The sequence below is a fragment of the Hypomesus nipponensis genome, chromosome 6, assembly GCF_054491055.1.
Source record: "Hypomesus nipponensis isolate SF chromosome 6, ASM5449105v1, whole genome shotgun sequence".
NCBI lineage: Eukaryota > Metazoa > Chordata > Actinopteri > Osmeriformes > Osmeridae > Hypomesus > Hypomesus nipponensis.
In genome coordinates, this window is record NC_140366.1 from 14,749,336 (window position 1) to 14,871,231 (window position 121,896).

General features: G+C 43.6%; 10 protein-coding genes, 1 long non-coding RNA gene and 1 other non-coding gene across 17 annotated transcripts; 4 read left to right on the plus strand and 8 right to left on the minus strand.

Annotated features, from left to right (window-relative positions):
• Positions 1–51,647: 51,647 nt before the first annotated feature.
• LOC146287225 (alpha-1-antitrypsin homolog) lies at positions 51,648–54,955 on the minus strand. Its single transcript, XM_084699735.1, has 5 exons — positions 54,914–54,955; positions 53,691–54,366; positions 53,215–53,485; positions 52,486–52,633; positions 51,648–52,274 (listed from the first exon to the last, which is right to left on the minus strand). Exons 2-5 carry the CDS (start codon positions 54,355–54,357, stop codon positions 52,083–52,085), a joined length of 1,278 nt encoding a protein of 425 aa, XP_084555861.1. The 5' UTR covers positions 54,358–54,366; positions 54,914–54,955; the 3' UTR covers positions 51,648–52,082.
• Positions 54,956–57,102: 2,147 nt separating this feature from the next.
• LOC146287226 (uncharacterized) lies at positions 57,103–58,215 on the minus strand. Its single transcript, XR_014758449.1, has 2 exons — positions 58,049–58,215; positions 57,103–57,875 (listed from the first exon to the last, which is right to left on the minus strand). It is a non-coding gene; the product is annotated as an uncharacterized LOC146287226 (long non-coding RNA).
• A 574-nt stretch (positions 58,216–58,789) lies between these two features.
• LOC146287227 (alpha-1-antitrypsin homolog) lies at positions 58,790–62,188 on the minus strand. Its single transcript, XM_084699736.1, has 5 exons — positions 62,101–62,188; positions 60,907–61,582; positions 60,475–60,745; positions 59,647–59,794; positions 58,790–59,407 (listed from the first exon to the last, which is right to left on the minus strand). The coding sequence occupies exons 2-5, from the start codon at positions 61,571–61,573 to the stop codon at positions 59,216–59,218; spliced, it is 1,278 nt and encodes a 425-aa protein (XP_084555862.1). The 5' UTR covers positions 61,574–61,582; positions 62,101–62,188; the 3' UTR covers positions 58,790–59,215.
• Positions 62,189–63,773: 1,585 nt separating this feature from the next.
• LOC146287228 (uncharacterized) lies at positions 63,774–69,606 on the minus strand. Of its 2 annotated transcripts, XM_084699738.1 has the most exons (11): positions 68,444–69,105; positions 67,786–68,354; positions 67,308–67,369; positions 67,077–67,166; positions 66,814–66,897; positions 66,598–66,690; positions 66,170–66,390; positions 65,902–66,095; positions 65,636–65,718; positions 64,120–65,371; positions 63,774–63,935 (listed from the first exon to the last, which is right to left on the minus strand). In XM_084699738.1, exons 2-10 carry the CDS (start codon positions 67,868–67,870, stop codon positions 64,373–64,375), a joined length of 1,911 nt encoding a protein of 636 aa, XP_084555864.1. In that variant the 5' UTR covers positions 67,871–68,354; positions 68,444–69,105; the 3' UTR covers positions 63,774–63,935; positions 64,120–64,372. The 2 variants fall into 2 exon arrangements, 1 of the variants encoding a protein (XP_084555864.1); XR_014758448.1 differs by lacking the exons at positions 63,774–63,935; positions 64,120–65,371; positions 65,636–65,718; ... (2 more) ...; positions 66,598–66,690; positions 66,814–66,897 and adding an exon at positions 69,222–69,606 and having other exon boundaries at positions 67,099–67,166; positions 67,308–68,354; positions 68,444–68,483.
• On the minus strand, positions 68,798–69,085 carry LOC146287229 (small Cajal body-specific RNA 13). The gene has a single exon (XR_014758560.1).
• Positions 69,565–71,450, plus strand: glrx5 (glutaredoxin 5 homolog (S. cerevisiae)). The gene is made up of 2 exons (XM_084699737.1): positions 69,565–69,999; positions 70,572–71,450. Exons 1-2 carry the CDS (start codon positions 69,705–69,707, stop codon positions 70,742–70,744), a joined length of 468 nt encoding a protein of 155 aa, XP_084555863.1. The 5' UTR covers positions 69,565–69,704; the 3' UTR covers positions 70,745–71,450.
• A 397-nt stretch (positions 71,451–71,847) lies between these two features.
• ints9 (integrator complex subunit 9) lies at positions 71,848–78,637 on the minus strand. Of its 4 annotated transcripts, none has more exons than XM_084699732.1 (18): positions 78,500–78,637; positions 77,276–77,414; positions 76,958–77,085; positions 76,771–76,831; positions 76,627–76,689; positions 76,170–76,309; positions 75,974–76,060; positions 75,764–75,884; positions 75,451–75,585; positions 75,144–75,255; positions 74,568–74,748; positions 74,250–74,310; positions 73,970–74,141; positions 73,580–73,704; positions 73,264–73,431; positions 72,892–72,990; positions 72,511–72,648; positions 71,848–72,293 (listed from the first exon to the last, which is right to left on the minus strand). In XM_084699732.1, the coding sequence occupies exons 2-18, from the start codon at positions 77,282–77,284 to the stop codon at positions 72,117–72,119; spliced, it is 1,977 nt and encodes a 658-aa protein (XP_084555858.1). In that variant the 5' UTR covers positions 77,285–77,414; positions 78,500–78,637; the 3' UTR covers positions 71,848–72,116. The 4 variants fall into 4 exon arrangements, with proteins under 4 accessions (XP_084555858.1, XP_084555857.1, XP_084555859.1 ...); XM_084699731.1 differs by having other exon boundaries at positions 78,465–78,604; XM_084699733.1 differs by lacking the exon at positions 78,500–78,637 and adding an exon at positions 77,642–77,718.
• Positions 77,456–83,505, plus strand: pla2g7 (phospholipase A2, group VII (platelet-activating factor acetylhydrolase, plasma)). Its single transcript, XM_084699734.1, has 12 exons — positions 77,456–77,596; positions 77,716–77,934; positions 78,246–78,370; positions 78,584–78,734; positions 78,933–79,026; positions 79,217–79,285; positions 79,987–80,161; positions 80,358–80,471; positions 80,910–81,004; positions 81,125–81,295; positions 81,733–81,881; positions 82,393–83,505. The coding sequence occupies exons 2-12, from the start codon at positions 77,871–77,873 to the stop codon at positions 82,491–82,493; spliced, it is 1,308 nt and encodes a 435-aa protein (XP_084555860.1). The 5' UTR covers positions 77,456–77,596; positions 77,716–77,870; the 3' UTR covers positions 82,494–83,505.
• Positions 83,506–83,751: 246 nt separating this feature from the next.
• On the minus strand, positions 83,752–94,515 carry tdrd6a (tudor domain containing 6a). Its single transcript, XM_084699729.1, has 15 exons — positions 94,131–94,515; positions 86,744–92,645; positions 86,519–86,643; positions 86,359–86,436; positions 86,213–86,276; positions 86,031–86,107; positions 85,835–85,909; positions 85,693–85,744; positions 85,503–85,570; positions 85,375–85,423; positions 85,105–85,205; positions 84,926–84,971; positions 84,677–84,729; positions 84,553–84,601; positions 83,752–84,407 (listed from the first exon to the last, which is right to left on the minus strand). The coding sequence occupies exons 2-15, from the start codon at positions 92,568–92,570 to the stop codon at positions 84,292–84,294; spliced, it is 6,780 nt and encodes a 2,259-aa protein (XP_084555855.1). The 5' UTR covers positions 92,571–92,645; positions 94,131–94,515; the 3' UTR covers positions 83,752–84,291.
• Positions 94,516–95,073: 558 nt separating this feature from the next.
• sf3b6 (splicing factor 3b, subunit 6) lies at positions 95,074–96,707 on the plus strand. Its single transcript, XM_084699771.1, has 4 exons — positions 95,074–95,232; positions 95,611–95,729; positions 95,949–96,087; positions 96,244–96,707. Exons 1-4 carry the CDS (start codon positions 95,203–95,205, stop codon positions 96,331–96,333), a joined length of 378 nt encoding a protein of 125 aa, XP_084555897.1. The 5' UTR covers positions 95,074–95,202; the 3' UTR covers positions 96,334–96,707.
• Positions 96,708–97,299: 592 nt separating this feature from the next.
• Positions 97,300–116,096, minus strand: vsnl1a (visinin-like 1a). The gene is made up of 4 exons (XM_084699770.1): positions 115,754–116,096; positions 111,812–111,978; positions 100,082–100,297; positions 97,300–99,736 (listed from the first exon to the last, which is right to left on the minus strand). The coding sequence occupies exons 2-4, from the start codon at positions 111,971–111,973 to the stop codon at positions 99,539–99,541; spliced, it is 576 nt and encodes a 191-aa protein (XP_084555896.1). The 5' UTR covers positions 111,974–111,978; positions 115,754–116,096; the 3' UTR covers positions 97,300–99,538.
• A 356-nt stretch (positions 116,097–116,452) lies between these two features.
• Positions 116,453–121,404, plus strand: LOC146287236 (uncharacterized). 2 transcript variants are annotated; one of them, XM_084699769.1, is made up of 5 exons: positions 116,453–116,589; positions 116,829–116,878; positions 117,186–120,062; positions 120,432–120,512; positions 120,879–121,404. In XM_084699769.1, exons 3-5 carry the CDS (start codon positions 117,206–117,208, stop codon positions 120,986–120,988), a joined length of 3,048 nt encoding a protein of 1,015 aa, XP_084555895.1. In that variant the 5' UTR covers positions 116,453–116,589; positions 116,829–116,878; positions 117,186–117,205; the 3' UTR covers positions 120,989–121,404. The 2 variants fall into 2 exon arrangements, with proteins under 2 accessions (XP_084555895.1, XP_084555894.1); XM_084699768.1 differs by having other exon boundaries at positions 116,454–116,589; positions 120,876–121,404.
• Positions 121,405–121,896: the final 492 nt, after the last annotated feature.

A 121,896-nucleotide genomic window follows, 5' to 3' on the forward strand; every position in this document is an offset into this window, starting at 1 on the left:
GTCACACATTCTGACGGCCGTCAGAAATGGTGACCTGTGTGGTAATGGCTCTGTGACGACTCTAAATAAAAAACAACGGCTCCAAATTAGTGTGAATCGATGAAATAACTACCCCAAACCATCTTTGAAAGTTTTAATACCTTTGGGAAGCATTTACGGTGGGAACACACATTCTTAAAACATTTTTTTTTATTATTGTGGGTCACACATTCTGACGGCCGTCAGAAATGGTGACCTCGGTGGTAATGGCTCTATGCTGACTCTAAATAAGAAAAAACGGCTCCAGATTAGTGTGAATCGATTAAATAACTACCCTAACGATCTTTCGAAATTGTAATACCTTTGGGAAGCAGTTACAGAGGGAGCACACATTCTTAAAACATCTTTTTTTATTTATTATTGTGGGTCACACATTCTGACGGCCGTCAGAAATGGTGACCTGTGTGGTAATGGCTCTATGACGACTCTAAATTAGAAACAACGGCTCAAGATTTGTGTGAATCGATTAAATAACTACTCAAACCATCTTTCGAAATGTGAATACCTTTGAGAAGCAGTTACGGTGGGAACACATTCTTAAAAATATAAATATTTTTGGGTCACACATTCTGACGGCTGTCAGAAATGGTGTCCTCTGTTGTATTGGCTCTGTGATGACTCCAAATCAGAAAAAATGGCTCCAGATTAGTGTGAATCGATTAAATAACTACAACAAAAGTATATTTCGAAGTTGTAAAGCCTTTGGGAAGCAGTTAAGGTGTGAACAAACATTCTTAAAACATATTTTTTTTTAATTGTGGGTCACACATTCTGACGGCCGTCAGAAATGGTGACCTGTGTGGTAATGGCTCTGTGACGACTCTAAATAAAAAACAACGGCTCCAAATTAGTGTGAATCGATGAAATAACTACCCCAAACCATCTTTGAAAGTTTTAATACCTTTGGGAAGCATTTACGGTGGGAACACACATTCTTAAAACATTTTTTTTTATTATTGTGGGTCACACATTCTGACGGCCGTCAGAAATGGTGACCTCGGTGGTAATGGCTCTATGCTGACTCTAAATAAGAAAAAACGGCTCCAGATTAGTGTGAATCGATTAAATAACTACCCTAACGATCTTTCGAAATTGTAATACCTTTGGGAAGCAGTTACAGAGGGAGCACACATTCTTAAAACATCTTTTTTTATTTATTATTGTGGGTCACACATTCTGACGGCCGTCAGAAATGGTGACCTGTGTGGTAATGGCTCTATGACGACTCTAAATTAGAAACAACGGCTCAAGATTTGTGTGAATCGATTAAATAACTACTCAAACCATCTTTCGAAATGTGAATACCTTTGAGAAGCAGTTACGGTGGGAACACATTCTTAAAAATATAAATATTTTTGGGTCACACATTCTGACGGCTGTCAGAAATGGTGTCCTCTGTTGTATTGGCTCTGTGATGACTCCAAATCAGAAAAAATGGCTCCAGATTAGTGTGAATCGATTAAATAACTACAACAAAAGTATATTTCGAAGTTGTAAAGCCTTTGGGAAGCAGTTAAGGTGGGAACAAACATTCTTAAAACATATTTTTTTTAAATTGTGGGTCACACATTCTGACGGCCGTCAGAAATGGTGACCTGTGTGGTAATGGCTCTGTGACGACTCTAAATAAAAAACAACGGCTCCAAATTAGTGTGAATCGATGAAATAACTACCCCAAACCATCTTTTGAAATGTGAATACCTTTGAGAAGCAGTTACGGTGGGAACACATTCTTAAAAATATAAATATTTTTGGGTCACACATTCTGACGGCTGTCAAAAATGGTGTCCTCTGTTGTATTGGCTCTGTGATGACTCCAAATCAGAAAAAATGGCTCCAGATTAGAGTGAATCGATTAAATAACTACAACAAAAGTATATTTCGAAGTTGTAAAGCCTTTGGGAAGCAGTTAAGGTGGGAACAAACATTCTTAAAACATATTTTTTTTAAATTGTGGGTCACACATTCTGACGGCCGTCAGAAATGGTGACCTGTGTGGTAATGGCTCTGTGACGACTCTAAATAAAAAACAACGGCTCCAGATTAATGTGAATCGATTAAATAAGTACCCCAAACGATCTGTCGAAATTGTAATACCTTTAGGAAGCAGTTAGGGTGGGAACACACATTCTTAAAACATCTTTTTTTGGGGGGGGCACACATTCTGACGGCCGTCGGAAATGGTGACCTGTGTGGTAATGGCTCTATGAAGACTCTAAATTAGAAACAACGGCTCCAAATTAGTGTGAATCGATGAAATAACTACCCCAAACCATCTTTGAAAGTTTTAATACCTTTGGGAAGCAGTTACAGAGGGAACACACATTCTTAAAACATTTTTTTATTTATTATTGTGGGTCACACATTCTGACGGCCGTCAGAAATGGTGACCTCGGTGGTAATGGCTCTATGCTGACTCTAAATAAGAAAAAATGGCTCCAGATTAGTGTGAATCAATTAAATAACTACCCTAACGATCTTTCGAAATTGTAATACCTTTGGGAAGCAGTTACAGAGGGAGCACACATTCTTAAAACATCTTTTTTTATTTATTATTGTGGGTCACACATTCTGACGGCCGTCAGAAATGGTGACCTGTGTGGTAATGGCTCTATGACGACTCTAAATTAGAAACAACGGCTCAAGATTTGTGTGAATCGATTAAATAACTACTCAAACCATCTTTCGAAATGTGAATACCTTTGAGAAGCAGTTACGGTGGGAACACATTCTTAAAAATATAAATATTTTTGGGTCACACATTCTGACGGCTGTCAGAAATGGTGTCCTCTGTTGTATTGGCTCTGTGATGACTCCAAATCAGAAAAAATGGCTCCAGATTAGTGTGAATCGATTAAATAACTACAACAAAAGTATATTTCGAAGTTGTAAAGCCTTTGGGAAGCAGGTAAGGTGGGAACAAACATTCTTAAAACATATTTTTTTTAAATTGTGGGTCACACATTCTGACGGCCGTCAGAAATGGTGACCTGTGTGGTAATGGCTCTGTGACGACTCTAAATAAAAAACAACGGCTCCAGATTAATGTGAATCGATTAAATAAGTACCCCAAACGATCTGTCGAAATTGTAATACCTTTAGGAAGCAGTTAGGGTGGGAACACACATTCTTAAAACATCTTTTTGGGGGGGGGGCACACATTCTGACGGCCGTCAGAAATGGTGACCTGTGTGGTAATGGCTCTATGACGACTCTAAATTAGAAACAACGGCTCCAAATTAGTGTGAATCGATGAAATAACTACCCCAAACCATCTTTGAAAGTTTTAATACCTTTGGGAAGCAGTTACAGAGGGAACACACATTCTTAAAACATTTTTTTATTTATTATTGTGGGTCACACATTCTGACGGCCGTCAGAAATGGTGACCTCGGTGGTAATGGCTCTATGCTGACTCTAAATAAGAAAAAACGGCTCCAGATTAGTGTGAATCGATTAAATAACTACCCTAACGATCTGTCGAAATTGTAATACCTTTGGGAAGCAGTTACAGAGGGAGCACACATTCTTAAAACATCTTGTTTTGGGGGGGTCACACATTCTGACGGCCGTCAGAAATGGTGACCTGTGTGGTAATGGCTCTATTATGACTTTAATTCAGAAACAACGGCTCAAGATTAGTGTGAAACTATTAAATAACTACCCTAAACCATATTTTAAAGTTTGAATACCTTTGGGAAGCTGTAATGATGGGAACACATTCTTAAAAAAATATATTTTGGTATATCCCAGCATCAAAAGATTCTTACTTTACACTGAGGGCACTAGTATGAATAAGCACAGTAAGTTTCAGGCATGTCACACTGTCCTAGTCAGGGTTAACAGGGGGTGCATTGCACTTACATCACAAGGAAAACCTGCCATGAAATGCTCCCCCCCCCCCGCATACGTTTCTATCCTTCTACGCCAGCATTATGTACATTTAATAGCATAAATTGAATACCAATACATGTGTATGTATAGGGTGGACAGGTCTGAAAACTGAATAGTCCATGGTAGGTGAGGGATTATCATGTTTTATTTTTTCATTTATTTCATTGACTTAAACAATAAGAATAATATTTCCCATATAAAAAAAGGATTTGATGGTTCTTTTGATGTTAATACATGATTGATACATTGTTTTAGTACTTGTCTTTTGAAGGCTAGGCATGTGAACCTTTGGTCCCTTTTCAGGACAGCTGATTCTGGATCAGAAGGCTGTTGTTTTCGACCTGTCTGAGTAACCCACCCTACGCACAGGCTAACTGCATAAAAATCGCATGCCTTTGATCGTTAGCCTTCCCTGTAGGCTACAGCCTGGAACACAGCATTTACGACCGTGGTCCATTTTCAATATCCTTGTTATATTCAAAACGTTCTTCTTTGTAATTCCTTATAAGTAGCTTACACAGAGCAGCGCGCATCTAAACTAGTATCGGAGATAGACGCTACCTCTGGCTGGTCTGGATGTAAATTCTGGGGCGTGACAAAGATACAGACCAGAGCCAATAAGAGGGCGATCACCGGTCCTACGTAGGACCGGTAGCTTTGTTGAAAAGCTAGCATTTTACAGCCAAAATTTTTCTTTTTGAGATTTGAATAGGAAAGAGGTGTCAATGGACTTTGATATTCACAGTATGTTCATTTTACCCACCGAACTGTCGTTATTCAACTATGACAAGGTAAAATCGGTTTTGCAGTCAATTGCCCCTTTAAGCTGATCTCTAACCCTAATGAATTGTTTGTGAACCTCCCGATTCTGTCTTCACGAGCACAAAATTGCATAATTTGGGAATTACTTGCATGTAAACTTGGGCTGTTGTGGTAACTGCACAAGCGTACAAATAATCTGGAAGCTTTCAACTGGTATTGACACAATGTGTTTTTGTCTGTGTTTGTGCAATGGTTTAGCAACAGAGAGAAGGAGAGATAGGGACAGAGATAAAATGCGAGAAGTAGAAAAGTGACAGAGAAACGGAGAGAGAGAGAGGGAAAGGGAAAGAGAGAGGAAGGAAAGACAGAGAGAGAGAGGAGAGAGAGACAGGGAGACAGAGAGAGAGACAAACAGAGAGAGAGGAGAGAGAGCTGGAGCTCTCTGAGATGTTGTTCCTGACCCCTCTCGTCCTAGAGTAGTTCCTGGAACCTCGCCCACTCATACTCTCTGAGGCTTACCCTCATCAGCAGACACACACACACAGACAACCACACACATACACACACAGCCACACACAGCCCCACACAGCCCCACACAGCCAAGCAAGCCCTGTTCAGCTGCCAAGAACACGGCCTCCGTTGACCCCTGACCCCTCAACTTTGACCCCTGTCACTGCGCCACTCTCAGTGAAGCAGGTCTCTGGAGACTGCCTGTGTGGTCGAGCACCACCTCCCTCACATCTCACCATCAGGGCTGTCGGCAAACCTTCCCTCCTCCCTCCCCTGCTTGTCTCTTTCCTCTTTGTCCAATTGTAATCATTCACTGTTAAAGGTAAAACTCCAAACCCGGAAGTAATATCCCTGCCTAAATGACGGGAGGGGTTTCTTCTCTTCTGTAACCTACTCACACACACACACACCAACACAAATCTATACACACACACACAAACCTTTACAAACACACACACACACACACACGTGTGTTTGGTCTGGTAATCAGGAGGTAATCATGAAGTACAGGTCAGGCCTGGTGAATGCAACGTCTTTTAGAACGCAACCTCTTGATCTGCAGTCAAATGATTTAACCACTGAGCTACACCCATGCCAACCCACTGTTACTGTAACATAACTAATACATGATAGGGCTGACCCATGTCTGATGTAGAGACAAGGGTTATCAAAATGTTGTGGTGAATGTGAAGATAAAAAAGGGACGGTTTATTGTGTGTTTAGGCCGAGGGTGAGAGTTAAATAGAGCAGAACCCAGCAGGACGTGGCTCTACTCACCATGACGCCGTCTTAATCACACCGGACGCGGTCAAAGTTCTCCTCATTCTGGAGAAGCTGTTGGAAAGCTTTAAAAGTCTTAAGGCTCTCTGGAAGGAGAGACAAGGGGGGATCTCTCTCTCCTTCCATCCAGCTGACAAACCACCTTCCATGCATTTCCTCAATTAGCTATTAGCATATGCATTCGATTAGCATGAGCATGACTAATTCCTGTTGTCAACACACAGATGTCTTAGCAGATTAGCTGGCTAGCGGTAACAAGACTGTTTCCTTATAGAAAACAACCTATAAGGAAACGGTATGTTTCCTTATAGAAAACAGCCTGTGGAAAAATCCCTCGACATATCTAGGTCTGTTTCTGTCAGGATTGAAGTCAACACCTCAAGGTGTTTTCAAAGTAATTTTAACAGTACTTTTCCAAAATATATGTATACATGAAAAAAGGAAGAGACATTTGCGGGAATGTTGTTTTGATTTTGGCACACTGTAGGTATTTCCCTGTTTGTGGTAAGGGCTGTTGATACAAATCCATCTTCTCTGAGGTAAATATCACCTGTAAAATATTTACATTTATGTGTTTATCTGACCAGCTCCTGAATGTTACATATGTTTACGATATAAATATCTGAGATTGCGAACAGTTGTGGTAGCTTTTCTCTGGAAACATGTTTTCGATTTACGAGTGGGGAAAATACATGGAATTTGCTCTTTCCATTTCATTTGACCTCAGCGATTGTGTCCCTTTCATGTGTTTCTCCTTCACACGCTCTCCCCTCACAAACTCAACCGAGGAGTGAAAGGCCAGCTATCACTCAAAGCTCTTTTCATTTAGAGTACATCTTTCATGTCATATTTCTAGTTGTATTTCCTCTCCCCAAAAACACACACCAGATCAGAACTATGATAACAGCATCAGCCTTCATAAATTGTGTGCGGGAGGATGTGGGCCACTTTCACCTTTTGAAAGCTACTTTTGGGGGTCACTGCTAGTGTTAAGTTCGGTGTTATGAAGCAAGATGTGTTTCCAATTCATCTTTCGCATTCTGAAAATGTCTGAAAATGTTAACACACACTTACACAGACACAAACACATACACACACTCACACAAACATTTTCCTATCCTTTGTCACAGCAATTTGACATCCCATAAATATGTGTGGTTACTATAAAGTTGGAGGAGGGCTAATGTGTGTGATTGATGAGGTTTGCAGCAGGAACAACATATTTGAGGCCAGAGTCTGGCCTGTCCTGAGGATGGGAACGCTCTCAGCAGGATGCACTCAGACAGGGAGGGCAAAAGTCAATGTTGTCAGCTTTGCCTCATAGAAAGCCCTCTTCCAGACTCCACCATCCAACACAGGGTTGTTCTGAATAGGAAAAGGGGCAGTATTGATGTGGTCAGAGTGTTGGGATGTTATCCAGTAGCTTATTGTTTACAGGAGGCCTCTCCAGACAGCTGGGAAGAGCTGTGAACCAGACGTGGTTGTTCAGAGGTAGAGACACTGCTGGGTGTTTGCAAAGAGAATAGCAAAATGTACACAACCCTGCAGAGAGTCTGGCAGAAGAAAGGCGATTATGGATTGCTGCTCCATCTCTCGATCCAGTGGAAGTTGGAGTGGGGAGGGAGACGGAAAGAGGAGGAGAGACGAGGAGGAAAGAGGAGGAAAGAGTAAGGAAAGCGGAGGAGAGAGGAGGAGAGACGAGGAGGAAAGAGGAGGAGAGATGAGGAGGAAAGAGGAGGAGAGAGGAGGAGAGACGAAGAGGAAAGAGGAGGAGAAAGGAGGTGGGAGTAAGAGGGGAGTGGGGGAGGAGAGAGCAAGAAAGAGAGAGGAGGAGAGAAGAAGAGAGGAGGAGAGAGGAAACAAACAACTCCCTGGTATTTATTATTTTTAGTCTTACTTTGATCTCTGTATCAATACTAGCAGTCGTTTCTCAGAGTCAGGTGACAGAACGTGGAATCAGATGTAACTTTGTTGTAAGTCTTTCTTCAGTCATTTTCTCTCTCCCTCTTCCTCTCTCTCTCCCTCTCTGTCCCTCCCTCTCTCTCTCTCCCTGCCATGCACAGACATACTGCCTCGCTCTTTCCCTCCTTCCCTACCTTTCACTCTTATTTCTATCACACTGTAATATCTGCCAATTAGTGAGAGTCCCCATGTCTGGCCAATAGCATGTGATCTCCCAGCTCTTCTTGATCAGCTCCACTCCCTTTGATTCCCGAGATAAGAGGGAGAACTGCCACTTCCATCTCCACACATTACCGCCAGAATCATTGTGCTCTGTTACTCAAATAATATTTGATTTGGCACTATACCTAGGCTCCAAATACAAAATAATCAAGGCATACATCCTTCCAGGATCCTCACAAGGTTTGTTATTGTAGTTTCTTTCTTGTACGGCAGGCCCTGCTTGTCTGTGTTTAATAAGGCATCATCAAGCAGAATCTGATCTTCTCCACGCACTCTGGGGAACTCAGTTTCACAGAAAGAACCTGAATCACAGAGAAAACCCATCAAGATCAGCAGTTCACTGGAGTGCTCTTACCGGTGAGAAACTGTTAAATGCAGTAATCTATGGCTAGTTCTGCTATCCCAGACAGCACACTCTGCAGCCCAGCAGGGCTCATAGCTTGTTAGTGACCAGTGGAGGAGAACCAGCAGAGCAATCTCCCTGGTTTGGGAGTCCCCTAGCTGAGCAAGGCCCTTCCACCACAGCTTTACACACACACACACACACACACACACAGTGTAATGCACACACACAGCCACAGACACACAAACACTTTCTGTACACACATACGCACACTCACACAGTCTCACACGTACATAAGCAGTTACAAACACACACACACATATATCCATACATACACACACCACAGCACACACTAAACACCCCAACACTGCAGTCATTATTTTATATTAGGACCACTGGTGATGCCACACTTTCCATGGGCCCATGCATGTGGCCTTACTCCTGGCCAAAAGTCACAGTGTGTGTGTGTGTGTGTGTCGTCTGTCGTCTGGGTGGCAGAGACCCAGGAAGTTTTGCTCTCATGAGGAACAGTATCGCCAGCTCAGCAAGATTCTGGCCAGGACCGAACTGTGTGTGAGTCCACGCCAGCCTCTTCAGCCCCCAGAAACATCACTCCTTCACAACAACCTCACTCAGCTTTCATTGAGATGTCGTAGCCATCTGTTGAAACAGTAAACCAGTCCAATACAATGCCAGGAGAGCAGTGGCCAGGCCTCGGGTGAGGAGAATGGGTTTGAAGCAGAGAGACCCAGGGAGTGGTTCAAAATGGGGTTGTGGATATATGTTCTGCCCCAGATCAGGAGCTTCCATTCAGCCTCCTGTCACCAGGACCCAGGAAAGCCCATCTGTTGGACCCATGAATAATAGAACATGCCGGGGATGAAGTTGTGTGAACAATGTTTACAATAATCAGCTAGGTGAGCAAAGGGTCTGTGTGTATGAATGAGGGAGGCTTGGGAGGGAGGGAGGGAGGGAGGGTTTTCATGTTGATGTGTATTAAGTCTCAGGGTGTCTCACATACACACACACACACACACATACACACACACATACACACACACACACATCTGCCCGGCTGCCTGGCGTCATCGCCCGGCCCCCTACCACGCCTGACAGGAGAGAAAACAGAATGAGTCAAATCAGGCGCAGCACTGATGAGGAAAAACACAGATCCATGGCTCACACATCTGCCACCCAATCAGATCGGCCGGCCCTGAGAACAAAGCACAGAGAGGAAACACACACACGCACACACACAAACCCACACACACACACACATACACACAGCAGAGCAGGTCCGCCGCCCGGGCCGGTATTGGGTTGCGTCTGGGGGGAGTGTGGCAGCTCTCCTCTTCCTCGCTCTCCACTCCGCGTGCGTCGTGTAGAGCGTGTCGGGTTCCCCCTCCAGACACAACGACAAACAAGAGCTTATTAGTCCCTTCCTCCAGGCGCAACGCCTCAGTCCTGAGACAACAGGAGGTGTGTGTGGGGAGGAGCTCCTTCTGAGGTGTCTGGGTCTGAGGTCTGACTGGGTCACTCTCTGACACCCAGGGTCAGGGTCAGAGAGGGAGGCTCAGCCACAGGACCTTGCTCTGTGTTGTTTGGGAGGCTAATGTTTATGTGCTTCAAGCAGTAATGTGTGTGCCTGTGTGTGTGTGTGTGTGTGTGTGTGTGTTTGAGTGTGATGGAAAGAGAGCACTTGTGTGGGTGTATGCGTGTGTGTGTGTTTCTTGACGTCTATCCTCAAGTTGTTTACAAGGGGATGTATCTGTTGCACTGATCACTGCTTTCCCTGTCGGATCATTTAGCTGTCTGGAAATTCCCCACAAAAACATCTGAAACGTACTTGGCCTATGTCTGGAGGGGCTTGGTCACCTCATACTTTTAAACAGTCACGCTTCACCACCTCTCTGTGTAAGTGTTATACCATCAACAGATATACCATTATTTTTAAGAACTAGATTTTTGGAAAACCCTGAACAAGAAAAAAACTCACAGTGGTCATCGAACTCGGATCTCAAAGAGACATGAACTCATAGTTTAAGTGGTCTGGAGGAAGTCAATAATCTGACATTTAAGCCCTGGTAGCTAACAGACTGTGTGGCCTTTCAGAGCGGAGTGAAAACAGTCCAACAGCAGCCTGTGTGCCGTGTGTGGAGTACTGGTTCACTTCCCTGACTGGGAGTTTCTATTTATGCATGCTTGTGTATGTGCGTGTGTGTATGTGTGTGTATGTGCGTGTGTGTGTGTGGAATTGCATGAGTGTGCGTTTTAGTGTGTGGCATTACATATGTGTGTGTTTTTGTTAAGGCATGTGTATGAGCGGCGTTGCTTGTGCGTACGGCGGGGGTGATTGCATGTGTGTGAGTGGGTGTCTGGAGCATGTGTGTCTAACTTCACAAAGGAAATGGACACTTACCTCCATCAGTCACTGTAGCTAACGAGCCAGTCACTCTGCTGTGGACCAGGTTTGCTGCTGTGTCGTGTACACACACACACACACACACAAACACGCACACTGTTTGTAGACCCTCCTCCCTTTATTGAGTGTGTGTGCGTGCCTGTGTGCATTTATGTCTGTGTGTGTGTGTGTGGGTGTGTGCATGTGTGTGTGTGTTTCAGTACTAGATGAATATTCTTGATCATGACCAGATTGTTCATTGTTGTCACTTGACCCTGATTGAGCAGCTTCTCGTTCTGCTATTTTTAGTCCCTCCAACTTCCCTTCATATACACCTCCAGCCGGTACATGATGATGATGTCATGCTTCAAACCAGGGCTGTCTCCCTCTCTTGTTAGGCTTAATTAAAAAGAAACACTGATCACATTACAGAACTATATGGTTACACAGGAAGCGAAATGTAGTCGTGCACAAAAGAACGCGGCTCAAATTAGGCTTTCGCTTCAGCCAAATTATACCTCTAGTCATATAATACATTTGAAATCATAGAAATATACAGAAACGTGATCCCATTGTGTTACAAGGTTAGCGGGGGGGGAGAGACTTCAGATTATTTCATGCGTAGTAGATGTGTCAAGGGGTTAGCTTCTTTCATGTATGGATGAACTTTTGTACTGTACATCCACAAGCAGAATGAACAGGGACTCACAAATGCACCGTCTAAAAGATAGCGAAAGCACATGGAATAGTATTGAAAAAGTAACATTTGTTTACACTATGTTGTTTGGTAAATGAGTGTTAGAGTCAACAGTCAGAATAGCTCAACGGGGGAACATTACAGAACTGTGTGTGTATCAGGTCAAAGTGTGTGTGTGTGTGTGTGTGGAGGGGGTGTGAGTGTGTTGTGTGTGTGTGTGTTCCATCTGCACATTCCTGCTCCTCTGCCTGCCTGCCTCCCTCCAGGACAGAGGGTCATTTTCCATCGTGTCTTCGGCATCTCATCCTTCCCTCATTTCCCTTCTTTCCATCTCTATCTTCTCCCCATGTTGCTTTTGGGGCTGAAAGTTTTTTGCGGCAGTTTTTGGCAGGCCCCTGGTAAGTCCACTGGGGCTCGGTTTCTGTGCGTGTCAGAGAGAGCGAGAGAGAAGAGAGAGAGAGAGAGAGAGAGAGAGAGAGAGAGAGAGAGAGAAAGAGAGAAGAGAGAGAGAGAGAGGTTGCATAATTGCACGAGTGTGCGTGTGTGTCACGGTAAAGGAGTTTTGAACAGTAAAACTGTCATCTTTAAATCACGCCGAGTGCTTGGTGACTGGTCCTGGCACAGCTATGATTTACACAGCCCTGAGGCTCCTCCCTCTCTCTCTCCTCACCTCCCTCTTTCCTCCCTCTCATCTCCTCTCTCTCCTTCCCCCTCCTGCATCTCTGTCCTTCCTCCCGCTCCTCCTCCCACCCTTTCCTCCTCCCTCCCTCTCCTCTTCCCTCCTAGGTACCATCCAGAGAGGGATGGAGTCTCATGTTTAGTCAGGTGTGATTATATTCACGTGTGAACCTCTCTTTCAGCAGGGGGAGGAGCCTAACTGTGACGTGTGAGCGTTCTGGGAGATGCTGGTTTGCGTTGCTCTCTTGTTGGATCGAGAGGGAAGAGGGCCAGGGGCGGAAACACGCGGCTCCTCTCGGTCCTGAGAGGGTGGAAGTCGTTATGAGCAGCTGGGAGGAACCCAGCCAGCTGTCAATCCAAACGACAGTGGAGGGCGGATTCACATGAGAGAGCGCCACCTTGTGGCTGAATGACTCCCAGCACTGGAGAGGTGCAGCCCTCCTCATCAGGAAGGTAAACTAACAGAGAATATTTTTGTCTTGGTTTAACAGCATGTAAATAAATATCTAATTTCATAAAAATTCCAGTCAATGTTTGTTTGAGACAAACTACGTCCTAATTCAATTTTGGTGATAAAAGCCTTGTATACATTCGAAAAGAGACGGTCTGATCGGACGTCTGATTCAAATTTGAATAGCCAAGCAGCATCATTAAAATGTATGTGAGAGGAGAAAAGAAGAGAAGAGAAAAGACGAGAAGAGAAGAGAGGACAGTAAAGGAGCGAAGGGATGACGAGTGTGTGTCTGTGTGTGTTCAGAGAAGCTATCTTCTCCCAGATGTGTGGTCCTGGTCCAGTCCTGTCGAATGGCTCACTGGCTGATTCCTCCGCTGGGCTAATTACACTTCCATCAGCCTGAATGGGTCATTGTAATATTCATTCCACTATTGGACTGGTGACATTAGCGTCAACTGTCAAATTACATACCCTTGCATTAACCAGCCAAGCTTCTCTTTGGCTCTTCTGAATAAGGATCTTATAAGGGGGTCTCACGTACAGATATATATATTTTTTTTAAATGCTGTTCTAAAACTGAACACAGATGTCACATTAAAGCCTCTAAAACTGTGTTCTTCACCCAAAAGTTCCATCTTTAAAAGGACAAAGCCACAAGGTGAGAACAAATCAATCTTCCTTTATTGATTACTTCTAATCTCGTTGGTTCACCCGTGCATCACCACAGCCAGCATCTCATTCTGAAACTATCACAACATCGCAACAAAACAGTCTCTAGTGCCCTCAACGCTACAAGCATCCCAAATTCAGAGGTCTGGCCCTTCTTTTCATTGGACGAGGCTAGCCAGGGGTGCCTACTCTGTGCTACTGTATTCAGCTCAACTTTCAAGGCCAAATTGGAAGGAGATGAAAGGAGTGAGGGATGTGCCATGCGGGGAATGATTATGAGATGTGTACCAGTACCATGGAGAAACAAATATCCTCTAGTGATTTTATCTTGGATTAATGGATCCCAAATGCACCAGGTATCAAGGATCTGGTGACGTGGCATCGGCCATCAGCCATAGTGTCGTTTGGTCGTTTATTTACAGCTGCATTCATTGTCATTCAGTTGATTTGAGTTAACACATGCTGTACTGTACTAATAGGTTATCATTTATTATTTTTTGGGCTGTTTGAACTGGGGTGAACAGTGATCTTGTTTTGGTAACACAACCTTAAACTCTCCAGACCTTTAACACTTAACACCATTTATTTACATAGCAGTTCCTATGTGCCTATGTGTATTTACATGGTAGATAATGTAACCCACCTGTAAAGTGTCTCTCAACAGTGAAGAAATACCAGCCTGTGTGTGTTAGTTGATGTGTATAAAACTGTTGGTATTACAGCTTTTGCCAGTACATCCCTTACAAACAGCAGCTCTAGCTACTATATGGTAAGTAAATGGCCTCAGTACAGAGGACATAAAGAAGCCAAGAAGCACTATGGCTCTCAAATTGTTCTTTAGAAGTGTTTGCTGGCCTAACAGCAGTAATACTCTTTTTTTCTGTGTGACTTATTTCCTCTGAGAAAGAGAGCAGCAAGTAAGGCTGTTTGAATACACAAATCTGGCCTTCTTTAAATCCCTCCTCTGTGTCCATCACTGAATCCGGCTCTCTACTTACCTGCCTTTTGAATAACAAAATGAAAAGCTTACTCCGAGCTTCAAAAGGCAAGGTGATGGGGATCGTGTGTTTCCGGTTGTCTCCCAAAGTGATTCATCCTGTTTTTCTTTACTTCTTTTTTGAGTAATGTCTCCTGGCTCTGAGCCCTTCCAGAGCTGCGTTGCTGGTAGGCTGTGATCCACGTCAACGAAGCCACACATCTGTCTTCCTGCATCCCCTGGGGGGTCAGGAAGGAACGAGTCACTGGGGGTGGGGTAGAGAGAGAGATTAAAAAAAGTGAGAGGGTTAGAAAGAAAGAGAGAACGACAGGGATGAGGGTTAGAGAGAGGTTTAGAGAGAGTGTGATGTGGGGAGAGAGATGGAGGTTGGGAGAGGTGGAGGAAGAGAGAAAGGGGGGAAAGAGGGGAAAGAGCTATACATTGCTGACTCAGATTATCATACATCATTTTAGCAAGGCCGTCTCATTTAACGTACACCTGACGTCAAGTGTTGTCGGGTTAACATCCCTGATCTTTCTCTTTTCTCTTTTTCTGTCTGTCTCACTCCTTGTTCCTCTTTCTCTCTTTCTTCCCTTCTCTACCCCTTTTCTTCTCTCTCTTTCTTCTTTGTATTCTCTCTCTTTCCATCCCTTTATCTCACTCTTTCATTCTTCATTCTTTCAGGACTCCAACATGTATATGATTACTGTTCACCGTAAAGCTTCTCAGAATCCTCAAGCTGCGTTCAAATCAGGAAATAAGAGGATGGTGTGTGTGTGAGTGTGTGTGTGTGGGCTAACTCCCTTTGCTCTTATTTGAAATTATTAAAGATCTTTTCAAAGGCCTTGACTTCCTGAGCCAGTTTGATTCAGACTGCAAGAATGAGGGCTTATAGGCAAGGAGAAAGGGTGCAGAGAAACAGGAAGCTGGGGTATTTGAGGACAGGAAATCAGATTCACATGATTGACATTTTACACTCCGGTCTCAGCGCAGAGCGATGTTTGAGAACAGCTCACAGTTGGTCTGAACGACATACAATCAGCTTGTGCCATGTGATTAAAATGTAAGGCTGCGTGTTTGTTTGCATAAGGCCTCAGGGAGCCTCTGTCTTTGCACGGCTGGTGGTAAAGAGCCTCTTCAGTATCTCCATCGAGGGAATAGCCAATGTCTACATCACACATCTGAAAGTATCTGTCTACTGTACGAACACCTCCAGTCTCTCCTTCTCTCTTGGGGGATAATTAGTGGACCAGTCTTCAAGATGTGTGTGTTGAGATTAGGTGAAAATACTGTACAGTTCGTATTGTACTGTGTGAGGTCATGGCTGCTTATATGAGTCCAAAAATGAAGGACGTTTCAAACTGTTCGATGAAGTTTGCTCATAAAATATGTAATAACCCTCCTTTCAACCAATATGAAGCAAAATCAAAGCATCAGCCTTCCTTAATAGCCTTACACACACACAAATACAGACACTCAAGAACCACTCTACTCTGTTTAGAATCCTAAGCAATATATCTTACAGGAACAAATCAGAAATGATGCTATATGGTTCAATATGTTTTATTAATTTTGTGAAAGTGGACCAAGTAGGAGGTTCCTGGTGTACCAGGTAGGAGGTTCCTGGTGGACAGGGCCTCTGCAGCACCCACCACTGGAGCACAGCCGAGACAGACTCCTCTCTCTGAATGACCCTTGATAGGACAGTGTGATAGCACAGTGTGATGGCACAGTGTGATGGGACAGTGCGATGGGACAGTGCGATGGGACAGTGCGATGGGACAGTGCGATGGGACGGTGCGATGGGACGGTGCGATGGGACAGTGCGATGGGACAGTGCGATGGGACAGTGCGATAGCACAGTGCGATAGGACAGTGCGATGGCACAGTGCGATGGGACAGTGCGATGGGACAGTGCGATGGGACAGTGCGATAGCACAGTGCGATAGGAGAGTCGGATGCTCAAGGCTTAAAGGGGAAACTTCCTCCAGCTCCTAACTATTCTTTCACACCATTTTAGTTCACGGTTCAGTACAATGACTCATACTCCAGATATAGAGACTGTGTCAGTAGAGAAGTCAGAAGTCAACCAGCTTTTTATCAAATTAAGTGTGCGCGAAGAGGACAATGCATGGGTGGGGGGGGGGGAGGGGTATGGTTAACATGCATATCTTATATCGCACCCTGTTTCAGTAAATCCTTAAACAAATGACAGCATTAATTGTGTTTTTCCCTTGAAATGTTCTGCATCAGGAAAAACTAATTAATGTGATAATTTCAAACAAGCGAGTTCCATAAAGTGCATATTCCATTAAAGGGCATAACCTGTGATATCCATTGTTTTACTATTTGTTTTTATATTGTAACTCTCTCGAATTTAGCAGTATAGATGTTTATGGAAACCAATCACACCAAGGTGGAAGGGTTTGAATACAGAATCCTAACGTTTCATGACTGTAATCTTTATTTCCCATTTAAAAGCAGCTTCAAAATAACACACAGCCTTTTCCCCAAGGCCATGCATCCAATCTTCATCAAACTTCATGTAACAGTCTCAACACAAGTTTCTCATCCGAGTGGTAATTTGTGGCCAGCTTTCTAGAGATCTCTTTTACAGGATTCGTGGAGCGCACACGGTTTGTAGGGTATCGATCTGATCAACAGTCAGTGTTTCTTTTCCTTCAGTGCCCAAGATGTTGTGTTATCTTCCTCGTGTGTTAAGACCAGCCGGCTGCACTTGGAAATGGTGTTGATGATGTCGTTGTCCCTCGATGGAATACCGGACTGTGAATTCTGAATCGACTCAGCAGCACAGTTCTGCTGAGTGGTCTTCCAACACAGAAGAAGAAATTGGGGGTGGGGGGGTTGGAGAGAGAGGGAGAGAGAGAGGCAGAGAGACGGGGAAAGAGAGGAGGAAAGAGACAGAGAAACGGAACTTAAGTTTGAATCATAAAAGCAAACTTTTTGAAAATGTGCAATCTGTCCCTTCAACACTTTTAAGTAAGAAAACAATATTTAACTGCTGCATCCTTAGTAATAAAAAAAAGCTGTCCCACCCACATTGGAAACAATGCTACAACGAATGATGTCCTTTTTTGCCAAAATGGCAAAGGTTTTGTTCAGGGTTTCTTCTTCTCTCACCTCTTCCTCTGTCCCCGCTCTCTCTGACTCTCTCTATAGCTCTCTCCCCCTCCCTGTTATAACTTGCTCATTAGGTATGCACAGTGGGCAACTCGTCTAAGATGGCTGCCAGGAGGAAGTCAGAGCAGCCTTCAGATGGGTGGCACACCTCCATGTATCTGACACAGTGCGATACGGGAACGCAGGCTGTCTGGCTACGACTCACACAGGGCTGGGGGGCTTCGAGCCGAGATACGAGAGAGGGATCGAGAAAGACGGAGAGACTGAGAGAGTGTGTGTGTGGGGTGTGTCTGTGTGAGAGGACATTTTTGAGAGATTGAAGGAGGGAGACAGAAAGGGAGAGAGAGGGAGAGGGGGAGACATTGGGAGCAAAAGAGACAGAGAGAGAGAGAGAGAGAGAGAGAGAGAGAGAGAGAGAGAGAGAGAGAGAGAGAGAGAGAGAGAGAGAGAGAGAGAGAGAGAGAGAGAGAGAGAGAGAGAGAGAGAGAGAGAGAGAGAGAGAGAGAGAGAGAGAAAGTAATTACAAAAGTCAGAAAGAAAGTCAGAGAGGAAGAGAGAGAACCAGACCATGTGGAGGGGTGAGCAAGTGAAGAGAGAGACTGGCAGGCACAGGGCGATGGAGACATCATGGCTGACAGGTTCTGGCCAGTCTCCAGGTAGGGAAGGCTGGCTTTACGGAGGATTAACCCAACAACCAGGGGCATGGCTTCACAACCCTCTCTGGACAACTGACAACACAGAGCAAGCCAGAAGAGACTGCAGAACATTTCAAAGTCAATCCAAATCGTCTGACAGCATTCTATACAATATGTCTATTAAAGTAAGCATGTCTACCAACTTCATAAAGAAGCATTGTATCTTACTGTAATGAACATCCTGAAATAAGATTACTTTAAGATAAGGAATTTCAAAACCTGTCACATTTTAAATGATGGGTGTCACATTTAGGAAGGAAACACTTCATAAGTATGCAAACTGTATTTACATTACAGGTGAAGGGAGAGAGGACGGCAGGAGGAGGGAGGGAGAAACAGAATTCTTTCTTTTCAGAGGGCTGAATGCAGAGCTTAGAGCAATTATTTGTCCCATGTAAACATCAGTTTTTCTCTGCCAGCCAACTAATAGATACTTTGGTGTTTGAGAAATAAATGCGTCCATATAATTACGTTCATGAATATCATGAAACCATAAGAGGATTTGCCTAATCAGTATGCAAACCAGTAGGAATCTCAAACACTCTGACCTTCACACCTGAGTATGTGTTGCTACTGCTTGAATAAACTGCCTCATCTCATGATGTTTGTGAGGTCTTTGTGGTAGTGGAAAAACAACCACACACCAACCACAAATCCTTCATTCATTATTCATCTGGTGATGGAGTGAGATCGACCATGGGCTACTAACAAGCTTGTCAAGATTCTAACATCAGCGATGTATCAGTCTATGTAAACACGCAATTTCACATTCCCTTAGATGAAATACCTAAGGAACATTTGCTGATGCCAAATGAACGCAATGGATTCAGAAAACACATGTATCACGCTCTGTATAGAACCGAGGAGACTGGTCCTAAGTATTCCGATGCCTTTTGTATGAACCACACGAGGCCTGCTGCTGGTGAAACACCTGTAGCTACCGTTAATTCTAATTGGGTATTTATTCATTTCAAAAGATCCTGATTATCTAATCATCTCCACAACAGTCTTTCTTTACTCTACCAGGAGAAGGGAACAGATGGACGTGTCTGTCTTTGGAGGGATTGAGTCGTTAACTACAGTCTTATGGGATGTGGGTGAAGCTTTGCTGCCTGGGCATCAGGTGATTCTGTGATGGTTTGAGAGCTGTCAAATTAAATAGGATCATCACTTTGTTGCAAGGGCTTGGGGTGTTACAGGGTTACACTTGACATGGCTCCCTCACCATGAAGCTAAGGAACAGACAGAGGGTTTAGCCAGAAGCCAAAAGCCTCCATAACCTTTATGGCGTCCTAAAAGCATACTAAGGGCCTTATTTACTAACATTGCGACTGCAGCTTAATCTGCACCTTTGCCCAACCGCAAATAGCGCATGGTGTATTTACGCATTTTGCGTGGTATTTATCAAACCAGATCCTCGTCTGTCAATCAGCACCTTTACTCCGCCCTTTAGTGTTAATTAGCGCGCCGTTAAAAGACGGGAGAAATCGCCTGCATGTTACTGCCACCATGGGTGATTCCAGGAAAAGAAAAAGACGGTTCAGCGAACAGGAGATAGAAATGTTGGTTCACGAAGTTACAGCTAACATTATAACATGTTACAAGGAAGAAATACACCTGTTCTCCCATCTCTTTCCAGCACACGCCCACTTTCCCTTATACCCTCCCAGCAGCGGTATTCTGCATTTTTACTCAAGTGCGCTGCCTTTGTAAATACGGTTTTACGTCTTTACCCGCTATTTTATGCCTGAAATGGGCGCAATCCTGTTAGTAAGTGAGGCCCTAAATCTAGTTTTAGTAACCTTGTCTATCACCTGCAGTCAGTGAAGTGATGTATCAGTGGAGAGCTGGGAAAGAGGCGGGATGACTTTAGACTGATAGTGCTGCATGACCAGACGGAGACCTGGACCAGTGATCTATATCTCTTTCAGCTTGGCCCACTGCTCCTCCTCCTCCTTTCCTACAAGTCATCTATTTCTTTACCCAATATGCTGTCTTGTAAAGGACACTGTAATTAGGTATTGATTAGAGAACAACATAAAAAAAAAAAACTGTGACTTCCACATCAGTCCATGGTCCAGAAATATCTTGCAGTTAAACGTCCAAACAAGTATTTTATTCCTGGCATTTACAACTCTCTCTCTCCCTCTGTTTAACCCAAGGTCTTATCATTCGCATGCATGTTGTATACTCACACAGACACAGCAGGGATGGTAGAATAAGACCATTGAAACAATAGCCAGCTCTCTTCAGCAGAAGATAATAGTATACACCCTAGCGCTTGATGACTAACATCACACGGCCCTAGACATCATCAGTGGCAAGGGAAGACGTCCTATCATTTGCTGATGTGTCTTCCCGTTGTCTGCAGCAGATCAGAGTCTTGTGAAGGGGAACCCAGTAAAGCCAGTCAGGTTTGTCACTCCAGTTTGTGGGGGTGTGTGGACCATAGTTGCTCTGCATTTTATAAAGGCTGCTCCATCTCTGAGGCTGGATTTTACTGCGTCCTCTTAGCTGGGAGTGTTTTACTGTTGATTGGAAAAAAGGTTTGGCCCCATGTGTTCTGTGATTTTATTGCTCAGGCATTTTGGATTTTGAATATATTGTCTGTGGGTCAACAGACATATCTGGGAGCCAGAGACAGAGTACATATTTAAAACTGGTGGGAGTTTTTGATTTGACACCAAAGAATTCCAGGAAGAACTCGCAATAAACAATGTGGTAAACCGTGACTTTGTGGGACCGTGCAGGGAGTTTTGTCTAGTTTGTCTTATTATATGGATGCGGTGTCGTTATTGCTTAAGGTACCCAAGCACAAACAAGGTTTATCTCAGTCCACAGATACCACACCTGTTACAGCATTGTAGCTATGCTGGTCTACTGTATCATATCATTCATCACAAAACACCTTGTTTGTGCATCGGTAGGGTCTGAGGTTGTGGTGGTTATTAGCATTTCCTTTCTTTTGAGGATTTTCACATAGCACCACAAACTCACCACATAAAAAGTAGTTTTTACTTTTACTGTATGGAACACAGCTTGAAATTGAACATAAGAGAAAAGGTATCAGATGTTTCCATGATGTACTGCTAGACTGTAATGAAGTGCAGTGCTACAGTAGCTATTAATAATAACGTAACACTTAGAACACAAAGAGACAACATGAGATGGTATGGGGAGGGCTGAAGAGGTGACACTGAAAGGTTTGGAGCTTCTGGTGTTTTCTGTGTGTGTGAGTTTTGTGTATGCACGTGTGTGTCTGTGTGTGTGTGTGTGTGTGTGTGTTTGTGGGCGTGCATGCAGTAGGCTGTGTGTGTGAGTGTGTGTGTGTGTGTGTTTGCTAGGGTTGTTGAGGGCACAAGACGACACTCTTCCCTCCTGCAGCTCATAACAAAGTCTCTGATTATTTTCTCTCCCTGTGACTCCGACCTCAGGTGGACGGAGGACCAGGAGAAGTGTACCCTCGTCACAGCAGGATGCCACGGGAGAAGAATTAGAAGAGAGGAGAAGCATGCTGGGTCCTTCTCTGTAGTGCCACCTGCAAAACAAATACACACACACACACGCACAGCAGACATCCACACACAGCAGATATACACTGTGCATACACAGCACGAACACAGACAATTTTCTCAAGCAAATTAACAGAATTAAAAAATATTCAGTTAGGGTTAGAGTTTGCAAAGTCGTAATGCAGGATCATTACAAAGCACCAGTGAGTGATTGTGCTGTGTACTACAGTTATGTAGCCTACTATGTGTACTGCAGTGACATTATATAACACAATGTTCCTCAGGCTTGTTGAGAGAAACATTGTAGTTGTATCTGCAGGATACGATTCACAAACACAGCTTTTAAACAAGTTGTTTGAGATCCGCAATCTAGACACAATGAAGAACAGTTTAAGTCCTTCCGTTTCATTTGCTTTCGCTCCTAATCCTGTGTGTTCAAACGAAGGGGGGAAATGAGGGGTAAAATCACTTCCAACAATCGCCGTCTGTTATTGTGATGCGAATCATAACGTCTCGGTTGTTGGGCTGAGCAAACAAATTGGGTCCCTGCGGTTAACCAATCGTTCTTGGATCCCGCAGGCTTCCATTGCTGTGATTGTTTCAGGTAGACCACAGCAATACTAGCATATTCTGGAAGGTACGGTACGGAAGGAAGTTAAGGTAAAAGCATTCAGTACATGCACAGAAGCCTTTAATGTGAGGAGACCACTTGGTTTCCATGTTGGACATTGGGGACATTGTCATGACAACAAACGAAAAGCCCCAGCTCTGTCTTCAAACCAAGTTTGTTGCATCCTTCAACAGCGTTACCTTGAAGCCATTCCCAGAGCCCCTGCGCACACACACACGCTGACAGACACACACACACACAAGTGCACACACACACACACTCCTTTCCATGTTGTTGTTTCTCCCTGGGGTAAATACAACAGTGCACAACCACATTAAACCTGCTCGACTTTGGGAACAGATGACAGCGAGGTGTTCCCAGCCAAGGTCCCCTCCCTGCCTCCCTCCCTCCCTGCCTCCCTGCCTCCCTGCCTGCTGCCTGCTGGCTGCTCGTGGACCATGATAAATGGGCCAACATGGCCGAATCCTCATTTGGCTCAGAGAGCATCAGCGATAAAACGACTAGCTAGTCTAGTCAGGGATGAAGTGTCCCACCCCTGTTCTACAAGGACAAGGCCTCTCTCTCTCACACAAACACACACCAACAGAGAGAGAGAGAGAGAGAGAGAGAGAGAGAGAGAGAGAGAGAGAGAGAGAGTTAGACTGTAAATGTACTTGCTATCCTGCTCTGATCACAGCTAGCTGGCTAGCGCTAGAATACATTTCACAGAGGGATGGATAGGTAGAGCAACATTTGACAAAGCTGTTTGGAAAAAGCCTTACCATGCACACTGCTTCACTTGAACCCAATTTTATAATCGAGCTTAGCTCTTCAAATTGTATCTCATTACGCCGTTGTTGAAAAAGTGTTTGTTGAACTAGCCGCGTAGGAGGTCATGCAATAAAGATAGCAGCAGGTGAAGCAGACTATATTAGCCATTGATTAGCAGGTCTGAATATACCAAACAGCTCGCTCGACAAGAGCATGAAACAACACAACATTCCTGACCGTGTGTGGCTGGGAAGATGTTTAGGGAGTCAGATGGCTGAGTGGTGAGGGAGTCGGGCTAGTAATCTGAAAGTTCTAAGTTCGATTCCCAGCCATGCCAAATAATGTTGTGTCCTTGGGTAAGGCACTTCACCCTACTTTCCTCGGGGAGAATGTCCCTGTACTTCCTTTAAGTCGCTCTGGATAAGAGCGTCTGCTAATGACTAAATGTAATGTAAATGTAAATGTTTTAGAGACCCACGAGGCGACGCTGAGCGCTGCTACACTGTTTTCTGCAGGACATTGGAGCCGGCAAGCGAGGACTGACACTTCACAACTGCTGTTCTTTTGGGGGGAAATGTTTAGACAGCTGATTAATTAACCCAGAGGCCTCTCTGGCGAATCACTTATCAAAGAGACCGGAGCAATACTGCTAATCCTTCCCAATGATGAGAGGGGAAAATACATGATTTTTAATTAAAGAATACTGTAGCAAACATTACACAGCCCCTGGCAAATCCGGTCAGTTTGCAGAAATAACAGAGGGTGGATATCCAGTAGGAATCCGATAGCCCTAAGAACACTGAGGATAGTTAGTGTTTTAAAGGGACATACTCAGCCTGTGTGTGTATATCAGGGACCTGATGTAAACAATTGTGGATGCATATAGTTCAAGTAGGCCTCACATTGAGCGTGCACATGATAAGTCCTAGCCTACGCATAGATCTGGGGTTACACAACAAGGGTACCACTTTCTACAACACAAGATGTTTCCGGAGGATAACTGGTGTTCTTTGATAATTTCGTTAGATTCTGGAAAGATCATTTTCAGAGGAAATAAGTCTATCCAGAAGCTGTGTGGTGTTTGAAAAGCTTGTTTCCATCACTCAGAGGTGACCAAAAAAGGACTCCAAACACGTTTTAACTTGAATCCTTGGCATAACTGTTTAACGTCAGTGTTTAAAACCACTCCTTAAACAGTGGTTTATGCAGTTCACTATGCATGAATTGTGGTTGTCACCCTTTCTCCATACATTAACACTAACCAATGTTTACATTTACGAGGTTGTGGAGCGGTAAATGTCTTCTATCTGCGACTTGGCCCAAACCCTAACCCTAACCCTGTCCACAAGATAAACTACATCACTGCTTAATGCCTGGCCACAGAAATGGTTTCTCACCTTTAGAGTGCTTTTCTAAATGCTGCCTACACTATACAATCTGTATAGGGAGCTCTTTTGTAAGAAAAGCTTTTGCCATAGCAACCAAACTGCATGGTTTAATAGTATGGTAGCTTAACACTCTTCAACACCTCTCTGTATCCATTATAATGTCATAGGAAGTGTGTGGTTGCATTTCAGGGAACTCAAGGAATAATTTTGAGTTAATCTGTTGCGCCATACAAACATCTATGCTATAATATGTCAGCGGTTAACAAAGTCATTAAATCCAAGCAATTTAAAACTGTATAATCTTCTTTTAGTTGTACATTGTTCCCTCCAAGTCTCTGGGGTGTTATCCCTATTACAATGTAACTACTCGATATGACATTGTAACCATTGTCCTACTTTATTTAGCTCTGTCACAGCGGTTCTCTTGTTCGTCTGCTCACCCACACCCCGTCGTGGCTGTGAAGCACACCGTACCAAAACAATCCTAATTGCATCATCAAATTGAGCTAATTGTTAATAATGCTCATTACTCAGGCATTTGGTTTGCCGAAAGGTGGGATTTCCATATTTAATTATCAAGAAGGACTAATAACTATAATATCACCTGTATACACAATTGCATAATGTTTTACTGAGATGATCTGATTCCGAAGAGATTACGATTTTGAGTTGGTTGGATTGTGAGTTGGCGTGAGTACCTACAATTTGAGATAGTGGGTTTCTCTACTCAACTGTGGGCGCTTGCAACTGGTTCAACAACAAACCTTTTAAGAACCGGTTTGCTTTTTCCATGGGCTAGAGAACCACGTCATTACAACATCACTGGGAAAGCTACGTGTCACTATCTAGCTAGTTACGTTCATTAGCTATCAATAGCCTTTGAATGTTCCTCCGCCTTTTTCTTCATCTAGGCCTCGTGGGGCGACATCAAGTTGACATCAGACACGGTTGCAAAACATATACCAGAATGTTGTACTGTCTACTTTTGTCGCTATACTTTGGACACTAAGTTAAATAGCTGTGTAGCCGAGTGTTATTATACTTGTGGCTGACATGGACAACAGACGAAGAGCAGGTAAAATGTTGGTGTATTCGCATGTGTTTGTCTTCCATCACCTCTAGCCTAAAACGCGTGGGTTTGCATTTCACCCCAGCCCATCCTCGGGGAGTGACGCTAATGCTTTATTTTTTCCCGGCTGATGGAGAAAGGCATTGGGTCAGAACCAGGCCAGTTCTTTAATTACACAGTCTCTCTGTGGCCTTTCAGAGCAGCTGGAGCAGAGCTGGAGAAGCATTAACCCCGGACACACAGCCTCAGAAGCCCAAGAACTGTAGGGGGGGGGGAGCAGTGGGAGGAGACGGGAGGCAAGGGTGAAGAGATGGAGCAGAGCAGACTGCCTTCCCGACGCAAGGTCACAAGCTCATCATCGGAGGAGGCCATCAAAGCTGTTATGCTAATCGTGTTTGGTTTGTGGGAGGCTTCGGATCGAGGATCGCTCCATCTATCATAATCTGAAATTACCTTTCTTTTCTCATTAAACACTCTAAATCGTTCACGATATATTTCACAGAGTGAGTTCTGTATGAAGTGTAGGGTAGGAATAGAACACGTGCAAGTGTAATCAAGTGAAGGAGTGGGCCTAGTGTTGTGGACGTTTTGTTTCTCAAAACCTTTCTGTTCTCAATACATTTTCCTGCTGCTCTCAACACCAAAATCCGATTTCCCATGACATTTTGACTTCACAGCATTCTCCCAGTGCTTGGGGTATAAAACGTGTCCTCTGTGCGGCTGTGTATTTGTGAAGTTGGGTCCTACGTGCGCTGCAGGATCTGTCATTCTCCAATGATTGGCAGAGAGCCTTTTGGAGGCGTGCCATAAAGCTGTCAGCCAGGCGGACAAGGAGGCTTCTTCCCGATGATATGATTTATGTAGGAGCTGATCGTGTCAGTGGCTTCATAAATTGATCCTGTCATTTATTCCTGTAAACTGACGAGCCGGCTGCGCATGCCTGCAGACCTGGTGAGCCAGCTAGAAGAAGGGCCCGTATCTCTGCTCGCATCACGGCTGAATGGGAAGCCAGCATGGAGGGAGAGGAGCTGAGCTTGGCCTTGGGCTTCCCTGGACTGACGAGGAAGGTGTTTTATTGTCAGGTTTGTGATAAGACGTGGGGAGGAGGAGATGGCTCTCCTCTCCAGTCTTGTGTTTCAGAGTTTGAGTTGCACTTTCCCTGCAGCAAGATTACCTCAATTCTAATCAAGAGTGGAATTTAGATGAGCTTTTAGACATGGCTCATTTGGTATGGCTGCTACGTCAGTGGGGCATCTGCTGAAGAAAATAACAAGCTTGGTGTTGAGAACATGAGCTGGAGCTCATCATGCAGCAGTACAGTTAACTCACACTCACTAAGTAGGAACATTCAGGTGGACACTGTGGACCTAAACCAGCAGTAATTATCACCTCAGCACTACTATGTGCCTGTCAATGCAGGAGGGGTAAGAGTGTGCCAATGTGAGCAACACCTGCAGTGAGTAGTAATGAGGATCGCAAACAATGTTTCACTGAAAATATGTTGGTTTGACCAGTGTAGTGGATATGCAGTGTTGTATACCAACGAGCCAAAACAAATCAAAATTAACCACCTACCTAGTATGCTGTTGGTCATCCATGTGCTGCAACTGAGCAGTAGACTGTACAAGACCGCTGAAGGGGGCTTGTAGTATCGGGTACTGAAATAGAAACAGAGCCTTACAGTCCTGTCATAAAATCCCTTCCAGAAATTGCGAGGACGACATCTTGCATTTGATTCGATGAAAAACTAATAAATGTAAGAGTCCTCCAGAAATCCTACACATCTGTACACATCTGTACTAGCACGAGAAATCTACGTTTCCCTGGCGACAGGTCTCCAATGGTAACTGGAATCTGATTGGGTGGGTTCGGAATGGCATGGTTGTGTATTTTCATTTTTTGTGTGTGGTTTGTTTAGCTTCATTACAGAGGATCTCTTCCCTCTTGTGTCCTCCTTCTCCCTCAGAGCCCAAATCTACCACGTTTCCAAATGCCAACCACAGATACTCATCTATCAGTGTAAGTATCACAGGAGGAGAATGGAGGGAGGGTGGAGGAGAGAAAGCCCCCCCACCTTCCTCCTCTCTCCTCCTGCTCCCCCCTACTTCCTCTCTCATCTTTCCTCTCTCTAACCTCCTCCTTTCTCCACCTGCTCCGCCATCTCCTCCATCTCCTCTTGTGATAGTTACACTGATAACTAAATATCTGTGTTTGGCATTTGGAAACCTAGCCAGTTTGGGCTATGAGGAGCGAAGAATAATCACATAGTTGGCATTTGAGCATGTTGTAATTGCCCAGCTGGAGCCAGGAGTGAACAGGGTTAACCTTCTGATTGAGGCATAGCGTCATGTCCTATTCACTTTTTTTCTAGAACTTTCTGTTACATTTTCTCCTTTTACGGAAATGTAATCATAGCTTATTTTGAGAAATCGCACTGATTTTGATTGCTCCGCTTTTGATCGTTTCTGGCGTCAGTTTTGAATAGGAATGTTTCAGAGGCTTTCATGTTTAACTTAATGATCTTTTTACATAATTTTACATAATATCCTAAAATATATTTTCACTGTAACTGCTACAAGCTTTTAAAATACGCTAACAAGTACACACACAGTTCCAGAATTGCATTGGGTAAACGTACACATTCAATTTGTGTAGTTAGAGTTAGCCTTTATACTTAAGGTAATGCTATACTGGTGTACACCGGAGTCACCAACACACTAAACTCACGGAGGACATGCTGGTTATTCCTCCCCGCCCTCTGTCATCCCATTGTGACACATACACTCCTAATGGGGAAGGAACGGAGGTGTGACAGGTGTCACCACCATCACCTCCTGGCTGTCTAGTGTGAACTCACTTCCCACGAAGCACAACATCTGATGATATGATTCCTCCTACAGCTGCAGTGACAATCTTGTCACACGGCCGGCATGTAAAAAGAAATGCTTTCAAAAAGTATATAAAACGGAGTTGCGGAATTCTCATTCATATCTTACAGAACAACAACACAGTAAGACGCTCAGGGACTGCAACGTGCCTCAGACCATCACACCATCCCCTTATCGACCCAGAACAGCTGTGTGTTTGTGTGAGAGGGAGTGTGTGTCTGTGTGAGAGAGTTGTGCGCGTGAGAGTGTGTGTACTTCTCAGTTCAGCTGTGAGTCCATGAGAGCCTCTCATCACTTGGACAAGACTTCTCAGTTGAGAGAAGTTCTCTGGATTCTGTGGCATCCCATTCCAGCTGTGAGTACAGGTTCTTTGTTACCTGCTGTGACGTTTGTCAGTGATGTTGCTTTTAGTCCTGCGTTGTGTTTCTTGAATACAGAACCAAGGGCAATGTAGAGGACGAATGTCATTGATGTTACAGTTGCTGGTAAAGTCAGTGATGCATCAAGATGTTGCAGATAACCATTATCCCCCCTCCCCCTCTCTGTCTCTCTCAGAGATACTACACAGATCAGACTTTACACCAAGATGCCAGTGCAAAAACTGTGGTAAAAACTGTCTAGCGTAGCGGAAGCAATGTCTGGCGAATCTCAGATCCTGAATGATGTTCTTATCAGCTGTCCTTGTAGCCATTATAAGACCCAGCACACTGACATTCACACACCCTACCGCCAACATACCTCACTGTTGATGTGATGTTTCTGAACTGCTCTTTTTATTAGATTTTAAAATATTCAACATATCAAGTCAGATTCTATGAATGTATCCGTGGACACCTGGATTTTCTGTTGCTTTTACATTTACATTTACATTTATGCATTAAGCAGACGCTTTTATCCAAAGCGACTTCCAAGAGAGAGCTTTACAAAAGAGCTTAGATCACTGATCATAACAACGAGGTAGTCCCAAACACTGCAAGCAGCCAAAACATGAAGCATACATTGTGAAAAACTAAACAAGTGCCAAAGGGAAGACCCATAAGAGCATGCAGTTATACAAGTTACAAATTAAAACAACATGAACCCCAAAAAGTGCAAGAATGTACCTGTAGAAGAACAATCAACAGTAAAATATTTCACAGCAAGTACAAGAGTTCAAGAGTTAACTTCGTTATAACTAACCTACAAGAGCAACAAGTCTCTCAATAAGAGTCATTCTGATCCTGGAGGAAACTAACATCAGGTCCAATCAAGCAAGCATTCCTAAGTGCCGTTTTACTCCCGGAACAAGTGCATCTTGAGCTTTTTCTTAAAGGTGGGGAGACAGTAAGTGTCCCTGATGGAGGTGGGGTGGCTTTTACACCCTCTCCTACCTTCAACAGCCTCTGATATATGATATTACTGTCAAACTCAAACAGGAGGCTGATTCTTTTTTTTTGTAGATTTTATTTGGACATGGACATGACAATGTCATTGGACGAACCAGATGCATTGTTTACAGTGTGTTAGCATAAATGCTAGTTTGCAACACCTGTCCACAGGAGGCTTTTTACAAACAACAAAATAAACTAAACAAAACAGAAACGAGATCAAATACTGATAAAAAACTGATAATTTAAAGTAAAAATGCAGAATACAATAGAGTACAGAGCAGCAATATAATGAGTCAAATATATATAGGCTACGTAGAGTAAAACAAAGGCAGCATGATCAAACAATAAACCAGTTGTAAATTATTTGTGTGAGCACTGTTGATTTGATTTGAGCCGTTGTTTAAGTTCTCTGTTAAAAGTGTTGCTATTAGTCTCTAGTTTTAGACTAGTGGGCAAGAGGTTCCACAGTTTTGCACCCTTTGCAGAGAAAACAGACTGACCGAAAGATGTCTTGTTCATTGGAACAAGACAATCACCATTGATGGAGGCTCGTGTATTTGCCCGACGAGAGCTCTGACGTCTGATGGTGTGTATTGAGAGAAACTAGTGTCTGCCTGAGAAAGAGAAAGATAGACGGAGAAATGGAAAGAGAAAAATACCTAAATATATCTTCTTCAGCCCTCCAGCATTATGATAATTTTGTCATTTTTTCATTTGCACACATTTGCATTCCAACTTTGCATACAGTGCCTGTCTTTTGTATTGGTTTGTGTAGCCATTAATGTAATTATTGATCTTGTCTATTTTGTATCCCATGCACATTTGATTTAATTGTACTACTTAGTAGTAGTATAATTCATCCAAAAGGCTTCAGGAAGCTGTTGGTTAATCAGTTGGTCAGTCCTCTCATGTCTAGATTACTGCAGTGTGCGGTGTATATATACATTATAACTGTTCTGCAGTGATTCCCCAGTCTGGTTGAACCGTTTTAATGCTTTTCTCTTGCCTTTTGTGAAAGAGTAATGGATGGGGTTTGTATGGCTGTTTTCGTTTCAAACACATGGTGTTTGCTGCTGCATCTATTTGCATTGATATGCCGCTGGTGAGAGAATAAAATAGACAACTCTCTCTTAGCGGTTTGCATGCAAATGCACAGCTTAACAAAAGAGAAGAGTGCTTCGTAAACACCCCAGTTTGTCCCCAGAGACTTCCGTCTGACAGAGAAATGAGGAGGAATCGACAAGCAATCAAGAAAGCTTGGAGAACGACTTATTAATCACATCACCGTTGCACAATGATCATGTTGAAAATAAGGACTTGAGTCTTAACCATTAAATTTTGAGGGGGTTGTACTTAATTATGTCCAGGTCCATGTATATTATACATGCATGCAGTGACAGATGCCCACACACATACACACACACACACACACACATACATACACACACTACACTATAAATACAGACTGAAGGAATATGCAGATGCTGGTGTTGATGTGTTGCAGGGCAATGCTGTGCATTGATAGCAATATTCTTTCAGTAAGGCAAGTGAACCAAAGGTTAAATCCATGCAAATCCTGTTCCTTCTAGGGCACAATATGGGGTTATCCAGTCTCTATTCTAAGGGAGACATACCAATATCGTAACTCAACTCAAGGTCCTGTGAGCTACTGTCTCGAGCGAGAGGCCAAGTAAAGATATAGAGAGAGCTGTTTGAAGGTCACCCAGTGATCTGTTGATCTGGGAAAGAGAGATGTCAAGTCTCATTGAAAGCTCTTCCTAACACACATGTATTTCCCAGTGGTGAGTCTGTGTCAGTTTACTCTTCCAGCTGATACTGGAAGATATTATATAAACACCTATTTTTCTTCAGACTATGCCCGTACGTTAATGGCAACGCCAGATCGTTGTTGAATGTCAATAGCTGTGCTATTCCCTGTCAGGAAGCTGAATCACATTGATGAGAGGAGAAAAGGAACACAAGCTTTTCTTGTCGTCCAAATCAAGGTTACGACTCAGATAAAGACAGTAATTCACATAAGCCTGCTGTTGCCGAAATGGAAATACTAAGGGTTGTCTTCGGTGTTTGTGTTGACCATTTACGATACACTTTGGAAACATGGTGGTGTGTTGGGCAGGGTAAGGCCTGTGTAACTCTGATCACATGCAGAGACTCACAATGCCTGTGGAAAAAGACAATTACTGTATGTCATGTTAGTTTGCTAGATCATTTACTAGAATAAGATCCCACTGCAACTCACAAACACTGTATTGTCTCACAGTGATTGCAGAGAAGCATGCAGAATGCACTGAAAGCTAGGTAGACAAGGAGAGGATATTGGATGTGTTGGTTCAAGGTGGAAGGTCTCTTAAGAGGCAGAGTCAGTGAAGCCTGATCACACACATGCTTACATATCATATCCTTCCTCACCCTCTTTGAAATGAGTCTCCACAGAGCCATTTACGTCTATTGTTGAGGCAAGCTGATTGCTGTGTGATTTGCTGACTCATCACTCATTTTTATTGGTCTGCTGGGAGGTGTGGAGGCCTGTGTTCTGGATTCAGATATCGCTACTTCAAAGAAAAATAAGCATATAATTATTTATACCTATGCTGTGTGGAGGTGTTCTCTTGTAATGCCAGTAAGTGTTGATTCATGCATTTAATATGCATTTCAGTTCGTGGAACAGGGGAAAGTGTAGGTTTAAATATAGTGAAATTAGTTTAGGAGTGTCTAATCTGAATGATACCAACAAGTTTGTCTTTATAGCAATGATGTATCGTTCCAAAAAAAAGACATACATGGTTTCATAATTAGACTTGACTTAATCATTGTTACGTAAGTCAAGCACTGTGTTCGAAAACCCAAGAGTTTCAGTATCTCCAGCATCTCCCCCATTCAATGTCTGACTCTACTTTTGACAGGCATGTCTAATTACATGCAAACACCCAAACCGTAATGAAGAGCAAACACAGAAACTTTTATGTCCTATAATCTTTGTTTTGTTTTTTAAAGCAAAAACCAAGCCGCGGCAAAATAATGAGGCAAAGGAGAAGAAAGGCTGTTGCATCTTAATGTGCATAAACCTGGTCTGTCATTGGAGATCTGCAGAAGCGAACAATCCCACACCTTGCATAATTGGGTCACCTAAGCAATGAAACAGCCTTGATCTGGGGTTTTGTTGACAAGCAGCCCCGCGGGGCACAGCACAAGCACATAAACATTTTATTTACCGTTAATACGGATGTTCAGACAAAACTTGAACAAAATACCACCATCCCTCTAGTCCGTGGGTGTGGGAAATGCGGGGGTGGGGGGGGGGGGGACAGTGATGTGTGTGTGTACATGCATGTGTGTGTACATGCATGTGTGTGTACGTGCATCCCAATCTTTCCACGCAATGTGTCCCTATTCAAACACATGGAACTATATTGCCTTCCAAGATATCAACATAATGCAATTTGCAAACAACAATATAATACAAACATCAGTCAAGGAATACTGCGCGGCTGCGGAACGGTTTCACTCATTTCAAATTGCCTACTAAGGGACCACATTCGACATAATTGCAGGATGCCCTTGGTCATTCAAGGTTAGATATGTTTCCAGCCAATGTAACAGCGCCGATAAGACCTCCCACAGTTGATTCTGAAGACTGCTGGCCTGATGAGCTGTGAGCCCACGGCAGCTGGAGGCAGGATGATGGTCGCCCCCCCTCAAGTGAATCTCCTCAGGTCAAGTGCACATAAAGCTTTGTTCTCTTTCCCCCCCTCACTCTCATCCCTCATCCTCCCTTTCTCCCCCTCCTCCCTTCAAACCCACTTATATTTTCTCATTACAGAGTCTTGGTTGGTGCCAGTGTGAAGGGGTTGTCTTTAAAGTGGCCAATACATGGCGGCAGATTGAAACAGAGATTGCCGGTCGCTGTATGTGTGTCCGCCTTCCTGCCCTCCTTCTGTTTCTCCTCTCACTCCCTTCCTCTCCTCTCACCCTCTTTCAGCTGTACCCGATATTTCTGTCATGGAAATTCATATTTCTCTCCTTCTCTTTCCCTCACTGTCTCCCTCTCTTTCTCTCACTCTGTCTTCCTTTCTCTGTTTCTCTGTGTTCCTCTCTCCCTATCTTCCTCCCCCTTTTCCCTGTCACTTACCCTCGCATCTCTCTTTCTCGCTCTCCTTCCTTCTCTTTCCCTATCCCTATCTCCTTTTCTCTCACTTTCTCTCTCTTTCTCTCCTTCCCTCCTTCTCTCTCCCCCGCTCTCTCTGTCCACTCCCTCCCTTTGTTTCTCTCTCATGTCCATGTCACCGGCCTTGTGCAGACAGGGCACAGAGGCTCTAGCGAAATCAAAAGATGGATGAACCCAAGCGTTAAATTGCCTCTTTGAGGGAAATGAATAAATAAAAAAGAGGAACTAATTCCTTACTGGTGCACATCCCCGGTGTGGCTCCATAAGGCCAGGTCACCGAGTACCACCTCTGTCCTAATCTAGCATGCATCAGAGTCTGCTGGCTAAATACTGTAATTCAATATACCCGAGATTTGAAATGCCATTGGTAAAATGGAAATACTTAGGGAGGAGTCTTTTGTTTTCTGTGCTTGTACTGACAATCCACAATACACTTTGGAAACAGGGTGGTATGTTGGGCAGGGGAAGCCTGTCCGTTCTCTGAACACTTGCAGTGACTGACGATGGCTTGGAAACTGTTGTTCTGTACAGAGACACAGCCTCTCAGCGCTCCACTCAACATCTGTCACTCAACATCCTCCAGGTTAGAGCAAGTGTTGAACTATGCAGTTTCAGAGAATGCAGTGTATTTAACATAATATGTAGTGTATTATATTATCTTGGCCTCATGGGGATCACCAGGGGATTTGTATCCACTCCATCTTTAACAGCGTGATTGTGATCTGCCGTTTTGTCAGTTGCAAGTCTCACACCTCCCCTCATCTCCCTCTTCCCCTCATCTCCCTCCTCCCCCTGGGCACTGCAGAGTTACTCTGCCAACCACGGGACAGCTGTCCAGTCCTGACTTACACCCCAAGAGCAAGGACTGATTCAGCACCCTACCTCCCTTCCAACCCGCATTCACAATCCTCAACTCACACAATGGTTCAGTTGAGTGAATTGGATGGAATGTAATTGAAATTAATTCCATTGCGTTCAGTTCAGTTCAATTAAATTGACCAGGTAGGACTGACTTACTGTGGTGGCTAGTTAGTGAACTGTAGTAAGACAAGGTAGTGTTGGCAAGCCTATAGTGTTGAGTGCGGAGGCCATGGTGTGGGTTATTATGAGTCATGATGGAGCCCCTTCTGTTAGAAACAAAAGCGTTGTGGGTCTGTTTCCATCATTTCCTCTACTGAAGTGTTGCAAGTCCTCTCATGCTGATAGAGCCAATTAAACCTCCATCCCTCTCACTGCTATGACTGCTTCCTTCCCTGGGTGCATTCTCCCTCCCTCCCTCCCTCCCTCCCTCCCTCCCTCCCTCCCTCCCTCCCTCCCTCCCTCCCTCCCTCCCTCCCTCCCTCCCTCCCTCTCTCTCTCTCTCTCTCTCTCTCTCTCTCTCTCTCTCTCTCTCTCTCTCTCTCTCTCTCCTCTCTCTCTCTCTCTCTCTCTCTCTCTCTCTCTCTCTCTCTCTCTCTCTCACTCCCTCTTTCTCTCCCTCTCTGCCTCCCCCTCCCTCTCCCTCTTTCTCTCCCTACCTTTCTCCATCTCTTAATCCCTTTCTCATTTTCTCTTGCAATCCTTAATCCCTTTTGCTCTGTGTGTGTCAGGTCTGTCTGGATGCCCCCCTCCCTCCTCTCTCTCTCTCTCTCTCTCTCTCTCTCTCTCTCTCTCTCTCTCTCTCTCTCTCTTCCCTCTCTCTCTCTCTCTCTCTCTCTGTCTCTCTCTCCCTTTCTCAATCACTTTCTGCTCTGTTCCAGCCTTTGTCACTTATGCTGTCTCTCTCTCTTTCTCTCTCTGCTATCCTCCAGCCTTCCTGTCAGTCATCATACATTATTCTCACTAGGCTCTGTGTCCACACCATCATCTTTGAATTACTGTCATTAGTCAACTCTAATGTGTCATTGCCAGGTACCTCTACAGTAAAAAATACATGTTGTCCATGCAACTTGCAAATGTCTTCTTTTTTCTGCTCACAGCCTCAAACCTGAGATGGAAATGGAAATGACAGCGTGGCGTATACTGGAAGTCATTGTGGGAAAATAGCCCCTATGACAATGGGCTAATAAAATTCACCCCCATGCATTTTTATTTCTCAGTAAGAGGATTAGGGTTCGCTTCCCAGTTTTCCGATATTCAGGATTAGTTCTGGCACACTTGGCGTGAGTTTGGAGCTCTGCGTGTCCCTGCATCTCCGAACAGAGAGGTGAGGCGGAGGAAACGGGTTGGACTCTGGGAAATAGTCTTCACATGGACGCTCTGGCAACTCACAGTAAAGAGCTATGTCTTTCAAGTGCTTCTTATGGCAATAGAGCTGCAATGAAACTGCCAAACTGATGTTCAGTACAAACTTATAATTGAATTGCTGTGTCTGAAAGATATAGAAAGGGATGTGGAAAAGCATTTAAATTCATCTTTTGATGCAGTCAGTTATTTTCTTAATCGGTGTGTGTTCCAAACTGTCCTTGTTTTTTTGGTCAAGCTCTTCTGTCAATGCACACATCGTGATTTTTGTTCACGTTCAGAAAGCAACAGCACTAAAAGTGTTTAACAACAGGAGAGAAAACTCAGTTATTTCTTTTCAACTTGAAATGTTATTACTTTTTCAAGTGGCAATTTGGACATTACGTAAAACAGTGACAAGATTGATTGAGATTTATTTTCGGCCCTGCAGTTATACAAAATCATTTGCACACCATGAAAACCTCAAATACATACATACTCACTCACACACAATGAAAGATTCACATTATGTGTGCCACTGATTTTGGTTACAGAGTGTATAAAGGTGACAGCACCTCCAGTGCTCTCTTTGCTGAAGCCATGACTGCAAGATTCAGGGTTGTTGTAAAAACAAGCCGTGTGCACGTATTAAATGCAGTCTTTCTGCACTGTGAAGAGAGAAAACTCAGATATCCACAACATTCGTGACGCAGGTCAGGTTGTTTCTTCATGCAAAATAGATTTGGGGTTTAAAATTCAATTAGGCTGCTTTATTTTGGGGTTTTAGTGCTAGCAGGTCATGTTTAACCCTGAGGACAAGGGGGTACACAGAAGATTTTGACCACACGAGACTTTAAGTGGTACACCAGAAGACTGAGCTTGACAGCACTGGCAGCAAACACAAGTGGATGTCTGGCTTCACAGTTTATATGAGAGCACAACAGCTCCGACACTGACAGAAGGCTTTTGCTTTAGGTTCCCTGAAGGCTGATTCACATTGGCCAATGAAAGGAGCAGCATACATAAACTCCTGTGCACACACATATATACATGCAAACACACACATATACACACACAAACATGCCAACACACATACATGCACAGACATAAATGTATATACACACACATAAACACACACACAAACACAAGTACACAGATTCACGCACACACAGTGGCACAGGTTTAACAGAATTGGATGACGTTAGTCAAATCGAGGAATGTCGAACTGTGGAATAAATGAATCATAAACGCCTTGGGGAGAAGGCGGGAGAGAGACGCTGTTCATCCATAAATCTCCCTGCGCTCCAACACTTAACGTCGGGCTTCCAGAACAAATTGAGGGAGTTAGAATCATCCATCTCGAAATTCTCCAATCACCGCCCCAAAAACTATGAGCCACATTAATTACAGCAAACGTTGGTCTTGTTAACATGCTGCCTGAGAAATGGGATGGGTACTGTAAGAAGAGAGTAATGGGTCACATCCGACTGCAGTTATAAGACAGAAGTAATGACCATGAGTATATTTACAGGAGGGTGGACGTCCATGTGCACAACCCTGGTCAGTCTCTGCTCTGCCAATGATAAACGCCCACAGATCTTCTGCAATCATGTACCCTAACATTTATCACTGTGGGGAAGAAGAGGGGATGTGGGGAGTGGACTGGAGGGGAGTGGACTGGAGGGGAGGGGAGGGGAGGGGAGGGGAGGGGAGGGGAGGGGAGGGGAGGGGAGGGGAGGGGAGGGGAGGGGAGGGGAGGGGAGGGGAGAGGAGAGGAGAGGAGAGGAGAGGAGAGGAGAGGAGAGGAGAGGAGAGGAGAGGAGAGGAGCGGAGAGGAGAGGAGGGGAGAGGAGAGGAGAGGAGAGGAGAGGAGAGGAGAGGAGAGGAGAGGAGAGGAGAGGAGAGGAGGGGAGAGGAGAGGAGGGGAGAGGAGAGGAGAGGAGAGGAGGGGAGAGGAGAGGAGAGGAGAGGAGGGGAGAGGAGGGGAGAGGAGGGGAGAGGAGAGGAGGGGAGAGGAGAGGAGAGGAGAGGAGAGGAGAGGAGAGGAGAGGAGAGGAGAGGAGAGGAGAGGAGAGGAGAGGAGAGGAGAGGAGGGGAGAGGAGAGGAGAGGAGAGGAGAGGAGAGGAGAGGAGAGGAGAGGAGAGGAGAGGAGAGGAGGGGAGAGGAGAGGAGGGGAGAGGAGAGGAGAGGAGAGGAGAGGAGGGGAGAGGAGAGGAGGGGAGAGGAGAGGAGAGGAGAGGAGAGGAGAGGAGAGGAGAGGAGAGGAGAGGAGAGGAGAGGAGAGGAGAGGAGAGGAGGGGAGAGGAGAGGAGAGGAGAGGAGAGGAGAGGAGAGGAGAGGAGAGGAGAGGAGAGGAGAGGAGAGGAGAGGAGGGGAGAGGAGAGGAGAGGAGAGGAGAGGAGAGGAGGGGAGAGGAGAGGAGAGGAGAGGAGAGGAGGGGAGAGGAGAGGAGAGGAGAGGAGAGGAGGGGAGAGGAGAGGAGAGGAGAGGAGAGGAGAGGAGAGGAGGGGAGAGGAGAGGAGAGGAGAGGAGAGGAGAGGAGGGGAGAGGAGAGGAGAGGAGGGGAGAGGAGAGGAGAGGAGAGGAGAGGAGAGGAGGGGAGAGGAGAGGAGAGGAGAGGAGAGGAGGGGAGAGGAGAGGAGAGGAGAGGAGAGGAGAGGAGAGGAGGGGAGAGGAGAGGAGAGGAGAGGAGAGGAGGGGAGAGGAGAGGAGAGGAGAGGAGAGGAGAGGAGAGGAGTCTGTGTGAGATTTCAGACAGATGTGAGTCTCCTGAATGTGTGCGCGCTCCAGTCAGTAATTGAAGTTGTGTCAGAGGTGTTGATGTAGAAACAGCCGAGCTGAATCTTAATGAATCTCTAGATGGGATGAGGACGTATAGAGGAAGCTTCGCTTGCAGCTGCTCTTCACAACATGCTTCACTGGGAGCCCCGTCTGAATACCTGTCCATACCTCGACCTGCACACTCACACACGCATACATACACAGGTACACTCATGCACACACGCTTACACACAAACGCATGCACACACACACACACATGGACACACCTGCACAGGCAGACACACAAGCGCACACAGGTACATGCACGCACACCCACACACACGCATACACACACATACAAATACGCCAACGCACACAGACACGCACAGACCATATGTCACCTCACCCGACCGTCTCACGCAACAACACTTCCACCAGGCCTTTCACTGACTTCACAAACACAGGAGCAGAACGTGTGTGTCTACAACTATGGCTGTCATTCACATTCATGCAGGGCTCACTTGTAAAACTATACAGAGACAAATCAGTGTGACAAAGCTGTTAGTACTGTAAAACAGACGACTATAAAATAACTGATCGCATTCATTTACTGTAAAATAGTGACCTGAGAGGAAAAAACTGAAAGGGTGCTATTGTGACCATTTCTTCTGTTACCAGGTTAAATCAATTGCAATTTACGTAAAGGAAATGATCCATGAAATTATAGATGCTCTCTCTCGCTTTCACACACACAACACACACACGCACACACCCACACATGTTGCGGGTATGAATTGTAGTTTGCCTGTGTATGTGTATCTGTGAGTGTGTGTGTCAGTATATGTGTGTCCATGTGTGGGTGAGTGAGTGTGTGAGTGGGTATATGTGTGTGTGTATCTGTCTGTGCGTGTGTTCCACGGGTAGTCAGATGAGGATTTTTTGATGGCAGTCAGCCTTGTCCACTGGTGGCCTTGTGCATGACACACACATAATGGAACTATCAGCGGGAGGGTGCAATCTCCCTCCCTGCCAGTCTGTGTCAGTCTGGCTGACAGGACAGCACAAGGACAGGGTCAAAGCTACCATGTTGTAGCTTCGCTCCGCACAATCACCACAGCCAGATGAACCCCATACACACACACACACCCACTGCCACCTCATCTCACCTGCAAGGAGGTGGTCCATGCGGTCAGGAAAAAATCCCAATCTATCTACACAGCAAAACGTCCACGCCCTCTCTGGAGGATCGGCAGGGCGTGTCGGCAAACGGATGTCTTACTTCTTCCGGCAGTAACCATGGCGATCGTCCTTGTCATATTGATCCCAGTGTGTGTCGACGCAGGGTTGGGAGAGAGTGTTCAACGAAGTGTTCGGCGAAAGGACGACAAGAATGAGAGGTCTGAACTTTTCAACAGGAGCAGCCGCTTGCGCTGCACCCTCCCATGTCCCGTTTTACATTCACACGGGCGGTTTAGTGAGCGCAGGGTGGAATAACCAAACAGCCAGGTTGTGGGGTTAGAGGCAGGGTGGAGTTGGATCTGTGGCCCGCATGCTTGTTTGAGTAATAAGCTCTGCTAGCTACATCATGAAGACTGCATTTCAATCAGAGCATTAATCGATTTCTTTGGCGGGAAGGTTGGCGCAGAGAGGAGAGGGGGAGGAGTCACTTAACGTTGGGGTCTGTCTGACAGTTCCAGGAGTGTGTGACTGGAGAAACAAGCCAAAGAGCAAATCACACAAATCCCACACGCTTTCAATCAATGTCAGGCTCTGCCTATACCTTTATACCGTTGGGAGGTGTGTGGTTGTGCGTGCGAATGTGTGTGTGTGTGTGGGGGGGGTCAGTTACATGAATGTGTAGTAAAGGCACGTTATAAAGGATAACAAATAAAAAAGCACCTGGCACCACAACCATTCTGTCAGATGAAAAAATTAAAGCAACAGGAATCTGGTTGACTGTTAGTTCAAATAGGCATCCAATCCCTGTCACCTGATCCCAGATGCATTAACCAAACACCCAGGCAGTACTGTGAAGCTGCAGCACCGGCTGTCAGGGCAAAACACACGTGTGTGTGATTCTGGGGGGGTTGTCAAGCGGGATCAATCACATTGCTTCTAACAACAGAATGACCGGTATTCTTAAAGCACAGTCACAACTCATTAAGCTTAGCAGTCAGCTAATTAGACACCCTCATTACCTCAGACGGCTGCGTTCTGATCCAGACTCGTTACTGTCGGCTTGAAGGGCTTTCAGGCCAACAACAGCTATCTTATACAACTTCCTCCCTGGGTTTTGATCTCCACAGGGACTGTCATAATGGCCTTTTACGTCATTCACACCTGCTTCATTTTTGCCTCTGGTCTCATTAGTTGGCCTGGAGGATGATTGCTGTATTTAGGCATTTGCAGATCTGCAGGGTTTTATGAAATGAGCTGTGTTTTATTCAATGATCCCCTCTGAAATGTCCATTTCAAAAGACCAGCGTGGAGCTGAATCCACACACCTGTATCTGACACGTCGTTTTGGATGAGTGCGTCTGCTAATGAAATACTGTAGGATTATTATTATTATTATTGTAGTTGAATTACACTGATCTTTAAGTCTTGGATTCACACATGAAATAGTCTGCTTCTACATCCCCTCATGAGCCATCACCAGTGTGTCCACCTCTATTTGAACATCCCATTGAATCCAATTAGTGGGGATGGAAACTTTCCGCATGTATCCTACAGGGGCTGGACTCTCCACTGAAGAACTTTTGATTGGTCCAATATGTTCCACTTTAATAACTGTAATCTGTCTGACAGCCCAAAGGTTAAAGCCCAGTGATTTATCTGCTTCCTCCCTCCTCTGCCGATCTTTAATTGCCTGTGGGTTAATTGTTGAGGTGTACGCAGAGATCGTTTGGAAATGATCCATCATTTAGTACTGTAATAATGAGTTTCCAATGGCTTCCAGGGCCTCTTCTGCCTCGGTCTCCCCACAGAGAGGGCCTCTGCTCAGGCATGAAGAGCTGAGGGGCAACACCCTCTTGGGGGGCATCAACACTGTTTCTGTGTCTGCCTGTGTGTGTGTGTGTGTGTGTGTGTGTGTGTGTGTGTGTGTGTGTGTGTGTGTGTGTGTGCGTGCGTGTGTGGGTGCGCATGCAGGTGTGCATGTTAATTTGTGTGTGGGTGTGCATGTGTGTGTGAAAATCATTATTCTTAATCAAACCCCATTTATTCCCCTGTGAGCTTCGATCTTTAAGAACAGAGTAGCATAGCACAGACAGCAAGATGCAGTCATGCAGATCCATAAGTTAGCATGGTAACTCTTCAGATGCAGGTAGCTTGTTAGCTCTCTGGTTGCAGGTATCTTGGTACAGTAGCTATCTGGTTGCAAGTAGCTTGTTAGCTCTCTGGTTGCAGGTATCTTGGTACAGTAGCTCTCTGGTTGCAGGTATCTTAGTACAATAGCTCTATGGTTGCAGGTATCTTGGTACAGTAGCTCTCTGGTTGCAGGTAGCTTGGTACAGTAGCTCTCTGGTTGCAGGTTGCATGGATGAAGGTAGTATGGAGGCTGTCTGGATGCAGGTAGCATGACTACATGGTGGTAGCATAAGACCCAGGCCAAACAGGAGCTCACACCATCAAACCTATACATTCTCTGCCACTTACCTCTAATTGGGGGGACAGAAAATTAGTCCAATTTTGCAAACATTTCCATGTTTTAAAAATGCTAACCTGCGGTAAATTATACATTCCTCATGTCATTCTTGTAACTTTTCAAAGAAACCCAGAGTGGGCCAGCGCAAAGGTTACGTTCTAAATACTTTTTTAAAAAGCTGTCATTATGGTAAAAGAGCACTTTAAGACCATTATAGGTTTTAAAGGAGAGTTCACCCCTGCACCACAGATGTTGTTGTAGGCGTTGTGTGGAGAGGAGGAGGGGAGAGCCGGGCGGAGGTGAATGGCTCTCAGACTGAAGCAGTTGCCCTGTTATTTGTTATTTCCCTGGGATTTACCAGGGTGAAAGGTCACTCATGTATGTGCAGTTGCCATCTGTGACCGCTTTGGTGGCTGTAGGAGCTTTTTAACTGCTGGACTGCTGGTGGCGGAATTCAGAAACGTATTGAAAGGATACGTTTTATGGTCATCGGATGAAGGTGTATGATTTGTAAGGACCTGTACACAGGTCTCCCAACCTGTTTTATTTTGGATGTCAATTGACCTGGGAAGGTAATATGATTGATTGTTGCAATCATTCCACAATCTGTCATTGTTCAAAAGTTAAGCAACTTTCTTTCACCGATGTCTTGGGTTGTAAGTGACATTGGCCTGGCCAGTTTGTGATGTTACTATGACGTAGGTGTCAAACCCAGGTCTACTACGGACAACCACACATTTGCATACACACTGTTCCACTGATCCTAACTTGTTCCAGCCCAACGATAAACAACCTTCCGGAAGGGTTTTTTCTTTTTGTGTGTCATTTCATTTTAAACTGTCACACATTGCTCCCCTAAAATGTCAGCTTTCCAGTGAGTGATTTATATCTTTCCCCTGCTGTGTGTCTTATCCTCCGGGCTCCTGACAGGAAGAAATTGCTTTATTATTCCCCCAGAGTCAGGTGGATCCTCTGACAGCTTCGCACTCATCTGAGATCGTTGGCTTCTGTCTGAGAGGAGTGTTGGGATTGGACAACGGCACTTTGGGGCATTAACCCCCTTCATTCTGACTGGGGGTGTGGAGCCCGTGGAGGGGAAACAGAGAGGCAGTGCGCCCCCTTCTCTGTGTGAAAATTGAGTTTTCTTTGAACTGGGAACCTCTCTACTTGTTTGCAAGACCTTACTTTTAAATCCAGGAAAAATCCACTTCAATCTCTTAGTCTTTCTTTTTATCTCTCTCAAGCTTGCTTCCTCTCTGCATCCCTATCCTTTTGCCTTGTTTGTCTCTGTGCACTCCTCTCTATCGCTCTTCTGTATCTCTCTTTCTCTCGCTATCTGTCTTTCTCTCTTTATCTATCAGCCAAGCTTAATCTCTTTCTCCAATTCAGTGTCAGCACTAAAAGTCATCACTTGTTCTTATATTTGTATTCACAGACCTAGTGTTGATATCTACAAACAACACAGAGGCATACCTAAAATCTTTGAAAAATCTTATGATCAACACAAATAGTAGACGTGCAGTGACACAAGCCTGTGTCACTTTTGCATAGGCCACAACATTCCAGTGAAGCAGCCTACTGTGGAACAAGATTACAAATTCTAATTTACCTGAAAAGTTCAAAAGGCACCGCTGTTCAAATACCAGCAGCTAATTGCCTTGATGTGAGGTCCCAGAGAGAGCTGGTTAAACCTACGATTGTTTGTTTTCATCTCAGAGTTGTCCTCATTTCTTCCCCTGATGACATGGCAAACACCAGCCAACACAATCATCTCTAATCCACCCACACACATCTTGTGATGACACACACTATTTTGGAGGACATCACACACATCTTCCTTCCATCCTTCTTATGTTTTTTTTTTTCCTTCCTCAGGGTGTGCAGAAGAACTCAAAAGCTGGCCGCTTTCTCAAACAAATGTTCTGTCTCATCTCCCTTTTGATTTTTTGGCCTTTCCATTATTTGATTTTAATGAGTTGCCTGGTCTGTTTCTTTTGAGGGAGGGAGGGACTTGTGTGGAGTGAATCCAAAGTTTCTTTAGGTCATTGTTACCATGACTACATGATGGCAGTGCTATATATGAGCAACTGTAACTCTTGTGTTCCCATGGTATCACACATAGTCAAGGGATACAAAAATACAACGAGAATTTAATCTAACTCAATATGCATTACCGTCAAACACTATAAAATGCCATAGGCCTATTCATCTTTAATTCATGATCGGCACCTGAAAATGAAACCCAACTATTTTAAAATATATGTATATACCTCCCCTCGAGTTTACATGTTGCTTACTGAAGTTTGCTTGCTTGAATCATTTCACTGAGAACCCGCAAAAAACTGAACATTCCTTTTTTTATACTGTCAGTTGACAAAAGTTTGGCATCAAATAGAACACGGAATGCCGGTGGCAATCACAGAGAGAGGCCCTCAGGAGAGAGGATCAGTCTAACCTCAAATAGAGACTTCAGAGCCTATTTATCTCACCCTTGCTCCCCGCTCCCACTCTCTGCTCCCCTCTGCTCCACATCCTGCTGCTCTGATCTGCTCCGGTCCCCTCGCCAAGATCCATCACAGAGCTACACTATACGGGACCTGTTGGCAAAGGATCATGGAGTAAAAAGTATAAAAAGATCCACGTGCTTTTAGAATTCCGTTTCTTAGTTTGACACGGTTTGATTGTGGTTACGGTTTTATTATTGTTTTGCTTTCGATACGAGATACCATACACGCCAAGGTAGGAGTAGCCTAGGTGTTGCGATGTTGCTCATCAGCTCCGCTTTCACCCTCTGTTGACGTGATGCTGAGATCAATCTGTCCTCTCACAGACAAAATAAGAACAACCCTGCGAATCTGCAGCTTAGCTTGCTTTAAATGAATAGCATTGCTGCTGTATATTTTGCTGCTGTATGTAATTGTGTATAATTATGTGTCTATCTAAAAGTCATACATTACCTTCTAAACCTCCTTAACATTCTAGTTTTCTTTTTTCAGTGACCAACCTATAAGTTTGAGATCTCTTTCGATAAGCTACATTTGCCTCACATACTGTTTAACACGGAAGCATGAAAAACTCAGATCGTTATAACAAATTATATTACGTCAAGAGAACAAAGATGCTCCACTAATACAAAAATGCTTAATTGAAAGTAAAATACTGGCCGAAGCATGCCTTAACTATGATCCACACGAGCTACTGGGCGTTCCAGAGAGTAAAGTGGAAGCTTCCTTGTTTGCTTTGATGATCTCGTTCTGCCAGGATATGAATTATGAAACTTAGAAAAGTGTTAAAGTGTGCGAGAGTGTTTGAACGTCTGCTCCGGTCGCTGTCATAGCAAGAAGAAGAGATAGGGCTTTGATGTAGAAACGTGTTGGGATTGGAGCAGGGAAAAACTATTCTCTTCTTTTTCTCATTCATCATACTTGACTCTACTCGTCTCCTACTTCCTATCCTATTCTTTCTCCTCCTCCTCTTTCTCCTCCTCTTCCTCCTCCTCCTCTTCTTTATCCTCCTTCTCTTCTTTCTGTCTGTCTTTCAACTGTCTTTCTTTCTGTCTTTCTGTCTGTCTTTCAACTGTCTCTGTCTCACACGCAGTCGTTGTTCCCGTACTTTTCCAGCGCCTAAGATCCCCACATAACTCTACATCTAATTAATAACCCAAACCACAGACCTTTTTTCCACCATGCAGGGGTGACAGTCCTCAGCCAGGTTTTCATCATTTATTGATTGCAGATTTGCAGCGCAACAGCTTTCATAAATAAGTGAGGATGAAGGGAAGGATGTGACGGAAGAACAATTAGAGGGAGAAACAATACTGGTATGTCAAATGAATATTTCATTCTGTTAGCTGAGTTTCTGTCTGACGGTGACAGTTGCCAGATGCTCCTGACATATTCCTCTGTCCCTTTCTCTCTTTCTGTCTTTCGCTCTCCCTTTCTATCTGTTTCTTTCTGTGCCTTTCTCTCTCTCTTTTTATCCACTTTTCTCTCTCACTCCCAACCTCTCTCTTTCTGTCTATATTTCTATCTCTTTCTAACTTTTACTGTCTCTCTCCACCTCTTTCTGTCTATTTCTCCCAGTAATATTTACAGTTAGTTTTTCCTCTTGATCTATCTCTCTCCTATTTTTCCTACAAACTCAGTCATGGACATAACACTTATCTTGCCTTCCACCATGAAGTATTCTCCACCACTCAGTATCATGAACTTGGGGGGTTTTACATGTACAAACATCCGGCTTGTAAAATGGCCTGTTAACGGATCATTTTACACCCCACAGTCGACAGTCCCCACAGCTCAGGAGAGGGGTGTAATGCCAGGGCAAAGATAGATTTAAACCTGGAGGCAGTATCATTTTAACAAGCTTATGATGCATAAGAGAGGCTTTATTCGTCTTCTGTGTGAGAAGAAATGAGGCCATAACTAAAGTACTGATTTATGAGCTTTATGATCACTATGTAAATGTGTTTACAGATGCAGGACAGTCATAAAAATTTCAGTGGACCCCAGTTTTGTGTGAAAGAAGATTGTTGCATAAGGTGCGATCATTACATAAATCAAGTGCTTATTGTGTTTATGATTCTCACAGCCACAGTCATCAACAGCAGGGTTGGAGAGAGCAAGAGCTTAATTCGCTGTGACATCAACTCAAAAGCAGAAAACCATCTGACTTCTGTTTGGCAACCCCATAGACATTAGTAGTCATTTTGCCTGGAACATAACAGATGATGCATTGATCCTACCTCAGAAGACTAGATGGGATTGAAGAGTTGGGGCATCCATCATGATAACAGTCCACTCCCACCTACAGGAACAAGCTACTCCATGAACGTCAGTGACTTCCTGTCCTGTGTCAATCAGATCTGCTTTATGTGGCGTTATCAAGTCTAAAAGATACATTTAAGTTGCACAAACCTATAGGCATCTGCATATCATGCCATGACTGTAATATATACGGACACAAAAAGGTCCAGTCATATACGTTTATGTAAATATCTTAATTTGGTCTTTTTTTTTGTCATTTAAAATACTCATCTATCCATACAATGAATTATTTGTGTGACTACATTATCTATTACTATTTTATTTGTATAGCCCTTTTTACAAGCATCATCACAGAGGGTTTCGCACACGTCGATAGAACTGCAGTAAACAAACCTAAACCCTCAAAGAAGTAAAATCTCCTTGGAATAAAGGAAAGAAACCTTGGGAGGAGCCATTCAGTAAAGGATTCCCTTCCTCCAGAGACAGTCAGGCACACAGGGAGGTGCAGACCATAGGCTGAACACAATTATGCAGTGATAGTAGAGATTCGTTTTTTCAATGGTTGGTGAAACACAGATGTCCAGGGTTCTAAATCAATAAGGCATCCGCAGCACTCTGCATGTGCACCCCTCAGTTCAGGCAGTGGTTAGCCACAAGACTGGGAAGCACAGGAAGAGACAGGAAACTGCATTGTCCACGTTGGCAACCAGGCAAATGTTGCCAGCTCAAGCCCTCTTTCCAAGTGAAGGATCTCATGTTGGTGTGTAGGTGGGGAGGTGGAGTGTCAGGTACCATGTTTCAAGCTTCTGGTTGATAGGAGCAGGCTTGGCTCCAGAACATGGTGTTTTTCAAGGGTTATGATCTCAGAAATGTATCGTAACTGTTTGTAACTGAAAGCTGATAGTCATCCACGGTGTGACGTGACACTTGTTCTGGAAGATGGATGATCCGACTGTCACCAACAACAAGGTCCACAGGAATTAGCAGTGCATGTGTGGCATGGAACATGCGTTAATGAGCTGTTGGAGGTCCTCAAGGTGTTTGTGTGCTAGTGTGTGTGTTTGTGTGTTGGCATTATGTCCTTGGAGAATGAGCGTTGTGACTGTATTTTATTGAAATCTGTCAGTGGCAGTATAAATAATAACTCCTGTTATTTATTTCATTGAACATTTTATCATTATTAGTGAACACTGTTCAAACATATTTTCTTTCCATGTTTTCCCATGTTCCAAAATACCTTTTTTATGTGTTTCATTATTGCGTCTGTGTATTCTGTGAGGTGTCTGTCCAAACAGATTATGTTTGATCCCTTTAGTCAACAGCATTGACGAACAGGTTTTAGGGGTTTACAGTTGCTGCAACCCAAACAATGTTTCAGATCGGTACTGGAAAAACCATGTCCTTACAGAGCAGTAGTCTGGGTGCGTGAGATGAACAGAAGACTATCAGAATGGCAGTAAAACTAATATAGCTTTACTAGAAGTCACACATAGGGCCTATTAATTTTGGGTCGTTTGGCATAGTTGTTGGCAATTCACGTGTGGAATTGGGAACGTTAGTTTTTTGTAGTGAGCAAGTGGTTATTTTCACGCCGACTTGATTATGTAAGCTTTGCATGAATAAATATTTTGCATCCTGTTCAGAGTTCCCTTTGAAAAAAAATAAAGATAATTTGTTTTTGTATTATTTTCTGGTTTCATTTATTTAGGTGTCAGTGTCTTAAAAGATCAAAGTACAATGCAGGAAAATCCATAGCCTACATAGGATCCTCTATCTTTGCATAGTGTGTTGCATATTTATCAAAAACTACAACTCTGTGTACTGTACAATCAGTTGGTGATATATGGTCCTAAACAGTGCAGGTTCTCAAGTCTCACGCATTTCAGCTATTTCTCACGCTCTCACGCAATACCCTGTATTTCTCAAGCATTTCGAGCATTTCTCACGCTAAGAAGTAAAGGATAACTTGTCCCGCTACATACAATCAATAGGCGCATACTGTGATGATAGTTGTCTTCCCCACACACACGCACATGATAGTTGTGCCCCCCCCCCCCCCCACACACACACACACACACTCATTTTAACCCAAACGTTAACAGGTAGCCTTTGGTAATCTCACGCCAAAGTTTTGATAAAACTTGAGAGCCCTGGAACGGCCCTGGAACAGCCCTGGTGTGTTCTGGTGACTGATCTCTTCCGCTTTGGCCACCTGAAGCCGCGTTGGCTTGATCTAGGCAGCAAGTAGGCTACATGTGCAGGCAGTCATGCTATGCTTCATTTAGGATGTGCCAGAGCAGTCCCCCATTCAGTTCAAAAGGTCCACCTGATTGTAATGCCAATACCCTTGTCGCGAAACGCTCTTTATAGGCAACTCCAAGTTTAACCCTCTCCAGAGTAAAAGAAAGGAAGAAAAGAAGACGGCCTTTAATGTTTGTTCCCTGTCTAGGTTGTCTCTTTGTAGTTCAAGCGACACACATTAATTGGGGATGATGAGAAAGAACAATTCCGTGACCTTCCTAACTCATTTGACTCTGATGTGTAAAGCAGTCTAATGAATTAGGAGGAGGCGGATGCGCTGTAATTTGTCTCTAAATTGCAAACTCAAATGGGCAGAACGTCAACAGACACTATAGAGACGCAACAGTGCCATCTAGTGACTGAAGGGGGTAGTGTTGTCTGCGTGAGCGCGTAAAAGTGTGTGTACGCGTAGATGTGTGTCGTGTGCGTGTGTGTGCCTACACATTGCAGAAGTAATTTTGATCGGCCTGTTGTTAAGCGACTAAAGAATTTTGAGATTCGTAACATATATAGCCTAACGCAGTGTTTCCCAACCCTGGTCCTCAGGGAACACCTGTCCTGCATGTTTTAGATGTTTCCCTGCTCCAACACACCTGATTCGAATGGGTCGTTATCTAGCTCTGCAGAAGCCTGCTTATGACCATTCATTTGAATCGGGTGTGTTGGAGCAGGGAAACATCTAAAACATGCAGGACAGGTGTTCACTGAGGACCAGGGTTGAGAACCACCGCTCGATCCGATCTGAACATGAAGTGATTGTCGGCTTGAAAGAAGACAAAGTTTTATTTTCAGTCAGCTTTGATCTTAACTATTCATCAATTTATCTCCACCCTATCCCCACCCAGCAGTAGTCTCATCTGCTTCTTTAGTCTCTGTGATCACCCCGAAGATGATGAGTTCTCACACAACTGTATGTGAGAGCCACAGTTGGGCTTGACACCCTGTTCCAGCCCTTTACGATGCATTATAGATGGTAACTTCCCTCTGTTCAATCGGCTAGTACGGATGTGCGTGTTTGATCTGTAAACCCTGTTACGCAGATAAGAAGAGCGTAGAAGTGACTGGGGCTGGGTTGAGGAGCTTCCACAGCACTAATCAAGTGCTCCTTCTTTCATCCTAGACATCAGACATTTTGTCTGTTTCATGCTGTAGCATGGAGGGCCCAGACATATGGACCCCTGTTGAGTTCTGGAGGAACCCCAAACCCTCCACCCCACCCCTCACCCCCCCAACACCTTCACCCCCCTCCCTGAAAGATAATCTCTGGAATCACTAAAGTGTACTTTTTCTTTGATGAAAGCATGGATGTTTGATTTGTCAAAAAATCTGGTAGGGGTTTGTTGCCGTAATACACTTTTTCAGACGTTGATTTTGACTGTACAAGCTGTGCCGTTGTAGCAAACATGATTTACCTACCTCACGTGCAGGGACGTCATTTTCACTTTCATACATGAAAGCTACTATTTCTGTCCTTCAGAAGTGCTGAAAAAGAAAACTAATATTTAAAAAGGCGGGGGGTCATAGGAAAGAGGGCACCAGAGGCCATGGGGGGGGGGGTGGGGGCAGAAGCCACCAATCGATTGTGTGGAAACACATGAAGACAGGGGCTGACCAGGGGCTGGCTGGGTTCAATGTCCGAGGGTTGTCTGACCTGGGGGTGGTTGCTGTTGTCAGCAGAGCCGCTCTCTCTCTCTGGAGTCCAATGAGCAACTGCTGCTGGAGCAACCGCTCTGGTTCTGGGTCATTCCTGTCCTAAAGCCACAGCTAGAATATTTGTTCCTGAATATGCAGTTAAACTGTTTTTTCTTTTTTTATTTGATGGAATTTGCCTTTAATTTTTTTTATAGGGGACACTTTTTATAATCGTGAATTCAGGTAAATGTTCTTTGATACTATTGCCATCTTACAATGTTTCACAAGATAGTAAACAATAACTTCACAAAGAACAATACAGTCACGTCAATTGAGTTTTAATCTTTTATCATCCAACAAAAAGGAGGAGCATTACATTTCCTACAGTGTACCGGTATGCAGGCGCCAGAGGTGAAGGATAACACATCCTCCTTTTTATCAACAAAATAGTACAGGATGTTAGTATTAAGGTGAAGCCAAACTATCTGAAGGAAGAGTAATTACATGTTGCCATCATTGGTTCAGAGATTAATGTGTTGTGTACACACATATTCTCTCAACTTCAGGGAGCAAGTACACAAGACTCCTTGATGTAAATAGATTGTAGTAAAATAGTAAAATTGTAGTAAATACTGTAGAAATCAGTTGTTACAAAAACAAAAGTTATAAGAGTTACAGATGTGTTCTGTACTACAACACCACAGCTGGACGTCTTGTCTGGTGGTTGTCTGTGGTCAGGTGACCTCCCCAGGTCAGGTTACTTAGCTGTGGGGTCAGATATCTTCCCCATGAACAGAATGCTCTTGGTGGAATCTTCAACAATCAAAACCAGGAAGGGCCTGTTCAGGTTCATGGTGTCTGGCAGCGACATGGGCATGATTTCGATGGTGGTGCCAGCGGCTGCGTCAGTGCCGGTTTCATCAACAGTCAGCACGGCCTTGTGGGAAATCTGGAGGGGACAGGAAATAGATTTGTTGTGGTTTGTGAAGAGTTCAATTAGTCTGGTTACTGATTTAGGAGTAACTAAATGAACCATCCAAAAGGGTTCAAAGTAGAAGTGCCAGAAAAAGAATGATGTTCTCTACCTAGAAAATGAATGCCTGAATCACTGCATAATATAGACCCCATACACAGGGGGAGTGTACTGGATGGTACTGTACCTTGGACACCTTCAGTTTGGTCTCCTCGGAGATGCCAGAGAAGTCCGCTGTGTCTGCGAAGGCATTCACCATGCCCATGTTCTTTAGAATGTCGCCCAGCGAGGAGGAAGCAGAGATGGAGATCTTAGGCATGAACAGATCCACCGAGCTGAAAAACAGACACAAGTTTCAATTTAAACTGTTTTGTTTCCTTGATCCAAATTTGTCACATGACATTCATGACATGAAATGTATGTGTTTTAGGTAACGTTGAGATGACAGAAGTTAAAAAGCAATTATGATACACACAACTGCAGCACTAAAGTATCTGCATAAAGGAACCAAATAATTCTGCCTTGGAATGTAACCTAGAATAAATGAATCTGTAAAATCTGTTAAGTAAACACACAGTAGGACTGCACACAACGCGAGTCGCCAAAACTACATTTAACCACCCCTAATCTACAAGCCATATTTCTTTGTCACTAACTCATGTCTTCAATAGAGAAAATCAGCCATTCATTCCAGGCGTGTAGGTTTCATTATACATGAGTCTCAAAAATGTCCCAACCACTTTTTGAAAACAGCAAATCTGTCCCCCTCTGTGTTAAGAACCTTATATTCAACAGCCGCATCCTCAGTTCAGAAAAAAAAGCTGACCCACTTTTGAAAACAAACCCGAGCCCCTGATTCAGTCATCAAAATTCATTCATTCATTCACTCCAGATTGGGGATTTGTGAGAGTCCAACCTTCTGAACATTGAGTTGTGCCAGTGCTTGATGTAGTCCTTGTTAAGGTACGACTCCACAGTCTTCATCTTGCCTTCGTCAGGCAGGATGACCATCATGGAGGTGTTGCCTTTGTAGGGCAGCATGATGACGCTGGTGAAGTTGTCTGGATCTTGGAAGAAGTCAAAGCGGCCCGTCCTCTTCATCATATCCACCTCAACCTTGGTGTTCTGGTCCACCTGGAAGGAGGCCTTCTTCGTCAGTTTAGCTTCAAACGGCTTCTCCCACTTTCCTACAGAAAATTAAAGATATATATTTTTTATATTGTACGTATATTTGCTGACTTTTTTCTGATTTTTTGGAATTTAGACATTTGAGATGTAATCTCTATTATAAAGAATTGAATGAATTATTATCCCCATCCACATTCACAGAACACACCCTCCCAAACCCTCAAACGTGCTGCTGCCATTTGAAGGGAACATCACGTGTCCTACCTCTGAAGAGGACGTAGTTGATCAGCACCATGGCAGTGTCAGGGTCCAGCCCCTGCACCAGGTCTGTGATCTTGTCCTGCGTCTTCTGAGCGATGAACTTGTTGATCTGAACCGCAGCCTGCTCTGTGTTCTTGAAATCGACATTGAAGGCCTCGCTGGAGTAAAAGTGCTTGGCGTCGTTCAGGAACTTCTCCTGGGTCTTGAAGCCATCCTTCATGGCCAGGGCGTTCCCCATGTCCAGCAGCATGGTGTCCTTAGCGTGACTCAGCATGTGGAGGAGGTGTTCGTAGGCTTCGTTGACCTGCTCCGGGGTCAGCATGGAGTAGCCCAGTGTGGAGAAGATCTGGCTGTGGGTCTCGCCCTTGGCTCCCAGCGACAGCATGGAGAGTGCGTTGGCGATGCCCAAGGGGGAGAAGAAGACATTTTTGGCGTCAGGCTTGGCACTCAGGGACCTGTAGAGCGCCATGGCAAAGTCTGCGTTGTGGGGGGCGAGCTTGTGGCAGGCATCCTCCCCTTGTCCATGGGAGTGGTGGGGCTCGTTGGGGCCGTGGTGGAGGTGGTGGTGGTGGTCCTCGCTGTGGCCCCCGTGGTCCCCCTCATGGGGGGCGGCACACACCACGGACAGCAGCACGGCCGTGATCACACTACAGATGGCTTTTCCCCACATGTTCAGGTCCTAGAGCAGGCACACACAGCTACATTTACTCACTCAGCAGACACGTTCATATAAAGGGACTTTGCATGGAAGAAGTGTGGGACATGGTACAGTGCACCAGCTGCGCAGCAGCACAGGGTGCAACTTTACTTCCTTGGGCTGAGCGGTATTTCAACTCACAATCTAGTGTGAATGAGGAACATGACTGGAACACCTCCTTCTTACAGTGGGTCAACCAAGAGGTGGAAACGTGTTTTATCCTTTCATAAGGATGCAGTGTAACTGCACAGTGTCAATTGCAGTTATTTGACTGTTTCAGAGAAAACAATGTAATACTTTTCTTCAGAGGCCTATTATAATGTTCACCTTGCACATCATTTTGTATACATCTAACTTTTCAATGCCTTTTTTCATCCCTTTAGCTTCTTTAACTTGAAATACCGTTTATCCCCATCTGAGCTCACTCCTTTAAATAAAGAATTTTGGCCCTGTATGTACTGGATGTATTTATAAATAATAATGATAATGCTCAAAGAAAGGCCTTAGTCAAGAAAGAGCCCGTCCTTACCGTCAATATCTTTGTTGCCGGAGAGCGTTTGTGGGCAAAGCTGAGTGTATATATGCTCCTGTGAGAGTCAGCTGACCACACCTGGTTAATTATTAACCCAGACCAACCATCCTCTGACCTTAGAGTATCTAAAGATTTGGCTGCAGAACAACATCCAGTGATGCAGCCAGCACAACAGCACCAGTCTCACAATGCCTCCAATTAAATGTATCAGTGTTAGAAAGAGTAAATGAAGTAAACATTTTACAACCTTTGATTCCTGGTATATGATCTGTGATTCCTCTGTAGGTCCCCAAAACAGCCTTAATATTAGCCTCCTGATTGGATGATGATTGCATTCAGCATTGCTGAGTAGGAATATTGTATTCAGGTGACATATTTTGCACTCCATGACAAATGCTGTGTCCAATTCAAGTCATAATATCAACAAATATCAGCATGTCAGTCACATGCTGCCACAGCACAGTGGGAGGGCTGTGGGGAGACTAAACCTAGTTGAACCCAATAACTGCTGATTCTGAACATGTGTTATGGTGCTGTGGTTGTTCAGCTTTCATTGGTTTTCGAGCAAAATGACCTGAGTGACGTAATGAAAAATCCAGCCTGAAGCACTGTGGGTTCAGACTGGATAAACCCTCTTTAATAGTGTTTTTGCAGTAAAAAAATAAAAAAACTTCCTGAAGTCTCAGTTAATGAAAATATGTTGCAGCATCATCTTCTGAAAATTCCACATTAAATCAAGAAGATCAAACAAGCCAGATCCAATTCTTGCAGCTGCATTTTGTAATGGCCTGTTATTTGGTCACAAACCAATACATAAAATAATTGAACTTAAACCACCAATCACATTTTCAAAAGCAGATACAGAGTTGGGGCCGGCATCGGTGATCAGGAATTGTAGAAGTTCCAAGGTCAACAGCGTACATGCTAGAATTCTCAAGTGGGGATGTTGGAAACATTAAAGTAGCATGTGAATGATGAAACATGAAAACAATGAGCATGTGAGGCCTGTCAAGGTAAATGGGCCAGGAGCTACTCCTCTCATGAGACCACTGTTATCAGCCTGAGGAGACTGCAAGGAACAACAGAAAAGATGAAAGGCAGGAGGGAGGAGGAGAAAGAGAGAGGAAGGGAAGGAGGGAGGGAGAGGAGAGAGGGATGGAGAGGGTCCCGGCCCAGGGAAATCAACAATCAATGTGTTTATGGATTCTGTTTAAGCAGCTGTCTTGTTATGGCTTGAATCTGCATGCTGGCTGCCGCTTACTGAAGCACAAAGCTGTAATTATTGCTGAATAGGAATCAGCCCAGGATCATTCATCATTGTGCTAAACAGATACCACAACAGAAAGGGACAGAGTGAGAGAGGGATTTCAACACAGTGGCAATCAATCAATACACGCCCCCACATACTAAAACAAAAGTACAACAGCACACATCGCCTCCCCCCTCCCCACACACACACACACACACACACACAGTCTGAGTTAGCTTTAGGCCAGTGTACCAAGGTTCGAGTGGAAGGTGTGGTGGAGGGGGACAGCGGGGGTGAAGTGGCCCATGGGAGGGGAGAGGACCTGGGGGATGGTGGAGGGGGTCAGGAGTGTTTGATGGAGCCAGGGTTGGGTAGAGGGGGGAGGATAGAATTTGATAGGGCTTGTTTCTAGGCAGGACTCTGACCACAGGTCAAAGGTCAAATCAGCAGTGAGGCCATGGGGAATATCTGTCTTCACTTGTGACCACCTACAAAGTTTGTACAGAAAAGTCGCAGCAGCTATGACCTGCTGCTCATTTTCTCTGTCCTCATCTTCATCATCCTCTTCTGAACCTTTCCCAGCTCCTTGCTCCGTCTGCCTGGCTAGCTCAGAGCACACTCTCATGCAGCTCTGTCCAAACTCCAACACGAGGGTGTTGAAAGAATATTGATCTCCGCTTGCTAGTGCTGTTGACCTGAGGGGCCAAACTCCAGACAAACACCCTTGGTTTGTGGTTCTCAGAGGCCCTGAATATGTGGTGTGGGCTGACAGAACACACTCAGTACCCTCTTACACACACACCACACACAACTACACAAACATGTTGTGTATTTCTTATGTAACATCTGGCTTGGTAAAACTGTACTGTTGACTTTTACATTTGCCATACACTGCATATTCAAACTGTTTGTAATCAAACCATCAATCAACAACAAAAATAATTGACAAATTTAATTACATTAAAAGTGAACACAATGCACTGTACATAAAATGTAACATTTAATATGATAAAGCTTTTCAATCTTGCTTTGACTGATTAGTGTGTATAGCCTGTATGAATGATAAAATAATTACTTGGTAGTTTTCGGTGTGTTTATGAAGCAGTGAGTCTTTAGTAAAGCAGGGATACTAATGACTTAACTACACATGTGGGTTTAGCAATGAAAGCTAATTCGTTATACTCAGATAGCTGTCAAGCAAGCCTTACACTGCCATCTGGTGGGTCTTTGTATGAAACTAAACTCTAAATACTACTTTGAGTGATTTACACCTACATTTACAGTTTACACTTTATTCACTTAGCAGACGCTTTTATCCAGCGACATTAACCGCACATATCAAGTACAGCAGAAGATCAAGGATCAGAAGTGCATCGTTCTAGTATGTAACAGTATTTTAGACTCAAGAAACGGTCTGTACCAGGCACACAGTGTTAAATCACCACATTTCAGCTACCAGGCACGGTGGAACAGTTCTGATACATTCTTCCGAGATGTCTTTCAAATAACATATAGGTCCTACTTTTATATGAACTGTGAGTTGTGAAAAGTTCTGTGACAGCTTATTACTGGCGTCTGAGAAGGCTATGATCGAAGGTCCGGTCGCGGGAAGAGAAGGCAACGGTAGAACAGGATCCAAAAGATGAACAGTACCTACAGCTCACCACTAGAGGAAATACACTCTCATCCTGGAAATACACTCTCCCAATGCTGCAAAATTGAATTACAAAAGTCAGAAACATTTCTTATGAGACATCAAACATGAAACCGTTAGAATGATAACTGAATCCAGTTTGAATAATAGCATGTGCAAATTAATGTGAATATAAAATAGAGACCCATTACGTTTTGTATTCTACGGTAAATGTTTTTAAAGAATTTACCGTTTTAGTTCTGTTGTGTTCTCCTCCAACTCTTCTTTCTCAGGCTCACGTTCATGCCGGCTACTTCCCACTTGTTCCTACACGTTCTGTCCTCCCCTCCTCTAAACCTCCATCGAACTCTAACCATATCTTTCACAGAAGACCCTTCCCCTCCTCTCAAAACCTCTTCCTCCTCTCCCAGTTTCTTCCTCCAACACCTCTCTCATCTCACTCTTTTCCTCCCTTTTTACAATATGATTGCACATGCATGCTCCTTTTTTTCCTCCTCCTTCTTTTTAAATGTACCTGTTCTCCCTCCATCTTCCTTGAGGTCTTCCTCCCTTTGCCGGTCTCCCCCCTTCTGTCTTCTCCCTCTATCCTCAAAGCAATCTGAACTAATCAAGTGCTCCTTCTTTTAGCCTGGACATCAGACGTGTTATTTCATGCTGTAGCATGGAGGGCCCAGACATATCGACCCCTGTTGAGTTCTGGAGGAACCCAACCCAAAACCACTCCCTAAAAGATCCCCCCCCCCACCACCCCCCTACCCCCCTCCCCGAAAGATCGTCTCTAGAACCACCAGTGTACTTTTTCTTTTGATATCCAAGCGTTCTTTGAAAATCAAGTAGCAGTTCATTATTCTAAAACATTTCTTCAGACGTTGATTTTGACTGTACACATGGTGCCGGTGGTATGGCAAACATTATTGACCTTTAGTACACAATAACTGTGAAAGCACAAAGAACAATACAGTCACTTCAGTTGAGTTTTAATCTTTTATCATCCAAACCAAAATGTTCACATAGGAGGAACATTACATTTCCTACAGTGTACCGGTGTGCAGACGGCAGAGGTACTGAAGGATAACACATCCTCCTCTTCATCAACAAACTAGTACAGGATGTTAGTATTAAGGTGAAGCCAAACTATCTGAAGGAAGAGTAATTACATGTTACCATCATTGGTTCAGAGATTAATGTGTTGTGTACACACATATTCTCTCAACTTCAGGGAGCAAGTACACAATACTCCTTGATGTAAATAGATTCTTGACTTTCCAATACTGTAGAAGTCAGATGTTACACAAACAAAAGTTATAAGAGTTACAGATGTGTTCTGTACTACAACACCACAGCTGGACGTCTTGTCTGGTGGTTGTCTGTGGTCAGGTGACCTCCCCAGGTCAGGTTACTTAGCTGTGGGGTCAGATATCTTCCCCATGAACAGAATGCTCTTGGTGGAATCTTCAACAATCAAGACCAGGAAGGGCCTGTTCAGGTTCATGGTGTCTGGCAGCGAATTGGGCATGATTTCGATGGTGGTGCCAGCGGCTGCGTCAGTGCCGGTTTCATCAACAGTCAGCACGGCCTTGTGGGAAATCTGGAGGGGACAGGAAGTAGATTTGTTGTGTTTTGTGAGGGTTTCGATTAGACTGGTTAATTATTTAGGAGTAACTAAATAAACCATCCAAAAGGGTTCAAAGTAGAAGTGCCAGAACACATTTATGTACGGTACCCTAAATAGTTATTTCTGACATTTAAACCCTAAAAAATGAATGCTTGAATCACTGCATAATTTAGACCCCATACACAGGGGGTGTGTACTGGATGGTTCTGTACCTTGGAAACCTTTAGTTGGGTCTCCACAGAGATGCCAGAGAAGTCCGCTCTGTCTGCAAAGGCATTCACCATGCCCATGTTCTTTAGAATGTCGCCCAGCGAGGAGGAAGCAGAGATGGAGATCTTAGGCATGAACAGATCCACAGTTCTGAAAAACAGACACAAGTTGAAATTTAAATTGTTTAGGATCCTTGATCCCCAGAGAAATTCATGTGTTCAGGTAACATTGAGATGACAAAAGTAAAAAAACGATTAGGATACACACAACTCCAGCACTAAAGTATCTGAATAAAGGAAGTAAATGATTCTGCCTTGGAATGTAAGCTAGAATAAATGTACCTGTAAAATGTACTAATATTTAAAAAGAACATGAAAAGTAAACTGCAGATTTCTTTAAATTGCTTTAGTTTAGATTAGACATTTACAGTTAAATCCAACCCCTCCCTCCGTGTGCTAAAGTAAACAACAAGACCTAAATCAGAATCGGGTAAATGAACACATTAAGACACAATGCGGGTCCCCAAAACCATAGTTAACCACCCTTGATCTACAAGCTTTAGTTCTTTGTCAGTAACTCATGTCTTCGAAAGTGAAAATCAGTCATTCATTCCAGGCGTGTAGATTTCATTACACACTAGTCGGAAATGTCCCAACCACTTTTTTAAAACAGCAAATCTGTCCCCCTCTGTGTTAAGAAGATGATATTCAAAAGCCGCACCCTCAGTTCAGAAAGCTGTCCCACCCACCTTTGAAAACAAACCTGAGCCCCTGATTCAGTCATCAAAATTCATTCATTCACTCCAGATTGGGGATTTGTGAGAGTCCAACCTTCTGAACATTGAGTCGTGCCAGTGCTTGATGTAGTCCTTGTTAAGGTACGACTCCACAGTCTTCATCTTGCCTTCGTCAGGCAGGATGACCATCATGGAGGTGTTGCCTTGGTAGGGCAGCATGATGACGCTGGTGAAGTTGTCTCGGTCCCGGAAGAAGTCAAAGCGGCCCGTCCTCTTCATCATGTCCACCTCAACCTTGGTGTTCTGGTCCACCTGGAATGAGGCTTTCTTTGTCAGTTTAGCTTCAAACGGCTTCTCCCACTTTCCTACAGAAAATAAAAAAAATGTATTGTATGTATATTTGTTGACCTTTTTCAGATTTTTTGGAATAGAGACATTTGAGATGTAATCTCAATTATAAAGAACTGAATGAATAGATATCCAACTCCCCATCCACATGGGGAGAAGGGAACATCACGTGTCCTACCTCTGAAGAGGACGTAGTTGATCAGCACCATGGCAGTGTCAGGGTCCAGCCCCTGCACCAGGTCTGTTATCTTGTCCTGCGTCTTCTGAGCGATGAACTTGTTGATCTCAGCCGCAGCCTGCTCCGTGTTCTTGAAATCGACATTGAAGGCCTCGCTGGAGTAAAAGTGCTTGGCGTCGTTCAAGAACTTCTCCTGGGTCTTGAAGCCATCCTTCATGGCCAGGGCGTTCCCCATGTCCAGCAGCATGGTGTCCTTAGCGTGACTCAGCATGTGGAGGAGGTGTTCGTAGGCTTCGTTGACCTGCTCCGGGGTCAGCATGGAGTAGCCCAGTGTGGAGAAGATCTGGCTGTGGGTCTCGCCCTTGGCTCCCAGCGACAGCATGGAGAGTGCGTTGGCGATGCCCAAGGGGGAGAAGAAGACATTTTTGGCGTCAGGCTTGGCACTCAGGGACCTGTAGAGCGCCATGGCGAAGTCTGCGTTGTGGGGGGCGAGCTTGTGGCAGGCATCCTCCCCTTGTCCATGGGAGTGGTGGGGCTCGTTGGGGCCGTGGTGGAGGTGGTGGTGGTGGTCCTCGCTGTGGCCCCCGTGGTCCCCCTCATGGGGGGCGGCACACACCACGGACAGAAGCACGGCCGTGATCACACTACAGATGGCTTTTCCCCACATGTTCAGGTCCTAGAGCAGGCACACACAGCTACATTTACTCACTCAGCAGACACGTTCATATAAAGGGACTTTGCATGGAAGAAGTGTGGGACACGGTACAGTGCACCAGATGCGCAGCAGCACAGGGTGCAACTTTACTTCCTTGGGCTGAGCGGTATTTCAACTCACAATCTAGTGTGAATGAGGTACATGACTTACAGTGGGCCAACCAAGAGGTGGAACCGTGTTTTATCCTTTGATAAGGATGCGCTTTAACTGCACAGTGTCAATTGCAGTTATTTGACTGTTTCAGACAAAAAAATATTCTTCAGAGGCCTAATAACATTTTCACCTTGCACACAATTTTGTAAACATGTAACTTTTCAATGCATTTTCTTCATCCCTTCACCTTCTTTAACTTGAAATACAGTTTCTCCCCATCTTACCTCAGTCCTTTGAATAAAGCATTTTGGCCCTGTATGTACTGGATGTATATAAATATAGAATGCTCAAAGAAAGGCCTTAGTCAAGAAAGAGCCCGTCCTTACCGTCAATATCTTTGTTGCCGGAGAGCGTTTGTGGGCAGAGCTGAGTGTATATATGCCCCTCTGAGCTGACCACACCTGGTTAATTATTAACCCAGACCAACCATCCTCTGACCTTAAAGTGTCTTCAGATTTGGCTGCAGAACAACCTCCACTTCCAATGTGGGTTGGGGGGGGTGGCACATTCCCAGTAAACACAATTAAATGGATCAGTGTTAGAAAGAGTAAATGAACTTAACATTTTACAGCCTTTGATTCCTGGTATATGATCTGTGATTCTTCTGTAGGTCCCCAAAACAGCCTTAATATTAGCCTCCTGATTGGATGATGATTGCATTCAGCATTGCTGAGTATGAACATGTTATTCAGCTGACATATTTTGCACTCCATGACAAATGTTGCGTCCATTTTGAGTCATAATTGTAACAAATATCAGCATGTCATTCAAATGCCGGCACAGCACAGTGGGTCTGTGGGGAGACGAAACCTAGTTGAACCCAATAACTGCTGATTCTGAACTGAGGGGGAGGCTAAGAGGAATATCAGTCTTCTCTTGTGACCACCTATAAAGTTTGCAGAGAAAGGTCGCAGCAGCTATGATCTGCTGCTCCTTTTCTCTGTCCTCATCTTCATCATCCTCTTGTGATCCTTTCCCAGCTCCTTGCTCCGTCTGCCTGGTTAGCTAAGAGCACGTTCTCTTTGGATTCAGCTTCAGAACGAATTCAATGGGTGGGATTTTTTTTTTCTCACAAGGGGGGGCCCGCATTTACAAATCATGTATGAGAGTCAAAATAAGAGCAGACCTACATATTCTGCAGGAAAGTGTAGCCATCTTGATATAGCCAATGCCAGTATTTCTTATTTATACTTTAACAAAATTATTTTTTGAGGGGGTACAGCATTACATTTGGTCGGTCATTGCCCATCAATGCCCCCCCATGGAGCCGAGACTGGTTCTCGCGCAGCTCTGTCCAAACTCCAACACGAGGGTGTTGAAAGAATATTGGTCACTGCTTGCCAATGCTGTTGACCTGAAGGGCCAAACTCCAGAAAAACAACCTTGGTTTGTGGTTCTCAGAAGACCTGAATATGTGGTGTGGGCTGACAGAACACACTCAGTACCCTCTTACACACACCACACACAACCACACAAACATGTTGTGTATTTCTTATGTAACATCTGGCTTAGTAAAACTGTACTGTTCACTTTTACATTTGCCATACACTGCATATTCAAACTGTAATCAAACCATCAATCAACAAAACTTATTGATACATTTAATTACATTAAAAGTGAACACAATGCACTGTATATAAAATGTAATATGATAAAGCTTTTCAATCTTGTTTTGACTGATTAGTGTGTGTAGCCTGTGTGAATGAGAAAATCATTACTTGGTAGTTTTCAGTGTGTATATGGAGTCTTTAAAAGCAGCTAACTTTTATCCAAGCGACTTAAACTGCATATGGTAAGTACAGCAGAAGATCAGGGGTCAAAAGTGCATCGTTCTAACCGTATTTTGGTGAGTCAAGAAACAGTCTGTCTGTACCAGGCACACAGTGTAAAGTCAGCACATTTCAGCTACCAGGCACGGTGGAACAATTGTTCACATTCATTGTTCTTCCGAGATCTCTTTCAAATAACATATATGTCCTGCTTTTAAATAAACTGTGAGTTGTAAACAGTTCTGTGAGAGTTTATTACTGGCGCCTGAGAAGGCTATCGAAGGTCCAGTCGCAGGAAGAGAAGACAACAGTAGAACAGGATCCACAAGATGAATAGTGTTTCCAGTTCACCACTAGAGGGCGCCACATTATGCAAATACACTCTCCCAATGCTGCAAAATTGAATTACAAAAGTCAGAAAAAATGTTTAAAAGGTTGAGACATCAAACATGAACCCGTTAGAAAGACAGCTGAATGCCAATTTGAATTAGAGCATGTGCAAATGAATATAAATGTAAAATAGAGACCCATTATATTTTGTATTCTACGGTAAATGTTTTTAAAGAATTACTTTACCGTTTTAGTTCTGTTGTGTTCTCCTCCAACTCTTCTTTCTCAGGCTCACGTTCATGCCGGCTACTTCCCACTTGTTCCTCCACGGTTCTGTCCTCCACTCCTCTAAACCTCCATCGAACTCTAACCATGTCTTTCACAGAAGACCCTTCCCCTCCTCTCAAAACCTCCTCCTCCTCTAGGACTGTGCTCCCAGATTCTTCCTCCAACACCTCTCTCATCTCATTCTTTTCCTCCCTCACTTCAAAATATGATTTCAGACATGCATGCTCCTTTTTTTCCTCCTCCTCTTTGAATGTACCTGTTCTTCCTCCATCTTCCTTGAGGTCTTCCTCCTCTTTGCTTCCCCCCCCCTTCTGTCTTCTTCCTCCATCCTCATAGTAAACATCCTCCTCACATTAGCTTTACTAACATTGCTAACTGGATTCATCCCTCCATCTTGCTCCCTTTCAGCCTTGTTTATCTCCTGCTCAGGAACTGGGTGTTCATCCTTCTGGTGGACAGCCTCCATGTCTGCCACCATCTGATCTGACACTGATGTTAGTTCTGGAGTTAGTCCCGGAGTTGGTCCTGGAGTTATCCCAGAAGTTAGTCCTGGAGTTAGTTCTGGAGCAAGCTGAGGAGTTAGTCCTGATGTTAGCGTTTCACCATAGTCTTGATCCGACGGCCCTAAGACATCACACTCCTCCCTGTTCAAACCAAGGATGTAGTTGTACGCTTCCTCCTCATCTGAGTCCAGCATGGATAGCATGTAGAGGCCTTCCTCCGAACTCTGGGAGAAGATCTCCTCGTCTACGCAGCGCTCGCTGGAGATCTCCTCAGGAGCCGTCTCCATCCAGAACCACACTCCTGTGTCAGCACTCTCCGCACTCAGACCCAATGGGCGACTGGACTCAGTGTACCTCAAGGAAACAGGGCTGTCAATGGTGATTTCAGTGGCGGATTTGCTTCCTGGTGTTGGACTTTTGGACTGATGAAGGGATGGGACACTAAGGACTTTAGAAAAAGTTATTTCAGGCAGGTGGGCGGGGGTTAGCCAAGGCTCATCTGAAGGACCATTGGTCTGTTTCATCTTTGGTAGCTGCTCATTGGTCATCTCCTGGCGTATGGACAAGGTCTGTGCTTCTTCACAAGAGGGGGACGAAGACTCAAAGCTAACTGACTCCACTGGGGTTAGGCCATGGGGCTTTGGTGTTGGTTGGACATCTCTCCCTGTTAATAAAGTTTTCCTTGATTCAAAATCAGGGTGAAGGTCCTGTAATGGAAATAAAATATTAGTGTGTTCGAAAGAACACACGGGACATACTGTAAATAAACCTAAAGTATTTTGTACCACCAGCCCATAGCCAGTGGTCTGACCCAGGCTTTTGCATGTCTGTTTTTTACAATTTTACTGACGTTCATAGTGTGCTGTTTTCATACTTTAATTAACCCTTGTTTCACTGTCGAAGACACTGCAAAGTAAGCATTTCACTGCATAGTATTTCTCCTGCAAACAAACTGATTTGGATTTGCTTACTTCATCAAGGCCAGGGTAATGTTCGGGAAACTGTGACACGTAGGTTATGATGGACCTCTCATCTGGGGCACAGCGGGTCACATCTACGACAACACAGAAGACACAGCAGATTCAAACCAGTGATAAAGCCCTATGTGACATTACTTCTAAAAAAAAGAGCTATACAACTACTATTTGATTTGATGTATATAAATCCATCTTGGTTTATTATATTTCTTTGACGCAAGTTTGGCGACGATGCTCGTAACAGGAAGCTGTTGTCCCACCGTCCGGGTCCAGGAGAGTTGGGATTCCCAGTCTGCTTTGAGCTATCATGAAAGCCTCCCTCACATTGTCTCTGTGGTCTCTGGAGAGGCTGTTGCTCAGGTCCACCAGGCCAGGGGCTATGGATTTAACCAGAGCTAGGAAAGCCAGACCACTGCTCCAGCTCTTTCCAAAGTCAAGTACGCTTACGCCAAACCTGGTAGACAAGAGGCAAGTCAATCATACAAGGAAACACATTTATAACTCTCTCGTATATATCTCCTAACTTACTTTGATGTGCGTCGTTGTACCCAATGCAGAAGTGTCTTGATAGCTTTTCCATGATGCTGTTGGTTGCTGGCAGCCTTCCTGCCCTTGGATGGCAGGGTGTTAGAGTGGTTGAAGTCATCAATGACAGGTGAAAGGTCACAGAGTGAAGGGTAACAGCTGATGGGTAATGATGAGAGGCTGGACGAGAGATGTTTCTGGAGGCCACTTGTGACCTCTTTTATCTGAGAGGAAAAAGATGACATACCATAACATACTGATTTTGAATGTATGCGTGTGAGAGAGAGAGTGAGTGATTGAAAAGGAGAGAAAGTGTTGGGAAAGGAAAGAAAATGTGAGGGGAGAGAGAAAGAGGGAGAGAGTGAGACAAGTCAGAGAGACGGGGGACATGGGGGAGAAAGAGGGAGTGAAAGAGGAAGAGCGTTTTTAACTTGAAAAAATAGGATAATATTCCAGATCAAGCCCAGAACAGCAGAGGGAACGCCATCAGCAATAGTGACAACGTCAATGCTCTGTAGCTTCACCTGTAAAGAAACCAAAACAAATAACCATAAAAAGTACAACTACATCTTGATCTACAAGGATATATTGCCAAATATGCCAGTCTGGCCCTCTATTGCTCAAGGAAATTCAGAGTTGTCACTTACGTGTCTGTCGTCAAGGAAAGCCAATGCCTTTGCGATGTTGTTGAGTCGGAAGATGCGGTATAAGGATGGTCTGAATCTGTGGTACTGCAAAAGAACACAAGAGTAAAAGTTTACTTAAGCAGTAGATATGTAATAAACAGAACGGTCACATGTCAGTTAGACTGACAATTTGATAGAGGTTCATACATAATCATTGACTCTGGGTAGAAACATTCTCCATTTCAATAGTTAGTCAGTCCACCTATAGCACTGTTATTCCTCACCAGTCTGCATCCAGACAGCTCCTCCAGTAACGCCAGGAGCACTCTGCCATCTTGTATATCTGTGAAGAGGTCTTCAACCTTTATTGGAAACTGGAGGAGATACTCAGTTGGCTGCACAGATACTTGACATATCATACTTTTAAGTGAACCAATGCCAGTGACTATTCAAAGTCAAAACATAGCAACAAGTAAGATGACAAGTGTTCAGACAACTTTCAGAGTGTGCCTTACTTTTTCCAAGTGTGCGTTTATCCACCTGGTGAAAGTTCTTTTCTGAATAGCTTCCCTCTCACCTGGCAGAGGAAGAAGGTGGTTTGTCTTGACTTGCAGAACTCAACTCTACACTTTGGTTGGAGAAACTTTACATGTATTAAAGTGAACATAACTGTGACTGTAAAAGGCCAAGTAGATGATTAAGGGAACATGATGAGACCTGAGCGGTAATGCAAATATGTTCAGCCACAAAGCTGAATTTAAATATGACCCTGGGTTACTAGCAGGCCTTTACTTGGTTTCAATGCACCTTTTTCTTTAATGAATTTGAATGGTGTTTCTTGGTTTTGTAATGAGATGTCACCAAGCAAAGGACAGTGTCTAAAAAGTATTTACACAAAAGTTGTAAAGAATTACATTGTAAAAAAACAAAACAAGATTAGAGATTAAAGTTAACAGTCACTTCAACATCCCATTTTCTGGTCAATGCAATTACCTTTGAGTACACCAACATTAGCCTGTCCAGTGAATTCCCCCTGATCAAATAGGCTCTTATCCAGGTGCCTTTCCATTAAAGACATCTCATGACAAGCGCTTCACCAAAAGGCAACAGCCTTACCTGAACTAGTACTGCAAGACTGCCCAGAACAATTAAATGTTCCCCTAGAACCTGTGTGACAAAACTCCCAAGACGGTGGAGTATGACTGTAAGGTGAGAGAAGCTCAGTGAAAGAGATTGTGAAATAGTGATAAGCAGCTAAGTACCTTGCCTCAACACGCCGAATCTCCTCCTACATCTCACCATCCACCCAATTATTTAGTGGATGAAGAAACAGTTATACTTTTGCTTCTGCCATGTCACAAGCGCATGTCAGATGCTTGGAGTGATAATGATGCCTCGTCAAGTGCAACTTTCCACCAGGTTTCTCATTGCATCTGAAACACTTGCGCATTTTGATGGAAAACAACTTTATTTTTAAACAAATTTACAGGCAATTGGTGTACAAAGAGGCCTTTTACTATTGGGTATCTGGTCAGTTGAAGCCCAGAGGTGTTCAGCTTTTCCTGGAAAAGAAGCACACCCATACAGAAATATTAGGTGACCCATTAAAAAATGTAATATTGGGCAATTTCTTGCTTGGTTAATTAATTACCTGTTATAATTTTCTGCTTTGGGAAAAGTGGGTCTCTAACCTGTTATTTAAAAAAAAAGTAGATACATTATTTTCGAATGATTGAGGATAATGCAATAATGGAAATTCAGAACAGGTGTGGTGGCCCTGGTGAGACCAGTGGTTCTCAACCCTGGTCCTCAAGTACCCCCTGTCCTGCATGTTTTAGATGTTTCCCTACTCCAACATACTTGATTCAAATGAATGGGTCGTTATGTAGTTATGCAGAATTTGTTAACCACTCATTTAAATGGGGTGTGTTGGAACAGTGAAATATTTAAAACATTCAGGACAGCGGGTACTTGAGGACCAGGGGTTGAGAACCACTGAGATAGACGATGTGGAGGCCGAACTGTTTGTCAGGTACAGCTCTTCCTGTCAATCAATATCTGGCCCCCGCACAATGCTTTCTCTGCCTGCTTCAAGAAAGGTGACGGTTACTAAACGGCACCGTCACCACCGTGGAAAGCAGGGATTCCCTACGGAGAAATGTACTAGGAACATCGCACGTGAAACTCCTGAGACTCCAGAAGTCACGCCTTAGCTTCTTTGACTTTACTTTATGCTACCTTGTTCGGCTGCCAACAATTTTCTTTGTTTGGAGCTACATCACAAGATAGCAATTGAGGGACTGTGATAGTCGTGCTTACTACAAAAACGTTCTTCATGTTTAGGCATAGAGCACTAAAGCATTTGCGGGAATTTCCATTGTCTGGCAAGACAAACAATTATGTTCTACGGCAAAACCTGAAATACTTACATACAGCTTCCTTCAGTTGAATTCAGAGTGAATGCGTCAACAACGAATTCTTACTGTATGGTTTAGACACGCGTTTATATGCATATCACCCCGGAAACACACCTAACATACCGTTTGATAATGACATGTTATTTTTTCTTGCCTCATTGTTGTATATGTTATTCTGCCTATGATATAGACACATTTATTAAATAATTTGTACGATTTTTGTTTTATACTAATAATTTAACTTCGGTTTAAATCAATTTTAGAACTTGCGTAAGCGAAGTGATTGACGTAATATTTAACCAATGACACGGGAGCCTGACTTTGTAAAGTCCAATGAATGATCGTTCTTACATATTACTTCCTTCCATCCTTGACTTACTGAGGAGTAGAATGTTTGTGTCGCGACTGTAAATTGTGTGGTGTGTCAAAGGGCGATAGTTAACATAAAATCTCTTAATTTGTGATTCAATTTCTCGTTTGACGTCGACTGAAAACATGAACAACCTCCTTAGGTCGACTGTTCGTTGTCTGCGGGCAACTTCGTTGGCGTATCTGCCAAAGCAAGCTGATGGACATGTGTCGTTTGTGTCCGCCCGGCTAATGTGTGCGGCAGACCAACATAAAGACCTTGGTGACATGGTAAAGAAAGACAAAGTTGTTGTGTTTATGAAAGGTACACCCGCACAGCCGATGTGTGGCTTCAGCAATGCCGTAGTTCAAATCCTCCGGATGCATGGAGTGGATGACTATGCTTCTTACAACGTGTTGGACGACCAGGATCTGAGACAAGGTCAGTGTGACAAGTTGTTGTTATACTACTAGCATGTTGTTTTGCTTGTTGGGTTTTGATGTCTGTGTGAATTCATGCTAAAACTCATGACGTTTTGGGCTTGTTAGCCAAGACTAGCCTAAGCTTAACGACAACGTTTACAAAACGTTTTTGTGTTGTCTGTTTTTGGTTCTTGACTTGAAGGTGCTGTAGTTGTACTGTAGCTTTTTATGCCTAACGTTTTATCAGTATTCTGCAGCCGGCCCATGGGCGTGGTGGTGGGCCTACATGTAGAAAGCTGGACATGATGTGCCTGACTAGTTACAACTGTTGAAAATACCAAGAAAAATGCCGGTGGCTTTCTACTTGCGTAAACTCTACTTGCGTAAACTTGCAAAAAACAAGGAAGCTATGACAAAGGCTTTGCTTGCTTGACAGTCATGTACAGTGTACCAGACTTGTCATTTGAAATTAATTTTACAGCTCAAATGTTGAAATACTGGTCAATGAATCACGGTAATTTTATGACCAATGTATGAGCATTTAACTATACGCAACAATAAGTAATTCACAGTAAACCTTGTCTCCCACAGGCGTGAAGAGCTTCTCAAATTGGCCCACCATCCCTCAGGTGTACTTCAATGGGGAGTTTGTCGGGGGTTGTGATATCCTGTTACAGATGCACCAGAGTGGAGACTTGGTGGAGGAGCTTCAGAAGCTTGGTATCCGCTCTGCACTGATGGACGCAGAGAAGCAGTCCAAGTAGAAATGGGCACCAATACAAATCCGGAGGTTGACTGTAACTACTCGTCACCAATCAAACCCACATGGACACTGACCTGTTAGACACTTCTGTAGATCGATGTGGCGAAAACCCCTTCTCAAGCGATGTCGTTTTGTTTGTTTGATTTCAGTTTAATGTTTTACAAGTCTGGTAGAATGTCGCTTGTACCTGCTCCGGCCCCTCAGATCTACAAGAGCCTATAGGTTAGAGAAACAGCTGACATTGACCTGAAGTTCACATAAACCTCCGTGTGTGAAGGTGCGTCATGCGACCTGCTGAAGACCAAACTGCCCTCAGGTTACCAAGGAGATCTGGTGGACAAGCACCAGTGTCCTCTCAGACGCACTGCCACTTGTAGCTGTTTTAAACTGGTTAAACACTTCACAAACTTGTATTCCTGCTTACAGATAGCTCCCAATGTAAGGGAAGCAGTTTTTTTCTGACAAATTCTGTAGTATCTGTTAACATGACAAATGAAGGGAAGAAAAGAGTTAATTTGCTCACACTAACTTCACAACCACTTTTCCTACACAACACCCTTTCCATCTTCTGCATATAGTACATCTGTGTTATCCAAGCTACCCTTGTGTAGAACGCTGTATATTTAAGTCAATGTACATCGAAAATATATGTATTTTAGCAGCATGTAAACTGAAGAATCATGGAATTAAATATTTTGCGATGATTATCCTGGAACCCTATCCTTTGCTTGTAAATAGTGCTCAGACACGATGTTATAACTCTATATGGGGGGTCAGATGGCTGAGCAGGTAGGGAATCGGGCCTTGGGCAAGGCACTTCAACCTACTTGCCTTGGGGGAATGTCCCTGTACTTACTGTAAGTTGTTCTGGATAAGAGCGTCTGCTAAATGTCAATGTAACTGAAGCCTTTTCGGTCCGCCTGCACAATAGTACAGAAAGATGCAATGTGTCCTTAGAAAAACTTTTGTATTGAGGATTATCATCTTAACCAACTGTTGGATTTAATCTATTTAAGGCACCTTTTGCTTTCGTCTAGTGTTACCTGCCAAAACCCCAAATAGAAGTCTAACAATGTTCCATGTTCACATAAGAAACACCAAAGCTGAGGTTCTAGTTAAGTCTAAAAATACATATTCCAAATTGGAATTTTATTACAAAAAAGCTATTTTACAAATATTAACTGTAAGATAACGGTAACACACAACAATATGGGTTGACCACAAATACTGAGTCAACCTAAACACTTCCCAAGTCCAAACTTCTCTTAGGTATTAATAGAGCACAGAGGAAGGACAAGGACCAGCTGTTACTCAGTCGTGAAGGATGAGGGAGGTACAGACGGGGAGGGAGAAGGGGATGTTGAGGTCAGGGTTCAGAGCTTCTGTAAGAACCTCAGCACCAGGTCTCGCAGGGTAGTGCGTAGCGTCTCGTTGTTGTCGCACACGATGTGCGTCCCGTCCTCCTCCAGCTGGATCAGAGTGTCCTCGGCCTGGAGGTGGAGCATGTGGCCGTCTGCCGTCTCCTCCACCTTCACCTCTGTGATACCGTGCTGCAGAGGACAGAAGCAAACTAAATGGTTGTGGCTCAGTGGTCCTCCCCCCCCGCACCACCACTGTATGTCGCTATGGATGAAAGCAGAAATGGTGTGTATGATATGATGGGGTTACGGGGATGGAAGTAATACGTGCACTGATTAGGAGAATGGAATAAAAGAATAGGAAATCCAGCAGTACTGCTAGCAGTCAGAAAGCTTTGACAAGACTCACCTTGTGGAGGGCAGCCAGGAAGGCCTCCAGGGGGATTGCTCCACTGAGGAGAGGTTTGGGGGCCAGCAGCTCTGGGGGCTCCTCCATCACCCTCTTCCTCTTCTTACTAGGGGGCACGGGAGGGGGCTTGGGCACCGACTGGCCATGCACAGAGATCAAAGACAGATCAGTTGTACACACACAACTGATCGCACATCACTTTATGATGAAAGTCTAAAATTCAAGTGAATTCCAAGACAACTTATATTTTCTGTATTCATAATTAATCAATTTAAAAGCAGCTAAACTGCATTTATTATGTATATAACAAATTAAATGACTTAAATGTACTCGGTCTGAATTATTTTCCTTTCATAAATGCGTACCCCAATCTTGTATTACCTGGAGCATGTGTTTGTTGTCCTTGGACTGTAGGACAGCCGACACTGTTGCAACAGAGATGCCAGGCTTGATCTCAGAGGGGACAAGGGACCGGGCCAACTGTAGAATAACACCTTCAACTCATTACAGAACACAGGACACACACAACCTGAGGCTATTTGGGCCGGGTCTCCCTTTGACACAAAGGTCTGCAGCACCATTAAACCAGTAACATCTTCTTTATTGGGTGAGCATTACTCAGTGGTGTTAACTCAGTATTTGACTGCAGAACAAGAGCCTTTATACCCTCAATAAATACTTTTTTATTGAGGGCATAAATAGTATAAATGTATACCGTAAAAAAATTAAGTATTGATCAACGTTAGTCCCCACCTCAGGCAGCAGTTGGATGCGTTCGTAGTGCCGTCTGAAGGGCAGGCTCAGGACAGAACAGCGCCGGTATGGCATGGGAGCAGGCTGCAGCTCTAGCATCAGGTCTGAGCGATGAGGCTGGGCCAGGGGAGGCTGGGTGTACTGCTCTGGGCACACCACATGGAGGGGCTGTGTGGAGCACAAATGAGAGAGCACATGTATGGGCCTGTGGTGCTGCAACCATCACTTTTCAAAACAAACTCACCCCAACTACTTTCTGAATCGATTCCAATCTGATATAGATAAAATGAGGGTATTAGAGGTGTGCGGTGGATACCTGGACCTCCTTGAGGAGCTTGGACACCTGGTGGAAGTTGAGGCGTGTGTCGATGGGGCAGTAGACACACTTCATGGCCAGGGGCTGGTAGGGGGCCAGGGCTTCTAGGTAGGAGAAGTCGGGCTCTGGGGAGGTTGAAAAACAGGGTCACACACAGTCTTTTAACTACAGTGAATAAAGTGTACTGATGGTTTGACAATTATAACTGACAAATTCAGTGCACGACCCCCTTTGATTATCCTTTTTCAATTAAATCTTCAATCCCGAGCATACACACATTTCAATTGGTACAGGTCAAACTAAAACACAAAGACATAGGCCATTGTGTGTGTGTGTGTGTGTGTGTGAGAGAGAGATGTTTTTCCTGCAATACAGGTTTATTAATCTCACCAGTGAAGATGATGGTGTTGAGGCTGGACTTCCCCCACAGCTCCAAGAAGTGAACCACATCACCAAAACGCAGGGAAGGGTGACCGGTAAACACCACGCATGGCTGACGGAACTCGCTGCTGAAGCTGCCATGGATGGTGGGGTAGTGCTTCAGCTTGTTGGTCTGGATCAGCTAAACAGACCGATTAAAGAGATTTAACTATTAGAGTTTGGCCCAATTAGGGACCAAAGGGCTCTTGTAACTGAATACTAATAATAAGTAAACTGTTTCTGGTCTTACCTCTGCATGAGGAAAAGGAGGTTCTGGAAGATAGACCTTTGACTGTTTGTTGTGACAGAGCCTGAATTAAAGAGAAGACAAGCTGGTAAAGAAGGGAACGTATGCCAAAAACTAGCACACAAACACTGTACACAAGGAGAAATCAAGGATTTCCTGTGTGAGTATGTTAGTCACAATAAGTAAATTAGCTACTGCCTTATTATCTGTTCACATATTCTATCTTATGTTCTTCCAAAGCTCAGGGCATTTATATGTAGCTTTGTATAAAAGCATCTGCCAAACTTATCAAATGAAATTTTTAAATGTAGATATGCTGACCACTCAGCGAAGATTTGTGAAAACTCCAGGGAGCTGTTGGCCACGGGGGATATGAAGTAGAAAGGTGTGTTTCCGAGGTTGGCGTTCTCTATGAACTGGTACAGGCACTCCAGAAGATCGTAGATCACTCCAGAGGAGTAGCAAGGCACCAGCACGTTGCCCCCTGCGCGAATAGTCATGGCTGCAAACAACAGTGGACAGTTCGGTCACACCAAGTGAAAGACTGGCCAGTGGAGACACTCAAGCATCGTTCTGTTTCAGTTGGTTCCTCAGTGGAGTTTTTGCAGACTCCTGTGTGTCTTTGTTTGCAAACTCGGCTCATTCTATACGACTGTACATGTTTGTGTTAAAGAATGGGTATAGATCAGCAGTAGAACATTTGACTGCAGATCAAGAGGTCACAGGTTGAAATCCCCCTCTGTATGTCGCTATGGATAAAAGTTCCCAATAAATGAAAATGAACGTTGAAAAATTATTTCCTAGAATCACACAACACAAATAAAAGAGATTTTAAGAAATCTTCAGGGTCCCATTGTTGGGTAGCTAGGACAGATATTCAGTTCAAAGCCTACTTACCCAGGTTACTGCAGAAATCTCCCAGCATGCCATCTGGGTTGGCAGTTGGCATTTGAGTAAGGCCAGTCAGGATGAGAACATCACTGTTCTTCAGTGAGCTCTGGTCCATTGGCTGGAAAAGGGATATGTTGAGGTATACTTACATTAATATCCTGTACAACAACACTTTTCCAGTTATGTGAAAATACAGTTTATGCTTTATTCAAATTAATATCTTTCCCTCTTTGAAGTTCAAGATTTAGCCAAATGTACCACATCTGAAAATGTACACAATAAACAGTCCAGTGGTTGAGTGTGTGAGACTCACCTGAGGATGAGTGGTGAGAAGGGAGGATCCAGACACATAGGACACTTTCTCATAATGGGATTGGATGATCCAGTTTGAGCTGCCCAATGAGTAGCCGGAGCTGAGGGGCGTGACCTGCACGGCACCAAACAGTTCCTGGACAGCAAAGATATTGGATATATTTTAAGTCAGTACAGCTTTTGACTGCAGATCAAGAGGTTGCAAAGTGTCTGCTTAACGTACTGCATTATTATTACACAAAGCAACACAATCAAATAAGCATCTCTATGGTTAGTATGGGTGTTGTGCTGAATGTTTTCAGGAGGAAACTCACCACTTTCTGGGAGTAGCCTACAAGCTGGACTTTGCTGAGAGCAGAGTTGACCTCTTGAATGCTGTAGCTTCGCTTCCATGCCCACACATGAGCAACATCTTTTAGTGGTCCAGGTAGCAGCCTACAAACACAAAATTACACAGAATGACCCAAAACAGTTGGTAGACCCCAACCAGGAGACAATCTTAGCATATTTTAAGATTTGCATACCTTTGTATTTCCTTATTTTTCCAGCAGACGGCAGATTGAGCCTTGGGTACCCTCTCCATGAAATTCACCAGCTCCTCCATTAGCAATCTGAAAATGTTGAAGTCGAGTGATCTCTCAAGTTCAAACTCTCACTCAAACTCTGTTTGATGATACATATTCTCCAGAGCTGTTACTGTGATGATGTCATTCCCCTCACCTGCCTATCTGGAGAGTTGGCTCTGTGGCGTACACTGTTCCAGTGAAACCGGTGTGTTCAGTGATGTAGGGGAGGGCCATCATACAGTGATAGTTAGAAATCAATATGACATCAATGGTGGATAAGTCAAGCAGCTCTTTCTGAGGAAGACAGAGGGAAGAGAGAAAGTGAAAAGTAAACAGCTGTTATCAGAGACCCGTAATGATGATCTGAACTTAAGTGGAATATTCAAAGTATGGCTAACTGTCTGTAATGAATACATTATAGTACAATCAATCTGCACATAGGGGGTGAAACAAACACTGTGTGTACAGTGCTGTGTAGTTTGTCTTACAGCTGGTTTGGTGGTTGATTATATATGATAAACTGGTTGATTATATATGATAACAATTTTGTACATAGTATAACATCTACTATTTATTCAGAAGGTAAAGGCTGTACAACTTAATTGTTTTACCTCTGGGAGACAGAACTCTGGCTGTGAGTCCACAAACACACGACCTGAACACTCCTTGAGTTCCTGAAAGACCGACAGGAACAACATCAGTTGAATACATAGTAATCAAAACGTGGATAACTTGGGTACACAATTTCGTAATACCTTCTGCAGGTTAACCGTGCCGTCTTTGGAAATCCAACCAGGTAGTTTGGAGAGCCTTGGACTGAAAGAAAGGAGAAAGCATAGGCAGTAGGAATAGTTATAGGAAAAGTAAAGCACAAATGTAGCGTCGTGTTAATGGATATGACGAATACTGCTTTTTATGGCCTGCCAATAGACCCACACTCACCTGTGCACCAGAGGAAGGGGAAGGAAGTTGAGGACAGACGTGGTATCCAGCCCACAGTCCAACATGATGGTGGTGGATTTAAATTTGAGAACATTGCATGGCAATGTAGGGTGTCCAGATAGGCAGTACTAACAGCAGACAACAAATATAAAATTAGACACATACTATTTAAGAAAGCATAAATGCAAACAACAACGCGAGAACGCTAGCTAGTAGTAAGCTGGCAGCCTAGCTACCAAGCTGAAAGATAGTTTGGTCTTGGTTTTTAGCATCCAAATAAAACGGTATGAAAATTGCAACAGCTGTAGCTACACTCACCAGTTTCATCTTAGAAGCTGTTTGCTAGGTAGCTTCCACTCCAGTAGCTTCGATCATGTAGCATCAATTTCATGTAGGCTGCTCCGTTTCTTGTTTTGTCCCACATTGTGTAAATAGTCATTTTCACATATACTGCCCCCTACAGCATTGGAATATAACATGTTCATATGTCAAAGTACATTTAGTGAAAATAAAGAAGACAGTTGGTTTGAGCTATATAGACCAACATGTTTTCCTATTCTTTTTCCAACATGCATTACTTTATAGCAGCGGCCAACCCAGACTGCAGCAGCCGACCACAAGACAAATCAACAAAGGCACGTGGCCACACAGGCAGACCCTGTCTAGCTAACGTCATGACATTACCAGCTATTTTGTTAGTGGGTTATTCGTTCTGTCGGAGCGATATTACAACATTCTTGGTTCTACCTAGCAGGAAGGATCTACGCCAGCTACCTGCCAAGCCACTCCCGCAGAAGATTGGCCAAATGTTGCTCAACACCCGTTGTGCCACTCTATAGCGGCTGGCTTGTTTTAGTAGGCGTTAGCTAACCAGGCTAGCTAACAGGTAGCTAACCTACACCTCCAGAAGTTCATGTTCGTTAATGGAGGACTCATACAATCGGTAGCAAAGAAGTTTTACGAGTGGTCAAGGACAGGTATGGATCGCTTAAGTGTGTATCATAGTTACTTAATGTGGTTCGTCGTGTCATTAGTTGACTTGAGGTCATTTTGAGACAGTGATGGCTTTAGCTAGCTTCGCTTCACACATGACTTAACGCTAATACTACTGAGATGACAATTTAACTGACAGAGCTCGTACAACTACAGTACTGTAACAAGCAGATTGCTTTCCCTGACATGCTAGTAACATTTAAAGATTCTGACAAAATTGTCATGGCACTAAAAGTTAGGGAATGCTAGAAGCAATCCTCTCAACTGACGATCCCGAATCGTCTCCCATTCACAGATCATAGGGGTAAGCTAAGTTTATTAGCAATGGGAAATAACTGCAGCAATAACCTGGGAATCCCCCGGGCGAAGGGGCCCAATCCAGTTGGATGCACTGATTTCATGATGGATCACACTGTGCAGGTAACACATTGTTTTATGTTGTTTACAAGTGAAAATGTTCTGAGAAAAGAGAAGAAGTAGCCTACTCTTGCCTAAACGTAATAGCAGTTCTAACCTTAACCCATCCTTGGCAGCCACGAGTTAAATTACCGGTTATGAATCATATGAAGACAAACAGCCTTTAACAGATGAAATGCGTCGCTCGAATATAATATTATCAACTGTTGTCGATAGGGCACGTTTTTTCGTCTGTATTATCCCTGTGCCGAGACAGAGAATCCAGACACGCCTGACTGGATCCCAAGACACGAGTATTTCGATGGGCTGGCGGACTTCATGAAAATCAATAGAACCATAAGTGACAGGATTTTCAATTACCTCTTTGGTAAAAAAACATTTGAATAAACTTTTGCCATAGTTCTTCCAAATGTGTGTGTATATATATATATATATATATATATATATATATATATATATATATATATATATATATATATATATATATATATATATAATTTTTTTTAATATTTTTTTTTTACCGATTTGAGACTTTAATTGACACTCATTTTGATCTATTCGAAAGGTTCCTACAAAATACCTGCAGCCTTGAATGCTCCATTTAAGTCAAATGAGAAATGCCCAGTAGTAGTCTTCTCCCATGGCCTCGGAGCTTTCAGGTACATTTACATATCTATTTAATCGTTTTTTGCCACACAATGTACGCACACACTTTATATCAGTTATTCTCCTATTTGGAATCATGTAATCGTTGCCTTGCTAGCTGCTCTAGCTTCAGTACCAGACCCTACCCTTATCATTATTGCAAAAAGTACATTCAGAAGGCTTTGTCTGTTTTCTGCGTTACAGAACCTTATATTCAGCCATATGTGCCGAATTGGCGTCCCATGGATTCATAGTGGCATCCGTGGAGCACAGGTAGGCTATTGTCCTTTGTCTCTGCTACCCATCACCACTTCATTCAAAGCTATTTCACAATACAATACATTGGTATGAGCCTAATAAACAGACATGGAAGAGATTGCATTAGACGGTCGGTGTAGTCATGTTAACAATAACAAAACATTTACAATAGGTACACTGTGCCCCCCTCCTTTCCCCACAGGACGTTTATTGTTTATTTTAGGCTATGGGTGGAAAGGTTGCATGGACAATGGTACATACCAAGTCATCACATTTTTACCGGTATGGACTACAGAGACCATGTAGCAATGACCTGCATGGGGGATGGTAGTTCGGCCTAAAGCCGCACACTATAGTTTAGGTTAAGCCTCATCTTGTTCCAGTTTGACCCAGTTCAACATTTTTATTTTTGTATTTACATTTAAGCATGTGCGTATTTTGTCATGTCTTATTTGTGTCTCTTATCTAGAACAAGAAAACATCCACCATATACTAATTATAGATGATATATAAAAAAATGTATCTTCCTGATCCACGGATCCAACATAAACAAACATGAAAGAATACGAACACCAAAGCTATGCGTTGTCTTGTCCAAGAATTTCAGTGCCTAGTCTGACCTTGTGTTGGTCTGTGCACTTGACAATACAAAAAACAAAACAAATATGAAGGCTTACAGGTATAGAGGTGTGTTTTTTCGTCTTGTTTTAATCAAGGGATGAATCAGCATCTGCTACATACTTCTACCATGAGAAGCCTGATTCTCATGAAGGGAAGGGCAAGACTTCTCCAAAAGGCCCTCCACACGTGCCTGAGAACCTGGTGGAGGAGTGGATGTACTACAGATCTCTGAAGCCTGGGGAGTTGGAATTCCCTCTCAGGAATAAACAGGTTCGTCAAATCAAACTTTTTGTATGGCCCTTTTTTCAAACGATGTTACAGAGAGCTTCACATACGCAAATAGTACTCCACCTAGCCCAACCGAAACCCTCAAGAGCATGATTCTGTTGATATTCCGAAAAATACATTTAATTCATAATTCATCACTTGACTTGGCCTGTTTTTTTTTTGTCATTTTTTTTTTCAGGTGAAACATCGTGCAGAGGAATGCATCCAAGCCTTGGACAGACTTATTGAAATTCACTCAGGAAACTCGGTGGAGAACGTGCTGCAGACAGAGTTTGACTGGACAACTTTAGAGGTAAACCTCAAGTGTCATAATTCGGTTGGTCCTTACAGATTACAGAATGTGTCAGCATTAGTTCTTGCAATCATCAGCGTACATGTGTTGAAACCTCATGAACTACTTCCTCCAGTGTGAAGTCCTTGTTTGTCCTTGTTTGTCCTGACCGACTGACTTCCTCCTCTTTTCCACCTCCCTCTTCTCTCCCCCTCCTCTCTTTTCCACCTCCCTATCTTCTCTTCCCCTCCTCTCTTTTCCACCTCCCTATCTTCTCTTCCCCTCCTCTCTTTTCCACCTCCCTCTTCTCTCCCCCTCCTCTCTTTTCCACCTCCCTATCTTCTCTTCCCCTCCTCTCTTTTCCACCTCCCTCTCTTCTCTTCCTCTCTTTTCCACCTCCCTCTCGTCCCCTCCTCTCTTTTCCACATTCCTCTCTTCTCTTCCCCTCTTCTCCCTCAGAACTCCATGGACCTCTGTCGGATAGCAGTGATGGGGCATTCTTTTGGGGGAGCAACTGTAGTTGAAGCTCTTTGCAAGGGGGATGTCAAATTCAGGTATATTTAGGTGGAAACATTAGGCTTTCTGTGTATAGGGTCTGTGCACGGTCAGTCCATGGACATTGTTCAACTTAACATACCACACATCTCTTAATATTTTCCCTTTGACCTGTGCAGGTGCGGAATTGCTTTGGATGCGTGGATGTTTCCCCTGGATGATGAGATCTACCCCAGAGTGAAGCAGCCCATCTTCTTCATAAACTCTGAGAAGTTCCAGTGGGCGGGTAACATCAGCCGAATGAGAAAACTGGACTCCGCTGTCATTCAGAGGAAAATGATTACTATAAGGTAGCATGCTCATACTGTACGTGGTACCAGGGGCGAATCTAGGCATGGCCCAGGAATCGAACTGGCAACCTTCAGATTAGTAGCCTGATTCCCTAACCGCTCTGCCACCTGACTCTTTGGGGGGGCTCCAGCCCCCAGTTACACATAAAAGCCTAAATGTAGGAGTTTGGCCAACAAGTTTCAGTTTGTGGGTCAAGGACAGGCATCTGTGATTTTGTTGGTTACTCGAGCATGCATTCATAGCGTCCGAAAGATCCCCCTCCTGTTTATTCACCGACAGAGCAACCAACTTAGAATGGCACCTTTAGTGGCTTAGGATCATGATATTAACACAATTTAGAAATCATTTAATTAAGTCATTTATTTTAATATTTTTTTGCATTTGTAAATGTCTATCATGTTTGATTTTGGATCACATCTCTATGCTTCCTCTGCAGGGGGACAGTCCACCAGAGCTTCCCAGATTTCACCTTTCTAACAGGAAACTGGATTGGAAAGATCCTTAAACTGAAAGGAGAGATTGACCCCCTGATTGCCATGGACCTCTGTAACAAAGCTTGTCTAGCTTTCCTGCAAAGACACTTGGGTGAGAAGGAAGCAGAGTTGGCAAAAGTACACACATCCTTCACACAAGTAGAAGTACAGATACTCATGCTAATAAGACCCTGGTCTTATTAAGTGGAAGTAATGACTACACCTTTTCACTCGTTAAAGTAGATAAGTGTGGGCTCTGACAAAATAAAAAAGTAGCCATTACTACACCTGTTTTGGTATCAAGCAGGTCACTGGACCTCACATTATATTAATACAAAAGGACACTATAGACACTCAGCACATTTGCCAGGAATCCTTTTTGATGATGACAATTTCAAACATCTCCCTCATATATGGCCATGGGTGATCAGGAATGTCTCTATTCTCAGTCATGTCGACATCGCTAAACCCCACTAAAAAACATCCTCTGTAGCCTATATTTTGTCATTTGGATAAAAGCATCTGTTAAATTAAAAAGTACATTTGGTTAATAAAGCAAAACCTGTGTCACCACTGGGATATAATTTCAAATGCTGATTATCAAAAATGGAATTGTTTTGCAGGTCTTCAGAAAGACTTCAACCAGTGGGATCATCTAATTGATGGGAAGGATGAGAACCTCATACCAGGAACCAACATCACTCTGCTCCAGTCTTCCATTTGACCCAGCGTACCTTCATCACTCTGCTCCAGTCTTCCATTTGACCCAGCGTACCTTCATCACTCTGCTCCAGTCTTCCATTTGACCCAGCGTACCTTCATCACTCTGCTCCAGTCTTCCATTTGACCCAGCGTACCTTCATCACTCTGCTCCAGTCTTCCATCTGACCCAGCGTACCTTACTCACTCTCCTCCAGTCTTCCATTTGACCCAGCGTACCTTCATCACTCTGCTTCAGTCTTCCATCTGACCCACCATACCTTACTCATCAACCAGTGAGATTAGTTGTCAGTGGAGGTTATTAGCAAGTCAATACAAGTTCACTCACTCACTTTACCTGTGTGCCACTCTCAGCCTTGCATGTTGTGAGTGATGGTCCAATGTAAAACAATCATTCAAAAACTTTTGTCAATCTGAACCATGCCTGGGCATGTCATTTCTTGGTAGGAATGTTATGATTAGCATAAGTTTGATTCCTAGGATGTGTTTATATACATAGATGTATATAGTACATACAAATACTTGATTGTATGCATCAGTTGTCATCGTCATTGAACATATTTTAGCTTGTGTTCTTTTAACATGTTAACTATGGTTGCAGTGTGATTGTGGATGATTGGCCAAGGCACCTGGATGATTTATACATTTTGTAGATTTAAGACTGTATATGACCTCATATTGTTGAACTAATATGTATTTATCAAGCATGATTGCACAGATTAATTACAAGACGATGAATTGATAGACAAACCAAACATTTTTTAACACTAAAGGTTTGTTGAGCGATGACTGAAAAGTTGTTTCTTAAAGATTACTAGCTCCATACATCATCTGCCTTAAAGAACCATGTCCCTGGCTGGATCAAAATGTAACAGATTTTCTACCCATCTTTTACATGTTTTTCAATCCATCATGCTGTCTGAAATGTACTTTGTACACAACTGTACTGCAATAACTTGTATATGTATACACCAAACCAAAAAAAGTACTTATTAAATAACTACACTTTTACAGTGGTTTTAGGCTAAGCAGATTCCTGAAACATCCTACTGTATTAAAATGCCATGACATTTCTGTACTTTCAATACTTAAAACTTTTAGGTTACTGAAACTCACCCTACTTAAACATCCTAGAGAAAAATATGAGAACAGAAAACTGTTGAGTAAAACAATGGACCCGGAGAATTGACTTGATGTAGTTATGGTGTCACTTGACTTGCCTAACCTCTGAGTTCAGTTCAGTTTCAACTAGAAAGAGTCACTTTTGAAACGTCAGGATATTTATTGTTTAAACAAATGACTTAGATGACACTGCACATTTATTTTCTTTTTTTTCCTTTTATAGAAACGACAATCCGTCTTCTGAAATAAACACTTTCGTGTTTCACTTCAGATGTGAACAGAAGCTTAATTTAGTTATATGTGCATTCAACATCAATGAAACTTTAACAATCGTACAAAAAAAAAATCTAACTTAGTTTAAACAGACGCAATGTTGCAGATTCTACTCAAACAAAAGCTGTTAAAAGTGGGGACAAAAGGTTTTCACAATAACTTTCCCACTTGTTAGTATATCAACACAAATCAACAAGAGTGAGGCATAAGGCCAATCCACCTGAAAAATAAATGTGTTTAATTCAAGTAACTGCAATTAAACAAATTGCTCATCTTAAAAAAATTTTTTTGCTACAGCTGTGTATGATGACTGAAAGCGGCTTAATGAACTGGCAAACCCAACTTGAAAATCTCCCCCAAAAAACTAAAAAAACAAGTCATTGACAAGCTGATGAGAAGTCCATTCTTTAGTCCCTCAACTGCTGATGGGCAGGGAGAGTCTCCCTCACAAATATAACACTGTCCTCGTCAGAGCAGTCCTCAACTTTCAAGGTGAGATGGGTCACAGAGTTCATCTGATGCTCTGATTACACATTAGAAAGAGAGAACATACTACCTGACAATGCAGTTACATTAGTTCAATCCAACTCTGAAAAGATTTTAAACTCCAAAATATCTATAAATTACCAAGAAGTCACTCATCTAATGCTCATGACAAGATCACTCACCAAAATCATCAAGATAGGAAGCCTTCACATAATCAGCTATCACATTATCCTTTTAAAAGACAAGAGTATTGTTAGAATAATTGTGACATAATACTGAACTAGGAACCGATATGTTAGCATTTACCCCATCCTGTGAGACAGCATTGGCCACAACATCTGCCTTGGTTCCTTCAAAATCTTTCAGCGCAAATGTTGAAGACAGTAAGTAAACCATTAGCAGATGGCAAATCAGACTTTTTCCATACAGAATAAAGTATTTTACTAGGGTTAAGCAGACGGGTTAAGACTGATCTTGAAGAAGGCCAATATTTTTTTTTTTAAGTAACAGACATTCCAAGAAGGTCCAGTGTTGTCACCAGTTATCACAACGTACCGTATCTACATTGTTCAGGACAGGAGGCTTCTGAAACAAGGACATCCTGGAGAACAACAGAAAAAAAAGTCAAGTTTCGATTTTCAACTTTTTTTTGTGGTAAATGAAGTCATGGTTTTATAAACTCTAGAGTTTATGAAAAATGTTTACTGTAGAGTTCACTAAAATAGTTCTGTTACCTTGTCTTCTTGGGTGATAACCCTGGACTCGCTCTCCACATTAGCTGCCACTGCCGTCTCAGACACTGCCTCTTCCGTCTCGGACACGGGTGTATTGTAAGCTGATATTGAGAAGTCAACTTCATGTTGTTTTGTTACTCTTCGCATTGGATTCTTGTTTTATATTCACACAAAACACCTTTAATCCTTTTTTTGTTTATTCTGATACATCCCTAATGTACATATAACTAAATCGATCTGCAAGTGTGACAGACATTTCACATCCAGTACCTGTATTTGGTTCAGAAGAAAGCTGCACCTCTTTTACACCCACCCTCAACTACAACAAAAACAAAGCAATGATATGTAGGACAGATATGTTGAATGAATCAAAACTGTGACCGCCATCGATACTTTACCTTGTTCTGTGCAGGGATAGAGGATAGAGCATCCGTTGTGGTCACATCTGTTATCTCAACTCTCTTCTCTGCACATAGGTAAAATGTACACATTCACATGTGACATTCTTGACACACCACCAGTCATGAAGATAGGAAGTGTCAACATATCTGCAGTGTTGCATTTCAAGGGTTAATGAGGGTCACCTACCACAACAGTCGTCCAATGGTGCAGAAGGAGGGAGATCGAAAATGTCCCGGACCTGGGATGATTCAGAATTAATGTGTTTCTAAATGTAGCATTTAAGGCAAATTGACAATATGTGAATAGTTCAAATCTAAAGGGACGCTACACTGCACAGTTGATCTGGGTCTTCGGGTGGCACCTCAACTGTCTGGTCGGGACCAACCACCTCATCCAAAACAGCCTGAGGGAAACAATGCATCTCGTTAATCTCTCACAATCAAGCATACAATGTTGAGTCAGGTACCCAACATCTTGACACAGACTGTTTAAAACATTAAATGACCAATTATTAAATACTTTACCAATTTCTCTGAAGTTGTATTGTTGGGGTCATCTCCTGAGATTGTGTTGTCGCTGTCGTCAGCATCCTCATCCAAGTCTGGCAAATATCAACATATAAAACAAAGAAACTCAACTGAATTCAAAACATTCTTGCACTGACAAGTCTTACAAAGACATGGAATCTCCAAGTTGGCCAACTCACAATACTGGGACCCTTCATTTGATGAGGCAGTGTCAAACGAATGTTCACTCTCATCCGATTCACTCTGTAAACATTCACAATATGGTTGAATGAGCTTAAGGTTGGCAAATATATTTAAAAATCTATTTCAATGCTGCAATACACACTTGCTCAGACTCTGAAGACGTGCATAAGATATTTTGCGGGTCTACCACCATTTCAGAATCATGCTCAACCAGAAGAACCTAAAATAAAATAAATATTCATAATTAATTGTCACTACGATTTATGTAAATACATTAAAAATAATTACAAGGACATTCTTACTTTGACAGAGTCTTCAAAGACTTTCAAAACCTTTACTTTGCACCAGGTCTTTCTGGCTATCGACCAGATTACATAATTGGATCCAACAGCAATGTTCTCCCCGGCCCTCTGAAGTCGACCAAACTCTGAAAGACAATTGACCCAACTTACCAACATTTAGTCATGTGCATCAATTCAGGTGTCGTAAGCACTTAATGTGATTATAATTTCAAGGGTGTCACTTACCAGTTTCAAGAACAGTGTCAGAGATGCTATCTTCATTCAGGTCTATGGACTCAAGTTCCTCACACAGATTTTTGAGTTCTTCAGATGTGACGCAAGAGTCCTTATCTTTGCTTTTAAGATCATGTGGGGCAGTGTGACTGGTCTCTGGGCTCTCCAAAGTATTCTCTACATGCAGTTTGAAGACTTCTGTGTCCATATCATCTTGGCTCTGGTCACGATTTGGCAAAGTCATCTCTTTAGGGATCTCTTCCAATAACTGGGCAGATTCTGAGTCACCCACACTTGAGGCTTGGTCCAACAATGAAACCTGCAACCTATCTTGATCCACACCATCTTCTTTGAGCACGTTCTGGATGGCAACCAAGGCCACTGTAAGTTTATCACCACTGGAAACACCACTGTCTGACAAACAATCTGTCTGTTGTTCTGCTTCATTGAGTTGCTCTTTACATATCTCAATCACGGTTACCGTCTTTGTATCATCTTCCACCATGTTGGATAACACTTTAGGCAAATCTGTCTTGTCTTCAACTGTCTGCAGTACTTCAAACTCATCCTTCTCAGTTGGTTCTTTGTCTTCATCCAGGAGATCTGTGGTTGACTCAGTGTCATCTTTCTGGCCAATGTCAAAATCTGTATTTTCAGGTGTGCTCTCCAAGTATGGGTCCTCATCAGCATGCTTCTGACCTGTATCTGGAAAGATTGTTGGACAATCCTTGTGGCCCTCATGAAAACCATCGTCAAGTTCTTCTTGAACTGTACTCTGAACTAAAGTGTCGAATGTTTGTTTTGTGGTGGTTTTAGATGGTTCTTGTGGACAAGGATCCATCACAGCTGTTTGTTCCCCAATCTGCACTGATTCACATGGCAGTGACTGATTGGCACATGGAGTTGACTTGCCAGTGGCATCTGGTTCTACCACTGTATAGCTCTTCCAGTAAGCTTTCATCACCTCATTTACCACTAGGCCTTCAAGTTCCACTTGGACAAGACATGTTGTGCGGCCCGCTTCATCACTGGACAATGTCAAAACAGTCAGGTGAAGAAGCTTGTCCGTTATTAGCTCTGATAATTGGTCTGCTGCCTTGTCATCCCAGGTGCCTTGAGATGCATCAAACCCTTCAAGTTGGCAGAGGAAAGCTTGTGGAGGAATCTTAAACAGCAGAGGAGGCAATGCTCGTACATCTTTTATGTTAACTCGGGACTCATTTCCATAATCAACAAAGAGAATGGATAGGTCATCTCCTTCTATGCTTCTGACTTCTGCACGATACAACTGCTCGTCATCTGTAAAAATAGCAATGCATGGACTTCCAGTGGAAAGGGTGTCAATCTCAACTGGTTTGTACTGCACCTCACTGACCATTTTTGTTATCTTGTCAAGTTCATCCGAATTCGCCGACTGACACCAGAAAGATTGAGGGCCAATGACTGTTGAGACATAGGCTTCCATGGTCTGTCCCACTGCAATGTCTGCTTTGCAGAAACACACAGATTCAATGTTGTTCAATTGGACTTTCTCTGGTGCCAACTCTTTTACAAAACAGCTTTGTTGGGGATTTTCTTTTACTTGACTGGGTCCCTTGGAGCTCTCTGGTGTCGCATCAGATAAGGTTCCTGGATGTTTAGGAGGTATGCCACATGTGACCTGTCTGCCACTGTCCCAAAGGCTGACTTCCCACACAGATCCAGACTGTTTCACAAACTTGCATTTCAGCTCTTTGTCACCACCCGCTCCAATTTCTTCTTTGAATTTGGACAAGATTTCTCGGTTCAGTTCATCTTTGTCTTCCTGAGCTGGTGTTCCACTTAGCAGGCAGTGAATGCTAAACCTGGGACATTCTATGGAACATGCGTCGAGTCTACACATCTTGGAGACTAAAGTAGTAGTTGTGTTCCCGAAGTCTATGAACTCCACAGAAGCTGTCCCACTCCTTGATACTTCCTGTACCGCCGCACGGTACCATGAGGAATCATCTGGAAACACTGCTTTGACCAAGTCACCTTGATGCAAGTCTCTGACATCTACGGTCTCAGTCATCTGTTGTTCTTCATTGAGTTTTTCTACAAAGGAAAATATGTCATCTTCCTCCTTCGTCAATTGTACAAAGAAGCTCCACGGGCTGTTGCAGTGCGAAATAAAGACATCCGTCTCCAAACCAACCTCGATGCATTTTGAGGGCAAGTCTGATAACTTTGGAAGAGTTTGCACTTTGGCTTTTGGTGCTGCATAGTTAGTCTGTTGTGCTGGGCTAAGAGGTGACTTGCGAGTTGGGAAACACTTTGTATCGGTCTGGGGAACGGTTTTCATCTCAATGACACCGACTTCTCTTGGCTCTGCACCATTTCGGACATTCCCATTCCTGACAGTTGTCTGCCTCTGGTGTGGTGTTGTGTAAGGTGCTTGATAGGGAATCCTTCTCTTTTTAGAGATTTCTTCTGCTGGTCCAGCTGCTTTTGGAGCACAACATTGGTTGGTGACTTTGTCATCGTGTCCCTGGTTTTCAATCCTGTGCTCTTTGATGCGAAGTTTCTCCTTAGTCTTGGCATTAACTTGTGTTTTCCCATCATAAAGCTCAACAAGCAGTTTTCCACTTGGCTCTTTTGCCACCACAAGAGCCCTGAATGTACAGTCAGTCATGCAAGTTTCAAACCAGCTGTTGACCTCATTGGAAACCTCACCTGGGATATCCGACAGCCCACATTCCACAGCTTGCACAGGGACAGACATGATCTCACTAGCTTCAATAGGGATCGGAAGCAAGTTCGACTTGTCAACTTTAATGGTGTCTCCATAATCCACAAAGTGAACAAGGACAGTGGGCTGTGTAGCCTTGATCTGTCCTCTGTACCATTGTCCATCTGTATACTTGGCAAAGCAAACTGTTCCAAATGTTTGGGGGCAGTTTGAACGCTCCAGCTGATGACACAGGGCATTGACACTCTCTGCTAGGCCTTCGATGATTGTGGCATTCCTTTTTAGCTGGCAGTAGAAGTGATTAACATTTTTCACACTAGTCACTGTCACCAACTCCTCCGTTCCTGTTTTGATGCCGTGGGTGGAGTAGTAGTACGTGTCCAACCTGAAAGGGGAGGGAGGTGCTTTCTTAGACGGAGCACGGTTGGCAAGTCCTTTCTGAACCATTAGGCTGCAGACACTCACAAAGGGTGTTTCCAGATCCACTACGTTAAAGACCACCTTTTGGGCATCAAACATGACTGCATAGATGGTGCACTTCAGTGCCACGTGGTTGTCTGCTGCAGTATCAACAAAGTCCTGAAACTGGGCTATGGCATCTTCTGTCCATTCGACAGTACTGTGGGAAGTGGGGTGAATGAGGTTGTACAGGCTGCATCGGAAAGCTTGACCTCGGAGTTTCAGGAAGGAAGGGTTTATATTTCTCAAGTCTTGAATGGAGACAGTCTTAGTTTGACCATAGTCTATGAACAGTACATCGACATGAGGTGTAGCATGCTTTTGGATGACCAAGGCTCTGTACCACATTCCATTGTCTGGGTGACGGGCGACACAAGCCGTCTCCACAGGGGGCAGAAACTGGCTGTCTGTGTAGAAGTTTTGGATGTCTTGCATGAGCAGTTTAAGGTGGCCCATATTCCTTGTCAGTTGACACCAGAAGTCATTTGGACTTTCAATGAAGGACACGTTGACTTCAAATGAGCTTCCTATTGGGAATAAATGCTCCTTGAAGGCAGTTCTGCTTTCTTTTCCAGTTGAATCATCAGTGGATAAAGCTGTGAAACTTGTCTTGTATGCATCATATGGAATGTCTCCTGGGTTCAGTGCCGTGGGGAAAGCAGTGGGCCCACTGACGACTTTTGATGTCTTCTCGTCCTTTACTGCGTAGCCAGCTGTGCACATAAGCTTGCTAAGATCGCTCTCTCCATCACTTGAAGAATTTGTAAGATTAACAACATAACTGCCATCCCATTTGGAAGTTATATGCACATCAACAATCTTGTCTACCACTATTGTTGTGAAAAAGTCAGAAGCATCTGGACTCCATTTTCGATCTTTTGGTCTGATGCCTGCTAGGCTACATTTCAAGGCGAGCGGAGGTAACTCTTTCAACCTGTCCGGAAGCACCCGGAGATTGCCACACTCAACAATCTCTGTGTTTCCATAGTCAACAAAAAATACCGTAACCTGGGGGCCAGTGATGCCAGACACAGTTGCTCTGTAAAAAGCATCATCTTCAGACTTGGCGGCACAATAAAGACCGACTGTTGGATGTTTGATCGTGTCCGCACCCTCTGGGTTGCTGTACATGTCAGACATGTCATTCATCAGCTGATCAAACTCAACAGCATACCTCTGTGTTTGAATCCAGAACTCTGATGGGTTGCTCACATGCTGCACCACTGCCACATGGGAGGACTGGAGCTGGAGATCTTCTGCTGTGAACTTCACTCGTGTTTCAGTGGCATCACCACAGGGATGACTTAGTTGAGTTTCTATTCCACCTAGGTGTTGAGGTTTTGGTGCAGTATTGCTACACACAGCATAATCTCCATGAGATCCTTCACACTCAAGAATGCATTTCTCCTTAGAGCCAAACATTTTGTTGATGCACATGTTTTCATCTCCGTAGAGTGTCACATAGTGCACGCCCTCAGAGAGACTCTGGTACTCAAATTTGGCAATCACCGTCCTGTTCAGGATTAGGGTTTTAAGATAATCGATCTGAGGGACTGTCCATCCGACTCCTTTGTCAATAATGCCATGGAGGGAACAGACGTATGTCACAACAGGCATCCTGAAAAACTCTGCAGCCAGGAATCGAATGTTTTCCATTTGAACAAACTGTTTCTTCCCGTTATCCACCTGCAGTACCTCCACTACACTGTTGGCTGGGAAGAGCTGTTGTAGAACCGACCTGTACCACTTCCCGTCACTTCCTCGTGAGGCACATGGGGAGCCAAGGGTTTGAGGTCTGCTGAGGCCCGTTTGAACTCTGCCCTCATAGTATTGTGTGATCTGCTCGGTTAGCTTCCTCAGCTCTTGCGAGAAGACCTTTAGCTGACAGAAAAGACGCAGGGGGTTTGTGACTTCAGTGATGATAACCGTCTCCACGGTTTCCGTTTGAAGCTCAGGATACATGTACTGTTGTTGCTTTTCCATCTGTTCGTGTCGGTCCAGTGGATCATTTTTCATTGAGATCTGCTGAGGTTTGTTTGACGTAGCTGCTCCATTGAGTGCCTGCAATGACCTTGAAACAAAAAGCCTGAATCTTTCAGTTGGAAGCTTCTTGGCAAATCCCATTTCGTACATCTGCCTGGATATGCTGGGGATATCCAAGAGGAAGGTTCTGTGGGGCACCAGGACATCTTGGATAGAAGCAGTGGCTTGTTGTCCACAAAGAGATTTCAGGAACTCCAATGCCACTGGGGACCACCTGTTTTCTGTAGACAGCGGTAACACGTTGGAGAGAACACAGAATTCGACCTCTGGTGGTAGACGAAAGAACTCACTGTGACCCCATGCCAACATGCCAGTGGTGGCACTTAAGCTTCTGCCCTCATCAATGAGAAAGACATTGTAGTTGGAGCCATTTTTGGATACTATGCGTGCCCGGTACCATGTTTCAAATACACTGACCAAGCACTGGTCCCCTGGATTTCCCTCCAGCTCCCGAAAGGCTTCTCTGGGACACTGAATGTCTTTTCGTAAACATTGATGGGCGATTTTCCTCTCTTGATCAAAGTTACACCAAAACTCTACGAGAACACAGAGAGGATTCAAATTCACTCTCTTGATGAGAACTGATACATTTGAACCAGGTGTTGGGAGTTCAGGAATTGAACACATCTTGATTTGTTTAAACAATATGGCCTTCCATCAAATCTCAGTTCCCATAGCACCCTGCTTTATTGCCAGACTAATCTGTAAGACAAAAATAAAACACCCATATAGGAAAACAATCACTTCAATGTTATCACCACAGTAGGTTCTAATATTGTACTGTTAATTTCAGTATATTACATTAACATTAAGTTTGACACCACTGTTTGCCTACCCAAATCCATTATGGTCTACCGATAAGAGCGTCTGCCTTATGTAATGTACCATATGGGCTACATAATATTATTTAAGAAATACAAATCATCCATTGCTAAACTTAACTGATTACTGACCATCAGAGGCTACACTCAAAACATCATGTCTTTATGAATCTTATTCTGATATTAAATTAAGTTACAAGACTGACCAATGAGTTGGAAAACCTAGTATGAAATAATTACAATATAAAAGGATGTAATGTCCAACCAGAAGTACAAAAGTATTCGAATAATATAGATTAATGTGCATTTTATTTAACACTTGACAATGTTTGCTATTACATTCGGGGTTGTTTCACAATCTTTCATAAGTGTTTTTTATGATAATGTTTACCTAGTATTGATTACTCTTTCAGTTCATTCAATTCGATTGGACTAACAGACTCTAAGCAAAAGAAACTAATCTGTTTGGAGGAGGATTCAGTACATTTCATTCACTTTAATTCAAGACTCGTTCAAAAATAACGTATCGTTCGCAAATGAGGTTACTTCACAGAAGTAGTAAGGCAAAGTAAACCGTCTGGCTAAATGTGTATAAATTAGGTGGGTGTCCTTGCCAGAAAATTAAAACATTTTTTTAGCTTTAGTCACAGGGCTGGCAACTCTCACGCATTGGTCGTGAGACACACGCATTTAAAACAGTTCAGTTCTCACGCCACACATTTTATTTCTCACGCCGAGAAGGCAACGCCAACCAACTAGTTCTACTGCTAACGTTGTAACAGTGAAAGACGAGGCGTAGATCAGATATACCGAGTGGAGCTTCATAGACGCGCGAACATCCGTGAAATGTCGTCGGGGGGGATTGTTTTGCATGCAGCAACATTTTGGTTGGCCCCACCAAAACGCATTCCAAGGTTTTTGAAAAGCTAGCAGCCCTGTTAAGTTATATTGCCAAAACAGCATTAAAATAAAGATACTTTGCTGGGATTTACCACGTGATCAAGTCCTGATAACCACGAGCTACGTTGTTTCTCAATGGTTTGAAAGTGTGATTCCATATATCCCTCTTTTCGCCGTTTGTTGGGTGGTCGAGTAATAAAGGGAACTAGCTAAGTGTCTGAAGACAATCATGTGACACGGATGATCATCCACTTGACAATCACATTATAAACAATATCTGCCTGACCTTCAGTCTGGTTTGCTAGTCTAACAACCATAAAGAAAAACCGATAAGAACTAGCTTAGCTAACTCTATATTGATAGCTTGCTTGCACTAGCTAGCTAACCTACTGCAGTAAGCCATTTTTGTGATGCAGAACTAGTAAAAACATACATTTGGCTAGTACGTTAGCTACATTTTACTCACCTCGGTTCCTCCTAAGTGCTCCAATTCTGAAATAATTACTGATCAACGAAATGTTCCGAGATTTTGGGCCGTCCCCACGCTGGACTTGAGAGCTAGCTTGCCGTCTCGTTCCAATGAGATTCCACAATTGCTAGTAGTTGGCACAGGCCCTCTTAGCCGTTGCACCACGGCGGGAGTTTAATTGCCCAATTAATCTAACTAGAGAAAGAATTTAAAGTTTGTGCGGTGGATTCTTAAACAAATACCCACACTTAATAACCGACAACGTATTCACAAATTTAACTGAAAGTGATACAGTATGTTGGCTGGCTATTTCGGCACGATGTGTCACGCTTGTCTGTAAATGAAGTTCAATCGGGGTTTTTTCCCTCTCATCCGGGGCCCAGAATGGCTGACCTTTCAGTCAGTTCAATAATTTCGCATCCAACAATTAAAATGGTTTATTTTCGGTTTACAAACGCCAAATCAGAACAACAAAAAACGGGCTGTTTTTATATAAATATAACTATAAATCTATAAATAGAACATGAGAAAATTTGATATTTTCTGTCTTTGATTTTGACATTTAACATTTGTCAATGTCATCTGATTTTAAGATACATTCCATTCAAAGGGATCACTATGATAATCAGGTGTTTTATTGTTTTGGTGTTGCTTGAGACAAGAATAATCTAGTAACAGTTTCTGACATTGAAAAACGTGAGTTTAGGCCTACATTCTATAATCCTATATCTATGGTGTGACTCGAGCTCTAGGGGTGGGCTTCAGTGTCCTATTTGAACACTTTAGAGACGTGTGTAATATGGTCACTTCTCTACCTCTTATTTATGCTGATTATGTATTGTTAGTGCTTTTCATAGAAAAGATACTGTCGTCTTAGTAAGTTTTTCAAGAAAGGCAAAAGCAAAGCGAATGAAAATAGAAACGGAGCTGGCTCTAACTAGGCGTGTAGCAGTTCCGTCTGTAAACGGATGTACGTCATTGTCTACGTCAGTATACTGCGCCCATCAAACAGAACACAAAAACATTTTTCAAGGCCTTCTGTGGCGTGATAGTTTGAGTGTATCTAATCATGGCAATGCAAGCAGCAAAACGAGCTAACGTAAGTTAATATATTAGTTGAAGATTAGTTTGTTGGCTGTATGTTATTAGTCGATGTTAGCAAACGAAATGGCTCAGCCCCATACTAATAATATGCTCACAAGCTAGCTAGTAGCACGTTAGTAAGTTAGTGTTACGGGGGCAAAGCTACATAGGCTAGCTTCCTTTACTAATGTAGTCTAATCACAGATCAAAATGTAATGGAACACAAAATATTTGAAAACTACTGAATGGAAATGTTGTCCTGTACTATAATTTACGAATAATTCATGAGGAAATCTGTATTTGTGGGTGTTGCTCCGTGTATTAACAGCTAGCTAGCATAGTTAGCTACAGACTGAAGTACAGTACCAACATTGGATGTTTCCTGTCTCCACAGATACGATTACCTCCAGAAGTGAACAGAATCCTGTACATAAGAAACTTGCCATACAAGATCACAGCTGAAGAGATGTACGACATCTTTGGAAAATATGGACCAATTCGTCAGATTCGAGTGTATGTATATTTGTAAAGTTTAAGTACACGTGGTTTTGAACTGTGGTCAAGTGATCAAACTCGTCTGTGCTAAAGACTTGACAATTATATTGCCTTGTCTGATACTGCGGACTTAATACATTTACTGAATAGAAAACTAAAGCACATACAAGCGGATTAATTATTTTTTCCTGTTTCCCTACTGAAATGTCTTCTAAAATGTAATGTTATGTTTTCCAGGGGGAATACACCAGAATCAAGAGGCACAGCATATGTGGTCTATGAGGACATATTTGATGCTAAGAACGCGTGTGATCACTTGTCAGGTTTCAACGTCTGCAACAGATACTTGGTGGTTTTGTACTACAACGCTAACCGGGTAATTATCACTTATCACTTTTTCTTAACTTTTGTTGCAATTTTGGTATTTGTCCTAGTACATCCCAAAGGTTGTCAATGTCATATGTAGTTATCTGTTCTATATAATGTATAAGATTGATGTAAGTAACACACAAATATCTTTGAACTGTTGCAGGCTTTCCAGAAAATGGACACAAAGAAGAAGGAGGAGCAGTTGAAGTTGCTGAAAGAGAAATATGGCATCAACACAGACCCACCGAAGTAGCTACCTTGAAGACTTTTCATCCCTCTTTGATAAGAAAAAACTAAACAAATTAAATTACACACATGTACAAATTTACACGTCAGTGATTACTTACACACTCAAGAACATTGTCCTTTTCACAAGGTACAGTAAACACATGTTGCACACTCATCAGTAGTGAACATCTTCGCATTTACCAATTGATGGCTTTTGGCTCAATTTTTGTCATGAGGGTAATTATTGATAATTATCCTGTGGAGAATTCCAATTGTATTTTTTGTTTGTTTGTTTTTTAATGCATTCTGGTATATTTTCATTACTTAGTCCTGTCTTATTGTGTTGTTTAGATTTTTTTGTGTAATAAAATGTCATTTTATTAAAACCTCTGACCATAATACTTGCATAAATACAGTTCATGTCACATGACCTTGAGTCATGTGCACGTTACAAGCACAAGTCATGTCCAAGTCAGGCACTCTTGCTAAAAGTCACTGCAAGATACTCACACATTTTGAAAGTGTCGGCAACGTTTAGTAGTAGCATGCAGTAATTTTACACCTCTGATTAGAATGTTTTTTACCACAGACATGTAAATATTTCCATCCTTTACATTTGTTGATGTTAGTAATGTACCATTGGATAAAGTAGAGCTTGTGCTCCTCCACAATTTGTTTAGCCATGTCACATCAGAAGTTAAGCCAAACGTCTAGAGGCATGCAGGATTCATGCAAAATTCCAGTCTTCAAAATATGTACCTATATGGTCAGGTTCATCAATTAGCTGTGAGGGAGGAACCATCAGCCTGCTCCTGTGTTTGAAGAGGTCATGGAAATACGTATGTCCACTCCATGCAGAGAGTGGCTCTGTTAACATAAACTTACCTTGGATACATGACTCCAATTTACACTTGAGACGTGAGCCCATATAATCTTTTATTAGTTTAAATCACAACACAATAGGAGTAGTGCAGCCATGTAATTGGGGACACAATACATGCTACGTGTACAAAATAATCATTTTACACAGTTTCCGTGCTTGCATTTGTTATCCTAATTGCAATAATAATACAGATTTAGGTATAAACATTTCTGGGCAAATATGTTTATGTAAAATTCAGATTAGAAACTGAAGAGTCTAATATAAGGAAACAAGCTGTTGTGTTTGGGTCTTGGCATTTAAGTGTATTGGGAATATAAACATGAATCAGATAATCTGCACAGATGGCTCATAAAATAAATGTTGTCTTTACCACACTGCCATTTAATATCTGTTGGTAGGAAACGATTTGTATCTGTATTACGCAGTCTTTAACATACTGGTATGTAGTGAAGTTCTATGTGCGCCAGTCAAGGCGTGGGTTTCATTAAACATGCCACCCACTTCTTTAAACCGGCAAATCTGTCCCTCAGTTTTTTAGTATGAAATTATATTTAACGACCGCATACTCAGTAAAAAACAAGCAAGCTGTTCCACACACGTTTGAAAACAAACCTAGGCCCTTGGCGCCAGTCAAGACCGGTGGGATCGTAGGTTATTTCCTATCTTGGGGAAAGACAATGGGCTAAGAAGCGGCACCTGTATGGGGGCGAAGAGCTAGCTTCTATACAGTCTGTATGCTTCAATATGAGAGAGGGTAATAAAAAAGTACAAAAAGTTAGTTAGGAGGAGCGAGGTTCACTTCGGGCAAAACTGTATAGCCTACCATATACCAAACATGTCTTCAAGCGTTGTTCTCGTTACAATTCATAAGGAATGGCATTCACTTGTTCCTTCGACACAGGTCAACACTTTTTTTTTTTACTGCGAGACGAACAGAGAAAGTGACATAACAATTAATGTTTCACACAGTGTTGCAGTGGCCTAATTCCATGTCTCCTTTACACTACTGGCATGTGGAAACGTCATTGAATTCAGCACATTGATAAACAACCTGTAGCTGCATTGAATAGATGACATAATTAACTTAGCCATGAGTCATTGCTTTATTGCCCACTTAGTCATGGCCCATGACTGAGTGGGCAATAAAGCTCGGACAACATGCACTTTCTCAATAGGTGAGTGGGTGGAAATTATCAAAATGTCTCACTGTCTAAACCTCCAGGTAAAATTATGCCTTTATATTCAATGATGTGTTTGATTTCTAATTGACCACTGCATGATTATTCCTGTATTATTCATCTGTGGGGCCAAATATGTTTTTCAGTAGATTTTTTTGTCTATTTTCCATATTCAGTATCTACCTACTTGAAAATCTATCTAAACTAGGTAGTGCGAAAGGGACTTTATAGCAACATACACCTTTATCTACAAGGAAACATGACACCTACAGGTGCATCAGTCAAAATAATAGTTTTGCCAAATCACAGAATTACATCCCATTTGATAAAACTTGTATAAGGACCTACTTTATAATAATAATAGTATAATTTTTCTATTGAGTTACCTATTCTATGTCTTTAACTGTTTTAACCGTGATGTATTTCTTCCATAAGGCTTTGTTTTTGTTATTCTTATAGGATGCAAAACGAGGAGATTACCTTTCAGGCCAAAAAAAATCAACGGCATGCAAATTAACTACATTAACATTAACCAACAGTACAAGCACGTTTGGAAGGAAAATTCTGATGAATGCTAGTCCATCTCTTGATCCATCCAGATCTAATCTTTTATCAGAATGAATAAGTGTTTATGCAGAGATAGGTACGTTACCATAGGAATTTGGTTTGGTTGACATTACTGGATGTATGAAACACATATAGCAATCAGCAAACTTGGAACAATAAATAGTTGCGTAAATTCAACATAGCACATCACTGATGCGCAAGCTCCGATGGAATGAGATTATGGAAAATACTTTGCACACTTCACATTTTGGCAGTTGAAGTTAAATAATTTAAATATATATTCATATTTATATATCTATATATAGTTGTGCATGATGTGAAATTGTAGTAAGACAGTCTGTGTATATGTTTGTGTGTGTGGTCGTTTGTGTGTGCCTCATTTCAGTTATAAGTACTGTATTTCTGTGTATCCTCTATGTAATTATGTGTAAATCTTTTATTATAGCAAATAACATTCTCATGCACACAAGTGTTTCAAACACAAGAAGCGGATCCATTGAAAGATAGTCCAAGCATATATATTTTTCTTCAGTGTAAATAGCTGCAAACTGAATGGAACATGAATCTTCTGTGCAGTCCATACAGGCGTTTGAAGAGGCCACCTATTTCTGGAGGTCACACTGGAGCAGCAGGACAATGGAGGGGTCGCTCTTGGCCGCCTCTTTGAACTCCTCCAGGGATATCTGGTCGTCGTTGTTCTTGTCCATCTTGCTGAAGATCTTGTCCACACGCTGCTCGGGTGTCAGGCCGTCCTCGTTCATCTTCATCATGATCACAGTCCCCACCATCTTGTAGATGGCCTTCAGACACACACACACACACACACACACAGGAGACCGCAACGCTCAGTTACATACTCAACACCTCAGACTAGTTGGGTTTATCACATGCACTGGAAACCTTCTTTGCACTGGAAGGATTCAAACGATATCTCCATGACAAATGCATGTGAATCTACAGCATTGGGGGATTTTTCTGACAGTTGTACCCTGATGTACCCCTACATATAGAAAAAGCTTAAAAGGATAAGTGGTTAAATGTTTTTTCTCTCATTCCTATAATATTACACGGCTATATGTTCGTATGACTGGGTAGGGGATGCTGTTTTTCCAAATCCTCTAACAAACCAACTTCTATGTCCGTACCTCGATGATCTCCAGCATCTCCACTCGTGTGATCTTGCCATCCCCGTCCAGGTCGTACATGTTGAAGGCCCAGTTGAGCTTCTGCTCGAAGCTGCCCCTGGAGGTGATGGACAGGGCGCAAATGAACTCTCTGAAGTCGATGGTCCCGTCTCCGTTCTTGTCAAAGGTTCTGAAGGCGTGCTGGGCAAACTTGGAGGCGTCTCCGTAGGGGAAAAACTGAGGACAGAGGGTGAGAGAGACATTGCGTCACTTACAAATAAGTATTCTCCCAGTCTAAAGGTTGTGTCACAGTAAAGGCATGAAGTGAACTAGTCCAGGCCTGAGATCTTTCCTTTGTGTGTGTGCGAGTGGGTGGATTTTGTGTGTGCGAGTTCCTGCGAGTGTGTGTATGTGTGTGCGTGCGTGCGAGTGTGTTTGTGTGTGCATACATCCCATGTCCATGTGTCTGGCGCTCATGGTGTGTGACACCAGCCCACATCGCTGAACACTGCAGGGATCCAGCAGTGGGCTGCAATGCGGACAAAAGCTTTGTACTCTGTGGACTCAGAAAGAGGAGAGCAGAGTGTGTCTGTCGTCGCAGTGTGTGTGAATGTAGTCTGAAAAAGGGTAGAGCTATATGTGCGCCTGTTTGTGTGTGTGTAGGGGTGTGATGTCTTTGGGGGAGAGAGAGAGACAGTGAGTGAAAGAGAGGGAGTGAGAGAGAGAGGAGCAGCAAGTGGATAGCTTCATTCATCTTCAGGGGGAACGTCAAGGAGGCGGAACATGATTAAGCTCTCAGAAACGCACAGAGCGCCATTTCCACCCATTTAACAACGCTTGGCCACTCAAGAGGATATACCCCCTTCACCCCACTCGCACTGGGCTCAGAGCAGCAACACACACAAGCCTGGGCAACAGCAAACCTGATACACTTAATATCATTTGTACATCTCATATCCAACTGCTTTACAGCCACCAAACAATACTCATAGACGTCACAAGACATGACCTAGTCCATCGATCTAATAACAGTAAAAGATCTGCCTTTATGTAAAGCAGAGCATAAGCCCACCAGGATTCTGAGACACATGGATTTAATGCAGCCTGTGGCACAACCTGCTACAGAGAAAAAATTAATCAATTCAGATGCTGTTATACTATATAAAAAACAGATTTGTCTCACTATTTCAGAAAAAAATGATTCTAGTCACTTCTTCCAGAAGTGAATAAACCAACAGTCTTTTCCCAACAAACAAGCAAGTTCATTGGCCCAAAGCAGGCAGTGAACACAACCAATGATAGACGTGCTCCGTGTCTGAGGAGATGTGCTCCTTCCGCAGCTGTGATCTGGCTGGGAGACCCAGGGCCCCCAGGAAAACCAGAGAGATTCATTAGAGGTGACCCTTCCACTTCGACCTTCCTGATAGAGCAGGTAAAGGTGGTGGTTGACACAAGCCCTTGTCTGCTCTCCCAAGATCACGAACGCAACCCGCAAAGCACCAAATAATTAATTGGAGTTCTAATTGCGGCCATGTGTGGGTGTCAACAGATGCTGGAGCTCTACAAGAAAACAGGCAAGCAGTGTCCTGTGTAAAATGTTCCAGAAAATGTATCTTTCTTTTGTGGTGTGCAAAGAAATGACACTGACCAACTACCCAGCAAACCTGTAGGGATGAGGGTATAGCTCAGTGGTTAGAGAACTTGACTGTCACGGCCACAAACCCCCCCGGTTTCAGTTTTATCCCTGCCCTTGTGTTCCCTGTCTTATTGTCGTCTCAGTGTCTCGTTCAGTTCTCGTTAGTTTCATTGTGTCCACCTGTGTCTTGTTTGCTTCTGTGTATTTAGGTTCCTGATTTGTGTCCAGTCTTTGTCTTGGCATTACCCTTTGTCCCTGCGTGTACCTTGTCTGTTTCCCGTTTTGAGCAGTAAACCCTTTTGTTCGCAACTCCTGCCAACTCTCCTGCGTTTGGGTCCTACCCCATCACAAATCGTGACAGCGACAACAGATCCAAAGATTACAGGTCTAAATCCCCCCTGTACTGTAGGGTGCTTTGGATAAAGGTGTAACATCAGTGAATACTTGATACTCTTCTGTCTAGGTTAGGAAAGTGTTAGGTGAGAGAGGAATTCTAAAGACTGAGGGCTCAGACTGATCCAGTTCATCTGCAGTAAGGACCCTCCCTTCACATTTTGCTGCAGTGGCAAACTGATCAGACTGCAGTTAGAAGTTACAGGGTGGGGGGAGGAGGGTTAAGAGATGGACAGAATGAAGAGAGGAAGGGAAAAGGAGAGGAATGGAAAGGGGGCGTGAAAGAGAGGAGACTGAAAGAGAGAAATGCAGAAAGACTGAAACGTTGAAAGACAGAGACACAGAGAAGAGAAAGCCTGCGATGATGAAGGGAGAACATTTCCAGTCCATCTGTTTTTACAGAGCCAGACTCATTTTGCGCGTGGCAGAGCCACGGGCCAGGCCAGCGCTCTGCGACCATGCCAGGAAGTGAGGCACGCTGGGAGGCGGCATGCACTAATGCGAAGTGACTCTCTCAGGGGGGCCCCCTGCTGCTCCATATGGCCCTGCCCTAGCACCTCAACACAGTTCTGGACAGGGGGAGAGGCGGAGAGAGAAGAGAGAAGGAGAGAGAGAGAGAGGGGGAGAGGAGGGAATAAAGAGAAAGAACAAGCTCCACCGAAAAGTACAAAGTGTGAAGGGGAGGGGGACTGAGAAAGGAGAGAAGAGCAGAAAGGAGTAAAGGGGTGACATTTGAATGAGAGAGAGACAAAGGATGAGGCAGGAAAGACAGGAAGGAGCCATTGCAGAGCAGAGAGACTGCTGCTCTTCCCCTGCTTGCTCCTCTGTGACAATCTGGCAGGTTATGAAACACTTTGTTATGTAAAAGTGGCGACAGGAAAAGTGGGACAGGGACAGGAGACTGTGAAATTCCTCTTTTAAAGCTTTTTTTCCTGTTATCTGATCCCCCTGTGTATGTGCAAGGGAGGAAGATAATACTGTCAGTAGAAGTGCATAAAATGTGGAAATCCATTAAAAAGATGAGCCAGACAAGACCACAGTCATCATGGTTCCTCATGAATATAAAACTGTCAAATTCTACGATGCTTGATTATTGCTTGACAAAGAAATTGCCTTTACGACTGCGGCTGCCGTTTCCTCTCTTACATAATGGTTAGATGATGACAGTCTGAGGAAGAGAGGTTTTTATGTTTCAGTTCAACAAACGTTTCAAACTTCAGGGGAGGGTGGTGAACATTTGTATCTAAATGTGGATGCATATGACGAGCAGAACCAGGCGAGAGGCCAGCTGGTCTCCGGTCCTGTCCGCCCAGAGGAGAACAAGCTGGGCTGAACCGGCCGGGCTAGGCTGGCTCAGCCCAGCACAGCTGGGAGGATGAACAATGATGTTAGAGAGAATGGGGAAGCGCTGGAGGAGGAGGGGGGGTGGGATGAGAGAGAGAGACAGAGGAGAATGAATAAGAGAGACGGGGAGAGAGAAGGAGAGGCAGAGAAAGGAGGGAGAGAGTGGAGGGAAAGAAAAAAGAGAGAATGAGAGAGAGACATAAGGAGATAGACTGAAGCCAGAGGCTCTAAGGACCCTGCCCCAAATCGCCAATGCTAAGTGGCCTCGTAATCAGTCCTCAAGCTGCTATAGCTCACCCAGTCGAAGGAGGAGGAACAGAGGGGGAGAGCCACAGGACCTCTCCGTGGACACACAAACTATGCAGCCACACTTTTATTGCAGGCCATTTCACACTATCATAACAGCAGCGTCGAAGACCAGGCTCTGGATGTGGGATTATGCAAGTGGAAGGAACCCATTAACAAGCCTCTTTATTACACAGCCCATAACCAACGTCCAAGAGGGAAATTCATCAAAGCTATCGTATGCTGTTAAACCTAAACAGTCACATGGTGATATAGTGAAATGTTTTCCCAAACAAGACAATTGGGTTTACACTGAATCCCTCCATATGGAGACACTTGGATGTGCTGTGTTTATGGCTGTTCCCTTTTACCCATCATCGTTCTTTGGTGCTGTGAACATTGCACCAATGAAATTATAATCAGTATCCAAATGTAAAATGTACGGGGCGTAAACGAATAAGCAGTGGTGTTCATCGGTCTGACAGGCTGTCCCTGGTGTTCTCCCAGGCAGTCCCATTGACATCAAAGGCATCTGTCCACCGGCCCCGCCCTGCGTAGACTAATGCTGCTCTGAGTGATAAAGTGATAATACTCACAGCAGCAGACAATTCCTGCTCTGCACTGGACTGTTGCCACGGCGCCACTCATTCTGTCCTACAGTACACACACACAACGCTCTTCAAAACATGCAGACACACACACACACGCTAAAAAAACACACACTAGCGCTCACACGCTCACACACACACCACGTGCCAAACTGTTGCATCCACTTTGTATTAAGGCGCAGAATATCACGACATCGGCTAACTACTACCAGCCTGTGTAGACAGTTCAATATGACACGACCGTGTGAGTGTTGTTGTTTCAACCAGCAGCCATGACACGGCTGTTTCCATGACACTGCCAGGTCAATACATGTCATCCAGATGACTGGTATGAAGGGTAGAGACTGTATCACTACCCAACTAACTCTTTCCCCACATGGGAAATGTGAAAAGAAATCTCCTGCTTCTAAAATGCCTCAATGGAAAATCTCCTGATCGTAGTGTGACATTGAATTGGGTAGCAATATGTTTTGTACATGCCTGAACATTTTTTACACCAGCTCCCTGAACAAGCAGCAGCAACGTGACCAGAATGAAAGAGTTTGCTGCTGTTCTGTGTGCTCCGCACCCCCGTGACCTCATTCATGTATGAATAATGAGGCGTTCTGGTTTTTGCAACCTTTCCAACTCCAAACGCAGCCAGACTATTTTGAGACTCTACACGAGAAAGAGTTGGGGTTGGACTTACGTGTGCAAGTAACTATTTACCTTCTACTGCCCCGGCTTGCTCCTCAGACACTAGCTCATCAAGCAGAAAGAAGAAAGGACTGAGAGAGCATATGCGTGTTCCATCACTTGTTTGTTTCAAGTCAGGGTGGCCAAGCGGGCACTCAGACAGGGAGAGTGAGGCTGAGAAAGAGAGAGAGATGGACAGACAGACTGTGAGAGACGGAAAGAGAGACAGAGACAGAGAGTCCGACAGAAAGAGAGCCCAGTAATCTGTATGTGAAGTCTCAGAGACATGCAAGGCAGAGAGCAAGCACACTGCCAGCCAGCACAATGTTCTACTAGCGCTAGCAGGGTTATAAAACACACAGGCAGGCAGACACATGCGCACACACACACACACGCACACACATACACACACACGCACACACAAGCAATATGTGTCTAGCCATTCATCGCAGCAGCAAATTGCATTTTTCAATCACTCTGTAATTACCCTTAGAAGTGTTCAAGCGACATGCATCGCCTAATGTCAAAATAAACGGCTTACAGTAGGCCCACTGCTTCTACAGCTTAGGGCTAAAGGCAGAGAGCAAATCAGTCCTCACACACACACACACACACACACAGCCTACTTTAGATACTTTGGATGAAGGGGTAGTTGATTATTGGAAACATTCCAGATGAGGAATATACTTCAACAGAAATTGAGGATTTCCAGTGGAATAGAGAAAGGTGAGTGATATCTAAATCTAAGAAATTCAAGTTACCGCTCCTTGTTAAAAATGGCAAACTTGAAATTGATTGTAGATCTAATCTCCCTGCCAGCAGAGGGCAGTATTGAAAGGGGATTCAAATAACAGTGACCAGCAAGCCATGATAGGCTCTGATTTAGTGGCACAACTGTTGACTTACTTTCTGACTGGCTGTCTGTCTGTCTGTCTGTCTGACTGGTAGACAGTCTGGCTAATTGGCTTTCTGGTTGGTTGGAGGACTGGCTGGCTGGCTGGCTAGCTGTGTGGCTGGCTGGCTAGCTGTGTAGCTGGTTTGCTGGCTGGTTTGTTGTTTGTCTGACTGGCTTTGTGGCTGGCTGGCTGGCTGGCTGGCTGGGAGGCTGGCTAGCTCTGTGGCAGGCTGACTAGCTCTGTGTCTGTGGCTAGCTGTGTGGCTGGTTCACTGGTACCTGAGGGCTTTCCAGAGCCCTTGTTTCACACCTCACTGCCAACAGCATCTGTCATAGCCTTCTTATGGAAGAGCAGTAATGGTAATGACTTACGCAGGAGTGTATGTGTGTGTCTGCATGCATCTTCAGTCCCCCTAAGATCCCTTTCTTCATCAACAGCTTTTCCATAAGAGAAACAAAAAAACCTTCCATGCATAAGTGTTAAGGATGTTGGTTCCTCCCAGTATTGTCTGGTGTTTCCAATCTTTGTTAAAACCCTACAATGTGCTTCTGTCGTCAGGGGCAGTAATTAAAGGATCTCTCACTTTGTTGTGTAGTGTATTAAAGACCGGGTGGGGGACACACAACAACATCATTTGTATTGTTGTATCTCTCTCTCCCTCTCTCTCCCTCTCTCTTCCTCTCTTTCTCTATCTCTTTCTTCCTCTCTTTCTCTATCTCCTCTCTCGCCAGGGCAATGCGTATGTTGCCCTTTACCCAATGATTGAATTAGATGGGCAGTCTGCCTGAGGGATGATCGTGCCTGCCTGGCACTACCCCCGCTCTCCCTCACTACCATCCCAGACTCAGTTATATAAATGCTTTTCTACCATGTCTCAAGTGGCCATAGCTAAACACACTTTGACAGGTAATAAATGAATAGCTTAATAGAAATATTTTACAGGCTGAACTATGAAAGGTTACACAGTATACCTACCAATCCTCAGTAGAGTTTAAAGTATAGAACCATTCTGGGTATTAGTTTTTATTGATTCAATCCCAGTGCTAATCTCTGGACACAGCAAATGTCAAATCAAGCTGAATCATAAAACTCTGAAGGTGGAAATCCTTTCTAGAAGGTTCTCCACTGTGTGCAATCCAACAGTTTTTGACAGTCTAATGTTTGATGCAATATTCTAACATCAAAAGCCCTTAACCTTAGTTGAAAATCCCTCCCTGAACCACACAGCCAAAGCTTCAGTAGCTCCAGTCCAAGCTCTGACCACTGGACTCAACAACTCCCACCCTCCAAGGCTGGTTTGATCCCTCCTCTGCATCTTCAGCCCCAACAACACTGTATTATCCAGCCATATTCCCGTCTCCAGTCGTCTCACAGATGTGAAACATCAGCTGATAACATTCATGGCCCAAAGCAAGAATCCTCTTGTGTTGCAACATTAACAATATTGTTCCTTGAGAGCCTGTTCCTGGGGGGCATTTCCAACACTGAATGTCTAGGGGAGACTGATCATTTAGACTTACTGTTCCCCTCTCCTATCAGAGGAAACACACATCTATTAATAACCAGGGGGGGGGGGGGGAAGAGAGGGAGCGAGAGTAAGGGAGGGGGGCAAGGGGGAGGGGAGACCGAGAGAAAAGGAGTGAGAGAGTGGGAGAGAGAAAGGGAGAAAGGGAGTGAGATAGAGGCAGAGAGGTAGAGGCAGAGAGAGAGGGAGGGAGGGAGGGAGGGAGGGAGGGAGGGAGGGAGGGAGGGAGGGAGGGAGGGAGGGAGGGAGGGAGGGAGGGAGGGAGGGAGGGAGGGAGGGAGGGAGGGAGGCCTCAGCAGCACTATCTACTCTGAGTCATAATCTAATAAAGGTTAACTCCAAAGAGCTATCGGCTAGGAATGAGATGGCCCCCTATTGATTGCGGAAGACCGATTTATGTCCTTTGAAAAACGACAACCTTGTAGTGACATTGAGTTGCTCTTTGCTAGGCAGCGGCACAACTGCAGGTCACGTTTAACGGATGGATACTTTAATTAAATTAGGGAGTGCCGGGAACCAAGTTAGTTCACAAGCTCTTTCTGATGAGACGGAGATGGGCTCTCCTGCCAATACGTTCAAAGCAGGACGACGTATATCTACTTTCCCAGCATTAGCTAATTAGGCAGTTAAACACATCGCTAGGTGAGGCTGTTTGGAGAGGTGAGTGAGTCAAATACATCCACTTCTATGTAAAACAGATTATGAAGAGTTAATCTATTTGACTGAAGTTGGTGCAGATGCATTTGCAATACAAGGAAAATGGATTTATGAGGTTTTGAATATCTCGCCTTTTTACTGATTTAATTGTGACTAATTCTATGCTAGCTTCAGTCTCCCCAGTCAACTCATCTTTGTTTACAGTTTGCGTGTCCATAGTGGGGCTCATTTCTACTATTTCTACCATCTCCTCATGTATGTAGAAGAAGACACACTGACCATGTCACAGTAACACTCAATAACACCACTAATGTTTGATGGTGTATCTGTACTTTTACTCTATAGACTTCCTCTGAACTTGCACCTCACACTCGCAGTGGGGTTCAGGGCAGTGTGGAGCCAGTGATGAATCCAGACGGTTGAACTGAACAACACAGGAGTGTTTTTCGGTTGCTTCTCCTGTGTTGTGACAGTGATGGAGCATGGTGTGGGAAGCCTCTGAAGATGACAAGACACTATTTTTAGAGTGCTGCTGTATGCCATAACTATGAGATAGAGACAGGGAGATACAGAGAGACAGAGAAGGGGAGAGGTGGACAGAGAGACGGTGAGACACGGAAAGAGAGACAGCGAGAGAGAGAGAGAGAGAGAGAGAGAGAGAGAGAGAGAGAGAGAGAGAGAGAGAGAGAGAAAGAGAGAAAGAGAGAGAGAGAGAGAGAGAGAGAGAGAGAGAGAGAGAGAGAGAGAGAAAGAGAGAGACAGAGAGGAAGGGGGGGGGGGCAAGGTACTAGTTATAAACATACCATTATGCCATTATGGGGGCAACAGGGTGCAAACCAGATTGCTTTGCACATGGCCCTGGACACACACACACACATACAAACACACACTCACATCTGTTGCTGAATGCCAAAGTGAAAAATATGCCACAACATATTGTCACACGTTGAACACACGTCAACTGGATTATGTTTGTCCAACTATCATCCGCAAGCAGTGTCACTCTAGCACCTAGACACACACACACAACACACACATCTACACACACACGTGCACACACACACATAGACGTAAACACACAGACACCTCTCCACTGATGCACTATAGCTATGCAGACGAGAATCAGCGTACCAGATCTATCCCATCTATCCAGGTCAGCTCAGTGTGTGTTTGGTCTGACGAGATGGGGTGTGTGTTCGGTCTAGTGGTCTGGAGTGTGTGTCAGTGTGTGTTCGGCGTGGCGGGTGGATGGCGCAGCATCAGAGTGTGTGAATATTCCCATCAGTGTGATAGGCTGTTGTACTGAAACCCCAAGGAGTTGGTCTGCTGCTGTGTGGGTGATGTCACCACAATGCTTCCATTTAGAAGGAGCCAAGGCCAGCTGCCAACACACTGATGTCTACTGCACAGCACGTCTTTCAGCAACACAGAGACGCGTGGATGTGTTCAGGTGTTCAACGCATTGGAATATTTTCACGGTGAGGTGAGAAGGAAAGCACATCATCCTCACGCTCATCATCATCATCACCCTCATCCTCTCAGCCTTCATTGTGACCATCACTATCAAACTGAATCAATCCTCCATCCCACAATGAAAAACAGCTCCAAATAAAACATTGTTAACCATCACAAAACCAATAATCTACCCCTCATCAGTCTCCTTTAAGGCCAATTACAGAATGATCTGCTGCTGGAAGCTGACGAATTCAGCAGAAACCATAGCTGTGTCCGTTATACTGCCTTCTATCACTGATAGAGCAACACTGCTTGCTCATCACAGCAGGGCTAAACATCATCTGGCAGACTAGTTACCTAACTGACACTAACAATACAGCGTTTGATTCTTGTTTGTCATATCTCGTTCACCCTATTGTATTGGCTGTCATTAGCTTGCGTTGAAAAACAAACAAGTTTGCAGCTCACTGTGCTCGCGGTGACGCGGGCCAATCCATACAACTGATCGACTAGAAGGGGTTTAGTCTGGAAAACTATCACAGGAAATCATTGGAACGCATGGCGGTTGGAGAGCTAACAAAGTACGTCTAAATATACCACTGCATCACAACGACCAAAATAAAAACCAAAGAGATGCCCCCTTGAAGACAGTACTCTTTTTTTCAGTACTGCTCAGTGAGGACTTGTCTTCTCTCAAGGCCTGAAGGATGGCTGCGTCTTCAAAAGCTGTGAGATGAAAACCAGATATGAATAATGAACGGTGATCTGTCATTCCCTTATTTGAACATACTTTCACTCGTGGGACTGAGGCAGAATATCCTGCATCCTGCCAAATGGGAGAAGTGTCACCTGGATAAATGGAGGGTGTTTGGAACAACCAAAGGCGTGTTATTCTACCCATCCATCTGTCCATTTATCCATCCACCCATTCCTCTATCTATCCCTGTATACATCCCTCTATCCATCCCTTTACCCTCTACCCATCCCTCTACCCATTCCTCTACCCATCCCCCACTTTGCGGTCACTGAACAAGTGAAAGGAACACAATGTTCATGCCCTCGCACACATGCTTGGGCACACACACTCACGAAAACACAGATGTGAACATTACATGCACACAAACAAACACACACACACACAGTTTCTAACCATATTTAATGTGTGACGCAGCCTTAACTCACATCTGAAGATACAGAAAACGTCATCTCTGTCTCTCCTCCCTCTGTACTGTATGAGCTCAGCTAGTTGAGGTTCACACATACACACACACACATATACTTACACACATAGTACACATGTTAGAAAGCACCCACTCGTTCCTCTGCCTCTCATCATGTAGCACTCACACACACACACACGCACACATGCATTTTCACAGGAACAATCTGTCCTGCTAATGCGAGGTCATCTATACGCTCACAATCAGAGCCTGTGGATAAAACCATATCAGTTATATTCTGTTGCTGGGATACACAATAGGATTTCCACATAACTGGGTTAAGCCACCAGCCACCAGCCAATAAGACCCCTTTAGAAGCCAGCTCGGAACCAAACTGATTTTTCACCCCGATTTGCACTGTATTTGTCATGTCAAAATGGAGCGTCTGAAAAGTACTGTTCGGATATTGAAATGTTTATGCCTGGATTCTGAATCGAGTATTTTGAGACTACACTGCAGCTCAGTGTAGCTCAGGTGACATTCATAAGGATGCCCCAAAACCTTTTAGCCAGTCTTATATAACAGCTCCCCTGCTGTTGTATTCTCTTGGGAGAGGACTCAGCAAGTGGCTGTTTATTCACTTGTCACAACACTGACACACTTTGTAAGGGTCAAAATCCACGCAAAGTGATCCTAGGAGTAAAGACCTCAAGGCAGCCATTCACTCAAGAAAGGATGATCAAGATTAGATCATCAGTTTTTGGCACTGTTTTGACTTGTTTCACAATAAAACAGTAAATATATATATATATAAATATATATATATATATATATATATATATATATATTGAACAATATCCCTAAATAACCAAATTCTGCAAAAGCCCGGTTGTCAATCCTGCTGTTCTACTCAACTGAACAAAACGGTCTATCCAGCTATGTGGAAATATAATGTTACTTATTGTAATAATGTATTCATTTAGCGGACGTTTTTATCCAAAGTGACTTACAGGGAGGGGGTAGGGATTTGAACCGGTGACCTATTGACATAGCTGCTGACAGAGTGTGTAGTGAGCTTGGCAGAGGGAGGGAGGCAGGGTTAGTGTAGCGTACCTACCTTGACATAGAGCTGCTGGAACTCGTCCAAGTTGAGTCTGCCAGTGGGGCAGTCCTTGAGGAAGCCTTTGTACCACTGTTTCAGCTCGTGCTCGTTAAACTCTGTACTCTTCACCAGATCCTCCATGGCTTCAGGGGTCAACTTGCTGTTCTGTTTCCCCATTTCGTCTGGAAGAGAGAGACCGACATTGACACAAGCATTTCAGACTATTACAAAGTCTTACCGTGGCAAACTCTCTTTAAAGAGAGAATCGCAGTGTCTCAACTGGTGGTTGGTATTCAGACATCTGGCCTTAAAAACATAAAGGGAGAACGTTCTGGAGAAGTTGACGCACAGCTCTAGATAATGTTGTTTTATGACAAGCTTTTATCCTGCAGATAAAATAAGCCTAACTGTACTTTCGCACTGCTCCTACACATCCCCAATCACTGAACAACAAACAAACACCTAAGTCCCACAGGAAAGTAACATTCACGTCTGCAGTTCTATAAATACAATCATACGAGAATGAATACATTTACATTTGGTCATTTAGCAGATGTTCTTATCCAGAGCGACTTACAGTAGCAAGTACAGGGACATCCCCCGAGGCAAGTAGGGTGAAGTGCCTTTCCCAAGGACACAACGTCGGCCGGGAATCGAACTGGCAAACTTCAGATTACTAGCCCGACTTCCTAACCGCTCAGCCACCTGACTCCCCAATACATGAGAAACAAGTGCTGTTTCTAATGTGCCATTCTGTCCTGCTCTTTCCTTTTTCAGCACCCTGCAGCTGTTTAGCACACACACCTCCCACCCCCATCCCCACAGAGCGCCGCAAACACGCACACACCTCCCACCCCCATCCCCACAGAGCGCCGCAAACACGCACACACCTCCCACCCCCATCCCCACACCCCAGACAGCCCCGCCAACACACACAAACACACACACCCCCCCCTGCTCTCTGTAACCACTGTTCTCTGGCAGCACAATTAGTTCATTAGGCAGCCTGTCATTAGCATAATTACCCAAAGGCCAACAGATCCAAAAGCCAGATCCAAAACAGATGTGACTTTTAGAAAAGACGTCCTGTTCATGGTTGTTCTCTGAATCATGAAAAAATCTGATTCCAAGAACTTGCGGAAAGAGCTTCATTTTGCAGATATTTTTTTTTTTTTTATGTGTAATGGTTCCAAATATTACATATAGGGAAATGGACATGAAAAGTATGCTTGCACAAAACAATTCGAGGGGTCATTTCAATTACTTTGATTGTTTCAGCTGCCGCAAACAAATAATCCGCTTCAAGGTAAATTTCATTATTTCAAACGGCATTATCACAAAGTGAATTCTCTGGTTGATGAATTGCTAATGTTTTAATTAGATGCATTTTCATTTTGCCTCTGCTGAGGGGTAAGCAATTATTCTTCCAACACATACGCCAATAACACTCCAAATCCAGACATCATTTCAATCCATTTCACGGCTTAGGGAAACCCATTCTATGACCAGACAGAGATTTACACAGCCCATGACCAAGCCATGAATACTAAGCACCAGCCACTGGACTGTGTAACAGTGGTGGATCACCAGCACCTGGACGTCCTCCAGGCTTCTCAGATGGCCAGATACACTGTGTGGATGTCAGCTCCTCTGATGTATGGACTGCAGAGGCAGCCATACATCTGTCCTTGGAGATTGGACCACAGTATAAACGGCTTAGTCCTCAGGGTGTGACTGCACAGTATGCAATCCCAGGCACCCCACGGTGACAAAACAAGACTGATGTCAAACCTTTGTGACGATTGTCGTGGCTGTAGAACAAATTCCCCCTGACTTGATTCTGATACATGGCTCTCAATGTGTCACAGGAATCAGCTTACATGCAGTCCAATGGTCTCTCTTGTAAATGTTTTTGTCCTTTTTTAAGGTGTGCAGTTGAAGCTAGATCAAAGAGGATAACAGAATTCATGAGTCAAAATGTTTCTAGTAAACTGCAATCTCATTAGTGCCCATCACACATAACCGGTTCGAAATCTATAATTTCTTAAAATTAACCTTTATCCTCTCAGTGTTTTTTGTCTCAAGTTTGATTGTCCGAGCAATTGCCACTATATACCTGATATCCCTCAGACCCTCTGTATCCTGACAACAATGACACAGAGCTCTGTGTGGTGTGACAAATAAGAGCAAGGAAAAAGGCTGTGTCTGTCGTACCAAGCACTGCATTCCGACACAGCAAATTGGTTCCTCTGCTCTGTCACAATAGACGCCCTCACTCACAATGAAGCAGGCCTGAAGACTACGGCAGGTGACATGTCCCATAATGTTAGTCTCACAGTCACCGGACAGAGTGTGGGAGGGTGAGGGGGGCTGAACATAGGACCATAAGGGTAAGAGTTTCACTCACCTCACCTCCTTTCCAGTAAAAACGGAACAAGCTGCTCACAACAACAGCGCTTTCAAACACAGCACCACTGCCAAGAACTGTGGTCAAACTACGTTAACGATACTGTATCTGTTGATACTGTATCTACAGCACCACTACTGGTGGCTACAGTCTATTCCAGATTCAGACAGCATTGTAAATACACTCTGAATGGAGAGAACAGAAATGTTGGTGAGAAAAACAGTAGGGGACAAAGAAACAAGCCAGTTTCAGACCCTTATGTTCTTCATTAGTGCCCCTCTGACCAGCTATTTAACACTAATTTTCAGGCGATCCATGCTAATATTGGCCGGCTCATTTAGGCTTCTGAGACCAAGATAATATGTCACTTTTGGGTCTGACTGCAGTCCTACTGCAGAGAGGCATGATGACTTGAAATATGAGACAGTATTCTATTAAAAAACTATATAATCTAAATGATCCCCCTAGAGCCTTCACTGTTTACATTTCTTAATATTGTTGCCTCATACATGAAGAAAACATGTTCATATAATCCTATTAGCCTTGTTGAACATAAAGCATTGCTTTCTGCTGGTTGGACGTATTACGTAAGTTCAGCATGTTCCTTTTCCTTTAATTTCCAATAGGGAATGACCTTGAGGGCCAACCCCCTGCCCAGCACAAAGAATTTAATACAATAATAGCGCACATGTTTCTAAATGACTTCTGATTACATAAAATGTCATGATGTAATGAACTGTTATCAAGGCTCTCTCTGGACCATTGCAATCTGGGGATGTATCCAGAAAGGGCCTGGATTGTGTTTGTTGATCACTAGTTTTAAAAAGAAAGGCTCTTCTGCACGCAGCAAAACACGAAACAGTGGTATTCTAAAATATATGTTTTTACTCAACTCTAGGTAATTGTTTTAGAATTCCAGCAAAATCGTAATATTTCAAATGTTTTCTAAATTGACATCACCCCACAAATGGTTCCATGCGTGCCGTGCGAGCGCATACCGACATGCTTGCGCGAGACGGCAGTAGCACTACATCAGCACCACAACAGTGGAAAGCTGCACGAGGAAACGCCACATCACATCTGCAATATGAAATAGACAGACTCGCGACAATTATTATGGACTGCTTGTATAATAAAACACTTCTCACAAGTCTGATATCTTCTCAAAGTATTTCTTGTTCGTTTTCGTAAAAGCCTACTTTTGTTTCTGAAAATGTGCCGGCGGAACAGTTGCGCCTCTTTAAACGACCAGGTAGGCTATTACAGCCATGCATCATGCATTAAAATACCAGGATGCATAACAATCAAAATACCTTGATTATCGTATTACCTTGTTTTCCAGCTGATAACCGCAATCCCTAATGAAATGCAATATTATGCTCCAAACCTCTAATAATTGTCCTAATATGAGGGTAAACGAACAATAATTCTATAACTATTTTACTTTATTTATTTGGCCCAGTGTTTTGTAACTGGGTTGATAATCAAAATGTAACCAGGTACACTGTCTATGGTTTATTTCTGAAAGAGTCACAAAGAAAGAATCCTACCTTGCAGGAGTTGGAAGTTAAGGGAGGTCTTGTGTCTTTAGGGGTGCTTATCAGCGGGAAAAGACGCTAAGCAAACGTCCTCTTCTAGAGACCACTTTGTCGAGTTTTTTTCGAGAAGAAATTGCCAAGTCGAAATACACTGATGCAGTTCCGAAGAGGCTGCAAGGACGACCGTCCACGCACGCTGTTGAAGATACAAGGGCAGCGTCAGTCAATGTGCATCACCACCCCTCTCCGTCTCTCAGCGGTTAGTGGACGCACGGCAATAGCTTGGCTACTGTTTTGGCTTGGCAGTGCCTTTCGAGTTTGCGCAATATATCCTACATACAGAGAATATGGCTACGCCGCCTTGCACTTTTGTATTAGCAAACATTTATTGAGATACTGGATAAATGACATGGCCAAGTGAACAATTAAATGAAGTTGTAACATCATATTGACGGTTAAAGTCGTGAATTCCTAATTCTTTGATTTCATTGATTGATTTTCATTGATTTGGCCAGTAAGCATTAGCTGATCATGCCCAATGTAGGGAGACCTGTCTAGGCTAATTGTTACCCTTATTTTAATAGTAGCCTATTGAATCTATGAAGTCCAGACATCAGGACTAAAACCACCACTTAAAACCAGCACATTGTCCAATTCGTAATCTAAACCTACTGATTTTGACCAAAGTGAGTGCGCGTGGATCACTATTTCGCGCCACACTTCAGTGTCGATTCTCTGGCAACGAGCAGGCATAAATTCAAGCTATATGTCTAGGCCTACGATAAACTACGTAGATGGCTAGTTTGAAACTTGTGAGACTGTTCTAAATCCAAATATCGGCCTATGTGGTAAGTCATAAAATAAGTGCCATTAAGAATAACCTGATTGGATGTAATACTGTGATTTCTGGAGCCCCGCAATTAGTGCTGACGTGTTTCAGGTATCTGTACTGTAGCCTATTCTTGCTATGTCTAGCTAGCTTAGCTTGTTCTGGCGTGTTGTGTCCATCTAACTGTGGCCCTGTGGGGATTAACGTGTAGAAATTCAGTTAATACCACTATTACAAATCATGTGTTTTCGTTTGAAGGTGTAGCCTGCTGGAATCCTTTCATGTGTGAGATTTGCAACAGCTTAAAGGTGAGTTACTAGCCAACGGATGAACAGGTGTTTGGATGGATCGCGCTAAATGTTGTTATGAAGTTGTTGCTGCCAGTTCAGTTGGTACAGGGATAGAAGAGAGTAAATTGCTATTAGTTAACAAAACGATTACATTTTTTACAGAATTTATTGCAAAACACAAAACTGAATTTAAGAAGTAAAAGTCTCACACTTTTACCTGTGAATTACCACTGTAATGACTAAACTACGCTTTTAGCGATTATCCATGTGTCACTGAAACACGTTTTAAAACATAGTTCAGTTAACCTTGTATATGTATTTGTAGGTTCAGTTTATGAAAGTGAAATGGAAATGGATATTATACAAAATAGACACAGCTGCTCTGCAATGGAACAAGATGAAGCCTTGTTATCGCCCAAACGGCCAAGGACAGATTACACAATAACAAACATCAACACTGATAAAATCAGTTTTGAATTTCCCAAACCAATGACTTTCCAAACAAAGTGTGTTGAAGTTGACCATAAATATGTCAGACACACAGGCTATCAGCGTGAAGAATACACTGAAGCAACTTCAAAGAGAAATGAAGATTCTCAGACAAGTTCTGGAACCCACGAAATCTGTTTGAACAGTACAGAAGGTGACCCACTACAGGGAAAAGACAGGCAAAATCCACTTATAGGCGAAATAAAAAATGTTCATGTTGTGGAGGATGTCGCAGAAGATACATCACCAGAGTGTCACACCTCTGATGACTCAGTAAGTGACGCCACCCCGAGTCATGAGTTCTGTCATTCTGGGAAATCACTCGAATGCACTTTAGCCAGTCACCCCTCTGCAACTCACTTTGCACCCTCAGAGCAGAGTGAAGACAGTCCAATCCCACTCATGACCTGCAGCTCAGCAGAGGGTGGACCTGATACTCTACCAGGCTCTGCTCGTGAAAATGTGTTTGAGGATGTTGCCGCTTACAGTGGGACCAAAGTGTTTCTTGAAGGTAGAGAGAACAATCTAAATGAGAATGAGGTGGGATTCTGTCAAAATGTCTGCAACGAGAGTAAGGCAGGGAATTACATTTCACCTCGTGGTAGAGACTGTGAATCATCCAGCTCCAAATTAAGCTCTTGTGGGAGGTATTCAGAAGCTGCAGAGAATAATGAAAGTGTAATCAGAGGGGAGAGAGATGTGAAAGCAAATGCAAGTATCTGTAATGGAGAAACAGAAGCCCATGTTTACAGCCATTATATTAATGAGAATAATACCCCCACAGCCGAGACAGTTGCATGTGAGGACTGCTCTGTTGTGACTGATGATGGTGAATTAGACAGTGATTCAGACAGTAATGGGGCTGAGATCAGTGAGGGCCTTATGAATGATCATCTCCACAATGTGACATGGAATTTTTCTGTCTGTGAGAGGACAATTGAAACTCAGAGCAAACTGGATGATCAGCACACAACAGAGAAACTGCTCTCAAGTCAAGAGCCAGCTGAAGGAGGAGACAAAACAGATCTAGACCCTGCCTCTGTAATTGGTCCTACAGTTTCCTCTAATGTTGACAGTGAGGCTGGAGAGGAGGAACACTGTCATTTTGATTGGATATCAGAAGTCGAATCCTCCTCCTTAGAGAGAAGAGATTTTGCTGTATCCTATCCGTTTCCGGAATATTCTTCGCCGAGGTTGTCTGAGCCTGTCCAATGTGAGAATATTACCTCAGCACTGCCGGGTCATTTAGAGGATCTGAATGGAGAACAGGGGGGATCTGAAAGTCAAGACACTTGTCGTTCAACTCTAGAGCGCCATTGTTCCACCACTGTGGAACCTGACACCAACATCCAGGGGATCACTCATCAAGAACTGGCTCCTAGCAACAGTGTACCTGGCCCTACGGAGGGTTTCGATGCTACACAGGAAGTTAAAGCATATTTGAACACAGTTGGACACCTGTGTGAGGAACCCACTCCAGCTGGTGAGGTTCCTTCCAGCCCAGAGCTGGTGGAAGCCAGCCTGGGTTCACCTTCACCATCTGAGCGTGCTGTGTTCAGGGGGACAACAGATGTAGATGAAAGGAAAGTGATTAAAACTGAGTTCCATGTTAAGTCAGTGGATTTAGAGGTTGGCAGGATAGTCCAAGAGGGCAGTACGCTCCACGGACACCAAGCGACCACAGAAACCTTAACAAGTATTTGGATCAACGACTGGGCAGAGAGACAGACTAAGCCAGCACTACCTGTTGAAGCTACACTTGAAGAAAAGGCCGCCAGGGAACACCTGTCTGCAGGTTACCGAGACAAAATAGGGCCACTTGTGATTGAAAATGAGGACATTTCCTTCTTAACTCCAGTGTTCCCTGGTGATGCTGTGGTACCAGCTCTTTATTCACATCCAGAGAAAGATGAGCATAACACCTTGGCCCATCAGGGTGACAGATTCTCTGGACCATCTGCTCCACTTGTACCCTCTAACTGGGCGCCTGTGGCTTTTGACACGTTCGAAAAGATCCGTCTTTCTCTCGACAATGACGAGGTTGAAGGCCTGGAACACAGCCCTCTCCTCCACAGCTCACCCAAGCAGTCGTTAAACTCTGGGCTCCACATTCAAGATGGCTTCCCTGAAGCAGAGAGGAACACATACAACGGGAAACCTCAGGAAGAAGAAAAGAAAGAATGTGAGATTATATCCAATGAAGTCCCAGACTATACCTCTCACAAACTCCCTTCTCTAATAAGCATAGAGCACCCTGAGTTGTCTGGCTGTATGGTTTATGGAAGCTCCCAAAACAACCCTAAGCCTCAGCATAAACTGTCCTCTATCAATACTGGCGACGATGAGAATGACTACCCCAGATTCGAGATGAAGGAGAAGTACGATCTGGTCATTGAAGAGCTGAGTTTATACTTCGAGATCAGTCACGACTCAGGAGAAGCTGCAGCCACTGAGCTATGTGTTGGGAAAGAGCTTAGCCCCAGCGAAGAGTATGTTTCTGCTTCACGCTTCAGTGACTGTCCGCGCAGCCCAGCGGCAGGGCCACCCAGAGACACATCCAAGGGAGATGATGAGGGCACTTGGAAAACCAGTCGTGCTGAACCAGAGAAGACACGTGCCGCTGAGAGCCTGGACAGTGAGCAGGAGGTGCCAGTTGACTGCAGCCTGCACTCAGAGGGAGAGGAGCTCATGTACTCTTCAGTCAAGCAGAAAGGTGGGGATGAGATCTTAGGTAGACTGGTTTTAGCATTGTTATTGCTAAGTCATGGTTATTCTGTGTTTGGACATAGTAGTTACATAGTAGTTATGTGGTAGAAGTTATGGTTGATGTTTTAGCCTATGAGTAAGATAACAATATTAGATCAATCTAGTCATATTATTATTTAAGAAGATTTATGGAAGATAAAAAGAAAGCTATCTTACATAAATCATAAATGATCCGAAGACCTAAATGATCTCCAGAAAAAAAAAATCCGTGTCAAGGCAGTATCAACAAAACTACCAACAACAATTTATGTGTGCAACTTAGGGGAGGATCTCTCTCAGCCTGTTGATGTTGGTGTGTCGATTTTTGTCCTTCCAGAGCCCAGGGAGGCTGAGCAGGGAGGACGAGCCTGGGACCCAGCCTTCATGTTTCTCTCCTGCCTGGATCAGTTGAACACAAGTAAGTTCTACCACAGACTGGAGAAATAAGGACTAGCACACAGTATGAGAAGATCGATTTTCTTCAAAGGTTCATGATGTGACTCCCAGTTTACGTGACCACATTTAAACCAATGGTCTAGAAATGTAGCAGTGTTGTAGACTGGCTGCTGGCTAGTCAGTGTATGCATGTTGTAGATGGTGAGTGGGGTCCATAATTGTTGTCCAGATGTAAGTCTTACCGTAAGCTGCGATCAAAGCTAATGTAGCAGTGATGATTTGGAGCCACCAACTTACTAGTCCGGTCTGAAACCTAGAACCAGTATACAAAATGTATTACAGAGAGAGAGTAATCAAGTGTTGTGTGTGGTTGTCTTCCTGTCAGCAGGAAAGCCTGAACAGAACCAGAGACTGGAGCCTTTAAAAACGTGCTCTCGTCCAATCAGGGTGGGTCTCTCAAAGAAGGCCAAAACCAAACAGCTGCATCCCTACAAATAAACTTTTTAATAGTTTACTACCAAAATCCTACTTTTTACTATTTATACTTAAACATATTATATGCATGGCAATTAGAATATATAATGGCAGTTGATTATCTTAGTTTAGCATAATATTTGTTTTCATTGCTTGTTCACTGCAAAACTGTTTTAGAAAATATACACAGTACTATTGCTGTGGGAGCACTTTGAGTAGTTTAAAAAGCCTGTTTCCCAGAAGATGAGAAGAAATATGAATTTAATATTACACCTTGGCAATAAAAACAACACTTTCTGTAGGCTAAACTCCCCATGTTAAATGTTGTTGTTATTACATTCTGTGAGTAACTACTGTTCAATAATCTTGTCATACACATTTAATTCAAAAGGTAATAAATTCCTCTGCAAAAGTGCCAGTTTACATCCAACTATTTAGTTTGTGTGGAGTTTTAACATTCATAAAAAATTCTCTCCCACAAACTTTCTTTCCCTTGTTCTGGAAATTTATGGAATCTGTTGTTGGAGAAGCGCACTGTGTACATCACCAACCCAACTTCTCCTGGCAGTAAAATCTGAGACATCTGATGTATGCTAATGATAGCATTGCACTCCTCTGCAGAAGCACAAGCATTAAAACACATGTTGGAATTAATATGACACTCGCCAGACAACTAATTATGTTCTATCCCAATTAAAACCCAGTGAGATACTTACAACTCCACTGTGAATTTAGATGCATTGGAAGACCCTACAAATCATTCTCTAATTAGCCAATTCTGTATGACTCAACTTTAGTATTTTGTTTCTGCATGAAGATTTCTGGCTATCTGTTTTCCTGTTTGACAACAGACATGGGCATGTCTGGCTGTGTTAAAACCATAGTTGGGCTCAGCGCGACACAAGGAGGATAAAAACACTCTGGAAAGGAGC

What these genes read in the sequence shown, in the direction of transcription:
- LOC146287225 (XM_084699735.1), bottom strand. Translation starts at nt 54,357, where the DNA reads ATGTGGGGAAAAGCCATCTGTAGTGTGATCACGGCCGTGCTGCTGTCC. An exon ending in CAACTACGTCCTCTTCAGAG is followed by an intron (nt 53,486 to 53,690) that starts GTAGGACACGTG and finishes AATTTTCTGTAG; the next exon opens with GAAAGTGGGAGAAGCCGTTT. An exon ending in CCAAACTGAAGGTGTCCAAG is followed by an intron (nt 52,275 to 52,485) that starts GTACAGTACCAT and finishes TGTCCCCTCCAG; the next exon opens with ATTTCCCACAAGGCCGTGCT.
- LOC146287227 (XM_084699736.1), bottom strand. Translation starts at nt 61,573, where the DNA reads ATGTGGGGAAAAGCCATCTGTAGTGTGATCACGGCCGTGCTTCTGTCC. An exon ending in CACGACTCAATGTTCAGAAG is followed by an intron (nt 59,795 to 60,474) that starts GTTGGACTCTCA and finishes TCTGTTTTTCAG; the next exon opens with AACTGTGGATCTGTTCATGC. An exon ending in CCCAACTAAAGGTTTCCAAG is followed by an intron (nt 59,408 to 59,646) that starts GTACAGAACCAT and finishes TGTCCCCTCCAG; the next exon opens with ATTTCCCACAAGGCCGTGCT.
- LOC146287228 (XM_084699738.1), bottom strand. Translation starts at nt 67,870, where the DNA reads ATGTCTTTAATGGAAAGGCACCTGGATAAGAGCCTATTTGATCAGGGG. An exon ending in TAAACGCACACTTGGAAAAA is followed by an intron (nt 67,167 to 67,307) that starts GTAAGGCACACT and finishes TATCTCCTCCAG; the next exon opens with TTTCCAATAAAGGTTGAAGA. An exon ending in AACTCTCCTGGACCCGGACG is followed by an intron (nt 65,719 to 65,901) that starts GTGGGACAACAG and finishes GTGTTGTCGTAG; the next exon opens with ATGTGACCCGCTGTGCCCCA.
- glrx5 (XM_084699737.1), top strand. Translation starts at nt 69,705, where the DNA reads ATGAACAACCTCCTTAGGTCGACTGTTCGTTGTCTGCGGGCAACTTCG. An exon ending in CGACCAGGATCTGAGACAAG is followed by an intron (nt 70,000 to 70,571) that starts GTCAGTGTGACA and finishes TGTCTCCCACAG; the next exon opens with GCGTGAAGAGCTTCTCAAAT.
- ints9 (XM_084699732.1), bottom strand. An exon ending in CCAACTCTCCAGATAGGCAG is followed by an intron (nt 76,061 to 76,169) that starts GTGAGGGGAATG and finishes CAACATTTTCAG; the next exon opens with ATTGCTAATGGAGGAGCTGG. An exon ending in AGCTCCTCAAGGAGGTCCAG is followed by an intron (nt 73,432 to 73,579) that starts GTATCCACCGCA and finishes TGCTCCACACAG; the next exon opens with CCCCTCCATGTGGTGTGCCC.
- pla2g7 (XM_084699734.1), top strand. Translation starts at nt 77,871, where the DNA reads ATGTTCGTTAATGGAGGACTCATACAATCGGTAGCAAAGAAGTTTTAC. An exon ending in TGATGGATCACACTGTGCAG is followed by an intron (nt 78,371 to 78,583) that starts GTAACACATTGT and finishes TGTTGTCGATAG; the next exon opens with GGCACGTTTTTTCGTCTGTA. An exon ending in AGGAAAATGATTACTATAAG is followed by an intron (nt 81,296 to 81,732) that starts GTAGCATGCTCA and finishes CTTCCTCTGCAG; the next exon opens with GGGGACAGTCCACCAGAGCT.
- tdrd6a (XM_084699729.1), bottom strand. Translation starts at nt 92,570, where the DNA reads ATGTGTTCAATTCCTGAACTCCCAACACCTGGTTCAAATGTATCAGTT. An exon ending in CGTCTTCAGAGTCTGAGCAA is followed by an intron (nt 86,277 to 86,358) that starts GTGTGTATTGCA and finishes GAATGTTTACAG; the next exon opens with AGTGAATCGGATGAGAGTGA. An exon ending in ACCATTGGACGACTGTTGTG is followed by an intron (nt 85,571 to 85,692) that starts GTAGGTGACCCT and finishes ACCTATGTGCAG; the next exon opens with AGAAGAGAGTTGAGATAACA.
- sf3b6 (XM_084699771.1), top strand. Translation starts at nt 95,203, where the DNA reads ATGGCAATGCAAGCAGCAAAACGAGCTAAC. An exon ending in CCAATTCGTCAGATTCGAGT is followed by an intron (nt 95,730 to 95,948) that starts GTATGTATATTT and finishes TATGTTTTCCAG; the next exon opens with GGGGAATACACCAGAATCAA. An exon ending in TGTACTACAACGCTAACCGG is followed by an intron (nt 96,088 to 96,243) that starts GTAATTATCACT and finishes GAACTGTTGCAG; the next exon opens with GCTTTCCAGAAAATGGACAC.
- vsnl1a (XM_084699770.1), bottom strand. Translation starts at nt 111,973, where the DNA reads ATGGGGAAACAGAACAGCAAGTTGACCCCTGAAGCCATGGAGGATCTG. An exon ending in TCCAGCAGCTCTATGTCAAG is followed by an intron (nt 100,298 to 111,811) that starts GTAGGTACGCTA and finishes CTCTGTCCTCAG; the next exon opens with TTTTTCCCCTACGGAGACGC. An exon ending in AGATGCTGGAGATCATCGAG is followed by an intron (nt 99,737 to 100,081) that starts GTACGGACATAG and finishes GTGTGTCTGAAG; the next exon opens with GCCATCTACAAGATGGTGGG.
- LOC146287236 (XM_084699768.1), top strand. Translation starts at nt 117,206, where the DNA reads ATGGAAATGGATATTATACAAAATAGACACAGCTGCTCTGCAATGGAA. An exon ending in CTCTTCAGTCAAGCAGAAAG is followed by an intron (nt 120,063 to 120,431) that starts GTGGGGATGAGA and finishes TTGTCCTTCCAG; the next exon opens with AGCCCAGGGAGGCTGAGCAG. An exon ending in CCTGGATCAGTTGAACACAA is followed by an intron (nt 120,513 to 120,875) that starts GTAAGTTCTACC and finishes TCTTCCTGTCAG; the next exon opens with CAGGAAAGCCTGAACAGAAC.